We start from the raw sequence: 119,057 nt of genomic DNA, 5'->3' as shown, positions 1-119,057 counted from the left end.
TGCTAATGAGCTCATGACGAGTCTCTTGGCAGGCACTGTAGTCCCCTATCATTGCTGCTACTTATGAATAAGCCTCCCTGTGCAGATTCATCTGAAACATGGTTTGACTTTGTCATCTGAAATTAGCAGGGATAAAGTCCTCTAATGTACTTGTGTTACGTAGGAGCTCTGGAGGGAATTCATAAAATCCGATGAGAACAATCGCATTTGCTCTGATGCAAGCTGCAGAACAAGCCTGCAGACGTGGCCCTGGTGCAGGCAGGGAGCTGCAGGCACACTGCCAGCGGGGTAAGCTCAGCTAGACCTGGTTTCAGCAGACTTGGAGTACTAGGGGGTCCATACAGAATAATAGCAAACCCTCAGCTGCAATTGGTGTTGCTGCAGAAAGGTGAAGGGACCTGCCCCTGTGGGCTCAGGCCAGCACTGCTAATATTGACTGAGGATTAAGAGATGCTGTGCCAGGGCTCCAAAGCAACAAGGTGGTTGGGAGCTTCCTGGGTTGCAGCAGCTGGGAGGGAGGGAGCAAGAACAGAGAAGACCTTTTTTGTTTGTTACTTTGAGTTAGGTAACAGCAAACAATCAGGAGGAAAAATCCCTTCCTTGCACCACATCCTTGAAGGTTAAAAAAGGGGCAACCCCTGTGCAACTGCCTCTAAATCGGATACTATCTTGCAAACTTCAAAAGCAGGTTTCTTTTTCCTTCCATGCTGTTCTGCACACATCCCTCCAAGCAATTCCTTATTTGTGGAAAGGCAATTGTGTAACTGCCAACGTGCTGCAGGGGGAATGGCTGCATGTAAATCCCTGTAAATGGCTCTCCAGCCCTGTGCCTGGGCTTCTTGGAGGACAGAAATAGGATGAGTAGGGGTTGGGGAGGCTGGTTTAGGTCACCTGCCTGTTGGACCATGGCAAAAGACAGAATGGTGGAATAATGGGAGAGCAGCAGTTGCGCTCAGGAATAGACTCGAGGGCTTGTTTTGTTCATGCTCTGAGCATGGCTCCCCACAGCTCAGGTCCTCCCTGGCCTGTGAGCTTCCCTCTGTGCTGATTGTGCCAGCAAGAGCACTGGGAAGGGACAGCTACACTGGTTCCCTCATGTGTCCTGGGGAGCTCTGCAGTGTGGGAGAGGCACCTCCACAGAGCAGCCCTGCTGCTGGGATGGGGGACAGGAGCTGGAACAGCCTGTGCCCTGGCAGGGAGCCCCCATTCTGTAGTTTCTGCAGCCTCTGCTCTGTGGAGGACAATGCTGAGCTCACGTCCCTGTTCCTCAAGGCTCCCCTGTGTCTGGTCTCCTCCCTGTCTGCTTCCTGATGCTTGGAGAAGACCCACCTTTTCCTGGCAGCCCTGCCCTAGCAGGACCATTGACCAGGGTTGCTGCAGTGTGCTGGGCCTGACCCTGCACTGGTGACTTCTCAGAGGCTGGGTGAGAGACAGCATGTGGTCCAGACCCCTAGGCACCTGCTCCTGCTTTCCTATGGCTGCCCCTGGAGGATGCTGCACCAGCCCCAGGCTTGTGGAGAGCTTGCCTTACATAAATAGATCACTTCTAGCCCAAAACTGGGGTGGCTGATGGGAAATGCCATGCATCAGCTGGCTAAAGATGAAACACATTCCTGCAGCTGGCACCGGTTTCTCCAGTGAATTGAACTCTGCTTTGCTGGCAGGGCACTGGGGACTGAGGTGGGGGGTGAGTGGTGCTCTGTGGACTTGCCAGGATCTTTTGGTAGGTAGCCTCCCTGGCACTGGGGTTGGGCAGGGCAGAAGCAAGAAGAGGCAGGGGCCAGCCCCTGGCCTTGCTGGAGGAGAGGGCACCTTTGTCCCTGCACTGCCCCCATCCTGTGCTGCTGCCTCTTGAGTAGCTGCTGGACTTCTTCCCCTGAGCTGGGTCTGTGCCAGTGGGGAGGGACACACAAATGCCTTTTATGGAGCGAGAACAAAGTATTTCCTTGTTGCCAAGCAGTGACATCTCACAGGGCAGCAGCCCAAAGTTGCTGTGCTCCCTGCCCAGGGAAGAATGGTTGACTCTGTGACTCTGGGTCTGCAAAGGGCTCAAACCTGAGCCACTGGGGACACGGTGGGTGGTTCTCAGCACACAGGGGCAGAGGGACCCTGCGCCCTGATGCCTCTGGGGCACTCACTGCTGGAGGCAGTGGGTGCTGTGTGTGGCCCAGCAGCTGTGCCTTCCCTGTTTCTAATGGTGGTGGGCTTAAGTTTGTTTAACTGGAGACTAACAGAACTGGTGATGCTGTAGTGGGACTGGGGGCCACTGTCTGTCCATCCTGTGCATGGATCCATCCTTGGAACAGGGTGAGGGTCCTGCACTGCACTGTGGCCATCTCCAATGGTGCCCAAGCCTTGGAGCCATGTAGGGCAGGGCAATGGGGGCTGAATGGCTTTTGTCCCTGTCTGGGAGCAAAGCCACCTTCCTTCAATGGTATGGAAATGAGGGTTGGCTAAGGGGCCTCCTCCAGCTCTCTGTTGCCTGGCCTTTGTTTGAAGCTTGTAATTCAGACACCTGAATGAAAGCAGAGCAAACCCTGGGGACAGCCCCCACCAGGCTGAGCACTGTGTTCCATTAGTGGGGTCCCCATCCCAGCACTCCTCACCTGCTCACCAGGGCCTGCTGCACCACCCACCAGCCCAGGGCTCCTCTTCATGGAAAGGATGTAAGCAGGTCCCTTTCCCTCCCTGCCCCACAAACCATATGGGCAGCAAAGGGTAACCCTTGGAAACAGCCTCACATGGTGGAAGCTGCTGCCTGCCATGCTGGGCTGCCAGCTCCAGACGAGGTGACAGGCTCTGTCTTCTCTTTCTTGGGTTTGCACCACAGCAGTGTCCCTACCAGCTGAGCTGTGACTGGCTGCATTGACCCCATGGAGTCTTCTCAATTTCTCTTTGAAAGAGAAGCAGAGGAGCTCCTACAGCCCACAGAGGCAGGATCCACTGCTAAACTCCAGGCAACCCCATGTTTTGCAGCTCTTCCCACATGCAACGAGAAAAGGACATGAGCAGGGTGGTGCTGGGCAAGGCAGCATTGGCCTGCTTGGAGACAGATGTGAAGCCAGGAGTGTCCTTCACCCAGCAGCCCTGCAGCCGGAAGGACAGCCTGGGGAGCCCAGGGAGTGGTGTTCTTGCTGCCAAGCACCTTACCCCTGTGCCCCACTTCCCTCACCCTCCAAATGCATTCTGCCTGGCTATTGGGTTGGTGGCAGAGAAAGTGGCATTGTCGTGAGCCACTTGTTTCCACAGCACAGTGTTGGAGCCTGCAGAGCTGCCCCGGCAGGGAGGGCTGGGAAGGAGCAGTGCCGGCCCACAGAGTACGTGGGTTGGCAAGGGGCTCATCAGGTCTGGATGTGAGCAGAGTTTAACAAAGAACAGGGAGCTGTTGTGTGAAGCCAAAGAGGTTGTTTTTCTGAAGAGAAGCTACAGAGCATGCTAGGATGTATGCTGCTCGTCTTGTAACCTGCAGCGCCTCAATCCTTCCCGCAGCATACCCCGGCCCCCCCTCCACCATCCCTCAACTCTCCCGACCTTCTGTCTTCTTCGTTTCTAGGAAGTGCAGCTGTTGGCAGGCACTGGCTGCTCCTTCCTCCGGCCACAGGAGGGGTCTGGGCCCCAGCCAGCCCCGGCTTTGTGCAGGACTCGTTGCGCAAGGAGGCCTGCGGGCACCTCGGCCCGGCAGGCAGGCGGAACAGAGCGGTCCCAGAGCCACCCACTGCCCCGGCAGCCTCGGCTTCTCCACATGTTGTGCGCTATGGGGAAGCGGCCGTCGAAAGAGCAGCGCCTCGCGGGTGTTTTCGAGCTCAGCACGGATCACTGTGTTCCTTGCAAGAGGCAGGAGCAGGGCTTGCTCTTGCCCAGCAGAGGACCCTTCCCAGCTTGCTGGCAGGCAGCACAGGTTTGGGGGCTTCTCCCGTAAGGGAGCCAATGTGGTTGGAGAGGTGAGATCTTCTGGAAGTGATAGTGATGTCTGCAATTGGACGGTCCTATCTACAGCCTTTTAGTGAGGTTTTCCAGGAGGTAGGGCCATCAGGACACTGGGAAATAAGGACATGCCTGGCCATCCTGGCCTTGGACAACCCCAGTCCCTGCAGGACACACTGAAAACACTGTCCCTGGGACTTTGGGCCTGGGGTCCTCACAACACCTCACATCCCTATGACTTTTCACCCAGAGAGGGCTGGTGGGAGTGCAATAATATTTGTATACCTAAAAGTGGAGCGATTGATCCCACTGCTGTTTTGCAATGTGTTGACGAGCAGACAGTGCAGAATTATATAAGTGTATGTGGAGCTGGCAAGTTTGTGTTCCAATCATATGAATGCTGTTGTGCAACACTTCCCCTCCACAGCTCTGGAGGAAAACAGGAGTGTGGGGGCTGCCACGCATGCACTGAGCCCTTCATGGCTTACAGTGATCCAAGTCCCCCAAGGCTCTGAGGGCAAAGGATGCAAGTATTATTTTCCTGAGGTCTCAAGTTCAGCTTTAAAAGTCACCTGCAAGTGACGCAGCAGGATCCTTGCTCGTTGCCCCTCCCTGTCCAATATAAATCACCTGGCACTTGCAATTCAGAGCTGATTCCTTAGCAGCAGGAATTTGTCCTGGGCTCTGCATTCTACCCAGATGCAGAAGAAGGGGGTCTTTACAGAGGAAATCCTTCCCAGTCGCTGTCTGGGAGAGCTGGGATGCTGTGCTGAGCACAGGAGGAGACTGGGGAGCTGCTGCTGCTGTGCACGTGGGAGGTGGTTGGTGGGTGCCTGCATCCCCCTCAGCTATCTCTGCCTGCCAGCACAGCCTGTGCTGCCAACTTCGTGGAAACAAAGCACCGTTATTCCAGCACAAACAGCTGGGCTTGTGCCAGGCAATGGCCAGGGCTCACCTGGAGTGGGGACACAGTGGCAAGTTGAACACTGCAGCCAAACTGGGCAGGGGACGGGCAAGCAGAGAATCCTGTTCCCGTGGGATGCAGATGGCTCCACAAATGGGAACGTTTTCTCTCCTGCAGTGGTGATCCCCGGCTGCCCAGCCCTTGCCTACCATCGTGCTGTTTCCTGCTGGGCATCTGGAAGGGACTATGACCAGGCAGGAAGTCCAGGCCTGAAGGGCTCCTGAAGGATTCAGCCCCAATTACATCTCACAGTTCTCAGTTAAAGCACCCCGCTGTTTTTTCAGCCTGAGCACACCCAACTTCAGCTCAGCGCAGTGATTCCCGGTACCCGCCGCAGTGGGGGAGTCTAGGCAACCGCTCACTCCCACTCCATCCTCCATCCCTGCGTAACCAGGATCAGAATGAATTATCTCACTGCCAGTGCTGGGAAAAGTGAGGGCCTGGGTGGGCTGTGCTGGGAGCAGGCAGGGGATTGTGGCCGCTGCAAGCCTGGTTTTTATTGTATTAGCACTGTTTGTATTGGGTTGGGAACGGTTTCTGGATGAGTTAAACCCCTTGTAACTGTGAGCAAGGATCTGTGGACTGTTCCATCTCTGCATCCCTGCATCCCAGTAGGATGACAGGGTTGGGCAGGGTGGGTGAGGGATATCTTTGTGGTGGGCTTGGTTGCAGGAGTATATTCTAGTCCCACTGGGGTGCTGTAACCAGGTCCCCACCCACCCTGCTCCTAGGCTGTCTGTGCTGGCTTTGTCAGGTGGAAAATTTGTCTTGTTCCTAGGGCACCATGGAGAAAGCCCTGTCTGGGGAAGAGGGAGGGGGGACCATGCCCTGCAGGGCTGCCACCCTCTTCCCTGGGACAGTGAGAAGAGCTCAGATCCCTGGGCAGCAGGGATCAAGGGAAGCTGCTGATATCTTGGGGAGGTGGGGCAGCTTGCAGGGGTCTTGGGCTACCTGGGGTAGTGTCCCAAAGGGTTGTTCTCCTGGAATGGGGAAAGGAGATGAATGGGGCTGGGGGCTGCTGTGTCTTCATGGAGAGCTCCAGGCCTGACGGGCTGTGCCATGGCCACGTGCCAGGTCACTGTGTCCGCTGCGGGTCAAAGCCAGCCATGGATCGTGTCCCGATCCATGCTGGGGGAGTGGTGGGGAACGGGACCGGCCCCGGGGAGCTCGCTGGGGGAAGCCCTCGTGGCACCCAGGGTGGGGCTGGTGGGTACACAAGGACTTCGGGGGCTCAGTGGTACCGGGTGCTGCAATACGGCATTCCAGAGGAGGGGCTGCTCGGGGACACTCGCCGGGACGGGCGGATTTAGTGGGGAAGCCATGTGCCTGTGGCCAGCTGGGCCACGGTGGGGACAGAGGGGCCAGGCGCCGGTGGGCGATGGGCGGTAGGCGGGAGCAGCGACCCCAGGAGCCGGCAGTAACCCAGGCAGCTGTGATTGAGGAGGGACACAGACGGGCCGGTGCCGGGGAAGCGCCCGTGCTTAATGGATCCTGCCAACGGCCCCTCGGGGGTCGGTGCCAAGGGTCAGTCCCGTGGGTCAGTCCCGGCGGCAGTGCTCGGGTTCCGGGGGTCAGTCCCGTGGGTCAGTTCTGGGGGTCAGTCCCCAGTGCAGATGCCGGGGTCGGTGCCGGGGTCAGTCCCCGGTGCAGGTGTCGGGGTCGGTGCCGGGGTCGGTGCCGGGGTCAGTCCCCGGTGCAGGTGTCGGGGTCGGTGCCGGGGTCGGTGCCGGGGTCAGTCCCCGGTGCAGGTGTCGGGGTCGGTGCCGGGGTCGGTGCCGGGGTCAGTCCCCGGTGCAGGTGTCGGGGTCGGTGCCGGGGTCAGTCCCCGGTGCAGGTGTCGGGGTCGGTGCCGGGGTCGGTGCCGGGGTCAGTCCCCGGTGCAGGTGCCGGGGTCGGTGCCGGGGTCGGTGCCGGGGTCAGTCCCCGGTGCAGGTGTCGGGGTCGGTGCCGGGGTCAGTCCCCGGTGCAGGTGTCGGGGTCGGTGCCGGGGTCAGTCCCCGGTGCAGGTGTCGGGGTCGGTGCCGGGGTCGCTGCCGTCTCAGGGACGCTGCGCGAGCCGTTGGCGCCCCCTGCCGGCGCAGCGGGCGGCACGGGGCGGGGCCGGGGGAGTGGCGCCGCCGCGCCGCCAGGGGGCGGTACCGCACGGGGGGGCGGGGCGCGGCGGCGACGTGTGGGCGGGGCTGGCGGGGGCGGGCCCGGGCCGGTCCGGGCGGGCGGAGGTGCCGGTGCTGCTGGTGCCGGTGCCGCCGCCATGTACCGGGCCCTGTACAGCTTCCGCTCGGCCGAGCCCAACTCGCTGCCCTTCGCTGCCGGAGAGACCTTCCTGCTGCTGGAGCGCAGCAACCAGCACTGGTGGCTCGTCACCCGCGCCGGCTCTGGCGAGACGGGCTATGCGCCGGCCTCCTACCTCCAGCGGCTGCAGGTGGGCCGGGCCGGGCCGGGCCGGGCGGGGGCGGCTCTGCCGGAGGTCCCGGGGCCGGGCGGCGCTGCCCTGGCCCCTCGCAGGCAGCGGGGCTTTCCCGGCTGTCCCAGGCTGGGTTTGTGCCGGGGCGGTGCAGGGCACCGCTGCTCTGAGCAGCGCAGCCCCAGCCGCTCGTGTCCCTCGCGGGTCTTCCCCGGGAGCCGCTGGCCCGGCTGGGGAAACGGGTGTGCCATTTCTGTGGCCGTGGCTGCCCCTGCAGTGTCTGCAGCAGGCGGGAACAGTCTGGGACACTGTGGGATGGGAATCCCGTAGTGGCAGGAGGCAGGATTCATCTCCGGTGGTGTCAGGTTTGGGGAGCACCAGCCCTGCGGGTCAGGGACAAAGTGAGACCTCAGCAGGCTCATCCGGAGGAAGGGGGCTGGATACTGGATACGGATCTCCTGGGCCTGAAAGTCTGAGGGGCTGTTTACTCCTGCAGAACTGGGAGAGGAAGATAGGAGCATCCCTGGGAGATGCTGAGGGGGATTCTCCTTCCCGGAGTAAACATGATTACAGGTAAACTGGAATCTCCCGGCCAGCAGCCGTGGTTGGTGTAAGTTAGTGGCACTCCTATGACCATCTCTGTGCTGGCTGTTCAGCCTTGGGGCTCTGTGTGTCTGGTACTCCCACACTGCGAGGATAGTGAGGGGTGCTTGTCCTGCTTCCACTAACACACCACGACACCCGCAGCACACCCCTGCTGTCCTGGGGGCCAGGAGAAGCCATGGCAGCTGCCTGCCATGGCAGCACTTACAGCCAAGTTGGTGATACTGGGAATTACCCAAGGTCCAACACCTGCTGTGGCCCTAACTGGGGTCAGAGGATGGAGTACACCTTTTGCTGCTGGGGTGTAAGCACTGTGCCATGCAAGTGTCATGGGAAAAAGGTGGCATGTAACTTGTACAGTGCAGGAGCTGCTTAGTGGAGGAAAACATGGCTTCTGTAATTAAAATAGGCATTTCATATAGAGCTAATTCATGGGGGCTTTTGTACTTTTGGCCCACAGGATAGCTGTGGGACCTGGGTGCTGAAGTCTCTTTGCATTAGTGAATGGGTAACTGCACAGAAATGCGTGTGAATGTTAAAAGGGGCCTTTTGGCATCTGTCTGAAAATGGTGACAACCCTTTTTATTTTAGTGTGCTGCTGCTGCTCCTTCAGATGCCATTGAATTTCTGATTAGCAGTAACTCAGTCTGTAAGTAAGTGTGGGTGTGGGATTTGCAGAACACTCCAGTGAGACAAGCATTAGCAGGAGAGTGTGTATGTGTGTCAGGGCAAGACCAGGTCATTTTGATGGCCACTTGGTCCATCCATCCTGTGAAGCTGGGGCTCTTCTGCAGCCTTGCAGGATGGCCTGATGGAAGGGGACATCTTGTGTATCAATAAGCCCTTAATAAGCTCTTTACAGGAGCTATTTAGTTACAGAGCAAAGACCTTATTAACTGCTAGATTTTAAAACCCCACAGTGGCATAGCTCCAGGTTGCTGCTCATGAGTTTCCTCTCTGCAGTCTCAGCTTCATTTGCTTGTGTGGCATGACGTCTTCTCACTGCTGTGGGTGCAGGAGCCTTCTCCTAGGCTGCTCACTCGTACCAGTGTTTCTTGCAGGTACCTTGCTAGTATGCATCTCAGAATCTTACAGGAAAAGTATTAATTCTATGACTTTACATTAATTTCTAACATCATATTTTGCTACAGCCTCAACACAGCTTGCAGTCTGCCAGGCTGACTCCTGACATGTCAGTAATGCACTGGTATTAAAGCAGCAATGCTGGTGACTTTGTGGGCATTCCCTCTAGTTCAGCTGTAACTTTCCCAAATGCCTTTAGACCTTGTTGTAGGAAACAGTCTGCCCTGCATCTGCCCATCTGTGTTTTGGCCATTAAATTTCCAGCACCTGAATTTGTTGATGATGTGTGAAGCAGCAGGATCTGCTCTGCAGATGCAGTCATCCTGCGTGTCTGTGACTGACTTTGTGTTGTTGCATCTTGCCAGCTCTGAAGAGCTGATGTGAAGTCAAAACATGTGTTTATTCATAGCAGAAAGCATCTGCTCACTGAGAGTGTGCTTGAGACTGTTTGCTCAATGTCCAGGAGGAGTGCAAACATTTTGTCACCCAGTTTTGGTTTAATAAGGGCACAGAGACCAATTAGTGACAGCGGTTTGGGAGGTAATTAATGCTGCCCCAATCACAGCAGGGAAAAGCACTGCTAATGATTGGTGTTAGCAGGGAGAGAGCGTGGCCAACAGGAGTCACCATTGTAAAGGTAAGCTTGGCCTTCCTCAGCAGTGCAGTTAGGTTCCAGGTGAGCAGTAGGTTGGGGAACAGTCAGAGCCCCTCACAGCAACCTGCTGAGAGGATGCTCACGAGGGAGGCTTGAGCTGCTGTGCACTATTAGGAACATTTGTTTTCTTCTGAGCTTCTCTTGCGTTTCAGGGTTTTTTTTTTTCCCTCAGCTTTCATAGATATGGGATATTGATGCCTTAGCTTCTCTAAAAGAAAAAAATAATTCTCAGTTATTTTTTTAATGCTTATTTTTGCCTGATGTCTTCTTGCAGGATTTTGTATTGAAATCCTTGTGGCTCAGTACTGCTGTTAAAAGAGAGCTAGTTGTAGGGGGGGGAAATAGCTCCACCAACAAATCCTTCTTAGAATACCCCTAAGTAACAAGCTGGGGCCCAGCCAGAGCACCAGAAGGTACAGATGATGTGAAGTTAATTTGAGTCAATTAGAAATGCCCAACTTCAGCTGATATTCCTGCTGATTTTACTCTTCTGTAGTTCCCTTTTAGCTCCTGTTTGGGTTATTAAGAGTAATTTCAAGTCGAGTGCTGCTCTGGGGATAGATGCTGAGGGGCGTAAAGCAGCAAGAGGGGAAGATTGGGCTGTGCTGCTGAATGGGGCAGCTTGTGGACTGCACACAAAGAGAGTTGCTTGTTGAAACAGTGGCCTCACACGTGGCTTTGCCCTGGCTCTGCGTGTCCTTGGTGGAGATCTTGGGAGGCCTTGACACCAGCAGGCACGATAGTGCCCAGCAAGGTCGTGTACTCAGGGGCTGCAGGTGCTGCTGCCAGACAAGTGAAAACATGTATCTAGCTAGCACTGTGCCAGTGACAGCACAAGGGTAGTGGCCTCCAGCTACTGGTGGAGCATGAAATGTGCTAATATCTAATGCCAGGTGAATACTGCTGCAGCAAAACTGTCCACTCAAGTGCCAGGCCTTCCTATTGAACGGCAAGGTGCCTGTCAGCATGAGGTTGGTGTTTTGTCTCTAGCTGTGTGCTGATGCTTAAGTGATGTATGAGTGGCAGAAAAACATTAAAATGGAGATTGAAATGGAGCTTAGGGTGTCCTCTGGAGTCAGACAGTCACTCCAGAAGATAGGCTTTTCAAACCTTTATGTGCAGCTGTAAAAGATTCAATTTGGAAAGCTTGCTTAGGCACAGGAGGTTCACTCAGTGTCAGGAAGGGACAAATACTAAGTCTAGCAAATAAGAAGGTTCCTTTCTGTGGGATAAATAGCTCTATGTTGCTATTATTATGATGGAACCTGGAAACTTGTATGGGAATGTGGAGTTATTCCAGCTCTGGATGAAAATTTCAGGCTGTGGCACAGCAGCACCAGGAGCACAGAGGGAGTGGTTGTCCTGGAGGATGCTGAGTATGGGTGACACTTGGCCTGCCAGGAAAGCTGATCTGCTCTGCTCCTGGCAGGACAGGGGCTGGCTGTGGTGGTTTGCTCCTGCTGTGGGACCCACATCCAGGAGCAGCAGGGCTGCTTCAGCTCTCAGCCTCACCAGGCACCACGACTGATCTTGTCATGTCTCATGTCTGCACTGACCCAGGCTGCATTGCCTGTCAATGAAAGTGTTAACATTAAATGCCAAGGAGGGAAATGGCAGCTTTAAAATGCTCTATTGGTAAATGTCAGGGGTGCAAAAATAAGTGCTAACTCACAGGGAGATGTTTCCTGATGAAGTGGAAATGGTTTAGCCTGTTGGCTGTTACAAATTAGCTGTCCAGCTGTATTAAGCCATTTGGAAACAGCTTTGAAATTAATATTGATATCCTTTTCAAAATTACCTTAAATTTATTTGGAATAAGTGAAAAATTGTTTGTAATGTGGATTTTGAGTCTCTATTCCTGCTTTCACATTGTACCTCTGGAGGAGCAAGGAAAGGTCTCTTTGGGTGCAAAGGTGTGTATGCTGATGGCCAAGAAGCTTTGAACTGTCTGGTGAGAAAATGGAGCCAAGCAAAGAGTGTAACAAGCATTTTGAGGATGCCTTGGATTGCTGTTTGCAGTATCTTTTTCTACAAGAATAAACAGACATGTGATAAAAATAAGAGACTGCTTTGTGCAGCCTAGCAACAACTAAAATTCTCCTGCAGCACGAGCAAGTGCGTAGTGGCAGAGTACTGGTAGTCCTGACTAGGCAGGCACAGGAGTGGTGTGTCACCTCCCCAGCTGCAAAGAAGACAGGTTTCTGTGAGGGAGAGAAATTTGAGCACTCTCTGTTTACCCAAACCATTCTGCCCTATTTCTTGTTGAAGCATTGACCTGGGTTCAGGACTGGAATTGTGTGGTGCAGAGTGAGGTACTGTAGGAGCTGCCTTTTCTTGCAGACCAGGGCACGCCAGGGCTCAGCGTGTGGGTCTCACAGCTCATGGCCACTCCTCCAGCCTGATCCCACATCTTACACCCAGCCCTGCTGTCCAGCCTTCCCCTAAGCTGCCTCTGCTCTTGTGAGCCCCACTCTCAGTTAATTCAGTTCACTGGCTTGCTGGAAAGCTCCTTGTTTGTAATTGTGTTGCTTCTCTGCCAGGATCTCATGTGCATTGGTTTAGGGATGGAGCAGCATGTGCCAAGGCTGGTGCTGTGTAGGATCACTGTGGCAGCTCAGGTAGTGTCAAACCTTCCACACTGCCATGGAGACAGTGATGGTTGTGGAACGCAGTTGGAATCGTAGAATAGCTTGAATTGGGAGGGACTTTAAAGATCGAGTTCCAGCTCCCCAGTTGGTTGTACATTGTCAATCACAAAATAGTTTGGGTTGGAAGGGACCTCTGGAGATCATCCAGTCCAACGCCCTGCAAAGGCAGGGCCACCTGGAGCAGTGACACATGAACGTGTCCAGGTGGGTTTAGAATGTCTCCAGAGAGGGAGATACTACAACCTCCCCGGGCTTGCTGGAAACTGAGTTTTGGCAATTGTTGTTTGCTATAAGAGTTTCTCCCTCCATCTGCTTAAAACCCAACTTTAAACTTGGTGCTTCTGCCCCTTGGCAGAGTTGCTCTCGTTGTTCCTGAACAGGTGGTGATTGTACGGACTGTCCCCTGTGCTGGAGCCTGCAGCGTTATTTGTCATCTGCTGCAGGTTTGACAGAGCTTTCAATGGGCGTGAGAGCTTAATTGCAATACTCACACAGATCCTGAGTAAGTGCTTAGGCTAAAAATAAAGTTTTATTTTGGAGAATGAGCAGCTGGTAGTGCTTTGTAGCTGAGGCTGCGTTTCTTGACACATGCGAGAAAGTGAAAGAATGAAGCATTTTTCTCTGGGGTCTCACCATAGCAGAGATGCTGTTGTGTTAGAGCTGCTTGTGCTTTGAGATTAAGTTTTATTCTTGAGACTAAATTACACAGTTAAGGGAGTTATAACCATTTCTAATTACTGTAGCTAAACACTTGAAATTTTAGCCAGAAGATCTACAATCTTTCACGGTCCAGAATGATTAAAGTAGAGCTATGGTAATGATCTTTAGTCTTGGCTGTGAAGACATGTTCTTCTCATTTTTACTCCAATTAAAATAGTTGGGTTTTTTGATACCAGATAAAATTTGTCTTTGTGGCCTGGACACCCAGGTTATGAGCAGCATTGGTGGTGTGGTCTTATCGCTCCTGTGTCATGGGTGGAATGACACTGGTGGATGCATGGATGGCTCTCTTGGGCTGGAAATATTAAGCCTGTTTCAGGGCTGAACAAAATGAAGGCTGCTTTGATCAGAAGAGATCTGGCAGTATCTGAGAGTCTGGCACGTGTCTGAGAGTCCATGTGAGCAATGTGGCTGCAGCTCTCTTTGCTTTGGAGAAAGGGCAAGGTGAGGAGGCAGATTGGAAAGAGGAAATGTGCCATTTTCTTCCCAGCCTTTAAAGAGGCACTTGCCCAGAGCAGACAGACACAGATTGGTTCCCAACTTCCCTGCGGGGTCATAGTGTCTGCCAGGCCATTTGCACCTCTGCTTTTTAGTGCTGGGCTATGAGCATTTCACAGTGTTGCACATTTGGTCACCCGCTGTTACCTTGCAATTTTACTGATCAAATCTGTGATTTTTTTTTTTTTTTTTTTGCCTACTGTATGGTTTTTGAATGCTTTTCATCAGGAGAAGATGGCTGGGTTTCTTTCCTTGTTTACATCTGGATGATGATGAGCTTTTTATTGCAAAAGGAAGAACTGCCAGCTTTGAACTAGGAACATCCTGCTCTGTTTGTGCTTCTGCATCACTTCTCACAATCCCACTCTTGGGTATTCTTTGAGGATTTTCAGCATCCCATCACGTGAACTCTTATTAGAAAAAACAAACACAAACTGAAAAAAAAAAAAAGGAGGAAAGATTTGTATTGAAAGAAATATGAAACCAATAAACCAGAAAGTTCATGGAAATTGATTTTCTTGTGATTGTTGCTCTACGTGAAGTACAGAGGGAGCAAGACACTGAAGAGCTGGGAGAAATTAATGTTGCTTGTCCTTGGAGAAAAATGGGCTCTGTTAGTGATGATGGGAAAACAATGTGAAGAGTCCTTCTCCTTGGAAGAGAAGAGTAACCTCCATGCTTGGGGCAGCCTGTAAGCCAGGAAAGGCTTTGACAAAAGCAGACTAGATCATGGTCACTGGCTGACCTAAGAAGATCCCTTGCAAAGCCTTGGGCATATTAATGCCCATGGGGGAGGTCAAATCCCACGGTGTAAAGTGGGTGTTTACATCTGTCAATGGTTGAAACATGAAAAACAGCTGAACCTGTCTGTTGAGAGCTCTGGTTCTGGAGCAGAAGCAACCTCCTTTATATTCTGTTCCTTTTGTATTTCAGATATGCATAAAAACAAACAGTTTATAAGAGCATCCCAGATTTACTCCCTCATGAACAATTTAAACTTTGTTGTTCCTAGACAGGATTATGTATTCAGTGTGTGAGTTGTCAGCCTGGGTATTGGAAGAAGTACGAATTCCAGAAGGGTTTTATAAGGAGGGAAGTACAAGCAGCCTTAGTATGCAATTATAGCATTGGATGGTCTGCAAGAAAATTAGACTTCACACATACTAACATTTTACATGGCCACTGCCATAACCAAAATTTTTCAAGCCACAAGTTCTAACAGAGAACTTCTCTGTGTGCTGAGATTTTAAAATTAAAATGCATGTGCATTTTGTTTCTTTTTGAGACAAAACTTAAATTGAGGCTTTCATCTTGGCCATATCAGTAAGAGTTGACTTAATTTATTTCACTAAAGAAGTATATTTCTGTGCAGGCTTGCAGGGGCTGTGAGGGCTAGAAGTGTTTGGTGTTGGATTGAGGAATCAGCTGGTCCTGCAGGGCTGGTGATCTCTGGCTCCCAGAGTTGCTGTAGCTGTGTGTGCAGACTGCTGTGTGATGGGTGCCAACTTCTAGTGGGAAGGAAGTCTTATTTCCAGGGCTGACACTCTCCAGAGGGACGTGGATGCTGGCACTCCTGGAGGACCCCAGTATGTGCTTTTTCTTTGAGTTGGCACCTGGATCTAAAAAATCCTTGTATTTAGAGGAAAAATTCTCATTTGAAATGGTAGTTCACGGGAAATTCTTTCTGTGGACCCTGATTGACCTCATTGCCTCAGGTCTGAGTCGCAGCAGGAATTGTGGGTCCTGGTCCTGCATCTGGAGGAGCATCACTTTGCTTCCCCAGCCACTGGCTCACAAATCGAATTTTGACCTTTAAAAGAGGGTCTTGTCAAACCTAATTTGTCTTGACTTATCACATGGCAAAACCTTTGATTTTAAAACCAGGGTTTTGAAGCTTGTCATGTGAGAAGCGGAACAGAGGACACGGTTCATGACTGCATCTGTTTGTCTTTGCTCCCCTTTGGCCCCCATCACACTCTCACCGCAGGGATATTGAGCACTATTCTGTGGGAACTTCTGTCAGTGCTAATGGGCAAATAGAGTTGTCCAAAAGACAAGACCCACCACCTTGGGAGAGGAGGCTCAGCTTCATGTGAGATCATCTGTGTTCATGCCCTGCAGTGCAGAGCTTGTGTGGCAGAGCTGTTTGTTTCCCTTTCAAGGGAGCAAAGAAATAAAACTTGTCCTGTTTTAGCACGAGGCTTAGGCAAGAAGGGGAAGTAAGATTTTGTCAACTTTATAGAATGAGGTTGGGAGGTCCATGGGTTTGATTTTCCTAGTTATTTTCTTGCCTGTTGAAGTTGTTTAGAAGAAGTTGTCACTCCTGTCCTCCTTGGAAGCTGCTTGCTTCTTGTGAAGCCCGTGTCCTTCCTCCTGTCCATCTGGACCAGCTAAAAAGGCAGCATCACCCTGATGCAAGTGCCATGAACTCACTCCTCTGACTCAGGCTGGTTTTCATGCTAGTGGGATGTGCTTTTGAATAGGGATCTCCTGTCATGCTGCTGGGGGTGGGGGGGAGGGAAACATCTGTGCTGCTTTGTCTCCCTTTGTTGCTCAGGCTGGGGTGGTGTGTGTGAAAGTGGTCTGCAAGGTGTTGACTTTTTCATACCACTGGAGACTGGTGGAAATGCCACTGGAGACTGGTGGAAATGCCACTGGAGACTGGTGGAAATGCCACTGGAGACTGGTGGAAATGCCACTGGAGACTGGTGGAAATGCCACTGGAGACTGGTGGAAATGCCACTGGAGACTGGTGGAAATGCCACTGGAGACTGGTATTTTACGTTGTTCAGCTGCTCAAGAGTAGTTTGGTTTTTTTTGGTTTTTTTTTTTATCAAGCTGTTGTTATGCTAGATAATTCCAGGCTGTGGGTCATTTCTTGCTAAATCACAGGTTTCAAATTCAGATTAGGTATTTTCTAAGTAATAACTATTAATTATTTCTTGTTTTTTTTTGTATTACAAGTAGGGACAGTGCCTTGTAGTATGAAAACCTTATGGCAGGCCTCAATCCAAAGCTTCTATTATGTTGAACAAAAACCAAAGGATTGAGGGAGAAGATGAGGCAAGAGCTGCAGAGATAGACACTCACCCACAAGGAGGCAGGAATTGCTGGGATGATGTCTTGATGAAAAAGTCTTTGAATGCTTATCCATGAGGTTTGTGCCTGAGGCCATACATCCTCAGCTGCTGATGTAGCTGGGATGTCATCTCCCACAGTTCCTGCTGCCTGCTCCCCCTCCACTGCCCTTGAGCTTGCTGGGAGGCTGAGCTCAGCCTCTGAGCTTCATCCTCTTTCTCTGGAGGTGAGAAGAAAGCCTTGATGGACCACATAGGTGCCTTTCACCCACTTGCACCTGGAGGATGGAAGTGGTTGGACATGTTTTTGAGATGGAGGGCTCTTTGTTAGCAGAGTTCAGTCAATGTCTGTATGCTGCAATAAGAACCAGGGCAGCTCCTGTGGAAACCAGATGGCCGCCTAGAGACATCAAGTTGAAGCTCTGCACTGAGCAGACAAATGCCAGCCTCCGTGGCCTCTGAATCTGATGTGGTGACAATTCCTTTTTGTGTGAACTCGGTGAATTCTGTGCCTTTCCAGATTGTCGCTGATGTTGGAGACAGGCATATGACAGGACACACTGAAGTTCATGAGATGACAGCCAAATGTTATTGTTGGGTGCCCCTTTTATAGGGGCTCTGTGCAGGTGACAAGGAAGCCTCTGCAGGACCTGCGTGGTGGCTTGGCACAACTGCAGGGCACTGTGGTGACAAAACGTCCGGGCACGGGGCGGCTTTGCGGCGTGGCGCGGTTTCACGGCTTAGCGCGGCTGTCTCGCCCGTCCTCCTCTCCCACGTGCCTGCTGCAGCGCCCCTGCCTCCTGGACAGGAGAGAGAAAACATGCACACGAATTGTGCAAACCACACAGCTTCAGAGTTACTGTCACCCTTTGCTTGCTGTTCGGCAGCTCCAGACCTGCATGCAGGACATGAGCTGAGTCCTGGCCATCTCCATTCCTGCAGATTTGTCCCGCACAGTATGGGCTGGGAAGATTTCCTGAAATACAGTGGTTTGCTTTCGCTGATGCCTCTGAGTGAGATGGATGATGATACAGGTGAATGTGGCACGAGAAGAAGCAGATATAAGAAATCAATCCTGTAATGAGCCATGGGAGCTGGGAGCAACTTTTGCTCATGGGAAATGAACAGTCTAACAAAGGCAGGTTTTTTTGTTCACTGCCTCAGGAAGTGAGGAAAACAGGATTATGGCTGTTTTGCTGCCTGAAGCACACTGTCTTACGAGGACATTCCCCTCCTGTCCCCATTTCTTTGTGTTTTCTGAGGAGCCGGTGCTACTCTAAGCTGCAAAAGGAGATGGGATTATAAATTGCAGCTAAAGCAGAGGCTGGTTTTCTCCTGAAGATAGTGTGGGACACTAATGAGTTGCTTTTCTTCTGAGACTCACCTCTTACTTCCTTATAGGTGAAATGTCAGCAAATCCAGGTGAACCCTTAAAAAACCCACTGAACAAACCCCAGAATTTGTTCTAGAACTGAATCTGAAGATAACAGCAAGTTAGCCTCATTCCTTTGGTAAACAGAGCTAAACTTGAAATTCTCAAGCTACTTTTGTAGGTCAATGGAAACTGTCAGTCTGTTGAAGTTTTGCAGCACAGAAAAATAGTGTTCTGCTGTCTGCCAGACAAAAACAGCTGCAGGATCTTTAGTTCAAAAATTTCTGGGGTTTATTTCAGCTTGTGCTGTTGTTTTAATGATCACACATATAACGGTGTAAGACACTGCTGCAGATCTCAGTGGTATCTTCATTGGTTTTGGGGTATGAATTAGCTTTAGTTTTATCACGTTCCCCATAAAGCACGATTGCATTGACTTGCTGGATTTGGTGAGAGTCAGGAACAGAAACATCAGCAGAAATCCACTTTACCAAGAATAAATGTGCGTGCAGAAGCAGCTCTTAGCTAACAAGGATGTGTGCATGCTTGGGTATTTTGTCTGTGACCAATTAGCATGATCTCCCTCTTGACAGTGCAATGTGTATGGAGTATTTCAACCCCTCTGATACCTCCTCCCTTTGGTGCCCTACACCTGCACCCTCAACAGTCTTTAAATGGCTTTGCTATAATTAACTGGCACACCTAACTTCATGTAATTCTTGTGTATAGCACTGATAAGCCAAAAGCATGAATAACATCCCCTGTTCCATAGTGCTACTGTGAACATGTTAAAATATATAGCTACCAAAACCCATGGCACAGGATCCTCTTTTGGAGGATATTCCTTCTTGCCATAGCTTTCCTGTGGCCCACCTGAAAGCAAATGAGCATGTGAGGGTTATCTTTTACAGGGAGTCTCGTTGTTACATTGCTTAAATCCCAGAATGAGTAATTTGTTCCAGTCTAAAGTCATGAATGATCCTAGTGGCTGGAAGAAGCCTGCTGGGTCTGGACGTGCTGTTCTGCATAGGTGGAGGACTTGTTTGGTCTTCCCATGCTGGGAAATATGTCCCCACCAAAGAGGAGATGTGTTTCTTCCACAATGGTGGGAGCTGTTCAGTACAGCTTGAAAATGTTGGGGAGAAGCTGGTTGGGTATCCTGGGGTTTCCCAGTACTGATGTTTCAAATCTTTGTTCCTTTGACCCAGAGGGGGCTGTGGAGAGAAGTAAAGTTGCTTCTGAGATCCATATTGTGGGAACATTATATGGGCACCTGCTTTGGAGAAACCTTGTAAATATGTTTTCTGTCTTGGGTCCCTGGCCTGAAACAACATTAGCAGGAGAAGATCTCAAGGACCTTGGTTTATCTTTTGTGCTTAGGAGTTTTGTGAAGGGATGATAGTAAATGTGCTGTTGGCAAGTGATCCCTCCAGCTTCGAATGAATTTTGCTCCATGAGAATGTGGAGCTGCTGTCTTTGAACAGGGGGGCAGCATAAACACAGGCATTCTGTTTTTGCTTGGAGTAGTTTTATTCCTGGTAAAAAATGCTCAGGTTTTTCCACATGGTGATCTGAGGGTCACTTTATTTCGGAGGAGGTCGCACATGTGATCTGATCACACAACATGGTAAGCTGAGTTTCAGGTAGGATGCACCAGTAATTTGAGGAAGGGAAATGCTCATTACAGAGGAAAATGCTGGGTTTTCTCTATAAGTTAGTGTGTTCTGTTCTGATCCTGCCCTGCTGGCTTTCTCTTTATTTTGGGTGTGTGTTACAAATTGATGGGGTTTAGATAAGTCCTTGCCTTTTGCCCAGGCCTCTGGCAGCAGACAGTAGCTTTATTGAGGTGGCCAGCACCCCAAAATCCACTCTCATTCACAAGTTCTTTAATAATGCATGATTCAGTCTATTATAGAGTGAATTATTTATTTAATAGACACAAAACTAACAGACATAAGACTTAAACTAATACTACACAGGAATAAGGACAAAAAGAGACTACTAGTAGATATGTACAGCATGAGGTTAAAGCTACCTATTAATGTTACAGCTACCGAAGAAATAATATAACTTAGGATTCAATGTATCTTACCATCCAGTCATTGATCCTTCCTCTCAATTCCCAGGAAAGTAACCACAGAATCTGCATCCAAACTCTGGGGAGAAGTCTTGAATGCTTGTCAGGGTGTGTGTAAGACACTTCTGCCTCTGTGATAACTCACCTGTCTTTTACAGTTTGTAAAACAGTGTCTCTCAGTCAAAAATATTTCTTTTATCTCTTCCCACATCTGCTCTCCAGACTAAGATGTTGATTCTTAGCTGAGGCCTGAGCTTTTTTGGAGCCAGAGATGATCCCTTGTTGGGCCTTTCAGCCAGGTTATCTCTTTATGCACCAAGTATCTGTGGTAGAGGAGGGGAGGGGTAGATGTCCTGCCACAGCGTGCAGGGGAGCTGTGTCCCTTCGTGGCAGAGGAAGCAATGCTCATTCTGCATGTAGAGTCCAAAACACAGAAAAATTATTTTCTATCCAGACTGTTAATTGATCCTGCAGCAACAAGCTACCTTTGATCCTCCTGACTAGAATGATCTTTGGGGAGAACTTTCCAGGGCCTCTCTCAGGTTTGCTCACAGTAATGCAAGACAGGTTTTCAGCTCACAGTGACAGCTTAGCAGGAAAGAGCCTAGGCTGTGCCAGGTCTGCCAGCTCCTGGTGCTACTCAAAAGATCCTGGGGATTCATGTCTGGTTTACTATTTGTGCAATTTACAACTGTCCAGGACTAAAACTAGCTGATGACTTTTCTGTGGTTGCCTCTTAAGGATGGAATCTCTTTTCTTTCATTAATGGTTTTAATGAAGTACATATACACATACAGGTTCATCGGTGGATACCAGAAAGCAGCACTTGTTCTCCATTGGCAGACTGAAATCGTTCATGCCAAGCCCACAGGCTCTGCACTTCCTTGGATGGTGACCTGTGCACCTTCCTTGCCCCTTCTCCTTCTTGCCTGGCCAATGTTCCTGGGATGTACACTTGAGTCTGCTGCCTGTCTTCCTATGTTCACTGGGACTGAGACAGCAGCTCCGATTAATTTGGCATCACAACTCCAGTTTGCTGCCTTCTGACTCTTGCCAGAGTGCTGGTCATGGGACAGGGAGGATTTGGGAAGAAAAGCTGATAAGCCATAAATTCCTGTGCAAGATGAATCACGAGTTATTACCTCTTTCTCAAACATGTAACTGCAAGCTGTTACATCAGTGCCAGTCTGTGGAATGCAGGAGGAAAGTCCCTTTTGGTTAACATGTACATATGGGCTCTTTTGCATCTGTCTTTGGGCATCAGTTGAATTGACAACATAATTGCATATTTTTTCCTGCTTGATCCCTGGACACTTTACTTACTTGATCCTCATGTACTGTAATGTGCTCCAAGGCAGGGGTGAATAGGAAAGGAAAGAGTTCTCTTGATCATGGCAGACATTTGAATTTTTTTATCCTATGTTTTATATAACTGTCACATTTCTGGCATTTTGCTACAATCTCTGCTATGGAAATAAATTGTGGGGGGAACCTGAGCCTTCCTCTTTGAATGCCAGAAGAAGAGCCAGGACTTGCGGAGTTTTCCAGTCTTGTTCTCTCCTCTGGGCTCTGACCTTGCTCCTCGTTCTGGCAGCTCTTGGCAAGTCTGTTTAACTGCAAAGAGAGTTTCTGTGGCTGGATCTTCATCCCACATCCATGTTTTTGCCAACTCAATCAAAACAAAGATGGCTGAGATTAGCACCTTGCACTCTCCCCAACACTCTGGGTACTTAGAAATTAGTTGCATTTTTGATCATAATTAATACAGGGGTTGTTTTATAGACCTGTGCTAATTGTGTGCAAGTGATCTTGGAGCTGTGCTGAATCTCGGTGAGCAAATAACATCTTTAGCAGTTTTTGGGCTACCAAACTGAAGACTACACAAAGTCTGGCAAAACTCCTTCTGTTGGGCTTTTTTTCAACTTCAAATGCTAATATGTCAAAAGTCTTGGTATACTTCTAGTGCTGCCCTGCAGTATGTTTCCTTTCACTTTGATACATGCTGGTTCATAATCCTGAGTTTTCATCAAAGCAGAGGCTATCTACTATTTTCTTTTTCAGTGCAGATGATAACTCAAGTGTATATATACATTTTATATTTATGTATGTGTCAGTAGAAATGTAAGTTTTCCTGCACATGTTGATCATGTCAGATACTGACTTGACTTGACAATTGTGTGCAAAAATTATGTTGAACAGGTGATCCTAAAGAGAGGGGCAGCTCTGTTGTCTGGAGCAGGCTGAACCAGGGAAGTCCCTGAAGTATTGAGAGCAGTAACAATAAAGGCAGCAGGGAACAGCAAGATATATATGTTGATTGTTTTCTTTTAAAAATTTGTCTCTGCTTTTATCCTCTTAGAGTGGAGACATGTGTTCTGGTTACTGGAGAGTGCAAAATTATGAGGTGAAGAAATCAGTAGCCGATTCTGGTCATCGTGGCCAGTAAACAGGGTCTGAGCATGGCTGGAGAGACTTAGGATGAAGCATTTCCACCTCAGGAAGTACAAGCATGCAGTGCTGGGTTGCATGCATTCTCTTGTCCCTCGGCCTATCTCTGCCCCCTTCTCCCTGACTCCGAGGCTTCCTGCTCTTGGGAGAGAAATTGATTGAGGTTTGGTTGCTGTGCATCCCTCTGCTGCCTTCAGGGTTCTGTTTGTTCCGAATGCCTCTTGTGCCTGTACTGTCCCTAGTTAGTGTATCTCTTTGGCAGGAGCTTTGGCTTTTGCTTTAGCATGATTTGCACAGCTTAAGCCTTTTCCCTGGCTATCCTTTCTTTTCATTTCCCATTTGTGCCGGCTGTCTGCTCAAGCCGCTGCTGTCAGCACACAGTGGAAAAACACCGATCCGTGAGAAACGCACTGTAGCATATCAGCAGGAATTCCTGGGCTGCTTCTGGGCTGCCTCTTTGTCAGGAGAGCTCAGCCATGTCTTTGTTTTTTCACAAGCGAGTCAGAGATGCTGCAGGTTTGTTTGGAGCTTTACTCATCTTATTTGCTCAGTAACCAGGGCAGTTGCCCATTGTTTCACTTGCGTTTTTGTTGTGTGCTTTTAAGTGCCATAAGGCACAATATTTTCATGCTGGCAAGAGTAAGTTAATGCATCTCTCTTAGCCAACAGCCTGAGGACTAAAAATTTCTGATTTGGGCTGCAAAAAGGGAAGGGAAAGGAGCTGAGTTTTCCCCAGCAATGTAAAAAAACCAAAATTCAGCCCATTTGTTTGAGCTGTGTGGTCCCAAAGGGGGAACTCTGATCTGGCACATCACTCTGCCACAGACAAAGGATAGTTGATTTTTGTACGTTGGTGCCGCGATCATTTCAATCTGGAAGGAATAAACATGCAGACAGTCTGGCGGTGACTGGGAGTGAAGGGCATGTGACCTAAGAGGTGGCGTTCCTCTCCGATTTGTGTAACAAAGAACCAGCCTGTGCCTGTGTTTGCCAGCAGGATAAATATACTAATTTCACCAGTGGTCCGTGTCAGTGCAGCTGCATGAAAACTGAGCTGTCACTAGAGACAAAACTTTGTCTGTCCTTTGTTGTCATGTTGTGAAAGCTGGGGCAATGAGATGAGGGTGAAGATGAGCAGCCCTGCCTGGGCACCGCTCTGGCTGCAGAGGCAGCTGCAGGCATGAGGGCACCGATTCCTGCACATGCAGAAGAGTAAATGCCCTTGATCTCTAATGAATGGGGGGGTAGGAGGAGAAAAAAAAAAAAATCTATGTTTTCTTGGATCAGCCCCCTGTGGAGGCAAAGAAAAGGCTGCCATAAGTTAATGGGCCACTTTCATAAATGTGGGAGCCTTGTGCACAAAGAGTGGCTCAGCCTGTCTGAGCTGATGCAGCTGTCAGCCTGTTTGTCTAGAAAATGCTTTTCTGAAAGGTATGATTATTCTAGACTGTTGAGCAAGTTCTTCTATGTGAATGCATTTAAACAACACCAGTGGTACACGTGAAAAGATTACAAACAAAGAGAGAGGGGAGAACATTTTTGATAGCTTGGGGAGGGCAGGAGAGGAGGGTGTGCTGCCTGTACAACAAGGACACCTGTAGTGTCTTCTGAATTGCTTGGGTCTCTCACCAGCCTGTGCGACACATCCTGTGCAGGTATGCTCTTTTTGGGGAGACTGCTCCTGGGGCAGTGAGGATGAGAGCAGTGTGAGGCACAGGGATAGATGCATTTCTGTCTCTGCAGGGCCATGCCTGTGCTGGCCGTGCTTTAGGCACTCACAAGACATTCTGGAAGGGTACTTCTTAAAAGCTTGTCTTTGGCCCTGGGAAAGACATCTTCCCCAACCACCCTGGGGTGTGCAAAGCACCCCAAGGCAGTGCTGAGGTCTAAGACTGTCCTCATCATGTGGGGAGGAAATTGGCAGCAGGCTCTGGGGATATCCTTTGTTTGCTTCTGTTATTAGCAAGGAGTGAGGAAATAATGATTTATTAATGCTTCTGTGATTCTCCTACACCAGACTATGAAGGAAGAAATTCAGTTTCCTGGCTGACAGTCATGGCTCTAATTGAGCAGTACCATGTTCCTTGCAGAGCAGCTGGCCTGTGGGGTGCTGGTGGTAGCCCTGGTTCTCTGATACAGTGCCCATAGCCAGTATGGCCTGTGATCACCAAGGGTCACTTCTCTGCTCTTCCCCTGCCGCTGGCTGTTGCCAGGCTGCTGGAGACAGGCTGCATAGAGAGCCCAGCATTTCTCTGCTGCAGCGTTGTTTGATTAAACCAGAAATATCTGATAGAGGGAATGGCAGCCACTCCTTTCTGGGGTGAAGCACCGGTGGGAATGTGTTATCAATACTTCAGTAAATACCCCTTGATCTTCTTGGTATGTTGGGCAGAAGGTTGGTGCCTCTTTGTGATGGCCTGGGCACCATCACTCCACGCTGGCCAAGGAGACTCCTGTGCTCACCCTGTGAGGGCCAGTGCTTTCCACTGCTATCGCTGCCCTGTCACAGCCATGTTCCTGCCCTGTCCCTGCCACCTTTTCTGCCTTCCCAGAGTGGCTGGCATGGCTGTGGCTGTGCCTGGCAAGCCAGTAAACTGGTGAAGGACACAGTTAACAGCTTGCATGCTGCAGTGGTTGCTCAGGACTCTGCCAACCCCCACCGTGCAGTCTCAGTAAATCCAGCTGAATTCCTGGGCTTTGCTTGGTACGTCTCCTCTGACAGCCCTCTGTACAGCAATGCCCTTTTCATGCATTCCCTTGCTTCCATGTGAGCCTTAGCTTATGAATAGGGTTTCATCTCTGTAGCCCAGAGCATAGGATGGGGCAGGACTGCAGCACAGGACTCTGCAGGACTTTGGAGCACCCAGCCCTGCCTTCACTCCAGGGCTCTGCTCTTGCTGCCACTTTGTGGCCTCTCCTTTGCAGGCTGTAGAGCCGTGTGTGGCCAGGGCTGCCTGTGAATGTGTGAGGACCCCTGCCTGCCTGTGTCCCAGCTGCCAGCATCCTCAGCAATGGGTACTGGATACAAGCAGGATCCCCCTGTCCTGCAGAGTGACTGATCTCCCTAGATTGCATGGGGAGAAAAGCGAGGCACTGCCCAGAATTGCTGTGAGCACATAATCACTCGAGTCCTAGGGAGGAGGAGATCATAGGTGAGACCTTGGCAAACCAGACTTTTGCCCTTTGCAGCCTGTGCTCATTTCAACTGCAATGTGCTTTTTCATCCATCCCCCTTTAAACAAAGCAGTGCCATTTTGGTTAACCTGAGGAGTGTGCAGATCCTTTGAATCACATGATCTATGCAGGATACTGACATTTATTTTTTAACTTTTATGACTATGATGCAAGGGATCCCTGATGGTGGGTGTCCTACAAACCCAGAATGCGAGGCAGCTCCTGTGCTGAAGACCCTGCCATTTCCCCCCTCACCCAACATGCACCCTCCCAACTCAGCTGAGCAAGGGAGATGGTTTATGAGCAGCATCAACAATGTCATAAAGTGCAAGTAGCAAGTTAATGCTGCTTTTTTATTCCAGCCCTTTGACAGGGCCTTGTTAATAGAAGTCTGGGAACAGAAACAAAAAGAAAGGGCACAGCAGTTAAAAGCCAGTTGTCACAGCACTGCTGCATTAGTGTGAAAATGCTGTGTTTTATCAGAAAGAAAGCACCCTCTCCATAGTAAATGGCATTGCACAGCAAGGAGCCTCTCCTGTGGAGGCAGGCTGAGTGGTATTGTTCAGCCTGGAGAAGGCATTAGGGAAACCTCCTTGCCTCCAGTACTTAAAGGGAGCTTATAAAAAGATGGACAATGATTTTTACATTGGCAGGTAGTGCTAAGACAAGGGGATACAGTTTTAAACTGTAAGAGGCAAGGATTACATTGGATACTAGGGGGAAATTCCTTAACTGGAGAGTGGTGAGGCTCTGGAAGAGGTTGCCCAGAGAAACTGTGGATGCCCCATCCCTGGAAGTATTTAAGGCCAGGTTGGACAGGACCCTGGGAAATCTGGTCTAGTGAGTGACATTCCTACTCATGGTAGGGGGTTGGAACTAGAAGATTTAAAAGATCCCTTCCAACCCAAACCCTTCTATGATTTCAGCCTGTGGATGGATTCCTGTGGACTGCACTGATGTGCTCCCTGGAAGAGGGCAGAGATGCTGAGCTGTTCAGTAGGATTCAGTGCTCTGTACCACTGTCTTCCTTGGGATGATCAGACTGAGAAAGGGTTTAAACCCATGTGGGTGAAAGTGTGGAAGACTGCGGAGGATGGGACTGGGTGGGGACTCATATGGGAATGCAGAGGGCAGGGGTCTGTGGCACTCAGAGCAACACTGACGTTCTCCTGGAGACAGCAGTGCTGGAGACTTCTGTACTGCTCCCCTTTCCCAGAGAGAGCATGCAGCTTGCTGTAATTTTCTCTTATCTTTTCAGAAAATGAGGTGAATTCACTGAAATAACTTGCTGTTCCTTCCAACCCTCCTTGGAATGAATTCAAATACACTTTGCTCCGTTTCCTTAGTTCTGTGGTTAGAGGTGATGAAATGCTCACTAGGCCATATCCCTAGGCCACATGGGGCTGCTTGGAGGCTTCATCCCAAAGTTGAATTCTGAGTATTGGTTTTGTTCTTGACCTGATACTTTAACAGATTTGGTTTTATTTTTAAAGTTTTCCCCAATTGCTTTCTTCCCTATCTTTCTTGGGAAAACAAACCAACAAAAAAAAAAAAAAAGCCCTCCTAAATTTTTCAAAGCTGAGTATTGCAGAAGAGATCTCTCATCTCATCCACACCTTGTTTTATTCCCCACAGTCTGTGGTAGTTGTTAATTCACATTTGCTTAAGCAATTAACCACGATATAAATAATACATAGCATGTTATCAGGAAACTGCATGCCAGTGTTATGGAGGCAGGCACTTTTGGCCCTGGTGGGGAGGGCTTCCCTTCTGTGCTCTGCAGCCCCCTAAGGCCAATTAAGGGGCATCCTTGATGAGAATCCAGCCGCTGCTTGGCTGGATAAATAGTTGCTCTGATGCGCGGAGGGGGGGCCAAAGCAAGTGAAAGAGGGATTTAGTGTTCAAACAGCTGCAGTGGGCACTGGAGTCTGAGCATTCCCCTCCTCCCCATGTGCATGGGCTGAGGCTGGAGCAGCAGGACTGAACGGATGGTGCTGGCACCAGTGGCAGCTTATGGGAGACCTGTGGCTCAGAGACTCAGTAGCGTGTCCTTTGCCTTCTGCCTTAGTCCTGTAAAGGTCTTTTCTCCTGAAGGCATATCAACTATTGATAAACAAAGCCTTTTAGACTGTCACAAGTGTAGAAACCTGCTTTATCTTCCTGTTCCCCTTGCAGCCTCTTCTGGGAGCCCAGGGAGAGGTATCTTTGGTGTTTCTTCTTTCAAGGCTGCTGTGTATTTTAACTGCAGTAACAAGTACTAAACCAGCTGGCAGGAGGAATAAATGTTGCTGTGACAGCTTGGGTGGAGATTTAATAAGTCCAAGTACTGGGTCCTGCATTTTTACCACAATAACCTCCTGCAAGTTTATAGGCTGGGGACGGCATGGCTGGACAGTGCTCAGGCAGAAAAGGACCTGGGGGTACTGGTCAACAGCTGACTGAACATGAGGCAGCAGTGTGCCCTGTTGGCCAAGAAGCCATCCTGGCCTGTGTCAGGAATAGTGTGGCCAGCAGGAGCAGGGAGGTCATTTTTTCCCTGTACTTGGCACTGGTGAGGCTGCACCTTGTTCTGGGCCCCTCAGTTTGGGAAGGATGTTGAGACGCTTGAGCGTGTCCAGAGGGCAACAAGGCTGGTGAACAAGTGAGGGAGATGGGGTTGTTCAGCCTGGAGAAAAGGAGACTCAGATGTGACCTTATCACACTCTACAACTCCCTGAAAGGTGGCTGTGCTCAGGTGGGGTTGGTCTCTTTCTCCAGGCAGCAACTGACAGAACCAGAGGACACAGTCTCAGGCTGTGCCAAGGGAAATACAGGTTGGATGTTAGGAAAAAGATTTTTACAGAAAGGGTGATAAAGTACTGGAATGGTCTGCCTGGGGAGGTGGTGGAGTCACCATCCCTGGAAAAAAAAAACAATCATTCAGAGCCAATAGACTTTGGAGACCACCAGATTTCAACTGTCACATTCACAGTTGTGAATTTGCTCCACAGGAAGGCAGCAAGAGCAGGAATAATTTGGCTTGGGATAAACTTGGCTTTGCAGTGGGATCTGAAAACCTCCCTGCAACAGGCTAAATGTTCAAGGCTGCTGCATGGTCCTGAAGCTTTGCCTCTGCTCTCCCTGTAGGGACTTTGGTGCTTGTAACAAGTTTATGCTTAAACATAAACTCTGGGAGTTCACTGTGCCATAAGCTCTGGTGCAAAAGAACCTCAGCTGAAGGGCACAGTAACATGTTGGATGTTGTTTTTCAGGTGCTGGAGCAGGATGTGGTTCTCCAGTCCATTGACCGTGCCATTGAGGCTGTGCACAATGCAGCCATGAAGAATGGGGGGAAATACAACCTGGAGCAGAGAGATGTCCTCCAGTAAGTATGACGGGCATCTGGGAGAGCTGGCGGATGGAGGGTGGTCACAGTGTCATTCTGTCCTTGGAGGATGTTGGATTTTGTTGGTTTGAGCTCCTGTGCTGCAAAGTGCTGCTGCACTCAGAGAACTTGCCAGTGTTTGAGCTGCTGCTGCTCCTCCTGACAACCGTGTCCAGCAAAGTAGAGCTTTGGCCTTGCTCCTCTATCTCTGTGCATGCCAAGAAGGGAGATTCTCAGCCACACTGTAGGCTTGGAGGAGAAATCCCTAACCTTTCTGGCTGCATTTTCTCTGCTTTACCAGCCAGGAATTGTTAAGGTTTTTGGCATGTGACCCAAGGTCTTTAATACATTCTCAAATAATTGCTTGTGAGGAGAATTTTTGTTTTCTCTGACACCTCAGACTCTGTGCTGAGGCATGCTGGTTTAATCTCTGTTGAACAGCAATTCTGAAGTACAGGCAATTTCTGAAGCTTGCAATGCAATATGTGACTCTCCCCCGAGGAAGAGGCATTTTTCTCCAGTGAACTGATGAATAAATTATGGGCTTTTGCAAAGCCTCTTCCTTCCTCCCCCAGAAGTGCTTCCTTAGTTGTTAATGAAACTGGAGCTGGTGTTCAGAGTAATGTAGCCCATTCTGGTATATATAACCCAAATGCAATAAATCATTAAAAAAATAATTTAAATGTTGCAGCATGGTCACTCCCTTGAGCTTTGCCCTTCCTGATGTCATCATTCCATTTCAGAAAACTGATCCATCACCGGAAGGAGACTGTGTCCCGTAAAAGCCACTCTCCCACCCCGCAGGGGACCGTGATGACTCAGTCCTCCAGCGATCACCACCTGGATGTGTCCCGGCAGCCCAACGGGGTGTGCCGGACTGGGTACGAGCGGCACCACAGCCTTCCCAACACCGAGTTCGAGGGGGAGGATGAAGGTCTCTATCAGGTAACAGTGGCTGGACACTTGCTAGGTTCCTCCTTTGGTAGTGTGATGTTTCTTTTCCTGGTGAATAAAATGCCTTTGCAGCTGAAGTTACAAATCAGGTGTTTGTGCTGCTGACCTGGGATTACTGCAGTGTAAAGTGTTAGTGTCTAAGAAATCTGGAACAGTCCCTCTGCCATTTTCACTTGTCATGCTTTTTGGAATCCTTGAGGGTCCATGGTTTTATGGTAACATGTGAAATCCACTCCATGCTGTGTGACTATCTCCTGGCAGCTTTCTAAAAGAGTTGTCGGTTCCCTGGAGAATGCTTTAAAAAGCAGTTTTGACATGAGCAGTAGCGCTCCCTCCAAGCACTCAGCACTGTTTCATTTCCCCCTTGTTATGTCTGCACAAGATCTTGGTCCTTAAGCATTTTATCTGCTGTGGCTGCCTATTTATACTACTCAAAACAAAGCAAAAAGCCAAAAAAACCCCAAAGATCCTGCTTTGTCTGAAGGTTGCTTATCATGATGAATTAAAGGCAAATTGCAGGAAATAAGACTTAAAGCAGATCTTTTTTTATCTCAGTGACACGCAGTTCCAAGGTTACAGTGTGGCATCAGTGAGGCTTCAAAGTAGCAGCCCAGGATGGGGCTGTGGCTGTTAGGGATGAATGATGTGCCAGATTTCCCTGTGTAGGTGTAGCTGGATGTTAGGGCCAAAGGCGCCAAGCAAGGATGAGCATTTCATTCCTCCTACAGATGAACACATGCACTGTAATTTTTCTTCATCTCTCTGGGCTGAATGTTTGGTGGTATTGTGTTTATAAAGCACTGATCTGCTGTCACCCCTAGCAGATGAGGCTTGTTTTACACTTGAAGAACTGTGAGTTAGGGGAGATGAACGGTAGCTCTGGCTCACTCTGGCTGAACACAGCAATTCCTACAAACCCCATTTTTCTCCTCAGTATTCATTTCTGTTCTTTGGCAGTCCAACTAGCTCCATTCTCAAGCCTGTACATTATGGGCTAAGCAAATGGGGCACCTTACAGCCCATTCTCCATGCTGATTCCCTGTCTTTATCTGGTCTGTGGTTTGGTGGCTTGCCAAAAAGGAGGAAGACGAATTTCCTTGGCTGACAAAGAACTGTTTCTGTCTGGGTGGCACTGAGGATGCAGTTGAAGAGCTTCCAGCTTAGCCCTGTGCTGAAAGGGCTCCTTGAGATTTTAACAGCTTGGTGGATTTCCTGAGTGCTTTGAAAATACAAAGTGGAGGAAGCAGCATTGCTTTCTTCCACTGGTTATGCAGTAGCCTAAGAGGAGACCTACTGAAATCTAAACTTTCTCACTAGCTCCAGAGGAGCAGAGGTCTTGGCATGTGCTTTTCATTGCTTGGGATTTTCAAGTGCATTTACTGTTTGCATCTGAAAACCTAAGCAAAATTTGAAGTTTCCCTTCAGTGGTTTTGCTCCCAGGACTGAACTGGCTGCAGTAGTTGGTGAGGGCATTTGTGCTTCAGCTCCTCCACAGCCAGCATAAGGTGGGAGGCTGGGGCTGCTGCCATACCAGCTGCCAAGGGTGGAGGTTGGGCTCTTGGAGTATTTTAGTCTGCTGCATTTGTGCATGCTCAGTGAGTTTGTGATGCTCATCTCCAGAAACCTTTGCTACAGACCAGTGTGTCTGGCTTGGCAGAGTTTTCCCGGAGGAGGTGGTGGGTGGGCGATTGTTAATTTGGTTTATTGTTGTCTTACTTTGTTTAAAGGGTACTAGTATAATAACATTGTTCCCAGGAGTCAGAGTGGTGATGTTCTCTGCCTGCTTGACTGTGAAGGGAATGGGAGTGTTGTGGTAAAGTCAGCTCTTGTCTTTGAGCAGTGCAGGGAGCACAGCCTGCTATCAGTCCTTGCAAAAGGGTAAAGGACAGGCAGCAGATGTGTATAATCTGTGCATTTGAGGAAGTTCACAGTGCCCTAATAGAGGCCTTGTGAAAGGGAGAGTTTCAACACAGCAGTTGCTTCTCTTAAAACCTTTGGTAAAGTCCCTCATCTTTTTCCCTCTGGACAGGTGGGATCTGAACTTCAAGAACTCCTGCATGGTCACCTTGTGCATGGAGCTGCACAGAGGAGGAGGGTTTCCCTATGGGGGTTTTGGTGTTGTACATCCTCCTGTTGGCCCAAGTAGTGACTAGGTTGTGGGGTGGAGGGAGGGGATGGCCATCAGTTACAGCTCCTGGCCACGTGGCTTGGGCAAGCACAGGGAAATTCCTATGATGCTTCATGTTTTTCTCACAGCCACTTGTACTGTGGTGTTGTGGCTGTCTAAACTGGCAGGAGCTGAGCTAGCATTGTCTGTACATCTATTAATTTAAGCACTATCTTGTAATAACTGTTAAACTTGTGTGGTAAATTTGGAAGCCATGAAAATACTCCAGAATGACCCAACCCTTGCTGTCTCCAAACAATGTCATGCATCTGCACTAAGCTCTGAGCCTGCCTGTCTGCTAAATCCCACTGCCTCAGTAATCGTGGCTGTGCCATGCCAAGCAGCTCCTACTCGTGCTGTCAGCTCCAGCACTCTGCAGACAGGGCTCTGCTTTTAGCACAGCTGAGCTTTCTGGATTTGGGGCCAGTCTGCCAACCATGGCAATGCAGAGACCCCTCCTGATCTGCTTGACCTCTCTCAGCTGTACAGTCTCTTTTTGGACCAACACAGATAATTTTTGAAGCTGTATGCAAGTATTGGATAGCATTCCATCCAGAGAACAATGTGGGGTGGATTGACAAGAGCCGAGTGTGCAGGCAGGGAGTCTGCAGCAGTGTCTCGTGCTAATTCACCGGCTGAAGGCACTCGTAAAGTGACTTTTTATATGACATGGTATAAGGTTGGATGTATTTGGTGTTGGGTGGGAAAGGGACTAAGGGATCCTTTTTTAAAAGTCTTTGTGCAAACTGCTGTCTTAATTTGTCTAGTGGATCTAGACATGGGCTGTGAGCACACTGTCAGCTTTTGGCATAGAGTCTTGAATATTTGAGGTGGCTTTTGAAGGTGCTTTATTTATAGGAATATCTTTGCTCCCATTTCAGATAAAGTTTTTGCCCTTCCTGGATCTGGGGGAAAAAAATACATTTTTCATTCTCCTTCTACTGAGCTAACATAAAATAGAGACCCTTCAGGGGCCTGTCTCAGATTTTCACTCTGGGGTGGCAGAGCTCTGTGCCCTCTGTGGTGTTTATATAGGTCTATTCAGCAATGACAGGGCACAGAAAATCTTCTCTTCCAGGGCTAAACAAACCTGGAAAATTTTCACTTGTGATGGACTGAATGTCATTGTAGATTCCAAATGGTTGAAAGCTGGGTTACCCAAGGCATTCAGACCATCACCTCCTTTATTTTCCTGTTCTCCCCTAGGAGGTTTGTCCACAGACAGTGATTGCAGTATCCCATAAAAGCAGAGGCACATTTGAGGCAGCAGGCTCTGAATCCCAGCAGTCCTGAGAGGTCCCAAGCAGAGTCTCCTGGCCCTGAGCTGCTGGGCCGTGGGGACTGTGTATTGATGCAATGTGCTCCCACCTTGCTTGGCTGCTGTGTTCAGTGATGCCCTACTGATTAGAGGTTAACTCTGAGGCTGCACCTCATGGGAGTAACTGTGGGTGAATGTGATATTGCTGATCATGGTGTTTAGCTCTGACAGGAAAAGATGAGTGTAGGGGTCTGGGTCTGGGACTTCTACACTGCTGGCTTGGCAATCCTAGAAGAGGCTTGCACAAGAAACCCCAGATGTGGAGAGTTAGTGTAACTCTCTGGCAAAGCTTTTCCCAGTGAGTCTTGCTATAGGTAGCATAGTATTGCACAGAGGGTCAAACCCCATTTTCTCCCTGCATGAGCAGAAATAGCTTTGAAAGCATGGAAAAGGCATTTACATGTTTCCAGTCCTTGACTTTGTCTTTCTGCAAGGGTATTTGTAGCTGATGTAATGGATCTCTCCAGAAGAGTGTGTAAATACATACTCTGCAGCCTCTGTGGAGCTATTGAGAGTAATGTAGAGACATGGTAAGTGTGTGGGATTGCATTTGGAATAAAGGAGGAGTAAATGCTTGACAGGTCTACACGACATATGTGCCATGTGCTTCTGAACACAGCAATTAAACAAGGGCTGCTTTGCCTGTCACAGGGAGGGGATGAAGTCAGTTTGAGTCCTGCTTTGTTCTTCTAGGAGGCTGCCCATTAGCATCTGTCCTCCTGAGAAAACTGCCCCAAATGACAAGAGAGATGTAAGGACAAATCTACACATGCATGTGAGAAAGAAGTCTTCATAAAGAGAATATTTTTATTGTCAACCTCCTTTGATTGCTCTGAAATCTTTCCTTACAGATCCCACCACAGGCTCGTCGTGCTGCTCCTGTCACCCCCCCACCTCCAGAGAAGCGCAAGAACACACAAATTGCTGCTCCCATTAAAAGTAAGGACAAGCTGCTCTCCAGGTCTTGGGCATGAAGCAGACACTGGGTGATGTAACAGCCACGAGGCCTGAATGCTTCTGCTTTGTGCTTAGATGAGCATCCTTATCCATTCCCCGAATTCTGATATGGTTTATATCCTTACAAATATATCTGTAAAATGTATACAGCCTGATTCCTATGGGTTTTAATGCTAGTGGTCCTGAGCTGGTGACCAGTTCTCCTTCAAGCCTGTTCTGTTTTGGGAGGGTCTGAGCAGCTTGTGGATGAGTTCCAGCATCTCCCTGCTCCTTTTGTGCCTGTGGCTCTCCAAGGAGCAACTCTCTACCTGCTCATGTGGCTAGTCTGGCTAGTGCACTAAGTCAGTGGTTTAAGATCCTTTTTCTCCCACAGACACCATGGCTGTCTCCCAACAAGGCAGAGGGAGCGTTCCCGTGGGGTGCAGTGGAGTCCCTTCACCAGGGAACTCCCTGGCTTTTAATGCAGTCTCAATCTTGTTTTTGACTCCCAATCTGTTGAGCACTTTCTTTGTACAGTGGTTGGATTTCCATTAACTCAGTGTCTGGTGCCTATAAGGAGCAGTAATAATACCAGGGACACATTTGCCTATGTGCTGCCCACAGGCAGAGGAGCAGCTAGTGAGAAACACCTTGAGAGCAGGACCATGGGGTCAGGGCTGGAGCTTCTCCATCTTCAGTGTGGTTGGGCTGACAGAGTAGTGCTTATCCTTCTGACTTGCTGCCAGCTTGCCCAAGTGCTCTGCTGTGCTGTGACAGTGATGCCATTGCTGACACTCAGCCCATTTCAAGCCCACTCGTGTGGGCAGCCCTGCCTTATGTGGAACAGGGCAGAGCTATTGACTTGCAGGTAATTGAGACCTGGGACTGGCACCAGCTTCCTTAATGGTACTTAATGGTATTGAGCCATTTTTCACTGGAGTAGTGAGAGTTTGCAAAGGTCAGTTTCCTTCAACTCATTATTTAATGAAGCATAGGGGGAGCTATGAGTCACAAACGATCCTCTGTGAGAAGGAGGAAAAAGGAGGATGCTGAACTTGTGTGGGAGTGAAGGGCCCAATTTTCTGCCTAGGTGGTGTTTACTTTGGGAGGAGTGGTGGATGGACTAGTGGAGGCCTCCAAGCACTGATGGAGCAGGAAGGGTTGGCGTTGCAGAAGGGCAGCAAAGGCATTTCACATCAGTCCCACTGCTCCTTCCTTTGGGCATGTGTGTGTAACAGCCTTCTGTGAGAGCTGAGTGCCCATGGGGTACAGTTCCTTTTATTTCAGCTCTAACACCAGCTGCTCTTGGGAAGCTCCAGCTAGCCCTCTGTCCAAGTAATTGTTTTCATAGTCAGGAAAAAACTCAGATACATTTCTGCCCACTAGAAACTAATGGATAAGATTTACCAAAACTATATATAAGACCAGGTTAAAGGAAAAAAAATCTTAATATGTCTTTGCTTGTTGTGGATTTTTTCCCTTGGAAGGTGGGACTCCCACTTCTAGAGCTAGTCAAAACTAGAAGTGGGGAGAGAAATACAGTAGAGCAGATAGTGTGGAGGCTAGTGAAATCAGTGGGTGCTAGCAGGGCTCATGATCAGATGTTGGAGAGTGCTGAAAGGGAGGGACTAAAGAGATTGTCAGTCAAGTGTTTCCTCCACTGTCAGTGCTAAGTGTGAGGTCTGTGCAAGAGGGAGGTGCAGGCTTGTGTGTGAAGCCTTCTGTGTCTTGCAATTCTGAGGCACCATCTTTCAAAAGTGAGGGCTTACGTCCTTAACGCAGAAAAAGCCTAACCCAGGGGGAAAAGAGTTTTCTGTCCCTTAGTTCTGTCCGTCTCTCCCTCCCTCCCTTCCCCTGTGTAAAACACTAAGCCCTTTGAAGGGTATTCATCTCAGCAGAGTAGCTTTCCCCTTTCTAAAGAGGTGATTGTGTGGGAATGCTCCAGAGAGAACTGGTACAATTTTGCTTTGAGATAAGTGAGGCAGGAAGAGGAGTTAAACTGCTCTGGTCGAATGCACAATGAGCCTTTTAATGGACTGTGCTGTAACAATTTGGGTTTTTTCTCTTTTCCTTTGATGCTGTTGCTAAGGCATGTTTAATTGTTCCCTTTCAGATGCTGTTGAAATTATTCCTGGGTCAGCTTCTAGTGCCTCCTCTATAAGCACGACATCCCTGGATACCCTGTACACTGCTTCTTCTGTATCTGAGACCGCTGTCCCAACAGCCACCTCCAGTCCTGCCAACACCCCACCCCCTGTCCCGAGCCGGAGTGTCCACACCACGATCACGCGCAATTTGGACAGCGGCTCTGTGACCCATTCCCGTTATGGGACTTCCCCAAAGGATACCAGCAAATCTCCCCAGTCCAAGAGGGTTGCCCCAGCACCGCCAGCTGAAGGGGGTACCCAGAGGTCCCACAATGTGGATGGGGAGAAGACTTCTCAGGTAAAGAAAACTGCCCCGCCTCCCCCTGCAAGCCTGGATGCCTTCAGCAACCTCTGCCTGGAGGATAAGAAGGCAGCTGGGGTGGAGTCGCTGCCAGCAGAGCCCAGTGGCCTGGTGGCCTCCGTGCCCAAGACAATTGGTGCTGAACTGATCGAGCTGGTGCGCAGGAACACCCACCTCAGCTACGAGCTGTCCCGTGTGGCCATTGGCATTGTCATCGGCCACATCCAGACCTCTGTCCCCGCAACCAGCAGCATCATGGAGCAGATCCTCATCTCCGTGGTGGAGAGTAAGGTAACGTGTATGAGGCTGGAGGGGGGAGTGTTGCACACAACCTCTGAGCATCAGGGATAAGGTGTTATGAGCTCAATGAGCTCCTGATGTTTGGGATGAGAAACGCAGTGAGATCCCAAAAGAAAGGTGCTATATGGGGGTAAATATCCAGCCAGGGGAACCAGGGATTTAAGGTCCTAGTACTGTTAGCAGAGAAGTGGAAAACAGGTGAGTTTATTCCCCAGATGAGCTGCAGATGTACAACATAGCCTTGAGTTGGAGCATTATCTTGAGCTTGTTCTAAATAAACCTTATGTCAAAGTAATCCTATCTTTCTCCTTTTGCATCAGTCATTGAAATGGTGACATGCACCTGGGCAGCCCTCTCCTTTAGCTAGAGGGATAATAAATTTCAGCTCTCACTAACTCAGTGCAGCCCAGAGGAGTGCACATCATATAAACTTCTAAGATTGGCATTCCATTGCTAACAGCAAGATTATAATGAACTGTTTGGAGGCATTTGAATATGGAGAACTAATGACATTCAAATTTTACATCAAATCATAATCTGGTTGACTGTTTGTACTAAATAGAGGACCCTATAAGCAATCATCAAGTCTCTGTGGCCATAACCCAGTGGTTAATTGGTTCCTTCTCCAATAACAAAGCCCTGTCAATGTGTGATCTAGATTCAGCAAAAAAAATTCAGCTGTTTTCAAGCAGATGTTCTGGCTCTGTCTTGCATGCTGAGAAGTTCAGTTTTCTGATATTTGCACCTTGTCCAAGATTTGAATATTGTTTTTATCATTAATACCTGTAATCAGGATACAATAAGCTTAATTCCACAGAAGTTATTTACTGCCAAGTTTCTGCAGAGGGGATTTGAAAGCCTCAATTTCATGGCCATTGCTGCAGACCAGCCTGAAAAGGATGAGAAGAAGGTGATGCTGGTGCAGGGAGTAGTATGGATCTTCTGGTAACTGATATCTGTGAGATATTAAAATGACTAATAATGTATGGAGACACAGCAGAAGATTCTGTCCCATCTTATAATACCTCATCATATCTATCTTGAGCAGTACTGCTTTCAGAAGGAGAGCCTGGATGGGCTTGCACAGTGCTCAGGTGTAAATGTTGTAGATCTGGTGTGCATTTTTTCTCAGTGTCCCAGCCAGATGATGTAGCTCTGCTGATATGTGGGGGCCTGGTCCCAGGTAAGGTTGTTCACCTGGTGTGGAAGACTAGCTCTGACAGCTGGAAGAGTGGTCACGTGTACTTGGGGGGTGGCTGTAGCTTCACTAGTGTGGTTTAGTGGTACAAATTATTATTTTTGACTTTGTGTTGTTCATTATACCAAATCATTCCACAGGGGTTTATGTGTAGAATTGTTGCTGAGTTGTCAGTTCTAGGTCAAAGAATTTTTTTCTTTAATTTGTAGCTTCTAAAATCCCTCTACTCCCCAGTCCATGCAAATACATGGCAACTCATCTCTTGCATATTTTTCAAGGTTTTTCTTCTATTCCCTAAAACAGACTGAGATATCAGCTTTGATTTAAAGCTTTGGTCTGCTCATAGTAGATACCATACCTGTTTAACTTTTTGTATCATGTTCTTTAATTAGTTATATCCTTTCTATTCCTTTTCCAGTCTTAATTTAAGGTCAGCTCACTGGTTTACTAAATCAATTCCAGAATCCATTACCTCTCTTCTATCCCCAGTGCCTTCTGAAGGTTGATTAGTACTTCTGTCTTATTTACCTTGCTGCTCCTCCAGTGTGGAGTCTGTACAGGCATGTGATTTTAGAGAATAAAAGATGCTGGGACAGCATCCTGCTGCTGCTTTTCGAGAGGCAATGTAAGATTAAGTTGGGGAAACAGCAGAGACAAGGAGGATGCTGAGGAGCTCACACCTTAGGAAAGGTATTTCAGAGGTACCATACTATTTGGGATCTGCAGGAGCAAACCTGCCAGGTTGGCTTCCCTGTGTCAGCATTTGGCCTGGCCTTGGAAATCGCCCCTCTTCTTGTCCATGAGCTAGCTCCTGATAAATGTCACAGTGACTGGGTGAGATGCACAAAGGGACTGAAACCTCTTTTCAAAGGCAGCATTGCTGTGATTGTCCAAACTGGAGCTGGCTTTCATGGGAACTCATTGGAAATTCAGGCATATGTAAAGATGCTCCCTGGTCTTTGGGCTTCTGGAGAATCACTTGGATTAGTAGGTTTTGGTGATATGTGATTGCCTTCAGCTCTGTTGGATTATCTCCCATCAGAGAGGAGGGAATGTCATGTCTAAGGAGATTGAAGTTTTGCAGATTTATTAAACTTAGTGTGAGACAACCAGAAGTGCCCAATGCTCAAGCTAGTTGCACCTTGAGAGGGAGAACTCAGAAACCACTTACCTGCTTTTTTATTAAAATCACATTGCTGTGTTGTAGTTGTGACTCAGACCCATCTTCTAGTTGCCTTAAACTTAAGCTTGAAAACTGCTGACAGAGATGTGTAATGTAGATTGGTCTTCTAGTTGAGCCCAGGCTGCTGAGTGAGGTAAAACTATTCTTGGATGTGTTGGAGATGGAGGAACAAGTCATAAAGTAGGTGTGGGAGGTGTGTTTCTAGAGGGGGTTCCCCTTGTAGTGTTGCGCTGTGACCTGCTGCCAGCTGACCATCACCAGTACCTGTTGTCCTCAACAAACTCTGACAAACCTCATGGCTAATATGGCTGAAACCCTCTCCTTCCTCTGAAGCTGCCTTCCCATTCATTTGTTGATTCAGCTTTGCTTGCAGGAGACTTGCTTTTGACAAGACACAAAGGCTGCTCTGGGGCTCAGCGTCGCCCCAGAGGAGCTCTGTCCCCACACTGGCCAGAAACAAGGGAAGGTCAGCAGGGTGAGTGCTTTGGCTGGGCTGTTAGGAGGATTCCTCCTCAGTGAAATAGTGTAACAAAAGGGAATCTGGAGGGCAGGAAAAGTACATTAGTGCCTAGGTTGGCCTTTTCCGTGGTTATTTCTGGTAGAGCCTTTATGAAGGTCTGTGGCAGAGTCTTTGCATGCAGCTATCCCAGCTCAGCTGTAGATGGTTCCACTCCTCCAGAAGGCTGCTGAGAACATCTCTGGAGCCCTGAACATTGAAGGCTGCAGAGTCCTTCCCAAGGCACCGCTAACATGGGGGTTGAAAGCCACGTGCTGCTCTCTCCCTGTGACACCCAGAGGTCTGTGCATGGCCAGCATTGCCTCCCTGCAGAGCTCACCTGCCCTGGATGGGATTGGGATGGCTGGGAGCAGACCTGCTGCTGCTGAAAGTGTGTGTGAGTGAAAGGCCTGCCCTAGGACATTTGGCTTAGCTGAAGTCAGGCATCTCTCTTGCACCACATTTCATCTCATTTAGCAGTTGCTGAGGAGCGTGGAGGTCTGCATGTGTTGGGACCAGTGTTAGCTGTCTGGTTTCTGTGGATAATGTTGTGGGAATGGTTTGCTGCCCAGAGGATGGATGAATTCCCACAGCAGTCCCCATGAAATGTGTCTGAAAACCTGCTATATGATTTTGGGGCTCATCTGGAGGGAAGATGTGTGTACACATGGTACTGGTGATCCACTGCACTTGCTGGTGGGGTTGTGGGGAGGGAGGCACGGGAGTGGGAAAAGAAGAAATGGCCAGGACAGCAGCTGGGTTTGCATGGCAGATGTGGCCACCTCTGAGAAATGTGGGTATGATAAAGTTCCAAAATGGTTTTGGGCTGCTCAGGAAGACTGAAATCCCTGTAGCAGCTTGTTCTGGTGGGTTGGGGGCAGGGAACTATTTGAAGCAGCAAGATAATGCAAAGTGGCGTTGTTAGAAATACTGAAACCTCCTTCTGCTTATGGGCTTTCCAGCAGATTCCTGGAAATGACCATATGATGATGCTGCAGGTTGTAGTAGCTGAGAGGATGTTTAATAAGCAGAGACCTGGCCCTGGTGATGGGAGGGCTGAGAATGGTGCTGAAAGTGCACTGAGACGGTGTGAGGTGTAGTTACATGGTCAGATGGAGTAGCTTGTTAATGGATTGATCTCATCCAAGTCCATCCAAGCTTGATGCTTAGTGGAGTCATTAAGAGATGCAGATGAAGGATTGGAGAAAGTAGATTAGTGCTAAGAGGCTGAATAGAGGGATCATTAAAATGAATACTCATTAAAATGGTCATCCAAAGAGTCCCAGCAGTGGATTGAGGTAGGACTGGCCCTGCAGTGCTCTGGTGAGGAGGATGTAAGACATATACTGGAGAACCCTCTCCCAGGCAGCTGGGACACTCGAGGACAGGCAGGTGACACTGCAGTGCTGTAGGTCCTCCTAAGGAGAAGCAGGGGGATGGCAAGATGAAGCAAGTATCTTAATGTATTTGCTTCTGATAAATCACCATTCAGAGGGAAATTCTTATGCTTGTACTCAGCTCCTGAAAGCTGTTGTGCTCTCTTACAGCTGGCTACCTGCTTTTCTGCTAGGCCACTCACAGCTTCCCAAAATTTCAAGAGTGTACAGAGACTTGTGTTAAACCTACATGCTTCTTCCTTCATTACCTGCCTGACAAAAATTATGTAAGAAGCAGCCACAAGAAAACTTCTTTATTTTATAACTGAAGCATGGACTTGAAGTCCTAAATTAATTCATACCCCAAAGCAAATGACTAACAATTCTGTCTCTAATAAAGCAGGCAAGACATTACTATTAAACATGGAGTGGTTTCCCCAGAGAGGGCTGGAGGGTGGGGATAGGCAGGAAGGGTGCAGCTCCTGCATTTGGCCATCCATGTGCAGATGTCACAACTGGCACAAGACATGGGCTCGTGTCTCCATACAAAACCTATCTGCTCTGCTCCCAAAGTGAAGTCTGCCTAAAGGCTTGCTGCCCCTGCCTGCACAGCCAGCCTGTTGGAAGGACTAAGACTTCTCTGAGGTTCCAGGTTCCTGGCTGGTAAGTTATAAAGGCCTTTTCTCACTGAGTGATCATGACTTGTTGCTGCATGTGGTAAGACAGCCTCATCCAAAAATTTTTAGGAATTTGGTCTCAGTGAGTGGGTTTCCCTGTTGTTTGAATTTCTCAGCTTGGTTCACTTCCATCTTGCTGACCTCCTGCTGCTTGTTGTCACTGCTGCCAAACCCTTGTGTATGTAATTTAAGTTCTTTCACAAATTAGTCCTTACCTCTCTTAATGCTGCCTGGGCACATCACCTGTGATCAGCTCAGTTCCATGTACTGAACCCCCCCCCTTCTTGCCTTGCTTTCAGGAAACCAAGTGATTCATGTGATATACTTAGGTCCTAGAGGCTTATCCTAAATCCCAGAGCACAGCGGCTGTTCAGGTGGGTTAAATGCACCCTCACCACTCCCCTCTTTCTTGAAGGAGAGGAAGAGCCAAGGAAAGGCAACTGAAGAGTGAGACCTTCATGGCAAGGGTTGTGTGTGAGGCAGAAGTGGTGGGGATGCAGTTGACAGTAGTTTGAGAATGGAATGTGTGCAGTAAGGTTTACTGAGTGGTTACACACTTCAGAGATGTGGTGAGCAGTGGAGCTCTGCTGTTTGGAATGAAGCAAAACTAAAGCAGCCCATGATGAATTGGTTCCTGTTCTTGCTGCAGAGGATCCAGGCCTAGAGCAGCTGGCATGGAGAGCACCATACAAGTCCCTGCTCTTGAGCCATGAATTCAGGGCAGATCTGTCCCTTTCAGGCTGGAGGGAGTGGGCAGCAGAGGGAACTTCTCCTGCCTAGAGGCAGCTGTGCAGTATGGTGGTCTGCTGTCCAGGACATGTCTGTTTTACTGGGGGTGCTCTGCTACTGCTTGGCAGTGGTCCTGGCCCATACTGGGCTGGTTTGGCTTTTCCCGTTCTTGGGATGATTTCCAGAATCTGCAAAGGGTAGAGGCTCCAAAAGTATGAGATCTGAAATAACGTGTCATAAACTAGCTGGTTTTGTACTGCCAGCTCTTGACTGAATGAGGTCAGCTGCCAGTTGTGAGACAAGATTGCAGGAAACAGGCACCCAAACAACAGCCAGCTGTCAGGGCCCCACTAACCAGTGGTTTTGCTGTCGTGCAGAACCTGAGTGCTGGGCTGCCCTCGGGCCAGATCTGCCACGACGAGCAGCGGCTGGAGGTGATCTTTGCAGATCTGGCCAGGCACAAGGACGATGCTCAGCAGCGCAGCTGGGCGCTCTACGAGGATGAGAATGTCATCTGCTGCTACCTGGAGGAGCTGCTTCGCATCCTGGTGAGTAAATTCCTCTCTTTACTGGCAGACCAGAGCAGACAGCACTGGTGAAGTTCCTTTTTTTTTTACCTCCTTCACCGCTGTATTGCCACTGCATCTGCTGTTTGGGGGGCACAGGTTTCTTGTGTATCCTTAGTGTCAGTAAGCCCTACCCTTCTCTCTGGGCTCTGCAGTGCTCTTGAGCTGCCTTTATTCTCCATTTCACCTTACAGAGCTATTCTGAAAAGCATTATTGAGCTGTTCATGGTAGTTTTGGTATTTGCCTATCACAAGAGGCTATAAACCCTCACCTCCAAAAAACCCAACCTGCCCTGCCACAGAAAACCTGGAAGTCTCTGGTGAGGGTTGTTGCACTCCTAAGCCCATGTAAAACATCTTCCACTTAAGATTTCCTCCATTGCTAGGAGGTACCTGTGGGGTTAAGCTCATTAAATGTAAAAAACATTCTTTGGTTGCCTTGAAAGCGAGCTTTTAAGCTGTTTTTGTGAGAAAGTATAAATCATCTCACACATCTCTGCATACAGGAGAGGAACATGCCCATGGTGAGCAGCAGTGGGATTACTGTCCCAGCGCTCTCACTAGTACATACAAGGCCGTCTGTGTCCAGGGATGATTTTGGATCTGCACTCAGTGCAGTGACATGGTCTGTGTTAGGGGTACTGGTGTGGGGTTTGCTCTGGCACTACTTTATAGTCCTCTCCAGTTCTGGAGAAAACAGGTACGTTTTCTGTAATAAATGCCAGGGTCTTTGTCACTCTGCATACAGCCTGTGCTGCCTTGCTGTGGGCCTGCAGGGCAAGGCTAAGTAGGATTTTGTGCAACCATTTCCTCATAACTTAGGGGTGGGAGAAGATGTTAATCTCAGGATGGGAGCAGTGCTGCAGCTGCCCTGTGTAACTGTGTGATGCTGTCAATCGGGTGCTGCTTGAGTCGTGTTAGATATTTTCAGCCTGAGACGTGCTCTATGGCAGAGGCATTTCTCAATAATCCACTTTGATGGTGAAGAGTGATGATGAAGGGTGATGGTTCTTGACCTGTTTTTGTGCTCTGCCTTCAGTTTCTTTTTAAGATGTTGGGGCTACTGAGATCTGAAAGCAAGTGGCCTCCTTCGAGGTCCCTGCAGCAGGCACCTTCTGTTTTGATGTGTCACTGGGTTACCTGTCAATTTCTTCTTCCAGACAGATGCAGACCCAGAAGTTTGCAAGAAAATGTGCAAGAAGAATGAGTTTGAATCTGTCCTGTCCCTTGTGGCATATTATCAGATGGTAAGGTGGCAAAATGCACCAAATCTTTTTTTAAGATTTCCCTGAAGATGCAAAAGAGCAGGGTTGGTACAATGAATGTATATAAGATGTTTCCCTTGGATAGGGCAGTTCTGTGGTCTCACTGAAACTGCAGCATATTCTTTTCAAGTGCTGGCTAATGTCAATGCTATGCATGAAAGTTGTGTGAAAGAGCAGAAGATGCTGTAGACTTTGAAGCAGTAGCTAGCACTTGGCAAGGGTAAAGCTTGCTGCTTTTACCAGCCCATTGAGGGACAGCACTGGCATCACTGGTATCTAGAGGAAGGATTTCAGAGGATACCTTGGGAGATCTGACAGGCTGTGATTGCTCTTCTTTTAATTGATGCATTCTTAGTAAATGACTCTGGTTAGGAAAGTACGTAATGAGTAGAAGCCTTTGGAGTGAGGGAGGAAAACAATTTCGAGGAAGAAATGGAAGTTTTGCCTTAAACATCTATGTAGTGTTGCTTTGCCCCTCTCCTTCCTGGAATGTTATGTTGTAGGACTCTGTGGGAGTAAAAAACTTGTCCCCATCTTGTTTCTAAGTCCCCAGCTAAAGCACATCAAGTCTTGTGGCATTTTGCTTTCATCTAGCACTTCTCTGTCTGAACCCAGATCTCAGCATCAGGGGGCTGTAGCATAGCTGAGAGCAGCGGGAAGGCAGGCTGGGCCAAACAGAGCCTGCTGATTTTCACTGCCTGCTCTTCTCTGACCACAATTCCAAGGAAGCCTGACCAGGTAGGGAGCAGTTGGGTGTCCTGTCCTGGCTGTTGTCATGCCCAGTGCCGGGGCTTGGCTCACTTGTGTTCTCTGAACCCTGGAGTTGTTGGCTGAAGGTAGAGTATGCAGGTTACCTCAGAGTAGAGCATCAGAGCTGCTGCATGGGAGGTGCAGGCTGAGCATCATCTTTGTTGGAATCCTTGCATGTCCCAAAACTCTCTCAAGAGAGTTTGCAAATGTTACCTTGTCAGGAAACCTTAATCAGAGCAGTGTTCACAAAACCTTTGCATGTTCAGAGAATCCTGACTACCCAGCACATTCAGTCTCTTTGCTGGGGACAGGTATGGGTTGTTGGTGTGTTACCAGATTCAGTTGATGATGTGGGACTCATCTTCAGATCTGAGCTCTGGCTGCCACATGCCCTGTGACCACACATGCCAACAACCCGTAGCCAGCCCAATTGTGAATGTTATTGTAAAAGTGATTCCTGTACTGTTGTTAAAAGCTTCTAGAGCTTCTGTCACCCTGGGAAAGTCTGTGGCTTCCCAACAACAGGAGCTTCTAGAAGCTGTGTCTCTGCCTCAGAGTGAGCCTCCTCTAGGACATGGTTTGATCTTAAAAATTGGTTTTGCAGGAACACAGGGTGCCATTGCGCCTGCTGCTGTTGAAGTGCTTTGGAGCCATGTGCAACTTGGATGCTGCAGTTATCTCAACGCTTGTGAATTCCGTGCTGCCGATGGAGCTGGCCCGGGACATGCAGACTCACACACAGGGTGAGCCAGAGCTGCTGTTCCCATGGCCCTGGGAATGTGTCTTCCCATTACATGATTTGCAGCAGCAGTAGTGGCCCTCCATTGCCCAGCTGCTCCACATGCCCAGTGCTCAGGGGGCATATGATGTCTGGTTTTAAAGTTATTCAGGTTATTAACACTGTAACTGGGGAATGCACAGGAAGGGATGTTTCAGTCCAACGGTGCGAGGCCCTCCAGCTCTTGAACATGCCATTAATGATCTGTGTCACTTCTTGTAGATGTCCTAAAACACGTTCCAGTTTTGTTTCATAATGCTGACAAGAGACACTTGCAGATCTCAAGGAAGATCTCTGCAATTCCTTAAAGAATTTTTTCCAGTTTTCTATATCAAATTTTTGTGGTGTTGCATTGTGGTGAATGAGATGTGTGCTGGTTAAAGGAAAGGCCTTCTCTCCACCACTGTGCCAAGAGAGATGGTAGTGCTGTTGTTAGCGTTGCAGTCCTGGTCCTCTGCAGGATAGTGCCATGGCCCAGGTTTTCCCAGCTCTTTGCTTTCCATACTTAGGCTTTGCCCTCATGTTTTTCTGCTTCACACTCCTCCGTTTGTTAGGATGACCTGTCCCTGCTACTAACAGGAATGTTGTTCGTGCCCTCAGAGCTCCTGCTTAGCCCAATGTCCTTTATTTCTGGGCAGCCAGAAGCACATGCTGGGAAAAAGCCCAAGAGTAAGGTGAACATGTAGTAATACTCCCCTGGAGTTACCTTCCAGCTCCCCACACATGCCTGGTCCTGGACAGTCACAGCTTTGCTCCCCATTTTGAAGCCAGTCTGTAGGCCACCAGTGCTGGCAGTGGCATATTTCTCTTAAAAGGACATTGAAAATCCATTGTCTTGTGTTAATTGTGACCCACAATTAGAGTAGCTGTTGAGTGACCACGTGGATCAAATCAGAAGAGCCTGGTGTTTGCAGCCTTGCTCTGCCCTGTTTGCAGTCTGTTAGTTTGTTGTGGGTGTCATGAAGCTGTGGAGGGGTATTATTTGATGATGAGACTGTGTAGGGGTTGACAGGTCTGCAGAGAACAGGGACTGTCCCATCCATTTTATGTGAGCCAAGTAAATGTCCTAGATGACCACTTTGAACCTGCATAAGAGACACTCCAGTCCCCAGCATCCCACCACAGACTGCCAACCTGACTGTGCTGGGCAGCATGAACAGGGCTCATCTAGTGTCTGGAAAGGGCTATGGGAGATGAAAATCAAGCCTGTTGCAGAAGGCTTTGCACTTGTCTCTGCTTTGAAGTAGAGGCATTTCAGAGGTGAGGCGGGTGGCATTTCAGGGCAGGGGGAAGGGCTGGTGGTGTAGGACTGTAAGTATTACTCCTGTGTTGGCTATGCTTCCTTTTTTGTTACTGCTGCTTATAAATTCTGTGCTGTGAACTTACCACACTCTTGGTGTTTAATCTGGTTATGCCTGAGAAGCATCTTCTCCAGGCTGAGGTTTTACTGCCCAAGAAGCAAATGCTACTTGGTTATGGGACTGTGACTGTGCTCCTGTGACAGCATTTCTCCTGATTTTGTGCTGCCAAAAACAAACTTCATTGTGCCTCCATCATTCATTCACAAAGACTGTCTCCAAGTGAGCATCCTGTGCACCTTCCCAAACAGGGTTCTGTCTCCTGCCCTGTTCCTGAGCTGTCTTTGTGCAGGCAGAGTGGGCTGGTCACCCTTCTTACTTCTTGCCTGCTTGCAGTGATGCTGTGTTTTGCCAGGGGCTGTGTCATCCCAGACAGCACAGCTGATTCAGCCTCTTGGTGGGTGGGTATGGAGCTTTGAGCTCTGACCTATGTGACTTCTGCACACCTCTGCTGATCTCCAGGTAGTCCTTGGGCTGAAGCAGGCCTGTCTCTCAGCAAGTCTTAGCTCTGCTTTGGGGTCCTAAAAGTGTGGCAGTGGAAGTGGGTGAGAAGTGACTTTACTGTGTCCTCTGAGCTGCCGACCTGCATAATCTTTCCCTAGCATCATCTCAAGGTGAGGGTTTTTTCCCTCCTTGCTGTAAGGTGGTCCAGTTGGAGGTGAAAACCTGCTCCTCCTTTGCTGACAGACCACTGTGTGGATACAGGAGCCTCACAAATCAGTGTCTTCATCCTGTGCTTCTTTCCTTGTGTTAAGCTTTATGGTAGGCACTTGTGCAATGGCATCTGTGCATCATCCACTCCTCTCAGCCTTCACAGTGGGGCAGCAGGGGGGTAACAATCCTTGGCCCAAATGCGTCTGTCCTTCAGAGGTGTTTCAGGGCATTAGTAGTTCCCTCCTGCCATTCTGGTGCTTTACAGCTTAATGTGCTGCCAGTAAATGGCCAGCTTGTGTGAAAGCATGACCTTGAATCCTAGAATGATTTGAGCTTATTTTGGTACTAAAAACTGGGGAATAGCAGCTGATCCGTGACATGCTGTGGAGTAGCTAATCCCTTCTGTGGGTGACTGCAGCCAGAGCAGTCAGTGCCAACACTACACAACTGGGGAGTTGGAACTGGCTGCAGCAGCTCTGTGGGATCCCTCCTGGCTTATTATAGAAGAGCAGCTGGGGCAGAAGCTCTGTCTGTGGATGCTGGGTGCCTTTGGTGAGAAGGACTTTACCCTGGGACTGATGCAGGCATGTTGGCTGCTGGCCAGTTCGGCAGATGTTTGGGCCTTACTGCTTCTGGACAGCTCTTTCCCTCTGCTGCAGCTGGCCTGCACATCTATCCACTTTAGAACACCTTATAATAAGCCACAGCAAGACAGAATTAGCCAGAACAATTCCAAAGAAAACAGACAGGGATAATCCAGTCTGTAATCATGACTTTCTCCCTTGTTGCAGCACGGTTTAGATACAAGTCAGCTGTCAGGCTCTTCTGCCTTCAGTCATAGACAATTGTGTCTGCTCCCAGTGCTCATATTTCACACTGCTGTGTTTAGAAGGTGGAAGCAAGGTTTTCAAAGGCCTCTGAGAAATGCTTTTCATACATGATTGCAGTTTCTCACCACTATCTCAGTAGTTTTCAGCAATGCAGGCTGGTAAACAAACAGCTGTATCTCTCCCACCTGTCATGACTGCTTCAGTGATGTTGATCAGTCTGTCAGCAGTCCCTCTGCTTCAGGAGAGCTGCATTGATACTATTTAATTTCTGACAGCCACTGGTGCTGCTCTGTAAGGTAAAAAAAAAAAAAAAAAAAAAAAAAAAAAGCTGTGTTTTGACTGACACTTACTCTGTTCTTCAGCATGGTAAGTCTTGGAGTCTTGTCCTGCTGCAGCTGGGGCACTCCCAAAAACTTGTAGAGCCTGTGCAGTGTGTGTCCTGGGTTCATCTGGATTTGCCCCAAGTTCAGGTTTCTGGCTGGTTTCAGCATTCTTTGATTTGTCATCTTTAGGGAAATACAACAAGATTTGCCTCCTAGTCATGTAGACTATTGTTAACCAAGATGAATGGACATCAGTTAATGGCAGATGGACCAAGGAGGTGTAAAACTAGTATCTTCCCTCCCATCTCTAGTCTGTTCCTCCATATTTGCTACTGCCATGTTTATCACTGGCTTCTGGCTCTCACTTTGTTTCATTGCTCCTGATGTGATGAGAGAAAATGTTTTGTTGACAAAAGAAAGTCTTTCTAGGAACATGAAAACAGCAGTTCCCTGTGTCTATCTACTGCAGTGTCCTTCCTCTGAGAGCCATGGAGGAAAGAATGAAGAAATCATGTGGTGAACAGTTTGTCAGATCCCTTTTCTGCTACAGTGTGCTTTGGCATCACTGTCACCTTATAGCTGAGAACTTCTTATATAAGAAGTATGAATTATATTTAAGTCATTAAATATCCCCCCTCTCTGTTTACAGAGAGTAAACAGCAGTTTTCAGCCTTCCTTTGCTGCCACATGGTCTACAAACTCTTAATCTTGTTCATCCTGTAGTATCTGGTTAAGCTGCAAATGATCTATTTTTACTCAAAGTACTTGCTGATTTAAAACTCAGACGTTGTGTGGAACTGTGACAGTATGAGTATGCTTTGCTGGCAGAGCTGACATTCCAGGGGGCATGGGGCTGGAATGACTCAATAGCATTTTTCCCACATGCTGACAGTAAACCTGAGAGCTGCAAATGTTGCAAGTCCTTTGGCCAAGCCCAGGAGTAAGTGGTGACATTGAAGGCATCAGCCTGTGCAGTCAAAGCCAAACTGCAGTGTGCAGATGCTTAGAGATGGTTGCTTTGTGCATGGAGAAGTGAAATATCCTAAAGGGTTTGGAGGTGGCACTGGAACTGGTGTGTATTGTGCAGGGCAGCAGTATGGGCAGGAAAAGCATCATAGATTGAAGGGGCCTTTTTCTCCTCTGATGAAAAGTAGTTTTAGTCAGTTTTTCATAATTACACCTTCCTTGTGTAGTTTCCTTGTGCCCCAGGGCTCTTTCTGGCAGATGTAGTTGAATTTATTTAGCCAGTATATGTGGTAACCTAAATAATACTCATTTTCCTATTGCCTTCAGACTTGCTAACTGGACAGAGGCTACATTTGATGAGGGCACAGACCCTATTTGATGACTTTTTTTGTTTTTTTCTGCAAATATTTATTGAGAGGTATCCATTAATTACAATTCAGGAAAGACACTGGCAGGGGTTTTTTGGAGCATTCACATATAGCTGCTGCCAGCAAAAATTCTGTTGGACTAGCAGGCTGTGAGATGTATCAGTGCTGGAGATGTGTGGCCTGGGAGGTGGGCAGATGCACAGCCTGAGCAGTGATCTGGTCTCCCCAGGGACCTTTTATACCTTCAGGCAAAGCTGAGGTAGCAAAAGTAGAGCAGTACAGAGATGGTAACAAGCAGCACGGCTGTCTGGGGGTGGTGTTGGTTGGAACAGGCAGTATTTTGAGCTGGCCAGATGGATGCTTTTTCTGGGTTCAATAATTACATAACTATGGGATGTGTCCTGGGACTGTGCAGGGGAGGTTTTTAATTATTCAGATCAAGTTTGCCCAGATCCTCTGAAGTGAAAGGGGAAAAAAATAGAGGAGTCTTGTTATGATTATTTTTAAATTGCTTTGGAAACACACGGCACAGAAGGCGTGTGGTGTGCTAAAATGAGGAAAAACACCCTTACTGCTCAGTCAGTACAGGAATGAGGAGTGGGCTAATCAGTGTTAAATGCCTGTGTGAAATGTGGATTTCCCAGCTGCATCTGGGGAAAGGTTTCACGTCCTCAGAAGAACTAATGACAGGACCTTTGGCTTGCAGATCATCAAAAGATGTGTTACTCTGCACTGGTGCTGGCCATGATGTTCTCCATGGGGGAGCCCCTGCCATATCACCACTATGGTAAGAGTGGGTTGTGCTCATAGCAGAGCTGTGATGGGATGTCTGGGGCATGCTGGCAGACACAGGGAAGGGACTTCTCCTGATGGTCAAGGCCAGGGACAGCTTTGTGGAAGGCCCAGCTAGAGTAGGGTCTGTTCTTTATTAATAGAGCCTGGCAGCTGAAGCACTGGGCTGAGATTCCAGATTTCCAAAGAGCAGCACAGATCTGGGTTAGAGCAGTGGAGGACTGAATGCCATGCTGCAGGCAACATGGATTTGCCCATCCCTGTGACTAAGTGGCATTTTGTTTTACTGCTGGCCTGTGTGAAAGCACACACCTCTTACTTGTTTTGGGGACTGTCTGCTGATGAGGCTGAGATCCCAGATCCCTACACAAACACCCACTAAGGCTGTCAGCTGCATAATGTGGCCTCTTTCTGTTCTCTCTTCTAGCAGGATAGTGCAGCCCTCTGTAGTTCAGGCTCTTAGGGAACGTGGAGATGATTAAGGGTATTGTGGTCAATTATGAAATGCAAATATTCTCCCTGTTTTATCCTCTGTCCTTTCATTTCAGCCAGAAAGCCCTGCCCACTTCTTCCCACGGCTGTGTTGTATTTGGGAAATCCTGGGCTTGATTTTCCTAGAAATGCAGTAGAGATTTTTACAAGTATCTCGTCAGCAGCTTTAGCTTAACACTGGTTAAACCTGTACAAGATTTAAAGTGCTGCAGTAGAGACTGGAATGAGCCTCTACACCTCCTGTTTTTCTCTCCTTGTGTAACCCTGGCAGTTATTTCCTGCAGGTGGACTTATTTGCATGAGCTCCTGAGCTCTCCTAATAGCTGAATTGAAAACTGGGTTATTACTAATGATCTAGTTTATTAGGGGTTTTTAAAAAGAGATTAACTAAACCAGTGGCCAAGAATGCCAATCTCTTCCTACTTTGAAGCCTTCACTCCTGGCATTGGTTCTGCAACAGCCAGAGCAGGATTTGGTGTTTTGTTTACTCAAAAAAAATTGCCAGTTGGGGTACCAAATTTCAGCAATCCCCTGCACTGTGTCTCACACAAAGATGCTTCAGTGGTCTATCTAGTCCACCTGAAGAGCCCTTCATTCCCTGGAGGCTGACACTAATAGTTTTTAAGCATAAAAGAATAGAGAAGTGGCTTGGATGGTCCCTTGTTGCTTGGTTTATTTTCACTGTGCTGTAAATGCCCCTTTTTCTCCTTGTGCAGAACATCTCAACTCTCAGTTTGTGCAGTTCCTGCTGGATGTGATTGAGGACGGGCTGCCCTCGGACACCACTGACCAGCTGCCTGATTTATTTGTCAACGTCCTTCTGGCCTTCAATCTCCACATTCCAGGTTGAACTGGTGCTGCTCTGCCTTGGCAGGATTTCAGTGGTCTGGAGTGAGAGTGTGAAAAATGGGGAAGGAGAATCTTACAGGGTCTTGATGGTGCTATAACCACCAACCAGCTCTCCTAGTCTCTGGCTCTACACTGTGTTTAAATATAGTGCAAAACCCTAGAGGAAAAAATGGTCTGAGAGCCCCTGCCCAGCAGCTCTGGGCAGCTCAGTGGATTTGTCACTGGGCTTCCACAGAACCCATTCAAAAGAGCTGTTGGGGTGTACTTGCAGAGCATGAGTGGGGTTAATTTATAGGCACAGGTGACCTGGGAGAGAAGATGCTTCAGTGGGCATTTCTTGATACCAAAAGTCCTCTGCCTTCTGTGGGTCTTGGCAAAGCTTCTGCTTCCCTGTCTGAAGCTCATTCAGTGCCGAGTTGTTGAGGCCAGGCCCTTCAGAATTGGCCTGAGATGTGGTGTCCCCTCTTTGCCCTTGTTCTCTCTCCTCCCTGCACTGCTGAGCTCCACGAGGACAGACAGCAGATCAGGTCCTTAGGAAAGAGCATCTTCCTTCTCTCTACCTGCACACTTTGAAGCCTGTTGGAAGATTGGAGTGTAGTTCCAGGTCCTGCAAAGAGAGGCCATTCCATAGCCCAGTCTCCTGTTGCTACAATTGTCCTTAGTTAATTATTTACCCTTGATCTATTTCATTACATTATCCTTGATTTTTTGGAGAGAGGGGAGGATAAAGCAGCAACAATATGTCCAAGCAAAAAAATTACCTGTTATTTTGGGTTGTGCGTCATTAAAACTTATGCAAAATTTTCTAATTTCATATGAAAGTTGATTGCACAGAAATTGATTAAGTATATCTCTGCTGCTTTCATTCATTACCCCTTCCCACACTTACCCATATCCTTTCTGGCTACTGTAATTAGGCAGTAATGCATGACAGACAGTGTGTTTCTGGGGATTATTGCCCACCTGGGGCATAGCTGAGAGCAGTGACTTGTTCTCTGATGCTAAGAGCATGTTAAAGAATGTTCACATTGCTTAATGGTGGATTGAATATTTTATCCCTGTGTCTGCAAGATTCATCTATCATGCAGTTCAGTGATGCAGCATTAGTTCAAAAACTCTCCTAAATGCATATTATATTGACACCCTGACACCCTTCAGGATCCTGAAACATTTTGCAGCCTGTGAAATATTACAGGTCACAGAAATAGCCACACTGTGTGGTTGAGTGTGCACACTCACACACACACAGAGACACAGCCTCTGCTAGGGTAAATGTATTTTACAGCAAATCACTCCCAGACCAGGCAGGGGGACAGTTCCTAGAAGTCTTCAGCCTGTACTCTTGCACAGCACGGTGCTGACTGCTGGGAAAAACTTCTCTTCTGTGATGCTCCTGGGACCCTTCTTACTTGTAAGACTCAGAGTTCCAGAAGGGTACTGCTGATAGGAAGGAAGAAGGTACCAAAGAATGGAGCCCTTGGCTGCAGAGGGTTGTGAGCAGAGGTAATGTTTGACAACATAAAGCCTTTGCAAGGTATTTTCCCAGTGTTTGGCAAGGTGGGAACCCACACGTGAATCAGATATACCGAGAAAGCACCAAGTCCCAAGTGTTTCATGTGCTGTTTCCAGATTTATTTCACCTTCTCTCTCCCTGCCCACCCACTCTGTGGCCTGAAACTTTTTGTAGCCCTGATAGACTGTGGTTCCCCAAAGCACCCCAGAGTACTGATGTGAAATAGGAGCCACCCATTGTGTTTTTATCACCATGGTCTTCAGGAGACAAAGGGAGATGCTGAACAGGTTTCTTCTTTAGTTCCAGAACACAGTGTGATCATGACTACAATAAGCAAGCACTCCAACGTCAAGACTTTCACAGAGAAGCTGCTGCTGCTGCTGAACAGAGGAGGTGAGTGTGTGTGGCACTGTTACATGCCTGGCAGGGGGTGCACATAGATGCTTGGGGAGACACGCCGTGCTCGTGGATGTCGGGGTGCAGGTAGCTGAGGAGCTGTCAGCTCAGGCTGTGCTGTGCTGCTTCCTGGTGAGTTTGTGAGGGTGACAGTCTGCATTGCTGAGGATGGAGCTGCACAAGGAATAAGGTAATGGCTAATGACATCTAGGGAGAGAGGAGTGGCTGCCATTTCCATACTTCTGGGTCAGATGAGCTCCATCTCAGAGAGTGGACCAGCTGCCATGGGCAAGCTCTTGTCTGGGAGGAAAGCTGGTCCTGGGCCACTTCTGTCCTTGGACAGGCAGAGGACTCAGTATGTGCTGGCATAGAAACCTCTACCTGTGCTGGCAAACATCTGCCCTGGGGGACAGATGCAGAGGGAGCGTTTGTCTTCAGAAAGGCTACTTAGAGTAGAACTTTCCATCTCTGAATTGCCAGCAGAGGGTTAGCCTTGTGTCTGCTTCAGGCACGGAGTGAAATCCAGTGTACTTGTAGAGCTGTTGCAGAGCAGATTGCTGGAATGCTGGAGATCTCAGCAGGAAGAGCGGTGCCAGGTCTTTCAGCCTGTGCTGCAGGCCACTATTGTGCTTTCTAATACCTTCTGGAGCCAGGAGCTTTGCTGCCTGAGAGAACTCATTTTGTTGAGTTGCTGGAAATAACCCATCCTGTGATGCATGCAGCTCATCTTACTCTGGCTTTGGTTCTCTTTGGGGCTGCAAATCACTGTCTCCACACTATATCAGCTTGAGGGCAGCAGGCACCTCAGTGCTCTTCTGTCTGGCCTCCTCCCAAAGCTTTTGTTTAGCCCTTTCCCTGCCAGATTCCCTGCAGAGATCACCTTACAGTGTGGAGCTGGGAGAAGAAAGAGGGGGGCCACAACCTAATGAAGATGCTTCTGTTCTGCCCGCCTTTCTGACAACTGCTGGAGGAGCTGCCATGGCCCAGAGCCCCTCTTGGAGTCTGCAGGGATGTGTTTTGCAAGAGAACAGGATGTGGTGGCTCATTTCAACTTAGATGTGTTTCTTTTCTTGCGTCTGGGACAGTACTAGCCTGGCCTCTGGTGAAAGCCTATTCTTGGTACAGGCTCTGATGGGCTTTTCAGAGGGGTTATTGGACCCCTCTTTAATAAACCAGGGAGAAAACGAGTGGTGGCTGTTGAGCAAAGCCAGGAGATACTGAGAAGCGGTGTGCTAATGCGCTCTCACCTGGGATGATCAGTGAAATGTAAACAGTGATTAATGCTCATCGTAATGAGTTTGCTCTCATCTTGGTAGCCTGCAGAGCTGCCATCCTGATTATACATCTTTGAGCACCAAAGCTGTCCATGAGCAGGGAGTGGCTGGCTGAGGGCAGGGAGGGCAGCCTCCTCTCTAAAGGGTCTAATGAAGGGAAGTGCACTGAAGATGGAGCAGAGGAGCAATGGGGAACATGTGGCTCAGCACAGTCTCTCTGCCTCCCCCAGATGACCCAGTTTGCATCTTCAAGCATCAGCCTCAGCCACCACACTCAGTGCTGAAGTTTCTACAGGATATCTTTGCCAGCAAGGATACAGCCAGCATCTTCTATCACACAGACATGATGGTCCTGATAGACATCCTGGTGCGGCAGATTGCGGATCTCTCCCCTGGAGACAAGGTGCTCACAGTAACCCATAGGCACTGGGGAAGGGAGCACAGTCCCAAAGCAGTGGTGTTTTTCCTGGCCCCTCATGGGGCCTGCTGGTGCAGGCAAGAGTGGAGGTCTGGGGTGGTCACAACATTTCTGAGTGCTTAAATCAACTTTGGGAGCTGAGGAGGGAGGGAGGATTTATCCTGCCTGGCACACCAGCATATTTGAAGAAAGATCTGCCAGGCTTCTGGTGGTCTGCACACTTCTACCAAGGACCTTTGGGAAGAGAGACCCTCTGTGAGTAGTAGTAGTAGGAGTAATCTGTCTTGTTTGGCATTGCAATAGGTGGGGGATGTGCATGTGTTGAAGGGCAGGGGAGGAGCAGCACTCTTGCTGTGGGAAAAGCAGAGTTTTCCATAGTTACTAATGATACTTAAGGAAAAGCAGGTTCCTCTGCCTCTGGAGTTGTGCTCTGGTCGATGGTGCAGCAGCAAGCAGCTGTTCCTGTGCTCATGCTGTAATGGAGGCTGGCATGCTTGTTTATCTCACTTCAAATCTTTCACTGTGCTCTGTGTTTTGTCTCCCCTCCCACTTGGCAGCTGAGGATGGAGTATCTGTCCCTGATGCATGCCATCATCCGCTCCACGCCCTATCTGCAGCACCAGCACCGCCTCACTGACCTGCAGGGCATCCTGCAGCGCATCCTGGGCGAGGAGGAGGAGGACCAGCAGTGCCAGATGGAGAAACTGATCATCTTGGAGATTTATAAGGAGTTTCCAGAAATCTCTTCTGGTACCAGCTAATGCTCCTCAGCTTGGACTGGAGTTTGAACCACTTGGATTGACTATGTCTTTTGTTGACACTTCCTCCCCATTCCCTCCCAGTACAGCTCATACCTTACATCCCTCTGTGTGAGGCCTAAGGTTGGGACAGCGTTCACCGGCCCTTTGGAAGCGCCAGTGGCAGAGAGGGTGTGGGGTGCCCCTGGGGCCTGGTGCCCGGGGCAGGCGGAGCAGGGTGGGTGCTGGCACATGGTTTGCCTGCAGGACTCAGCAGGAGATCTTTGGGCAGCTGGTGTTAGTGGGAAGGGCAGAGAGCTTGTGTGGGCTTAGCAGCCAGCATGGGGGGATGTTTAGCTGCACTGGTGTCCCGAGGTCCTGAAGAGAAAGGCCTTTGCCTTAGAGTATCACTTCTTTTCCATGTGCGTCTCTCTCCCTGCAGTGACCAAGTGGAGTCTGCTGGTGCTTGGAAGAAGCTTTTGTAACATCTGTTTTGTTTCCTGCTGCTAGTGCCAATGTGCTGCAGCCCTGCCAAGGGAAAGTAGCTGCTCGCTGTCTAACGCCTCGTCTAGTGAGCCTTTCACTCTCTCCTTAGCCTTCCGCTTTGCCTCTGGGCAGCAGCCCACCTTGGGTCATGGAGGTCTTACCCCAGCAGCTGCTTTTCAATCTGCTTTCTATAGTGATGTTTAAATCTGAATTTCTTGCACACTGTGGCAGCCTAGAAATAAGAGCCATGCAGATGACGCTGCCCTTAGGGAAGCCCTTGGCTGGACACAGCACCAAGACGTGTCCTGCCAAGTGAAGCTGCCACTTGCCACCTCTGTTGCAGCATTGTCTTGAGCAGAGGGGCTGCCCTTGGGCAGGCGCGCTCTGTTCATGAAGCGTGTGCATTTCTTGCCTTGAGCTTCATCGTAGCTCTGCCTCGCTGCCCTCCCTGTCCCCATGGCAGCGTGAGCCTGGTGTCCAGTAGCTGTTTGTGACTACGCTAATTGTGGGGAACCCTTATTTTTATTTCCTCTAGGTTTCTAGCAAATGGGATTAACCTGCTTCCCTGGTCCAGATAGTCACACACACTAATGTGGGTCTCTTAGATATTTGTGTGCACAGTGTGGTCACTCCCTGTCTCCAGGTCTTCTTTTGCAGTAGCCAGTGTAGAAGCTGTGAAACTGGAAATACTGGGCACTGTATTTACTTTAATTTTTTTTTTTTTTTTTTGTTAGTTTGAGGGGATGACACAAGCTCTGCAGGCCTGGACTGGCCACTGGGGCAGTGATGCTTTGAGAACAGAGGGTGTTGGCCTGGCAGCCAAGGGGGGCAAGGAAGTCAGCCTGGGAATGCCCAAGCTTAATAATCACCCTAGTAGAGAAACCTATTTTTTCCCTGTAAAAATGTATGAATGTCAAAAGGGATCCTGTATTTTCTTAAGCACTAAGTGTAACCTGCAAAAGAATAAAAATGTCTTAAACTGGACTTCTGTGAGTATAGCCCTGCCTGCCCAATCCTGTCGTGGGGGCACCAAAACATCAGGAGTGGTTGGATGCCTGCTGCCCACAGAGGCAAAGCACTGGGTGCTGATCTCCAAATGGGGGTAATGCTGGGGGTTTTCCCTCATTCAGATTCTTGCCTTGTCTTTTTCTACCATGTTGCTGGCTGACATGGAAGGGTGGAGGGCAGCAGCCCTTGTGAGGGGCACAGCTGTCATTCCTGGGGCCTGCCCAGCATCGCTGCTGCACATTAAGGGTTTGGCAGAGCTGGACTCACAGTTCACTTGCACAAGGTACGTGCAGCCTCAGCTGGCTCCCAGCGGAGCTGCCACGGCAGCGAGCCCAGGCAAGGAAGGGTTTCATGGTGTGTATCGAGTGCAATGAATCGCGCTGTGGCTGCGGACGTGTGCTCCCAAACCCCAGCCCGTGCCTGCAGCTCTGGGGTGCCTGGGATGGCAGGGGTTCTGCAGTGGGAGGACAGCAGCCACTGGACAGAGCACTGCGTTGGCAGCAGGAAGCTGGTCTCTGCTCCTGACTCTGTGCCAATAGAGCCAGCCAGGCCATGGGCACAGCCCTGCTAGGCCAGGGGTGTAAATGCCAGGTGCAAGCTGTGCCACTCCAAACGTAGGCATGGCATCAAGCACAGCTACCTGCAGAATCAGGGCCAGGACTGTCCCAGCTCCTGCCTCTTTGGCCCGTGTCTCCAAAGTCCCCAGGCGTGTGGCCTTGAAGTGTGCAATTTGCACACCTGGGGTCAGTCATGACACATAAGGGCTGCCAGTGCTCATTGGGGTGTCCCCCAAGGTGGCTCTCCTGTGCAGCACATGGTTGCATGTGCCCCTGTGCCACCTTGGCTTGCTTCCAAGTGCTGCTGGGGCTTGATGCTGGCCCATGACGTGCTGCTGTGGTGAGATGTTCATCTGGCACTTGCCCTCAGTGACACAGCACAGGCTTTGCTGTGCCAGCCAAACCCAGCAGTGGTGACCTGTGGCTCTGCTTGCCAGGAGCCCAGACCACGGAGCTGGTGGCTCCCATTGGGATCCCGGAGCCATTGCTGTCCATGGGGTTGCTCACCCTATCCCAGCTGCACAGTAGCATAACGCCCTGTGTCCCACTACCCTGCTGCCACCACAGCCGAGGGCTGGAAGAGCTGGGGGGCAGCTGGCTGTGGGCTGCAGGCAGAGAGATGCACCTGCTGCACAGGAGGGGCCTTCACACATCACAGGGAATCAAACTGCAGCATGTACACTCGCTGTCCCCAGCCTGCTCAGCAGGTCCTGCTCTCCATGTAGGCGAGACACTCAAGATTGTTTGCTGTAATAATGCACAATTAGAGCAGTGTCTCCTCGTATTGGTGTTTTTATTGTGGTGCAACACTGAGGGGTGTTGGGGGCTGGCATGAGGGGAGTGATACGTTGCCTGTGACCTGTGCTTCTGCTTATTGTCTGGAATGATTCAATCACAACTACTTTGTGGCAGTAATACCCTGATAATTTTCTTCTCCTCCCCTGAGCTGTCAGCTGGGTAATTAGAACAAATAAACTTGAAAGCCTTCATTACTTTTAAAAAGTATTGCCTCTCTCCTGATTTGGTTTCCTGATGGCACATCCCCAGTTTGAGGAGGTGTGATGTATGATCCAGCCAGCATATTCCTGTTGCACGTGAGTGATGAGCTGCCCTATGTTAAATGAGGTTTCTTGGGTGAGCTGTGTGCAGGGCCAGGGCTGCTCTGGCATTATCCTAACAGTACTGGGAGGACTCAAGTGGATACTTAAGGGTCTGTAGGGGAGAACGTAAATCCCCCGAGAGGGCACTATGCCATGTATGGCCATAGCCCTGTCAGTGCTGGTGCTGGACCACCCAAGCCAGAGGTGTTATGTGGTGGTTGAGGAGTTAATCACAGCAGATTACCCATCCGATGGAGTTCATAAATTAACATGTTGGCTTCTCCAGGGGTGAGACATCCACATTCACTGGATGTCAGCCCTGAGCATTGTGTAAGCACCAGGGGCACTTCTCTGTGGCAATGCTGAGCTGCACTGGCCACCGCTTTAGGGCCTGCCTGGTACTTCTGGTCATGGTCCTAGAACACATGGTCAGCACAAGCAAACCGGGCAAGGACAAGCCCTGCCTGCTCTGCCCACCCTGTGGCTTCCCCAGTGGTGGCCAGGCCTTGGCTTCTGCAGGTGGTGGGAGGGCCCCTTTGGAGCTAGGATGTGCATGGAGGCACAGTGCATCCCATGTATGCCCTGCCCCATCCCAAACTCCCCCCATCTCCCAAATTTGCTCTATTTTCCTCTCTGACACAGTTCTTTCTTCCCTAGCATTTGCCCCATTGTGCCCTCTCCTTCAGCAGGACATGACCAAGGATGTCCCTCTACCATGGCACATGAAACACTAATGAGGACCTAAACCCTGTTATGAGCTCCAGTGGATTAGGGTGAGATTGAGTTGATTGAATCAAACCAATAGCTAAATTACGAGGCTGATGCATTAATGAATCACCGTAACGCAAGGGCCTCAAACTCAATTTTCCTTGGAAAAATATAAGGTTGGTTGTTGTTTTTTTTTTTAATATATCGGGGATGCAGGAAGCAAAATCTGAAACTTTCCCTCTGGTGATTATGCCACAGCTTGTGGGTGTTGGTAGCTGGGGTCTGTGTCAGGGAAGCAGAGTGGGACAATTAAGTTTGTGCCACACACTTGGGTGCCCATGGGTGGGGAGTGGGTGGCAGGGGCTGTGACACCACTTGCACCGCCTGGAGGAGCGGGACACGGGGAAGCCTGTCCTCATTCACACAGTAACACCCATCCTTGCAGATGCCCAGCGTGGTGCTGCTTCCAGATGGGCACGGGGGAGTGGAAGGGGCCCGTGGGGCTGCCAAGGCATGGCAGTGCCTCCCGCCTAACCGCCGGCACTTTCCTGCTTCGCCCTTTCTGTCGACGGCAGGGCAGCTGTCCCCGCGGGCTCTCCTCGGGCACGGACACCGTTCTGGCACCTGGTGCACCGGCAGTGCCGCAGCAGCGGGTCGGTGGGCTCGGCAGGTGCGCGTTGTGTGCACGGCGTCCCGGCGTCCGCGGGCCCTGCAGCTTTGGCAGGGACGCTCCGGGAGCCCCTCACCCGGGGCCGGCCGGTGCAGCCCCTCGCGAAGACCCGGCCGGCAGCGCTGAGCCCGCGGGGCTTGCCGGCGGGCGGCACACGCCGCTCCCGGGCCGGCCGCGGCCACCCCGCCCTGCCCGGCGCGGCCGGCCCGGGAGCCGCGCGCTGCCCGGAGCGCCCGCGGCCCGTCCGCCCGCGCTCAAGATGGCGGCGCAGGGCGGGCGGGGGCGCGGCGGGGCGGGGCGGCGGGAGCCATGTTGGGGCTGCGGGAGGAGCCGCCGCCACCCCCGGCAGCAGCAGCGGCGGCGGCGGGGCAGGGGGCGGCCATCGCCGGCGCGAGCGGGGGCGGCGCCGAGCCCATCGCCGTGCGCCCGGGCCGGGCGGCGGCCGCCGAGGCACCATGGCAGCGGCGGAGGAGCCGGTGGCCGCCCCGAGCCGCTCCTGCCGCCGCCGGCGCCGGGAGCCGCCGCCGCTCCTGCTGGTGCTGCTGCCGCTCCTGCTGCTCCCTTTGTTCCCCTCCGGGCTGGGGGCCACCGCGCCGCCGCCGCCGGCGGGCTGGGGGCCGGCGGCTCGCTGGGGCTGTCCCGCCGCCGTGCCGTGCCGGGCGGCGGCCGTGCCCCCGGGGCTGCCCCCGGCGCCGCGCCGCCGGTCCCCGCCGCGCTGCGCGCCCCGCGCCGCCCAGCCGCGCCCGCTGCCCTTGGTCCCGGCGTCGGCCCCGGGGCGGCGGGGCCGGCGCGCAGCACCGAACCGCCACCCGCTGTTCCCCCAGTACAACTACCAGGCGGAGGTGGCGGAGAACCAGCCCGCCGGGACGGCGGTGGTGACGGTGACGGCCCAGGACCCCGACGGGGGCGAGGCGGGGCGGCTGGTGTACTCCATGGACGCGCTGATGAACAGCCGCTCGCGGGATCTGTTCAGCATCGACCCGCGGGCCGGGCTCATCTCCACCACCCAGGCCCTGGACCGCGAGAGCATGGACCTGCACTACTTCCGAGTGACGGCCACTGACCACGGGGCACCGCGGCTCTCCGCCACCGCCATGGTGGCCATCACTGTGGCTGACCGCAACGACCACGACCCCGTCTTCGAGCAGGGCGAGTACCGGGAGACCATCCGGGAGAACGTTGAGGAGGGATACCCCATTCTGCAGCTGCGGGCCACCGACGTCGACTCCCTGCCCAATGCCAACATCCGTTACCGCTTTGTCAATGAACGGGCTGCCTACGACATCTTTGAGATTGATCCCCGCTCCGGCCTCATCACCACCAGCGGGCCGGTGGACAGGGAGAAGATGGAGAAGTACTCCCTGGTGGTGGAAGCCAACGACCAGGGCAGGGAGCCGGGGCCCCGCTCTGCCACTGTCAAGGTCTACATCACGGTCCTCGATGAGAATGACAACATCCCTCAGTTCAGTGAGAAGCGCTACATTGTCCAAGTGAGGGAGGACATACGGCCCCACACCGAGATCCTGCGTGTCACCGCCACGGACCTGGACAAGGACAACAACGCGCTGGTGCACTACAACATCATCAGTGGGAACAGTCGGGGCCAGTTCTCCATTGACAGTGTCACTGGGGAAATACAGGTGGTGGCCCCCCTGGATTTTGAGGTGGAGCGGGAGTACGCCCTGAGGATCCGGGCTCAGGATGCAGGGCGTCCTCCTCTTTCTAACAACACTGGCATGGCGAGCATCCAGGTGGTGGACATCAATGACCATGCCCCCATTTTTGTCAGCACCCCTTTTCAAATCTCCGTCCTGGAGAATGCTCCCCTTGGCCACTCTGTCATCCACATCCAGGCCGTGGATGCAGACTACGGCGAGAACTCGCGCCTGGAGTACAAACTGACAGGGGTCTCGGCTGACACGCCCTTTGTGGTGAACAGTGCCACGGGGTGGATCACAGTCAGTGGGCCCTTGGACCGGGAATCGGTCGAGCACTATTTTTTTGGGGTAGAGGCTCATGACCATGGCTCTCCATCTTTATCCGCCTCGGCCAGCGTCACCATTACTGTCATGGATGTCAACGACAACCGGCCTGAGTTCACCCAGAAGGAGTACTTCATCCGCCTGAACGAGGATGCAGCTGTGGGGACCAGCGTGCTCAGCGTCACGGCAGTTGACCGGGACGTGAACAGTGCCATCACATACCAGATCACAGGAGGCAACACACGGAACCGCTTCTCCATCAGCACGCAAGGTGGGCTGGGGCTCATCACTCTGTCTCTGCCACTGGACTACAAGCAGGAGAGGCGCTATGTGCTCACCGTGACAGCCTCTGATCGCACCCTGCGTGACAACTGCCACGTTCACATCAACATCACCGATGCCAACACACACCGGCCTGTGTTCCAGAGTGCCCACTACTCCGTGAGCATCAACGAGGACCGGCCTGTGGGCAGCACCGTGGTGGTGATCAGTGCCACAGACGATGACGTGGGGGAAAACGCGCGCATCACGTACTACCTAGAAGACAATGTCCCTCAGTTTCGTATTGATCCAGACTCTGGGGCCATCACTCTCCAGGCAGAACTGGACTATGAGGACCAGGTCACATATACATTGGCTATCACTGCCAAGGACAATGGGATCCCCCAGAAGGCAGACACCACGTATGTTGAAATCATGGTGAATGACGTTAATGACAATGCCCCCCAGTTTGTCAGCCCTCATTACCAGGGCATGATCTCTGAGGACGCACCTCCCTTCACCAGCGTGCTCCAGATCTCTGCCACCGACCGGGATGCCCACACCAACGGGCGAGTGCAGTACACCTTCCAGAACGGGGAGGATGGGGATGGAGACTTCACCATAGAGCCCACCTCGGGGATCATTCGCACTGTGCGTAGGCTGGACCGCGAGAACGTTCCTGTCTATGAACTGACTGCCTACGCTGTGGACAGGGGCATCCCTCCTCAGCGAACTCCTGTGCACATCCAGGTCACCATTCAGGATGTGAATGACAATGCCCCTGTCTTTCCTGCTGAAGAGTTTGAGGTCCTGGTTAAGGAGAACAGCATTGTAGGCTCTGTGGTGGCCCAAATCACAGCTGTTGACCCGGATGACGGACCCAATGCCCAGATCATGTACCAAATTGTGGAAGGCAACATCCCTGAGATATTCCAGATGGACATCTTTTCTGGGGAGCTCACAGCCTTGATAGACTTGGATTATGAGACAAAATCGGAATATGTGATTGTAGTGCAGGCCACCTCTGCCCCTCTGGTCAGCAGAGCTACAGTCCACATCAAACTCATTGACCAGAATGACAACAGCCCTGTTCTGAAGAACTTCCAAATCCTCTTCAATAACTACGTGTCCAATAAATCCAACACCTTCCCCTCGGGGGTCATAGGGAAGGTCCCAGCGTATGACCCAGATGCATCTGACCATCTCTTCTACACCTTTGAGCGGGGAAATGAACTACACTTGTTGATTGTAAATCAATCGAGCGGGGAGCTGAGACTGAGCCGTAAGCTGGACAACAACCGTCCACTTGTGGCCTCCATGCTGATGACTGTCACAGGTAGGTAGTGAAAATCATTAAATCTTTGGTACAGTACCTTTGGAGGGCTCTGTGAGGTTCCTCTGGGGAAGCCCATTTTGCAGTGGGGGTTGGGGGCTGGTAACAAGATTTGGACTGGGAGTACATTCCGGTCAGAGAACACTACTGGAGTGGTGTGAAAGGTGCCATGGGAGGCAGACTGTTGAACAGTGCTCTGTAAAGGGGCCGAGGCTGGAAATGGTCTGCAAGAACAAAGCATCGTTACTGAGCTGTGAGATCACTTCTGACTGCTAGTCAGGCACCTTTGGAGGTGTTGTGGCCAGCCAGACTGCGTTGTGTGCCATAGGGTGCTGGCCCAGGAAGGAGGCAGTTCCCAGGATGGCCAGGCTGCTGGCCCAGGGGCTGGTACACTGTTTTGCTCCCAAGCCCAGGTGGCCCTTCTCTCTGCCAGGACTGAATGCTTCCCTGGCTCTGCACAGGAGGGAGGGATTGAGCTCAGTGCAGAAGGAGCCTGCTTAAACACCCATCTGCCGGTAGCATACAGTTCAGTCCAGATTCTGGCCGTGGCACCTGCCAACACTTGCTTTGCAGGGTGGCTTCTAAAGCCTAATACCACCTTTATGCAGCCAGCTTAGTGTTCAGGGGACAGCTGTGACAAGCCTGAGTGCAGTGCCTGGAACTCTTGCATAGTGTTTGTTGTTGGGGTATCCAAATGCAGATGCTAGCTGTAGCTAGGGGTGGCTTTGTGGGGTGTTGGGGTGCCCTCTAGCCCAGCTGAGGACAGGACAAAGATATACCATGAGGCTTGCCTGTGGGCAACCAGGGTTTGGAGCTGGGGCTCCCAGAGCCTGAGCTTTGCCTTCACCACTAGCCTTTCTTAGCTGGTGGATGCATGATCTGAAATGGAGGCATCTGTCCATTGCTGAACCATGGAGCGGCTGCAGGAGGGAGGGCAAGAGCTCCGGTGCTCTTGAGAGGCCAAGCACTGAATTGTCAGGAGTGCCTGGGGAGCTGTACTGTAAATTGTGATGCTCCCCTGACCATCAGCTACCAGCTGCCTTCCCTTTTAGCTCTCTCAGTCTGGCTTATTCTGTGAGAGGAGGATCTCTTTCAAAAGATGGAGCGAGGGCCTTAAAAGGAGACCTGTTCAAGGCAATCCTGCATGAGCAGCACCAGCCTGGCAGTGGGCTGGGGCTCCGTGGGGGCTAATTGTAGCTGCAGGGCTGGCCGAGAGCGGCTGCAGGCAAGCACATGCCCGTTGCTGGAGGTGGGGGTGGTTTTGACCTTTCCAGCTTCTGCCCCAGTATGTTTATGCAAGCCCTGCCTCCTCACACACTTAACCCTGCACAAAGGCAGGAGACAATCACATCCTGAAGTCCTGTATTGAGCCGCCTCGTGGCAAGGGGGCCCTTGCAATTAGAATGTCGTCATCTTCCAGCGGGAAGGGAGAATGGGAGAGGTGTGCTCAAGGAGGGGAGAAGATGGAAGGGGAAGAGCTGTTCTGGCGAGGGAAGTGAGATGCTGGGAAATAGGCCTTTTGTTGGCTTTTATATTGGCTGTGGAGGTGGAGGTCTAGTTTGGTTTTTCAGTCTTTGTTGTTGGAAGCCCCCCGCCCAGCTGGCAGCTCCGCCGGCCCCATGCTGTCGCTGTGTGCAGAGAGAGGGTGGGTTTGCAGAGCTGGCAGCCAGGACATTCAGACCTGGCTGCATTGTCTGCCCCCGACACTGTGCCTGACAGAGCACCTTCCTGCTGCTGGGAGCAGCAGTAGCACCTACGTGGGTGCCCCAAGGGTCAGCATCCTAGGAGGACGTAGCTTCCCTGCCTTTATGGTGCATTAGAGGGAGGCTGAATCCCCCTAAAACACAGGGCAAGGGGCCATTTTGCCTGCCTGTGAGCTGTGTGTATTCTTAGCTCAGCCCCTTGTAGGAGGCAGAAGACTTGGGCCATCAGAAACTAGTGCCTTTCCAGCAGGGCTGATAGCCTCAAAACTGACCTCAGCTTCTCATAGACGTGTGGACACTTCTGGCTACTGAAATCTGTTCTTGGCTGCTGAGGATGCAGGACAGTGGGATGGAGGGGCTGTCCATGGCCAGCAGCACTGTGAAATCGGGGCAGTGTGAGAGACTGACATCATATTGACTTCAAACCATTTCAGACTGGTTTCTCTGGGCTTGGTGGTAAGTGAGGAGGCTCAGCTGCAGGAGAATGGCATTCATCTTCTGTGCTGGGTGATGGGAGCCTGATTTACTTTTAAGATCTCTTAACTGGTAAAGTATTATCAAAATGTTGAGAGGTCTGCCAAAACCCTTCAGCAGCGGTGAGGAATGTTGGCTGTACTGATACCCGTCTCTTTTCCTGCCTTCTCTATCTGGAAGTGTTTACTGTTCCTCACCTGCAAACATGAAAGTCACTCTGCCTGTCCCCAGAGCATCCTTGTGTGCACCTCTGGAGTTGCCATTGCAGTCAGAATAGTGGCTTTTTGCTCTCTTGGACACTGTTGCTGCCACTCAGCAGAAGAGGACATGGAGCTCTTCTTTAGCTTCGTTACTTTTGAAGCTGGTAATTGTCAGTCTTGGAATTGCAAACACAATGGCTCAATGCTGTTGAGCACTAGGGTTAGAGCCCCTTGTCCCTTTTCCTTGCTCCATTCCCTGTAGCTGTGTTTCTAGGACTCCTCACTCTGCTGCATGAATATTCACCAGGCACCAGCTCTCCAGCCACAGGATTTAATCAGAAAGGCTGAGCATTCGTGATTAAAATGCCTCCCATGGGGGGTCAGTGCCTCCAGCCAGCTTTGGGCTTTCTTCTGGTAGCTTTATTTTTTTTTTCTTTCCCCATTTGCAGTGGGTCATTCTCTTAACCATCTGCTTCCCTCTGCTTGGAGGGGGGAAGCAGCCTTGGGTGGGACAGTGTTATAGGGGGGCTTACTGAGGAGAGCTGTGGGGCCAGGCCTGGCTCCACATTGCTGTGGGGAACTGGGAAAGGGATGCTTGGCTTTCCTGATGTGGCCTGGCTGATGCCAAAGGCATCAGGTACCCTCCAACTCGCTTTCTTCCCCAGGCACAGGCTCCTTGCTCCTGTGACGCATTACTGGCCTCCAGCCTGCCTCAGGATGCCCTCAGCATCGTGTGAGCCAAGGCTTAATAATGGCCATAAATCAGGCAGATATCTGCTGGGGGGAGCAAGAGCTGTCCCCAGGCCTTGTGGCTGCTTCTGGGTGAGCTGGAGAGGAGAGGGGAGGGAGCTTGCCTTGATCAGAGAGGCCAACTACGAGGAGGGGACAAAGGGAGAGGGGAGGGGAGGGGACGAGAGTGAGCTGGGACACGACCCAGCTGTGTGGAGAAGTGATGGCATCCTGGGATACTGTCTCACCAGGTGGTTCCTCAGGGAGAGCTGCCAGGCTGATGGTGGCTTGGGGAGCATCTTGTGCCAAGTGTGACTTGTGGCTTTCCTCACACTCCTGCCTCCCAGGGTCTGGGTGGTCTCAGTACCCCATGAGCCTCTTGCAAAGAGAACGTGCCTTGGGCAATGGAGGTGATGATGCCAGTTCGTTGCCTGAGCCCAGACAGATCTAGATACCCTGGCATGTCCAACCAGATGCTGAATGGAATTATTTTGTTGCTGCTGCTCATGCTGCCCTCCGTGCCAGAGTGGGCAGGGTGTCACACAGAGGGTCCTTTCTTACCTTGCTTCCATATGGGATGGGAGCAGTTTGACTTCAGAGAGAAGCAACCCCCCTTTCCTCCAGGAGATCAGCTCCTGGCTTGCTGCCCCCCCAGCCTGGAGCCAGCCTTATCTCCAGAGCACCAGTCCCTGTGTGCAGGCTGCTGCTTGTGCAGGAATTTGCAGGGTCACTTGAAATCTTTCACCTTCTGAAGAGTAGAGAGAGGTGAAAGAAAGAGAGATGTTTCAATTTGTAAATCCTTCTGCACTGCAAACTTCAGACGGGGCTGAGGGAAATCAAAAGGCTTTGCAGCACAGCAGCCATGGGAAGAGAAGAACAGGAAAGGCAGCTTTGTACGTGAGGCTTGGAGCTGGGGCATGGATGAGGGACAAGCGGCTGGCATTTGCACACCTGATCCTCATCAGGGATGGAGCTGACTGGGGTGCCAGGAATCCTGCTGCTCCTCGTGCCTCCTTGCACTGGGTTGAGGAGGTGAAGCACACAGGGGAGGTTACAGCAAGGCTTGGTGTCCAGGATTAGTCGTGGGAGTCACTGTTGAGATGTGCCAAGGTAACTGTTGTGTTGGTATGATGATGGAGAGCCAGTTTTCCAGGGAAACGTGGGGGTTTAAGGCTCTCAGGTGAATGTGGGGTCAGTGATGGGAACAATAGGTGACAGCTGTGTGCTGCTAATGCCCATGGGGCACCAGCGTTGGGGTGCTGGCAATGGGCTGCAAGATGGATTGCTTCATTTCAAGAGCAGTGAGGCTCTTGATGAGCCCCATCGAGCATTTCTGGGGCCACCAAGGTTGGCACAGTCTTGCCTTGCCATGCTGAAGTCTGGGTCTGCCTGCTGGAGCCCGTGCTGGAGGCCCAGAAGGAGGGGACCAGGTTATCACCTGGAGGCATTCTCCTGGGTGTCAGCAGACAGGCTTCTCCCACCTGGTTGCCCCAGCCAAAGCTGCTAGCAGAGGTGTCTGGGGTATCCTGGGGTGTCAGGATCCATTGGGTCTCTGGGAATTGGGTAGGTGGGGTGGGGCAGGGACTGCCCGTGATCACAGATCTGCCAGCATGGACGCTGTACGATTGCCCATTTGGGCTGTGCTGTGCTGCCCGTGCCCCTGCAGTGCACCCGATGTGCGGTGGGTGAGCTGCTGCTGCTGCTGGCCAAGGTCCTGAGAGAGAGCAGGCAGGCGTGCTCCCGTGTCCCTGCGTGCTCCTCTGCTCCTGCCTGGGAGATTGCTCATGTGGTGCGCGATCCCAAAGGGAAGGAGTTTGTTTCCAAGGAAAATGGAGATTAAAGAAACCAGAGATGGGCTGAGAGAGGAAGAGATGCAGAGCAGATGGTGAGAAGGGGGGAAGCAAGGAGACCAGCACAAAAGCTTGGGAGAGCCTGAAGGAGAGAGGAAGGAAATGGCAGGAGAGCACAGGAAAAGGCAGCATGGGGAAGGCAGACAGGGCACAGCAGGGAAGCAAAACACCCCAGGCCCTGGCATCAGCTCCTGTGTTTGCCAAACCTCCTGCCGGGACTTCCTTCTGTTCCTGAGCACCTTTGTTCCTGAGAGCTCAGTTTGCTGCCGAGATGCAGGACAAGGAGAAAACCTGAGAGTTCTTTCAGTGGAGAGTCTGATGGGGGGGAGAAGGTGCAGCCACACCGGCCACTCCCCCTCCATCCCAGGTGGCCCTCCGCTAGCCTCTGAGGCTGTGGCTCCAAGCTTCCTTACCAAGGACTCGGACCTGTGGGGGGCCACACTGGGGTGCAGGGCTCTGCCCTGGGCTGGGAGGGAGGAGACCCTCCAAGCAGCAGGCAGAGACCTGCAGCGTGTTCCCTTCCAACAGACGGGATCCACAGCGTGACAGCTCAGTGTGTCCTGCGCGTGATCATCATCACGGAGGACATGCTGGCCAACAGCATCACGGTGCGGCTGGAGAACATGTGGCAGGAGCGCTTCCTCTCCCCGCTGCTGTCCACCTTTCTGGAAGGAGTGGCCACCGTGCTTGCGACGCCCAAGGAGGACATCTTCATCTTCAACATCCAGAACGACACGGACGTGGGGGGCACGGTACTCAACGTCAGTTTCTCAGCCCTGGCACCGTGGGGCGGGCGCTACTTCAGCTCGGAGGAGCTGCAGGAGCAGCTGTACATGAAGCGCATGGTGCTGACGGGCACCTCCATGCTGGAGGTGCTGCCCTTCGACGACAACGTGTGCCTGCGGGAGCCCTGCCAGAACTACATGAAGTGCATCTCCGTCCTCAAGTTTGACAGCTCCGCCCCCTTCATCGCCTCTCACTCCACCCTCTTTCGGCCCATCCACCCCATCGCCGGCCTGCGGTGCCGCTGCCCCCAGGGCTTCACCGGGGACTACTGTGAAACGGAGATCAACCTGTGCTACTCCAACCCCTGCCTGAACGGGGGCATCTGCACCCGCAAGGAGGGGGGATACACCTGCGTTTGCCGCCAGCACTTCAGCGGTGAGTGCTGGGGCTGGGGCCCTGGGGGAAGGGTGGGAACGTCCCTTGGCATTGCTGTCACCGTGGCAGGTGCTCTTCCCACCAGGGCAGTGGATGTCAGAGCCTCTCTGTGCCTGCAGAGGTCCAGCTCTGCTCCCAGCTCTGTGTTTCCATGGTGCTGCATGTGCAGGGCTGAGGTTGCCATAGAAATCTGTCTTGTAGGGAGTTGGCATGGAGGACTCTTGGGGACCTTGGCCATCACTTTCCACCCCTTCTCACAGAGCAGGAGGACTAAGCTAGACTATGCTAGGCTGGAGCACAGGAGGTTTCTTGGCTGTGCCCCATGCTAGGAGGGTGATGGGCTCTGGGACCATTGGAGTCCGTCTGTGGTTTCAGCCTGTGCCAGTCTTCAGCTGGTCTGGCAGAGGTGTGGAGCCACACTGGCCCCATGTGCAGTGGTTAAGCTGCAACCCACCCAGAACAGAAGGGGAGGCTGGGCCTAGGTGCCCCACCAGGCAGGATCTGATCCAGGCAGATCTGGTCCTAGCTGGGGGGAGCTGGCAGAGGAGTTCACAGTCCAGCCAGAGTCTGGTTGCCACAAGTTCCCTACAGGCTGTCGAGAACTGGCAACTGGGGGATGTGGGGAGGTGGCCTCTGGCTACTGAGGATGGATCCCCTGCCTTGCTCTCGCTGTTGGGAGGGAGCATGGCAGCAGATGGCTGCCTGGAGCTCTTCTGTAGGTGGCTCCTGGTGAGATAAGCAGAGTCAGTGGTAATTAACCTCCGGCATTTGAAGCGTGAACAGCCATTAGCAGAAGGGTTAATGAGCTCATTTGCCTGTCACTTCATGCTGTCTCCTCATCCTCCTTGTGTATCACGGAGCAAGTAATGGAGCAGGGCCTGGGGCGTAGGACTTCAGCTGAGTGGTTCCCTGGGTTCTGTGGGAATAGCACAGGAAAAGGGGCTGACAGATGCCCTGCACTGCACTGTTGAGTTGGCATGGGGCATCCCTGTTAGCCATGCCAGCAAAGTGCCAGGGTATTTGTTGTTCCCCATGTGGTTCCCACTTGCATGCAGTGTTTGGAAGCTCCCGGTGCCATGGGTGATACTTCTATAGCTATTGACAGGAGCTCAGTGGCACTGGGCTGTCCCCACACCCCACAGACAGGACTAAGATGCCTGTCCAAGGTTTGTGTGGTGGCAGGGCCCAAGGAGGCACCCTCAGCATTACCAGGACTTCTCTGGCTTGCTTCTCCATTCTTAGGACTGTGCAGCCCAGCTGTGGCCAGTGCCCTCCTGTCTCATTCCCATGCTGTACTGGATCCAAAGTTGTCCCTTCAGCCAGACCTGGCATCACATCCAGCCCAGTGGCTCGTGCTGGGCTGGCAGTCATTGCTAGCTCACTGGCTACTGTGGGGAACGCCTGGGTAACACTTGGGGTATCATATCCTTCACTGGCCCCTAGCTGCCCCACAGACTCCTTCCCCTCAGCTGCCCTGCCCTGAATCCAGGCTGAAGTCTGCATTCCCAAGACAAGGGGCACGTGGGTGGCTGCTGTGTACGCGTCCCAAGCCTGTGGCCTTGCTCCTGCAGGCGAGAACTGTGAAGTGGACAGCCGCGCGGGGCGGTGCGTGCCCGGCGTGTGCCGCAACGGTGGCACCTGCACCAACGGCGCCGACGGCGGCTTCCGCTGCCAGTGCCCAGCGGGCGGCTTTGAGACGCCCTTCTGCGAGGTGTCCACGCGCTCCTTCCCACCACGATCCTTCATCATGTTCCGGGGCCTGCGCCAGCGCTTCCACCTCACCCTTGCCCTCTCGTGAGTTCTCTCTCTCCTCCACTGTGCACCAGCATCCTTGGTTCAGCTGGCCCTGCTCTGGTGGCTCTTGTGCACAGCACGCTGGGCCAATCCAGGAACTGCCTGACGCTCTCCACACCCCTGTGTTACTGGCTTGCTTCCCCACAGGGCTGCCCTGGCACCTTTAGCCAAAGGGCTCTGAATCTGCACTGGCATCAGCTTATGCCTTCCTGCAGTGCTGCTGCCCTTTGCTGCTGCCAGCTCTCTGCCTCCATGCCTGGCCCCCATGCTCAGGTCTTAGTGTCCCTGTGCTGGGATGCTGGTGCATGCCATGGGAGAGAGGTCTCCACGTGCTCCTTGCACACACCCTGCCCTCCTTCTTCTTACCCTGCCCCAGGTTCAGCACTGTGGAGCCCGGCGGCCTCCTGCTCTACAATGGGCGTTTGAATGAGAGGCACGACTTCCTGGCAGTGGAGATCATCCAGGGGCAGGTCCAGCTGAAATACTCCACAGGTACACTTGGCCCTGCCTGTTGTGGGATTTGTGTCATGGGAGCTGTGAGAAGGTCTGTCCTGAGTGGGAAGAGAAAAATGCTGCCCTGGATGGAACCTGTGCTAAGGGAAGCAGGGTTAAGAGGTATTGGTGAGCATCAGTGGATAGCACAGGAGATGAGTTGTGTGTATCAGGACTCTCCCTGGGCTTAGGAGTGTGGTGAGCACAATCCAGGACAAACCCTTTTGGTGTTTGTCTCTTTGCTGCTGTTCTGTCCTGTTGTGTCACTGTGAGCTTCACAAGTCCGTCAGCAGCACAGTGGGTTTGGTGCCTTAGGAAGGGTGGGAACATCTGAAGGCTGTCTGGCTTCCCTCAGCCTGCCATCATCCCTGTCTCCTCAGGAGAGTCCAGCACGGTAGTGAGCCCCTACCTGCCGGGGGGTGTGAGCGATGGGCAGTGGCACACGCTGCAGCTCCGCTACTACAACAAGGTATGTGTGCCCCAGCTGTCCCCAACACTCATGGCTCTCTCTCCCCACAAGTGAGCAGCTCTGGCTCTCCTGTTCTCTGGCTCTGTCCCATGGCAGGGGCTCAGGAGAGAAGGTAGAGGGATGGATGCAGTGGAGCAGACAGCTGGGTACAGGGACAGATTGACACTTGGGACCTCACTTGGAGGCTGCAGGAATGTGCTGCATGCATGGGCAATGTCCTTGCCCATGTCCCTCTCTGGTGCTGCTTGCTGGGCTCAGCTGGAGGTTTCCGTCCAGGAGCACAGCTGAGCCTGGGCTGTGCTCAGGCCTTTCCTTGCTGTTGTGTGAACCCTTGGGTGCTTGGGTCTTAGGCATGTGTGCTGCTGACGCTCTTCATTTGCTTTCAGCCCAAGGTCAGCACCCTGGGCGTGGTGCAGGGCCCCTCCAAGGACAAGGTGGCCATCTTGACAATAGATGAATGTGATGCTTCAGTGGCCCTGCAGTTTGGCAGCGAGATTGGAAACTATTCCTGTGCTGCAGAAGGTGTGCAGACCAGCTCAAAAAAGTGAGTTCCTTGGAACTGCTGTGGTGGGGAGAGGTGGTCCCCTGTGGAGCCAGGCCTTCACATCCAGGACTTTGGCTGTGTGTGCCTGTCCCTAAGGAGATCTGCTTCCCAGCCCTGTGCACTGGGGAGCTCACTGAGGTGAGGTCACTGTACCTCTTACAGCCCTGGGCTTCTGATCCTGCAGGTCCCTGGACCTCACAGGTCCCTTGCTCCTTGGAGGGGTCCCCAACCTGCCAGAAAACTTCCCCATCACTCACCGGGACTTTGTGGGATGCATGAGAGACCTATTCATCGACAGCAAACGCATCGACCTGGCCTCCTACATTGCCAACAATGGAACTGCTGCAGGTACTGCTGCCCCTGCTCCTGCCAGCCCTGCCCAGGGAACGGATTCTCCTTCTCACACAGCAGTGCTGCTGGGCTGTAGCAGCATGGTGACACCACAGCTGGAGTTGAGCAGATTCTTACTGGAGAACAAAGCCTTCAGATCCCTCTAAATGATCCAATGCCCACCTCAACTAACATTCTGGGAATGTCTCCTGATCCCAAGTCCAGAGCCCGTTGAGCTGGCTGACCTGGGAGATGCCAGATCATCAGTCTAGCTCTACAGTATCTTTGTTCTGGCATAAGGAGCACCAACAGCCTTAACCCTTAGAGCTGAGCAGGCAGGGTTTGTGTGGAGACACTGAGCAGCAGGGCTTGCCCCTCTGACAGCCTGGGAAAAGGCCAGCAGGCAGCAGTGCCTTTCCATGTGGGCTGGGGGGAGGTGGTGAACTGGTTGAGGCTGATACAGGTGGCTTTGGTACCTCCAGGTTGTCATGCCAAGCACACGTTCTGCGACTCCAGCCCTTGCAAGAACGGCGGCACCTGCTCTGTCAGCTGGGGGACTTACTCCTGCCTGTGTCCTGTTGGCTTTGGGGGCAAAGACTGTCGCCATGGTGAGAGTGGGCAGTGCTGGGCACAGGCAGGGTGGGGTGCAAGGCTGTGCTGGGGTTGCTGTGGAAGCAGAATAATGGATCCATGTGAAATGAACTAACTCTGCTGTCCCTGCATAGTGCTCCCTGTGAAGTGCCCTTCCCTTCTCCTCACCGCCACTTTCCTTTCCAGCCATGCACCATGCCCACTATTTTCAGGGCAACAGTGTCCTGACCTGGGACTTCAAGGCAGATGTGAAGATCTCAGTGCCGTGGTACCTGGGGCTGGCGTTTCGGACGCGCCAGCAGGATGGGGTGCTTCTGCAGGCCCACGCAGGCCAGTACACCACCCTGCTCTGCCAGGTATGGCCACAGCCTCAACCACAGCACTGTGGCCCAGCCTCTGCTGCTGTCTGCCCCAGGAGAGCGTGGGGACCTTGTTCTCCCTGCTGGTTCCATCCCAAGCAGAGGGTAGTTGAGGGGAGAGGCATTTAGCAGGCATGGATTTCCTTGCCCATGCTTTGATGGACGGTCGGCTGGAAGCAGCCAGAGTTGATGAGGTTTTTGCTGTTCCCTTTCTGCAGCTGGCTGGGGGCCTGCTCTCCTTCATGGTGAGCAGGGGGTCGGGGCGCAGCACCAGCCTCCTCCTGGACCAGCTGCAGCTCAGTGATGGGAAATGGCACGACCTCCAGCTGGAGCTGCGGGACGTCCACAGTGGGCGAGACTCACGCTACGTCATCACCCTCACCCTGGACTTTGGGCTCTACCAGGTAGGTGTTGCTTAAGACCCTGGCACCAGGGCAGGAACTGTGGGGAATGCTTGGTAAACGCAGGCAGAGCTGTGCCTCTGCACCCCCTGAGAGGGCTGGGCCAGGCCTGGTGCCCATTGCCTCATGTTGCTCCCTTCTGCAGGACACGGTGGTTGTGGGAAATGAACTGCATGGCCTGAAGGTGAAACACCTGCATGTGGGGGGAGTCCTGGGCTCTGGCGAGGTGCAGAATGGGCTGAGGGGCTGCATACAGGTGAGTCCATTGCTCTGAGCCTTCCCTTTTCAGCAGGTCTCTTATGTGGATAGTTGGAAACGCAAGTCTGGCAGCTGCTGCCAGCATCCATCCTGCTGCTGTCACTCTTCCTCTGGGCATTCAAGGCTCTGAGGTGCCATGGGGTAGCGTTAAATAGGGAGGATGGCGAGTGGCTGCTGCTGGGGGTTTGTGGAAGCTGGAGCCCCATGTGTCTGTCCTGGCTTCACTGTGAGTTTGTCACCTGCACTGCAGGGTGTGCGACTGGGTGACAGCGTCACCGGGATCGTGCTGCCCAAGCCCAACCATGCCCTGCGGGTGGAGGCTGGCTGCAGTGTACCAAGCCCCTGTGACTCCAACCCCTGCCCAGCCAACAGTGTCTGCAAGGATGAGTGGCAGAGCTACTCCTGTGTCTGCCAGCCAGGTAGGACCTGCAGCACCCTGCCACTCCTCTGCTCTTCATGCCTGCTTATCTTCTCCTCTCCCCCTGTGACTCCCTCCTGGCCTGTGACAGCTCTCCTGTCCATGCCTTGGGCAAGTCACATCCCTGTCAGACACTCATCAATTTTTCTGGAGGGCAGAATCCCTCCTGAGCCCCCTGAATTCACTCCTCTGGAGAGGTACTCTGACACCTCTCAGGGAGAAGGTATTTGTTTTACACGGTGGTCTCTGTCCACACTCAGGGTACTACGGAGGGGACTGTGTGGATGCGTGTCACCTCAACCCCTGCAAGAACAAGTCGGTGTGTCGCCGCAAGCCGGGCTCACGCCTGGGCTACGTGTGCGAGTGCAGTGGGAACTTCTTTGGGCAGTACTGTGAGCACAGGTGAGATACAGGGCAGGACCATGGCCTTTGGGCCTGGCTCCATGCTGGCCTCCCATCCTGGATATGTGACCAGGGACTTTTCAGTGCCATCTTCCTCCTTGGAGCTGCTGACTGGTGGCAGAACAAGGCCTGGGGAATTTGGTTGTTGTAATATCAAAGATATTTCTCTCCCTAGGATAGACCAGCAGTGTCCAAAGGGCTGGTGGGGAAACCCCACCTGTGGGCCCTGTAACTGTGATGTGAACAAGGGCTTTGACCCCGACTGCAATAAAACCAACGGGCAGTGCCACTGCAAGGTGAGGGACAGCTGTGCCAATGGGGACATGGACCATGGCTTCTCTGAAACCCTGCTTGTTCTTGATGCTGTTCCTTGTCCCCCCACAAAGGCCTGGCAGTTGCCCAGGTCCTGCTTTGTGTGCCCATATCTGGGCTGGATCCCTGCTCAGCTCCTCTGTACAGCCTTCCTGGACCAGCATGGTGATGATGGGGGTAGTGGGGTGCTTGAAAATCAGGAATGCCTTGACCTTCTCTGGCTCCAGGGGTTCCCCAGCCAGCCTTGGCTGCTGTCCTGTTGGGCTCTCTGATGATTGTCCCCATCTCCTCCCAGGACTTCCACTACCGCCCCAGAGGCAGTGACACCTGCCTGCCCTGCGACTGCTACCCCGTGGGCTCCACGTCGCGCTCCTGTGACAGGGAGACTGGCCGGTGCCACTGCCGGCCCGGGGTCATTGGCCGCCAGTGCAACAGCTGTGACAGCCCTTTTGCTGAGGTGACGCCCAGCGGCTGCGAGGGTGAGTGTGGGCACAGGAGTGTGGGCAGCTGTGCCACGGGGCTTGGTGTCAGTGGCCTGGCCCTGTGACCAGTGTGTCTCCACAGTGCTCTACGATGGCTGCCCCAAAAGCCTGAAGGCAGGTGTGTGGTGGCCCCAGACCAAGTTTGGCTTCTCGGCTGCAGTGCTGTGTCCCAAAGGCTCCTTGGGTGAGTGGGGACGTGATGGAGAGGGGAGGGGGCAGCCTGGCTGTCCTGTAGCAGCCCTGGCAATATCACTCTGTTCTTGCACTACCCCAGTCCTGTTCAGCTGGGCCTGAAGTTTGGGAGAAGGAAGTTGGAAGAGGAAATGCCACAGCCTGGGGAAGAGCAGAGAGCAGAGGGTGCTGGCCATAGGACTGGGGTTGGATAAAAGCTATGGGGTGTAAGACCCATCACCCAGCCACGGGGTTGTGCTGTTCCCTCAGTCTTGATCCCTGTCTTCTTCCTGCTGCTTTTTGGGTTCACCAGGCTTGAGGCTGAGGTCAGGCCTGGCACAGTGCCTTGCTGTGGCTCTACCAGCCTTATCCCTGTGTGCCCCGCAAGAGAAGCGGGGCACAGTGTGCTGTCAGGTGAATGTTGGGTAGGAGTCAGCATCCTGAGCTGGAGGAGGCAAAGCTGTCCTCAGTGACAGAAAAGGTGTCAGCAGGGTGTCTGGGAGTGTAGGGCAGTGCAAGCTCCAGGGGACAATACAAACCCTGTCCTTCCCCAGCTGTTCGCCCCCGGAGGAGGCAGGTTTGGCTCCTAACTGTTGTCGCTTCTCTCCCCGGTTCTCTCGCCCTCCGTGCACAGGCTTGAGGGGTGCAGGTAAGGTTGTTCCCATCTCCTTCCCCCTGTGCTCTAAGGGCTGCAACACATGGCTTTCCCTCCCTGCTCCCTGCCTGACACCCTGCACACCCCTGCGCTTTCCCCACTGCTTCTGGAGCTGCCAAGGGTCTTCCCAATGCTTTGCCTGGTCTCACTGCTCCAACACAGTGTTCCCTGCTCCCAGCTCACTAACCAGCACAAGCCCAGCTGCAGCTGCATGCAGCCCTTGCCACCTTCTGTGCCTAGCCTGCAGTGTTGGCTCTGGGCAGGTCTGTGCTCTGCTCCCTGGCTGGGATGGATGCTGGCTCTTCTGGATGGTACTCGCTTGCTTAGGCTGGGTGGGGAAGGAGCTGGTGGTGAACAGTGGGTGGTGAGGCCAAGAGGAATGGCTGTGGGGTGGAAGAAGGGGAAGTTACTTGAGTGGGGAGTGGTAGGACAGGAGCAGGGACTGATGGACAGGCACAGCACAAGGTCCTGTTCCTTTTGCCTGGCTGGCAGGGGAAGGCACAGGGACCTGGGGGTCAGATTCTGCCTAGATCTGCATCTGAGTCAGTCTCTGTTCTGTGCAAGGGGAATGCCATCAGTATGGAGATTTCCTGTTCTTCCTGCTCCCTGCTGCAATGGCACTGGTCTCTGTGCTTCTGCAGCTGGGAGGACTGCTAGGAGCTGGAGGTGGTGGAACGGGGAACGCTTGTCCCTGGGGCTTTTCTGAGCAGCAGCTGGAGTCCGCTCTAAGCTTCCTCTCCCTGCCCTCCCCTGCTACCCTCTCCCAGCCATGGGCACCTGGCTGGGCTCCTGTGCCCTGATGCTGTGCCCAGGAGGACCTGCTCCACAGTCCTGCTGGGTACACTGGGGTTGTCTGGTTTCTCTTGCTCAAAGTGTTTGTGGTGACACACCCAGCTGAGAACACTCTTCTCCGTGTTGGCTTTAGCAGTGTTTTTGATGGTGGTTAACATCTCATCCCATTCAGTTTTGGAAACTCCCTTGCTGTACACAAATGCTTGAGCTCCAACCAGGGACTGGGGGCTGGTACTGCATACTGAACCCACAGTGCTGGATCCTCCACACTGGGGTCCCACTCCTCCATCCCCCTTGGCTGAAGGGGCTCATCTCAGGGGCTGATTTTCCAGCCCAACAGCAGGGCTGTTGTGCTCCTGGGGTGGCTTTGCCCTGTAGGGAGAGCAGGACCTCAGCAGGCATTGCAGGCTGTCAGCTGGGGGATGCCTAGAGCTGGTTGGGCTTTCATAACTTGGGGTCAGATGTGCCTAAGGACACAGTCATGTCCCCTTGGGCTTTTCCAGCCTGGGTCCTGCCAAGTCAGGCCTTTTTGCAATCCTGTGTGATGGCATCTGGCATGGTGCAGCCCCAAAACACACATAGGCACCCAGCTCCTGGAGGGAGGGGATGGCAGCAGCTTGCTGAGGTTTTACAAACCAAGAGTAGAATGGGTTGCACTGGTGCAAAGCAGGATGATGGCCCTGAGGTGTTACAGGCCCTCCCCATCACTTGTCAGTGCCACTCTTTGGGATTAGCTGGTGCAAAGGATCCCTGTAGGGAGGATGCAGCAGGGCAGCCATGTCTCCTGTGCTGAATTTTCAACAAGCCCTTTCTTCTTGCTTTAGGTGCAGCCATCAGACACTGTGATGAGGAGAAGGGCTGGCTGGAGCCAGATCTCTTCAACTGCACTTCACCTGCCTTCAAGGAGCTGTCCGTGCTGGTAATCCTCTCAGCTCTGCAGCCCTGACAGAGCAGGAGCCCTCTGAACAAGGGCTCACAGCCAGAATTCAAAGCACTCAGCTCTCCAGGGGTGCCTGGGGTATGAGAGGACCTTGCTACAGTGCTCAGTGCCTTTCTCTTCTCACCTCCTTCCCCCAAATCCCTCCTGTGGGAGCAGTGGTCTGAGCTGGTTCATATGGCTTCACTTAATCTGTGTCCCCCTCAGAAATTATGTGTGTCCTGCCAGAGTATTTGAGGGGAAAATTAATAACCCTGAGTAGGTGGGTTGTCTGCTCCATGGGACCTCTGTAGCCCCCTTGATTTTGTCAGGGACAAATCCCTTTGAAATATCCAGGCAAGTGTATTCAACATTTGTGTCACCTAGGCTGAATGTCATCATGTCATCTAATGCTGAATTGAAAGGGAAGCCAGGAGAGTTTCCAGGGAAGTATTGCCAGGGCCTTGCCCTGTCCTTTCATCTGCTTGGCCTCTGTCATGAATGGCACTGGGTTAGCCAGGCCAGTGCAGACCCTGGTGTGTTGCTGGGGGCTGGTTTTCTGCCAGATGTTCTCCCTGTTCTAGAGACCACCACTGTGAGTGTCCATGGCTTCTGCCGTGGCTTCAGAAATAGTCTCTGTGTCCAGCAGGGCCTGCAGCATCCCAATTTCCTGGTAAGGAGCCTGCTGAATTGTTTAACCCTCTCTTTTCTCCCCACTGACAGCTAGAGGGCTTGGAGAGGAACAAGACTGAGCTCAACACAATTGAAGCCAAGAAGCTGGCCCACCGGCTGCGGGCTGTGACAGACCACATGGACCACTACTTTGGCAATGACGTGCACATTGCTTTCCGCCTGCTGTCCCGCCTCATGGCCTTCGAGAGCCAGCAGCGCGGCTTTGGCCTGACAGCCACACAGGATGCCCACTTCAACGAGGTGAGTCCTTCCCCAGACCAGAGTGGCTTCTGTTGCTGCTTGTCTTAGCAGCCACCCTGTGTTTCTGAGGGGATTGAGGATGCGGTGGGACCCTGTCAGGAGCACTGGGCTCCTCAGTTCACATCAGCAGTGTGGGAAGCAAGACCTGCATGGTCAGGGCTGGAGCAAAGAGTGGTTGAGGAGAGGCAGAGAACTGGGTTTGCTCAGCCTGGGAAGGCAAAGGGAGGTCGTACTGCTACTGGCAGGTCCCTCATGGCAAGGATAGAGGAAAGATGTCTCCACAGGGCACTGGTTGATGAGAATTGAGCGGGGAAGCCCATGATAGTAGAAAGTACCTCTCTTCCGGAGCCCTTGTGCAGAGAGCACAGTGCTGCAGTCTGGGGGTGGTCAGGAGAGGCCCAAAGGCCATGCTCACCCTCTGTCCTCACATCTCTCCCATTCAGAACCTGCTGCGTGCAGGCAGCTCTGTGCTGGCGCCCGAGAACCGGGAGCACTGGGCCATGCTGCCACACGGGGAGCACGGCAGCGCCAGCCTCATGGAGCAGCTGCGGGACTACTCGGGCACGCTGGCCAGCAACATGAAACTCACCTACCTCAACCCCGTCGGCGTCGTCACCCCCAACATCAGTGAGTAGGAGCTGGCTGAGGTGGTGTAAGGACACTCCTCCTTCACACCTTGTTCCTTTCTCATCTCACTGCATCTCAGGGAGTGTGCTGATAATGCCCTTAATGGCTCTCTCTAACATGGGGAGGCATTTCTGAGAGATGTCCTGGTCCCATCCCTGCCTGGACTAGCTGACCTCCAAGAGCTAGCAGAGTCCAGAATGTGCTTCCTGCTCACAGATACTTTCCAGTCTCCAGTGGAAAAGCAGCTGGCCTTGGTGGCCAGAGTAGTCTGCCCTATGGCAGAGCAAGGATCTGGGCTGGGAAGGAGCACTGTGGGTACTGAGATTTAGTGTCATGCCCAAATAGAGGTCATAGCCCCAACTCAGCCTGTGTTTTGTATGGTCCTTTTGCCAGGGACTTGAATCCTGGGGTGCACTGTGTTGCTCTCCAGGTGTCCACCCTAGAGGTGACTTTCACTGCCTTGCTCCTCCACAGTGCTGAGCATCGATCGCATGGAGAACCACTCCCACATCCGCCGGCGCTATCCTCGCTACCACAGCAGCCTTTTCCGGGGCCAGCCCGCCTGGGACCCCCACACCCACGTGGTGCTGCCACTGTCGGTGCTGAGCCCTCCCAAAGCTGAAGGTGAGCACAAGAGCATCACTCAAGAAACAACATGGGTGGGTTCAGCTGGCAGGAAAGATGTAGAATCATAAAAAGGTTTGGGTTGGAATGGACCTTTGAAAGCCATTTAGTTTGCATATACCCTACTAAGACATGTCTTTGTCAGGGGTCCAAGAGCCAACCTTGAGATCCTGAGCTTTACACGTATTCACCAGGTCCCAAAGGCTCCTGATGACCTTGCAAATTGTCTTCAGAGCGGCACACACTGGTGTGTGTGTGTGGTTTCTTGTGTGTGTGTGTGTGTTTGTGTGTTCTCACCACCCCCTTGTGTGCCCCAGCTGTCCCCACAGCAGTGCCCACGCTGGCTGGGGGTGAAGGGAACTACACTGTGGAGAACTCCTCCCCGAGGCAGGCGCTGCCAGAGCCCGAGCCCACTCTCACTGTGGTCATCCTCATCATGTACCGCACCCTTGGGGGGCTGCTGCCTGCACGCTACCAAGTGGATCGCCGCAGTGTCAGGTACATCCTTCTCCCCTTTGCCCCCAGCAGCACCAGTGGAGAGGGGCTGGCTGGACTCTACTCTGTTCCCTCTGGCAGTTGCCAAGTCTGTCTGCAATGGTGAGGGTTTGATTCCCAGCCTTGGTGCTGCTCTGTGCCACGTTTCCCAGCTCCATGTTGTAGACTGAGCAGAGCTCTTCCTTCTGAGATGTCAGAACAGGACACCTGAGAAGTCTCTGGGGGTCTGTAGCTGCCACGCAGTGATAGTGATGGTAGAGCTCTGTTGCTCCTTGCAGGCTCCCCAAGAATCCTGTGATGAACTCCCCCATTGTGAGTGTGTCTGTGTTCAGCAATCACACCTTCCTGCAAGGACCCCTGGACACCCCTCTTGTGCTGGAATTTTACCTGCTGGAGACAGCCAACAGGAGCAAACCTCTCTGTGTCCAGTGGAACCACTCCAACCTGTGAGTTGAGCATGACTGGGCCACTCTCTCTGAGCTGCTTTCCCCACACACCTCCTCGTTCCCCAAGTTTCCCTGAGCAGCAGTGGGATGTGGGGATTTCCTCCCTCTCCAATGGGATTTGTTTCTTTTGGGAGGGCATAGCAGGGTCAAAATCATTTCATTTGGAAAAGACCTTTAAGATCATTGAGTCCAACCATTAACCCAGCCAAGTCCACCACTAATCCATTTTCCTCAGTGCCACATCCACACTCTGGCTCCAGTATTTCTGCTTTAGGAGTGCAGTTGTATCTGCTGGCAGAAGAGCCTTGTCAGTCACCCCTCTTCATGATTTGTGTGTCTTCTCTCCTAAGTGCACTCTGCTTTTTGGTGGCTGCAGGACCAACCCCTCTGGCTTCTGGACAGCCAGGGACTGCGAGCTTGTGTACCGAAATACCACCCATGTCCACTGCCAGTGCTCCCAGTTTGGCACCTTTGGAGTTTTGATGGACAGCTCGCACCGAGAGGTAACCTCAGCCTGTGGGACTGTGGGTGATGGTGGGGACTGTTAGCAGCTGGGTCCCAGCAAAGGCAAAAAATTCTATGTGGGACACAAACACAGTTTGAGAGTTCTGCAAGCTTCCTGTGTTTGCCCCTAACACTGCTATTTGCCTTTGGTTCTCTGCTGCTGCAGCAACTGGAAGGTGATCTGGAGACATTGGCAATTGTCACCTATTCCTTGGTGTCTCTCTCCTTGGTGTCTCTGCTGCTGACCTTCTCCTTTCTGACCTGCCTCAAAGGCCTCAAGTCCAACACACGTGGCATCCACTCCAACATATCAGTCACCCTTTTCTTCTCTGAGCTGCTCTTTCTCCTGGGTATTGACCGCACTGAGAACCAGGTCTGTGGGCTTGAACAAGCTCACCCATGGGGGTGACGTGTGAATGATGCAATTAGCATTGGCACAGTGGCACCATCTCTAAGTCACTTTTGTCTCCCCAGTTTCTCTGCACTGTGATTGCCATCCTCCTCCACTGCTTCTTCCTCTCCACCTTCGCCTGGCTCTTCGTCCAGGGCCTCCACATCTACCGCATGCAGACCGAAGCCCGCAACGTCAACTTCGGGGCCATGCGCTTCTACTACGCCATCGGCTGGGGAGTGCCTGCCATCATCACTGGTAAGAGCTGCTTGTGCTACAGCCACACCCAAACCAGCTGTGCTGCTTCTCAGCAGTCTCCTGACCACCTGGTGTTGCCCAGTTCATCTAGGGTGGAGAGCTGAGGGTGGGCCTGCCATGGTCAGCAGTACTGGCAGTAAGCAGTGCTGTGGTGGTCAGGGGATCACGTATCAAGGGCTATCATCTTGCCTCCTAAGGAGAAGTAATTTCTCAGCACATCTCCTCAGCTCTTGTAGTTAAAGTCTCTTGGTTTCCCAAGCCTGCATACTTGGATGACCTGTTGCTGGCAGTGAATGTCTCCTGGACTGGGCTGTGTCAGGGACACCTGAGGAAAAGGAAATAAAATCTCTATTGCTGAGACTCACAGTCCTGGCTCCTTCCCCCTGTGGTGGGAAAGCCTATGCACAGGGCAAGGAACAAGGAGAAAGCCCCTTCACTGCTGACAGTGCTGGCATGAGATTGACATGGTTTGGACAAATCCAAGGTCTGGACCTGACCTCTCCCTTCCTCCTGCAGGGCTGGCCGTTGGCCTGGATCCTGAGGGCTATGGGAACCCTGACTTCTGCTGGATTTCCATTCATGATAAGCTGGTCTGGAGCTTTGCAGGCCCCATTACTGTCGTCATTGTGGTAAAACCCTGTCCTGTTTCACCCACAACCCTCTCCTGCCTCCCTTCTTTGCACCATGGGCACTCAACCCTCCTTGGCTGCCCACTGCCTGTCCCATTCTCTGTGTCCCTCTCCCTCAGTTAGAGGCCCTCTTTTTGTCCCTCCTCACTCTAGCCAAACCTGGGGGAGGCCACAGCTTGGGCATGAAGGGGAAAGGAGGGGATGTTTGCAGGGCCTGGAGAACCTGCAGTCTGCACTGGGGAGGTCAGGTCAGAGCCAGCCCTTGGCACAGCTTCTAATCAGTGCCAACACTTTCAGATGAATGGGGTCATGTTCCTGCTTGTGGCCAAGATGTCCTGTTCCCCAGGCCAAAAGGAGACCAAGAAGAAATCGGTTCTGTGAGTATTAGTGGCCAAACTCCCAGCAGAGCTCTGGCAGCTGGTGGATTTTAGCATTTACAGTGACCATCCTCCTCCTTCTACCATCGCAGAGGGCCCTTCTGTGCATCAGTGTCAGCCTTGCAGCCACTCTCCTTTCCCACACCTGCCAGCCACATTAATCCTTCCTAAACTTCATCCTTTCTGGTTCCTATGTCCCCATCTCCACACTGACCTCCCAACTGGTCCTTTTTCACCACCTGCCCTCACAGCCACCTCTTGTGTCTGCTTGGATTCAGCACTCAGCCCTTATCAGCTATGAACACCTATTTCTTCCTCTCCTACATGCTTCTGAGACCTTTTCCCCACTCCCTCTTGAGCCAGCCCTGGAGCATGGCTGAGCTCTCTGTGGCTTGAAATGACCTGTGTCATTTTGGCTCCTGTGTTTGCCATGTGTGATCCAGAAGGGAAGGCCTGGGAGTCAGGGGAACCTGGGCCACTGTGCAGGATGTGCCTGCAGTGCTGGGCACAGCAGGGAGGTCTCTGCAGGAGCTTTCCCCTCTGGATCTCTGTGAGCACTAGACTGTAGGTTAACAGTACACACTAACCTCTCGGTGTGTGTCTATGTCCCTGTCTGTCTCTCTCTCTCCAGCATGACGTTACGGAGCTCCTTTGTTCTGCTTCTAGTTATTAGCACTACCTGGCTCTTTGGCCTCTTGGCTGTCAACAACAGTGTCCTGGCTTTCCACTACTTCTACACTGTCCTCTGCAGCCTCCAGGTAACTGCCCAGCCTCTGCTGGGGAGGGCATGGGTCAGCCCAGGAGAGCATCCCTGTGGTCCCCACGGCCATCTGTGGAGAATGGGTGCCCTGTGCTGAGCTCCCAACATCTCGCTGAGCTCCTTGTCCCTTGTGCTGTCACCCTTGTGGCGTTGAGAGACTCCTGCCACTCCTTGCTGCTGTGCCTGTGGTGAGCAGCCACACAGAGCAGGAGGTGGCTGCAAGGCATTTGGTTTAGAGGTAACATCCAAAGGATAACAAGTACCATCTGGAGGGAAGGCACCTCCATGTCCTGAGAGGGCAGAGTAAGAGAATGTGATGGAGGTGTTGGACACTCAAAATATGATCCATGGCAGCACCCTGCCAACCTTCTCCCACCGCTGGGGCTGATGTTGCTGCGGGGAACATTTGCTCCTTGGCCACTGCCAGACAGCTGGACACCCCAGCTGTTCCTGTCTTATCTGCGACCACTATAGGTGTTAGCTGTCATTGGTATTTGGGGGTTTTTGGTGCATCCCAGTCCAGTGGCCACACAGGGACTGTCCCACTGCTGGCACTGTAGGCAAGCAGGTCAGCTGGCAGTGATGGGTTGTCTCTCATGGCATGTCTCCCCACAGGGCCTGGCAGTGCTGGTCCTGTTCTGTGTACTGAATGAGGAGGTGCGGGAGGCATGGCAGCTGGCCTGCCTCAGCAAGAAGGGGCAGAGCGAGGAGGCCACGAGGAGCACACAGGTGGGTGAGAGCAGAGCAGCCCCGGGTGCTGGGCTCAGCCTGCATGTCTGGGACAGGAGCTGACAGGGATATCCCCACTTTCCCTGGCCTGCCATGGCAGCTCCTTAACAGGGCACATACCCTCTCCTCCTCCCCAGGGCCCCAACGCCTACAACAACACAGCACTGTTTGAGGAGAGCGGGCTCATCCGCATCACCCTGGGGGCCTCCACGGTGTCCTCAGTGAGCAGCGTGCGCTCTGCCCGCACCCACTCCAGCCAGCGAGCTTACCTCAGGTAGGGAGCAGCCAGGGTTCTGGGGGCCAGCAGTGCCTGGGCAGAGCCAGAGGCTCCTGCCACTGTGACAGTTTGAGCCTCCTCTCTTTCAGAGACAACGTAGCAGTACGTCAGGGCTCTGCCCTGGATCACAGCCTGTTGGCTCACGCCGGCCCCACGGACATTGACATGGCAATGTTCCACCGTGATGCTGGGGGAGGTAAGGCTCAGCCCTGTTCCTGAGATAGGGAAGTTCTTCCTGGTGCAGGCTCTGGCTGTATGGTTACATCTTGGACCCCATGTTCAGCTGTGACTTCCAAACACATGGTAGACAGGAGAGAGAGGCAGCCATTGTGTCATTTAGCACAGCCTCCTCCTGGACAGATGGCAAAGGGCATAGCCGGTCCCCAAGGGGGTAGAAATGGGGGAGGAAACAGAGGGGACATGGGCTGTTGTGGGATCTCTGGGGACACTGGGCTCTCCAGTACAGCACAGACATTTGACTCACTGGAGCTAGACCAGCTGGGGCTGGCATGTGGGACAGGCAAGCAAAGGCTAAGGGACGTGGGTTTACTCAACCTGGAAGAGAGGCAGAGGGGGTCTTAGTGCTATTTGCAGCTGCCTTACAGGAAGGTGCAATGAGATGGAGCGGGGCTCCTTTCACAAATACCTGGTGATAGGGCCGAGGGAGCTGGCACAGGCTGCTGCTGAGGGAGGGGCAACAAAGGGTAAGGCACACTCACAAGCGTGGTCACCCTGGAGTGGTTCTGCCTTCCTGGTGCTGTCAGCAGGAACCCCTCCCACCTTCATTCCAAATGTCTCCCTGACACACCATGTTCCTACAGACCAGGACTCGGACTCGGACAGTGACCTGTCTCTGGATGAAGAGCGCAGCCTCTCCATCCCATCCTCAGAGAGCGAAGAGAACGTTCGCCTGCGGGGCCGCTTCCAGCGCCAGCTCAAGCGGGCGGCACACAGCGAACGCCTCCTCACTAACCCTGCCAACACCACTCCCAAAGGCAAGTCCCGGGCCTCTGGCAGGGAAAAGAATGAGCTCAGCTCCCTGGGGGTCAGGCCATGCCTGTTTTGTGATGGCTCAATTGCTGCTCATGGAGATATTCTCTCCCTCTTCTCTGGGGCCTGATTTGCTGTGTCCTTCATCAGATGTGGATGGCAATGACCTCATGTCGTATTGGCCAGCTCTGGGCGAGTGCGAGGTTCATCCCTGCTCCCTGCAGAAGTGGGGCTCTGAGCGGAAGCTGGGATTTGACATCAATAAGGATGCAGCCAACAATAATCAGCCAGACCTGGCTTTGACCAGTGGGGATGAGAACTCCCTCACCCAGACCCAACGGCAGAGAAAAGGTAACAATCTGGAGCAAGTGGGCAAGGGTGACCTTGCCTGTCTCAGGCTGACGTGACACTGAAAGCTCAGCATCAGATCTGTGTGGCCATGCCCTTGGGGAGATGTCTCCCTGGTTTTCCTGCTCTTCTTGCTGTTGTGCAAATATTTGACTTCTCTTTCTGTCCGGTGCAGGGATTTTGAAGAACCGCCTCCAGTACCCTCCAACTCTCCAGGGCTTGCCATCCGTTGGCAGGATGACCAACGAGCTGACGTGGTACAAGACATCCACGCTGGGTCACAGGGCTGTCCCCGCTGCCTCCTATGGCAGGATCTACTCTGGGGCCGGCAGCCTGTCACAGCCAGCCAGCCGATACTCATCCCGGGAGCAGCTTGACATGCTGATGAGGAGACAGATGTCCCGGGAGCAGCTGAGCAGGCACAACTCAGGAGAGTGCTTGGAAGCTGTGCCCAGTCGGCATGGGTCCAGAGAGGAGCTGGACACTATCCTCAGCAGGCATGGATCTACTGAACACCTGGAAAGTATTCCAAGCAGACATGCATCTAGGGAAAACTTGGATCTACTTGCTGCTAGGCCCAGTCAGAGAGATCATGGGAACACACTGCCCCGGAGGCAGGGCTCCAGAGACTGCCTTGACACTTTACCCTGCAGATTTGGGTCAAGAGAGCAGCTAGACTGTGGGCCAGTAAGAGAAGTCTCTAGAGAGTGGCTAAACACATTGCCAAGTAGGCAAGTGTCCAGAGACCAAATAGACATGTTGCCAAGTCGCGATACTTCTCGAGAGCAATTGGATTTGCTTTCTAGAAAACAGCCTTCAAGGGATCTGCTAGCATCAGCTAGACAAGCTTCAAGGGAGCAGCTGGACTTTTTGTCCAGAAGATCTAATTCCAGAGAGCCTCTGGACACAGTGCCTAGCAGGCAGCCCTCGCAGGACAACCTGGGGAGTCTCCCTCGGAGGCAGCTGTCTAGGGAAAGCCTAGAACCGCTGTCAAGGAGACAGCATTCTAGGGAGAACCTGGAGGCCATTCCCAGCCGACATCCTTCCACTGAACAGTTAGATATCCTTTCTTCCATCCTTGCTTCTTTTAACTCCTCCGTCCTGTCCTCGGTGCAATCTTCCAGCACACCTTCAGGCCCCCAGACCACCGCCACCCCCTCCGCCATGCAGACCTCAACGCCCTCTGCAGTGTGTCCCTCAACACCTCATTCTGCCACCTCCCACAGCATTTCAGAGCTGTCACCAGACTCAGAGTAAGTAGTTTCCTTCCTTCCTCAGCTGGGTCTTGTTCAGCTGATCTTGTGCATTGTCCACCTGCCTGGCTTCTTCCCAAAGGTGTTTAGTTTGGAGGGAGAGGGCTGAGTAAGGGTGAGCTCCCTGGGTGAGTGGCAAGTGTCTCCTGGACTGAAGAGTGACTGGGCAGGGAGAAGCCTCAGGTGTGACAGCTCCAGATGCTTGTAGCGCAGCACAAGCAAAAGCCTCTGTGTATGTGAGTCTGTCCTCTCTGCCCAAGAGTTGATGGCCCTTGCTTGTGGCCTGTGGGTACTCAGGGAAGATGCTCTGTGCAGCTAGGCTGGCCTCCGGGCTGATCCCTTGGTCAGTGCTGGCTCTAAGTCCCAACGGATGTATGCAAGGGCCAGGCTGGCTGGAGAGGAGGGAGCCCAAGTCCTAGGGAAGCCCTGCCTTCCCCAGCCACATTTCTCCCCAGGCATCCTGTTCCAGTATGTCACTTTTTCCCTCTAGCTCTGCTCCCTGCTGGTACTGCTCCCACCCCACCCCACCACATCCCTCCTTCCCTCCTTCCCTCTTCCCTCATCTCAGGGACTCGGAGACAGTTGTTCCTGCCCTGGCACAGGAGAGGTTTTCTGCCCTGTCCTCATCAGGCATAGTGGGAAAGGGTGCTGGAGCCCAGGAGAGATGCCATGGCTTAACACTGTTTTTCTTTCCTCTGAGAAGAATAATGAGAAACGACGGTCATTCCTGAGGGGCCAAATCTGATCACAAAAGAGATGGAAGAAGCAGGGCTCTTCACCAGGCACTGCCAGCTGAGGTTTGGTATCCCCATGGAGCAGGGGCCAGAACTGATGGTTGCCAGAGGCCCAAAACCAACCCTGCTTTCCCCTGCCCTGTGGGCTCAGGGGCCAGCAGCCCACACCACCCACTGTCAGGAGCCTCCAGGCTCTCAGCTGCCACCGTGCTCTCCATCACCTGCCTGGTGTGACAGGTAGTACTGGGCAAGGGTGGCATCTCCAACCCATTGGGGCCAAGCTCTTTCTCTGCGAGCTGTTTGTGTGTGGGGTGTGCCTGTGTGTGTGTGAAGGGTGGGCAGTGGCAGAGGGACAGAAATGGAGCCTAGGATATGGGGGCAGGGAGGGTTTTCTATCCTTTTGTATCTTTGTAATCAGAGAGAAGAGAAATTTCTATGGTTATTTTTACGGATGGTATGTTCCCAGGACCTGGAACATTTGTTTCACCAACAGCCCCATGCCAGTTTCCCTGGGGCTACTAGAACCATAATCCCAGTGGACTGGAGAAACAGTGCCAGGCAGTCCTTAAGGCTTTGCTGGCACTGCTTTGTCCCATCCCCCCTGCAGGGCAGCTGGCCCTGTTGCCCCCCCTGCCCTCCCACTGTGCAGCTCCAAACTCTGTCTCTTCCTGCCTGGTGTCCCTCAGCCCCCTGCAGCCAGGCCTCCCTCTGCCCTGTCATGGGACCACCCCTTGGGGCTGCCCCGTCTGTGAGCTGGGGCTGTGTGCCAGCGAGAGCACGTGTGAACGGGGCAGCAAATTCGGCACTAGGAACCTGCTGGGAAGGAGACAAGCTCTACTCTGCAGTCCTGTCCTGTACCAGGATGGTCCCACTCTCGTCAGTGCTGGTTTCCTTGGCTCAGCAAGTGAGCACTGTGTTTTTACCCACTGGGTGTTGTGCTCTTTAACCTGCATGTTACAGAACAAACTTCTATTGGTTTGTGGGTCTGGTAAAGGAGCTGGATGACCCTTGCCCTGCTTAGCAGCAAGCTTGGCTTTTCCCAGAGCCAGTCCTCACTCTGCAGAGGACTAACCATCCACAGGAGCATCATGTGGCTCCAGTTTTAGGGTCCAGCATTGCCCTCAAGAGTTGTATATAGCTGGTTTCCTGGGAGCTCTGTATACACCTGCTCTCCGCTGAGTAGCAAAGGACTCCAGCTCAGAGTGGCCTGAATTTTGGGAGATGGAGATAAACAGCACTTTGCCCTCTCTAGAAATTCAGGCTACCCAAATGGTCTGGGGCCTTACCCCTGGCTGTGCTGTGAGATGGCACTCCTCTGTGCCTACCTCAGCCTCAGGCCAGGGCATTCGGCTCAGCAGGGCCAGCATGTTCCCTTTTTCACCCCCCAGGTGCTCTCAGGGCTGCATGACCATGTGCTCTTTACTGCCTTACTACCACACTGCCGTGGCATCTTACTGTAGCCCAGCCTGACATGTTTACAGGAGAGGACCCATGCTGCTGTCCTCATGCCTCTAGGGAGACCAAGGCCTCTTGGCTGCCTCCCCGAGTCAGTGGGGAGAGTATGGAGGGAACAGAAGGGCTGGTGACTGGGGGTGCCCTGGCTCCCCAGCACAGCCCTGATGAGGCAGGCTCACTGTCATCCTTTTCCCAAGGATGAGGAGAGAAAGGCCTGCTGACATGTTTACATGCCATTTGGGACCAGTGTGCAGAGGGAAAGCCTGCTGGCCCCACATGCTGGGAACAGCCAGGCACCTCCATGCTGCCCATCTTTGCCTTTGGAAACAAGCTCGTTTACAAGTGTCTCTCCGGCTGTGCAGTGCCAGCACCAGAGTCCTGGGATCCTGTCCCTGCTGCGCTGTAGGGCCCATGTTTCTGCCAAGTTGGGCACAAGGGCTCTTTGTGCTGCTGCCAAATGGAGAGCAAGTGTCAAGTGCCAAAAAGAAGAGAGCAGCAGAGACGGTGGCCATCCCTGCAGAGCTGGTGGCCATCCCTGTGGAGCTGGGCCAGTCAAGAAGCAGAAATCTGCTTCTTGCAGACCAGTCTGCAGCTTGGTCCCTGATTGTAGTGCTGTGACCTGGGCTCTAGGGAGCATCCTCCTTGAGTTTGGATTTTTTCCTTTAGGGGATTTGGTTGGGTTTTTTTTTCCTCTCTCTGTCTCCTGACTCTGTTGGCAGGGAGTGGGGAGATGCCCACACCCCCCTTTGGCTGTGTAAAAGTGTATAATGGAAGCGCCAGATTTGGAAATAAAAGTCTATAAAATGGTGTTGGCCTCTGTGCTGTCTCTCCCTCTGCTGGGGATTCATGGCTGGGGCTATGGATGCAGCACCTGAGCTCGAGGTGATGTTGGGAGGGGGCTTGGGCAGGAGCTCACAGCCAGTTCCTAGGCTGCCTGGGAGTCACTGTGGCCTGAGGCAAGGTGACCAGGGGACGGGGACTTCAGGTGAGGTGATTGAACTGGGCTGTGTCCAGGCTGCTTCACCCAGAGATGGGATTGGCTGTGGTGGTGTGCAGTGGCTCCAGGCCTGGCTGGCAGAGCTGCAATGCCACAGTGGCTGTGGTGAGCTGTGGGGTTCGTGCCTGGCAGCTGCCAGCACTGCCAGCCTGACCTAGGCTAAGGGAAGAAGATCCATTTTCCAAAGGCTGCGTGACCTCAGCAGGGTCAAGCTAGCTGCCAGCAAGGAGAAGGAAGTGTGGGGAGAGAAGGCTGAGCGTGATCCTGGTGCCCTCCGTCCCTCCCCTCTTGTTGAAGAGGAAATAGCAGGTGAGCAAAGGGCAGCATTGATCCACAGCGCCCTGAGCAAAGGTCACCATCAATTGTCATCCCTTTGTCCCTTAAGAGCTCTGTCACCTGAGCTGCTGGGAGTGAGTTCAGGGCAGCCTTCAGGAGTTGCACTGTCAGCGCCAGGAGCTGTGGTCCTGTTCTGCAGCCCTTCCAGAGGCTGGCTGGAGGGTGAGGGCCAGGGAGAGCTGTTGGGGGGGCTGGAGTGGCGAGGAGGTGCCACAGGCAGAGTGACCAGCCTGGGGTGCACGTGCGGGGCTGGAGGCTGGAGTGAGGGAAGGAATGGCCTGGGCGGGGACAGGGAGCAGTGATAAAGAGGCAATAAATGACATGGGGTGTTATCTGCTTTGGAGCAGGAGCCCTGTGATGGCCCCTCATTCCGTGCTGGGGGAGTGAATAAATGATGGGGAGTGGATAAACGAGGCAGCAGTCATATGTGGGTGCCTCTGTTGGACATGCCTTTACCTGACAACTGATGGACATGAGGGTGGACAGGGAGGGCCACGGATGGGTTGAGGGAAGAGGCTCAGCCTCACTGAAAGCTGTGGGACTGGGGTTGTGCTCACCACAGAGAGAGCCAAGGTGGCCACAGGCTGTCCCCACAAGGCACCAGGGATGGAGACAAGTTGCTCCAACTCTGGAGATTGTGGTCCTGGATGTCACCGTTCCTGCTGCTTCTCAGCCCCATCCCACCATCCAGGGAACCCAGGATTGTCTAATGCCTGGCCCTGCCCACTGCCTTTGTGCACACCTTACTAACAGTCAGAAATTTGAGCCTGGAGTTCCGCTGTCGTATCCCCATGGGCCTGGGCCAAATGTGACTCAGAAATTCCCTGCAACCAACTCTAGGTTGTGATACAGCCCAGGGAGGTGTGATGGGTTCAGTGGGACTATAGCGCCCGCGGGGGACCTTTGGAACAAGATAACGGCTGGGTCTGTGCGAATTGTGTGAGACCAGGGTAGTCCACAGAGCATAGCACACCTGTTTCCAGCAGGTAAGCAAGGGTCTGGGGAAAATACCCTGGATGCCATGACCAGAGGCTGCAGGTAACCCTTCTTGTCCTGGTCACAACTCCTGCTCCAGGGCATGGGCTGGGGAGTGGACATCCGTGGGAGCCGCAGGGGCACAGCAGTGCCCTGGGGAGGCAGCTCTTGGCAGGAGGTTGGCACCAGGTTGTGCCCAGTGGCAAGAAGCTCCCTGCCTTGCACATGACGTGGGTGGTCAGGCATGGCAGCATCCTGGATGTAGCTGGAGACCAGGAGCTGAGACTGTAGTAGACAGTCCCCAGAAAGGGATGGCTCTGGGCACAGGGGTAACAGTGCTGGGTCTGCTACAGCTGGGGAACCCAGCACACCAGGGCACCAAGGGGAGCATGGTGGGTGCTCTGCATCCATGGGACTGGGAAGCGGGGCAGCTTCTCGGCAGGGCAGGAGGAAGGGCAGGAGGCAGGGAACAGTGTCTCAAAGATCACTGGCTGGTTTTAATAAATAGGAGGAAGCAGAGCACGCACCTGACTGGTGGCTCCTGACCAATTTGAGCACAGCAGGTAGGAGGGCTGGGGGTAACACAGGGACTCAGGCTGGCACAGCCCCAGGCACTCAGGGAGGGGATTGTGGGTCCAGCTGCAAATGGATGAGCACCTTAAGACTGATCAGGCCACCAGCTGGGTGGGCCCAGCATGATGGTGCAGCTCTCAGAGTGATCCCCGTGCAAGTACAAACTGTAGATTTGTACAGGGATTCCTCAGACCCACCATCCCAGCTCTGTGAAGGGTGAGACCTCAGCCCAGCTCCTCAGCTCACAGGCTCAGCCCGCTCTGCACTGCAGGGGTCAAGGGAGGGCACTGTTGGAGGGATGGTGAGCCGTGACATTTGCCGGGGTTTCACATTCCTGCTTCCCTCATGTGTAAAGGGAAAGGACAAAGTCTGCAGATGGGGCTGTGGGATGGATGGGGCTCTGCTCAGCAGCTGTGCTGGCCCACTGCCCTGCCTTGCTGCAGTACACGGAGGGGAAGGTGGTTGGCACCGAGGTGGGTCCTGCGTGGGCAGGTGGAGAGGGAGCCCCCCGAGGCAGCTCTGCTGGCAGACCCCACTCGTGCATTTCAGTGGATGGGGTGGATGGGGCTGCTGTGGGGCAGGAGTGGGCAGCACTGATTGCCGAGCCTTCCCTGCCCACCTGCTGACTGCCTACTGCTCTCCGTTTTGAGCCAGTGCTGCTGCTTCAGGCCTCCCAAAACTCAGCTCGTGCCTTTCCTCAGGGCCATTCCTGCCCACCTGGACAGAATGGGATGGTTCTGTGGCCAAGTGGAGCTGGAGGAGGGGCTTCAGGGTGGGTGGGATGCTGGCTGCCCCTGGCCGTGGGAATGCAGCTGAGCTGTCCCTTGTGTCCTTGCAGTGGACTGGCGTTCCAGAAAGCCAGCTGGCCATGGCAGCAGAAATGGCCCTGAGCCACCGAGCGCCCCGTGAGGTGCTGAGTGAGGCTGAACTGGAGGAGGTGGCACAGAGGAAACCTCCCACCAAACCCTCTCTGCGTGGCTGTCTCCACAAGACCAGGTAAGACCATGTGGCCAGCCTGGACCTTGCCCCACACAAAGGTGTGCCCCACCTTGCCCCATTCTGCATCCCAGCCCCACCACCACACGGAGCTGCAGACCTGGGGGTTCATTTCCCTTTACCCAGATACCCCTGTCCCCACTCTGTCCTCCTGCCTGGAGCCACCAGTCAGGTGCGTGCTCTGCTTCCTCCTATTTATTAAAACCAGCCAGTGATCTTTGAGACACTGTTCCCTGCCTCCTGCCCTTCCTCCTGCCCTGCTGAGGACACCAGGCTCCAGTGGATGGAGCTGATGGTTCCACAGATCCCATTGCCTCCCATGGGGCCTCATCCACCCTCACTGATGTCCCCAAGCCCCCTGCACTCATGCTCAACTTCAGCTCCTGCTCCCTCCCCACCAGATGTTCGGGCTCTGCTGCCAAGTCCCTGCTGTTCCGGTTCCTGCCATTCCTGCGCTGGCTGCCCCGCTACCCCATCAAGGACTGGCTCCTGGGGGACATTGTTTCGGGCTTCAGTGTGGGCATCATGCACCTGCCCCAGGGTGAGTGATGCCATGCCCAGGCTACCAGGGGCCCCCTCCAGGTGGGGTGGTCAGGGGTTGGCCATTGGTGACATTTCTCCCTTCTAGGGCTTGCCTATGCGCTGCTGGCTGGGCTGCCGCCGGTCACGGGTCTCTACTCCTCCTTTTACCCCGTATTCCTCTACTTCTTCTTTGGAACATCAAGGCACAACTCTGTGGGTGAGCTGAGGGACCATATGCTTGCACAGCAATGGTGGGGAGGGAGCAAGGAGGTCCATGGCACTGCATTACCACATCAACATCTGGGGAAATCTTTCTTGCTTTTTCTTTGCTCCACCAAGAAGGGGGTTGGCCAAGCCAGAGCCAAAGTATAGTGTGTGTGCTTTAAGCCTGGCCTAAGGAGAGAGGAGCTGACCCCTTAGGAGGTCCTCTCAGAGAGGTCCTGGTGCCCACACTGGGCTCCCTGCCCACACTCTGCCTGTTCTCAGGTCCCTTTGCCGTCATCTCTGTCATGATCGGGAGCTTGACGGACTCCCTGATGCCCAGCGAGAACTTCCTGGAGTCCGTCAATGGCAGCAATGCAACAGTCAATGAGGAATTGCGTGACGCTGCCAGGGTGGAGCTGGTGGCCACCATCACTGTCCTGACAGGTATCTTCCAGGTAAGGTGGTCCCAGCCTAGTCTAGCAGAGAACAGGAGACCGTAACCTGTGAGTTATTTCTACCATCTGTTCTTCCAGGTGGCCCTGGGCCTCCTGCAGTTTGGATTTGTGGTGACCTACCTCTCAGACCCGCTGGTGCGTGGCTACACCACTGCTGCCTCTGTGCACGTGCTCATCTCCCAGCTCAAAAATGTTTTTGGAGTCTCCCAAGGCGAGAACTCAGGGCCGCTCTCACTGTTTGTGGTGAGTGGGGGCTTGCTGGCACCCAAGGACCCCTGGTGCTCACTGTGGGGCACATAGAGGCCTCCAAAAATCTACTGGGGAGGCATCTGCTTTCCTGAGCACATTCTCTCCTCCTGTGTTTTCTAGACTGTCATCGATCTCTGCAAGAAGCTGCCAGACACCAATGTGGGCACCCTGGTGACTGCCATCATTGCCATGGTGGCCATCTTGATTGTGAAGGAGCTCAACCACAAGTTTGCTGCCAAATTGCCCATGCCCATCCCCATCGAGCTTATCACGGTACCCAGAGCTGCCCCAGCCTCCTGTGGGGATGCATCCAGGAATCCTTGGTGTATCCCTGTCCCCTTCAGGGTGGGGAGCAGTGGGATTGGGTTACTCGGCAAGTGCAGCTCCAGGGCATGTGTTCCTCCACCACAGTCCCTGTGCAGGAAGACCCTGCCTCACTGCAGTCATTCTCCCCCAGATCATCGTTTCCACCGGCATCTCCTATGGGGTCAACCTGAAAGACAAGTTTGGCATCTCTGTGGTGGGCAACATCCCCAGCGGGTGAGCAGGGCCTGACGGTGAAGGGGGCTGTGCCAGGGCACCGTGCTGCCCACAGCACCCCTGTTTGAGCCCCATCTCTCTCTTGAATGTAGGTTGAAGCCACCTGTGGTCCCTAACATGAGCTACTTTGGGCAGGTGGTAGGCAATGCCTTTGCCATTGCTGTGGTAGGCTACGCCATCTGCATCTCCCTGGGCAAAATCTTTGCCCTGAAACATGGCTACAAAGTGGACAGCAACCAGGTGATGCTCTGAGGCACAGGGCCCCCACCCTTGGTGAAAGCTAATCTTGCCCTTCTTGCAGCCAGATGAAAGCATGGTGCTCCCCTGCCACTGCTCTGTCCCTGCAGGAGCTGATTGCACTGGGCCTCTGCAACTTCCTAGGAGGCTTCTTCCAGTGTTTTGCCGTCAGCTGCTCCATGTCGAGGAGCCTGGTACAGGAGAGCACAGGGTGCAACAGCCAGGTGGGGCTGGGCAGTGCTGCCTCCCTCTCTGGGGCTGAACCGGGGGCAGGAAGCACAGCAAGCAGTGGGGGCTCACCCCTGGCCTCCCGCTCTCCTTCTGCGCAGGTAGCTGGTGTCATCGCATCCCTGGTCATCCTGGTGACCATTCTGAAGATTGGAGAACTCTTCCGGGACCTGCCCAAGGTACATCCAGTCCCACAGCCTCAGTGTCACATCCCACACCTGTACCTGTCCCATAGCGTGGTGATATGGTAGGGGAACAGCAAAGAGATTTGCCCTCAGCTTCCTCATAGCTGTAGAGATTTCTCTCCTAGGCCATCTTAGCTGCCATCATCATTGTCAACCTCAAGGGCATGTTCAAGCAGTTCAAGGACCTCAGGACTCTCTGGAAGTCCAACAAGGTGGACCTGGTAAGGTGCTGGCCAGCCCTGGGGCTGTGCTCCTGTTCCTGGAGAGGTTTTCTCCACCCTCCCTGAGGCTTGTGGGTGCCAGTGGAGAGGCTGTGCTGCAGCTGACTGTGTCCCCTCTCCAGCTGGTCTGGGTTGTGACATTCATAGCCACCCTCCTGCTGAACTTGGACATCGGCCTGGCAGCCTCGGTGGCATTTGGGTTGCTCACGGTCATCTTCCGTACCCAGCTGTGAGTACCCCAGGGCTGGAGCCGGTGCCACATCCCAAGGGCAGGAGGAGCCTGTGGTGACCTCAGCCCCTTGCTCTCCTCCTTGCAGCCCACACTACTCCATCCTGGGGCGCATCTCTGACACCGATGTCTACAGGGATGTGGTGGAATACGAGATGGTAACAGCACCAGGGGTGGGGGAAGAGCTGCCTGCGATGGGGGGCAGTTCAAAGCATCTCCAGTAGTGGCTCACTGGAAAGAGGGGCTGGGGGCATTTTGGTGGTGGGGAGGGGAGGGGAACAGGTGGCTCCATCCCTGGGGTAGCACCCTCCCCATCTGCCCCCAGGCGCAGGAGGTCCCTGGTGTGAAGATCTTCCGCTCTTCCTCGACCATCTATTTTGCCAATGTGGAGATGTATGCCGAGGCCCTGAAGAAAAAGGTAGGAGAGCCACCAGCCTCAGAGTGCTTCCTATATCTCCTGCCTGCCAGCAACAGAGTGGTGTTGGGGCAGCTGGGGACACAGGGCCACATTGCTTTGCAGAGTGGCATTGATGTGGACCGCCTGATTGAAAAGAAGAAGAAGGCCCTCAAGAAGCTGAAGAAACAGCAGAAGAAACTGGAAAAGGAAAAGGCAAAGAAGAAAAAGGTGCTTCCTTGATGCAGGGGACCACCCCTCCAGTGACATCCTGCACCTCTTCCCTCCCTGGCTCTGACGCTTCTGTCAGTGCGCTGGAGGGGCCTGGTGGCCCACACAGTCCCCAGTTCCCTTTAGGGCCAATGGGTGAGAAAGGCACTGGGGCTGATCTGAGTCACACCACCCAAGGTTGGTAGAAAGCTGGGCTGTTAATGATTATGTGTTGGAGCTGTCAAGTCATTAACCTTTTGCAAGTTAATCAGAATTAAGAGCAAGGGCAAAGGATGGCCTGGTGCCAGCTAATGAGCCCAGCTCTGCAGAGTAGTGCTGGGGAGAGGGGTGGATTTTGACACATCTGAAAAAAGCCCAAAAGTTGGTGAAGATGTGAGAGGGACACCCTCTCCTGGGGCCACTCACTTCCTGTGCCCTCATACAGCCAAAGAGCCTCACCAAGGTGAGCCCGGGGGAACACTGCCATGACCAGGGTGCTGCCATCCCTGGAGCAATAACACCAGGTCTCCTTCCCTTCCCCAGAATGCAGGGGACGGTCCAGGCCTAGCAGTGATTGAGTTGAGTGCGGGAGAGAGCAGTGCACCCTCAGAGCCCACCTTGCACAGCCTAGGGCTGCCCCAGCCCAGCTTCTACGCTGTTATCTTGGACTTCAGCCCCGTCAACTTTGTGGACACCGTCTCCATCAAGATCCTGAAGAATGTAAGGGGCTGGGGAGCAGGCAGGACAGCAGCCTCACTGATAGTGTCTCTGGGGCCCTTTGGGGTGCCCCGATGGCTGCTGCCCATTTCTTTTCCTGGGTAAAATGTTTTTTCCCATTTGCAGATCTTCAGGGATTTCCGTGAGATAGAAGTGGACGTCTTCATTGCCAGCTGCCCGGGTGAGGGGGATCTGCAGAGTCATGAGCCCTGGCCGGCCGGGCATGGCCAGCCCTTTGGCACACAGCTGATAGCCTGGGGGGTCCCTCCATGGTGCTCCCATCCCAGGGTTTCCCCAGGGAACGGGTGCTGCAGGTTGTCCAATCCAATCTGAGGATCCACTTTGAGCCTCGAAGCTGGGTCCCTGGTGGTGACCCTGGTGTCCCCCACAACACAGGAGGCGGGAGGAGGCTGCTCCGGGTGGGTGGCAGGAGGCTCAGCTAGGTGCCATCACTTTAGATACTTATCCCTCCACACAGTATCTGTCCTGGCCCAGCTGGAGCAGGGCAACTTCTTCAGTTCAGCCATCACCAAGCACTCCTTCTTCCCCTCGGTGCATGATGCCGTGGTGCACATCAGCAGGGAGCGGCACCAGGCCTCGGTGAGCACCCAGCCCTGCTGTCCCCAGCATGGTGGTGGAGAGGGCAGCCACACCAACCCCTCCCTATCTGCCCCCCTTAGGTGGACCGCAGCACCAGAATGTAGCCCCTCAGGAGGAAGACGTCTCCCCCAGGAGATGGGCAGGCAAGGAAGGCTTTGCCACCCTGATGGCACCAACTCGCCCACCCTGGGGCCCAGATGCCCTGATTCCCACCAGCCCCTCTGGACTCTGAGTGCCGGGGCCCTGCCCTGCCCATGAGCGCTGCCGTGATGGGGCTGCTGCTGGACGGAGCTGCTGCTGGCTGTCACGCCGAGGGGCCGCCTGGTGCCTCCACACTGCCCCAGCATGGACCTGCCCCATCTGGCCAGGATGTGGCTGGGGGGGTGGTGGAGGGGCCAAAGGCTTCCTGCTCCCAGCAGCGGGCTGGCATCATGAATAAAGCTCCGTGGTGTTCCCCAGGGTTGGTTTCAATGCCCTTTCCTCAATAACAGTACTTTTGGGCCAGACCACCCAGCTGCACCCCGGCGCTGCTGGGGACGGCCTCCCTGCAGGTGGGCTCCCCAGCACCCTCCCTCTGGCTCTTTTCTGCCACTTCTCACCATGACCTGCTCTGGGCCCATGGGGCTGTGGCCAAGGGAGCAATATGGGCAGGATTCCCCATCCTCAGAAGGGTCACAGCACCCTCTCTGCCTGACTGGGGAGCCACCAGCACCTGGTGGCTGCAGTCATACCTACACCAGAGGGGAAAGTGCTTGCAGCCAAGAGAAGGCTGATACTGGGTTTTGGGGGGTAAGGTTGGTTCCACAATTTCAATATCTAGAATTTATTCAATTTTTTTTTTCTGCTTCTGTGCCTTTAATTATAGAGTTACTGCCTATATGATGATTAATAGGAATAGTTCTTTATAATCCTTCCCTTGCTGACATTAATAACTTTCATCTTTTCCTGATTGTACCAGTGGCTATACATTAAGGATGAATAGAAGGGAATAAGTTTTAGGGATATGTTGCAAGTAACCAGATTGGTAGTTCTGGTTCCATTTCTCATTGTCTAAGAAGAACTCAGATTATTTTTGGACTTTTCATAGACCTCTGTCTAGGTTAGCATTAGTCTTTGATTGACCCAGTCAATTTTATGCTTCTAAGCTTGACTAGTGAACGTAAAGGAGAAAGTCACAGAACTTCAGTGGTTCCTGTGTCAGCAGCTTCTCAGTAGTAGGGAGATTTATGTTCTCAAGTTTGTTAGTTCAGCTACCAGATGATGCTCACCCCAAAAGAGGGTGAGAAGGTTGGTTCCCTAAATGGTGAAATAATTCTTCCTGCTATTTGTGACTATTTTAGGCTCAACAAACAAAATGTGAAACCTGCACCAAAAGGGAGGGATATTTAATTTGACTTCCTCCTTTTTAGGGAGAAGCTAATTAAAAAGTTTCACCAGGATCAGAGCAGGCTGTAAAACAAGAAGAATGTAATGCAAAAGACCAATCCTATCCTCTTAGTATTAATATTTGTAACTGGACTTGAATGAAATGTGTCAAATCTGTGCTCTTGGGTATCATATCAGTAATAAGTAATTCAGCTGCTATACTTCTCTCCTAAAGCTAAAAATACAATCCAAATAATCTTGACTCCATGGTCACAATTCACCCTGTGATGTTGACAGGTGAAAAAGGAGCAGAAGGTGCAAATTATCTGCAAGTTACTTTAATCGTCTATCTAAATCACCGGCCACTGATTTCCTGAAGGTTTAAACAGGTCAGTTACCCATATCTTTCAGGATTTTTGGTCATGTTTTTCTTGGGATTCCTCTAATCTTTCCCCACTAGTTCAGCGTCTGCTCTCAAGCCTTTTCTGAAGTACCTCAATAGCCTGGAAATCTATTGGTTTTATTTATCACCATTTATTTATCACCATTATTCTCCTCAAAGGGTTGTTTGCCCCAAGTGTCATTTATGCTGATTTTTGCTAGCTTATTTTCAGATGCCAGCAGGTGTTTTGTAATAGCAAGTACACAATCCTATAGCTTGGTTTTCTTTTTATTTAGTCTGTCTAGAAAATGGAATGACTGAACATCTCAGACAGGATTTTCTCTCCACAATTTGTTTCACTTGAAGGGCATAGATATGTATCGCTAAGATCATGTACCTAAAATCTTGGCACTGAAGAAACTAGTGGTTTGCCAAGAAGGGGATCAGTAGAAATGTTGCAGAGCTGCTATGTGCATATTAATGAAATGCCAGACAGTGAAGCAGTGGATATTTCTGGGGTTTAGTACCATGCTGCTGCATTGGTGTCCATTTCCTCAGTGTATCAGTGGCATTTCTGTCTATAAGTATGTTGTCTAGGTTTTCTAGCATCCAATGCCATTTCCTTACTGTCATTTTAATACCTTCCTTCAGATTAACGGATGATACAATCCTTACATTTTGAAAATCCCTGTTAAGAAACACTATGCCAGAGCAGTCATCAGTCCCCTTTTCTTTTACCTGGTTTGTAATTTTCATAGACTCATTGCAAATTTCTGCTAAGTCAATAAGAATACTGTCATTTCTAATACCACTTACCAGGGTTGATGCTGATGCATATTGTTTCATTCTGTGTCTGACCTAATGGCCACTTTCTGTGATCTGCAATTTGCTGTGATTTGGTAAAAGCTGGCATACACGGCCAACTCACAAATTGTGTGTTGGGATTTCAAGGGTTTTGATGGGTTCCTTTCTGAGATGGCCATGCACTGGACTTTCACATTTACAATCACTTCACCTTCCATAGGTTGTTTCAGTATTTAATACTCTTTCTTGGAATGTAAGCAATAGACCAGAAAGTACCAAATCCCCTGCAATCCCTGTCTTCCCAAAGGACCATTTAAAAAGATTGTTTTTCTCCTCTGACTAATCTGCCAGTATTTGGATGGAGCATTGAGTCCTTTAAGTGAACCCCTTAGAAGGGATCTCATCACAGGCAATATCTCAGGCTTTCCTTAAAAACTTGCTCTTTTGGATTCTAATTCTATTCCAAGCACATTTAAGATGTTTTTCACCAAAGCCACTCAACAATGCCTGTTTTCTTACGAAACAAGACTGAAATGTGCATCACAAGTATGGATCCCCACTAAAGGTTATACCAGTAATTCTAAGAATGGTGGCTCCCTCCTGCAGTTACATTTGTAAATGAATTGATTTTCCAAAGCTAAATATTCCAGGCCTTTGAACACAAAAGGAAGTCTTTGTCTTTTGCAAGAATTACCCCTTGGATGACTTGTGTTAATTTTGATTTTTAAGGTGTTAGCCGTGTTGCTGGTTTCACTGCTGCGTAAGAACCGAAAAAAGATTGTGCACTCCTGTGCTGTCATTCCTCCCTCTGAGAATGCCCAGGATGCCCATTTTAGGGTATCTACTCTATTGGATCCCTATTCCTGGAATGCTCATTCCACAGTGTTATAGTTAAGACGGTCACAATAAAAAGCAACACTCCATTTTCAGAAGGCTTCAAACCTGGTTTTATTATAGCATGCATGACTTTTATACATTCTTAAAAAATTCATAAGTTTACACTTTACTCATTGGTGAGGAAAGACAAACAAAGTGCTTATTGGAACAGACAGTTGCAGGTCTCTCTTATTTATCCTTCTTTCTTGGTTTCTGTGTCAACGACCATGGTAGAAAATTCTTTCAGGGGTTAACATGGATCCTCTTACCAAACTTCTCTCTGTCTCACAGAAGTCGCTGTAAAACCTCTTCCATACCGCGGGACCCACAGGCCCCAGGAGCTGGCCTCACATTTTCCAGGACCCCCATCCCAGGACCCCTATCCCCGGGACCCCCATCCCCGGGACTGCCATCCCTGGGACCTCCATTCCCGGGACCCCCATCCCCAATATCCCCATTCCCGATATCCCCATTTCCGATATCCCCATTCCCGGGACCCCCATTCCCGATATTCCCATTCCCGATATCCCCATTCCCGGAACCCCCATTCCCGATATCCCCATTCCCGGGACCCCCATTCCTGGCACCCCCATTCCCGATATCCCCATTCCCGGGACCCCCATTCCCGGGACCCCCATTCCCGATATTCCCATTCCCGGGACCCCCATTCCCGGGACCCCCATTCCCGATATTCCCATTCCCGGGACCCCCATTCCCGGGACCCCCATTCCCGATATTCCCATTCCCGGGACCCCCATTCCCGGGACCCCCATTCCCGATATTCCCATTCCCGGGACCCCCATTCCCGGGACCCCCATTCCCGGGACCCCCATTCCCGATATTCCCATTCCCGGGACCCCCATTCCCGATATTCCCATTCCCGATATTCCCATTCCCGGGACCCCCATTCCCGATATTCCCATTCCCGGGATCCCCATTCCCGGGCTGCCCCGTCCGCGCCCTCCGGCCACCAGGGGGCGCGGCCGCCTGCCCGCCCGGTGTGCGCGCGCTCATGGCCGCCGCCCGCACCGCCCCGGCCCCGCCCTGCGCAGGCGCGGCGCGCTCGGGCTGTCGGCCTGCGGAAGAAGAAGATGGCGGCGCGCTCGGTGTGCCGGGCGGGCAGCGCGGCTGGGCGGGCGCTGCTGTGGGGCCCGCGCCCCTCCGTGAGTCACCGCGCCCCGCGGGGGCAGCGCGGGGGGGAGCCCGGCCGGGCCGCGGGCGGCCCCGCGGTGCGGAGCGGCTGCCGGGCCCCGCCCGTGCCCCGGCCGGGAAGGTCATGGGGACGCGGCGGGCGGTGCGGGCCGGGCGGCGGTGGCTGTGGGAGCCCCCGGGCCCCGGAGCGGGGCTGGGCGGGCGGGGAGCAGCGGCGGCTGTCACTGTCACCCAGTGCGGGGATTGCCAGCGTGCCCCGCTGTCCGCTCTCTGCCCCGGTACTGGGGTGCGACCGGTTCGTGCGGCTTTTCCCTTGGGGTTTCCCACATCTTCAAACCTCTGAGTTCCCGGCCCTGCCGAGGGGAACAGTCTGTTAGTTGTGATGACAGCCTTTATTTTTACAGGCGGCTTTTCTGACTTTGACAAGGAAGCGAGGTGCTGCCACCTATGCCCAGACACTCCAGAATATCCCTGAGACCCAGGTCACCACTCTGGAGAACGGCCTCCGTGTAGCCTCAGAGGAGTCCAATCAGCCAACCTGCACGGTAAGTTTAACATAAGTTAGGGGCTTATTTGAAACAATCGGTCTTGCCTAGCCTGCAGCTGGTCTTCCAAAACGGACTGACCCCTGTCAGAACCAGTGCTTTTGACCGAGACCCCACTGCTTCTCTTTGTGAACAGGTGGGATTAATATAGCAGCAGGAGCCCCAGACTGGTGTTGTATCACCTTTAGATAAATTTTCATGCTCTACAAATTTGCTCAGCCTTACAGTTTTTGTATGAGCAGTAAGTGAGCAGTAAAAGCTATCTCTCTGGCAAAACCAGATGTGGTGAAGCTGAGAGAGAAAAAGCCAAAATATGTGCAGGGAGCAGTTGCTAGTTTGTTCTTATTTTGGTTCTTGTAGTGTAATGTCTGTGGACCAGACTTCTTGTCCCTGCTGTTGTGTTTGTGCCATTAGGATGCTGGTTGTTTTCTTCTCTGATGTTGGTACTCGCTGGTTTTGCTGCCAGGTGGGTTTGTGGATCGAGGCTGGGAGCCGCTATGAGGACACGAAGACCAACGGGGCTGCTTTCTTTATGGAACACATGGCCCTTAAGGTGAGGATGTGTGCTAGGTCTGCACAGAGCTGCTCTGAATATTCTGTCCATGCATTGGCCTCTCGTTTTGGAGGCTGTGGCTGTTGAAAGAGGGTGTAAATCAGGTCATCTGAGTCCTGGAGTCTTTGCACACAGTATGAAAATAAGTCTTAAAAAAAGCATCTAGCCTATGTGGTGCTTATTAGTTGAATGTGCAGCAACTTGCAAGCATGCATAAATTAAAAGTAACTCTTATTTACTATTTGCTGATTTTTCTCTTAAAGGAAAAAATATAATTAAAAAGTGTAGCACACAGAGAGCACTGTTATGAAGCATTTTTTCTTAGGTTAGCACAGAGAGTTCAAAGCAGCATTTCCTGTTGCAATTTATTTTACTTTGTTTTTCTTACTGGTCCAGCAAAGCTCAGAGGCTATAATTCTTGCTTTTTAAATTATGCAGGTGTCTGCTGAACAGGGCAGAAGACATCTAAGCCTGGGACTTCATAGGCAACTACAGCATCTAGCTAGCTTCTTAAGAGATGGGCCCTGTATTAGAAATAGTCTTTTGTTTCTGTTTGTCTTCTTCTGTATGACTCTGCTTGGATAGCTAGAAATCTGCTTATTTTTGGTTTGGGCTTATTCTTATTTTAATTCCAGGGATGTGCTGATCAAACACTGTTTTCTCAGCATAGGTTGTCTCCTTTCCTGCTGATTTTGCATTGATTAGTGGTGATGACAGCCTTTATTTTTTTGGACAGCTTTATTGTGTTTCAATAAACACAAACTTTACTGATAGTTTGTGTTGGTCTTTCAAAATACATCTCAGCCATTCTTTATCTAGAGGAAATAAGCCAAGTATTACATCTCATGTCTTACGCACCCACCCTTGGGCTTTACGAATCACAGGACAGTCTTTATTGTTATTTTCATTGCTTTAGTTTTGACCTAAAGGGAAGTTTGTTCATAACTGAATATATCTGGTTTCCTTTAGGGCACAAAGAAGCGTCCTGGCTCAGCCTTTGAGAAGGAAGTGGAGAGTCTGGGAGCTCACCTGAACGGGTACACCTCCCGCGAGCACACTGCCTTCTACATAAAAGCCTTGTCCAAGGACATGCCCAAAGGTAGGATGGCCGGGGCAAAGTCTGATTGGGAAGTTAAGTAAGTGCATGTGCTTCTGTTTCTCACCCCCAAGCATCTTTTCTTCAGACCAGGGACTGAAGTTGAAGCTGAGCAGTAAATTGGAGGTTCTGGTTGGTAGTTGAAGAGAGCAGTGCAGTGATTTGGTGCTTCAAGGCTGTGTGTTCATGTGTCCCTAAACCAAGAGTTCTAGTTATGTCAGGCTGCACTGCATTGCCAGGAGGGATTCACTAGTTTGTGGTTGTTTTATGGAGCTTAGCAACTGAGGTCAGCAACAGCTGCTGTGTGAGGAGTCCTCGGTGCAGCTCTTGCAGGTGCTCCTTATGCTCTGTACTGACACTTGCTGCCTTCTCTGGGGTGGTTTTGGGCAGAGGCAGTGATTTGAGTAGGGGCCTTGCTGTAAGCATCACAAACTGTCTGTGAGGATTCAGTGTGTATTTGGAAGAGAACATGCTTCTGACATACTTCACGTTCTGCAGATGTTGCCTGCACTCTGCTGGTGAAGGTGCTTGGCAAACTGATTCGGAGCCTTCTTGCTAAACCAGTATTCCTCTCAGATGTTTGTTCCTCCCAGATGCTTTGGGAATGGGTAGCACTCAGCTCTGTTATATTGCATGCCCTCCCCTAGCATGGTTTTTGCTCACTCCTGTGTGTCTCCTTTCAGCAGCACTGGGTAGCAGTCAGGCAGTGGCATGCTAACGTACGAATTGCGTTGCAGTTGTAGAGCTTCTGAGTGACCTTGTGCAGAACTGTGCACTGGAGGATTCTCAGATCGAGAAGGAGCGTGGCGTCATCCTTCAGGAGTTGAAGGAAATGGACAGCAACCTGGCAGATGTCACCTTTGATTACCTTCATGCCACTGCTTACCAGGGGACTTCGCTGGCCCACACCGTTGAAGGGACCACAGAGAACATCAAGTGAGCAACTGGCTGGATGTGGTGCACAGTCTAGGGGTGCAGTCCTTGGGGTGCATGGCTGCTGCTTCCTGGGCATGATGACTGCACAGTGTGTACGTGGAGGTGATCTGAGCCCATGGGCTTCTCCTTGTGCCCTGACTGTGTTTTCCCCATTGGTGCTGGTGAAAGTGTAATGCTGCACACATTCCTTAGAACCACCCCATACAAGCCTTTCCTGAGGTAGGAAGGGACAGGTTGAGCCTTCTCCTTTACTTCTCAGTTTGTTAGAAAAATTAGAGAGCTAGGGATGCTCATTAAAGCAATGGCTTTGTGTTAGCTCAGTGACTGGGTTCAGTACTCTTCAGTCTGTATTGAAGTCTACCTTCAATTCTCCATCTTAGCTGCTGGCTCCTGTTCTTTGTGTTCTAGAATTAGAGCACAGGGCAAACACAGTACACAGTGCAGACTTGTTCCTAAAGAGCATTGTTACCCCACAACAAAGACAATCACTGCTGTCTCTGCACTGTGAACTTGCTTCTTCTAAGGCTCTCATTCCGCCAGAGTTGGAGATGCTGACGTTCTGGATCTCTATGTTCTTTCCAGGAGGCTGACTCGAGCAGATCTGGCTTCATATGTTGATACTCACTTCAAGGCACCTCGTATGGTCCTGGCAGCTGCTGGAGGTAAGTTCTAGATTCTTGTAAGCCTCAGTGTTTTCAAGCATGTGATCAGACTTGTCTCAATCACTAATGTAAAATCAGATAATTTTGTTAAATTAGTCTGTTTTGAGACTGGAGATCTCTGCCTTTATAATTTCCAGGTATTTCCCACAGAGAACTGGTAGATGCAGCTAAGCAACACTTCACTGGGGCGCCTCTTACACACAAGGGGGAGTCTGTGCCTATCCTCAAGCGCTGTCGTTTCACAGGGAGTGAGGTAAAGTTGTTTTGGTCCCCATCAAAATGAGCAGCTGTTGCCCAACTGTGGAATGAATGTGAAACCAATTACAGCTGCTTCTCAGTGGAAAAGTCTGTTCGTGTGTGTTGGAGAAGCTGATGATGCACCATCTTGGTAGTGCTCCCATGTTCTGTTCTTGGGGCTTACTGCCACGTGTTGGGTTTTAGATGGGTCCCAAATTCATTAGGAGTGTGAGGCTGTTCTCATATGATCTACTGCAAAACTCACATCAGAACAGCTGGTTTGTGTTGAGTTCTGCCTGGCATTCTTTCATTTTACTGGACTAACATCAAGTGTCCCAGTTTGTTAGCCTGGCATTGCAGCAGGCTGCAGACAGATCACAGTGTTGATGCAGTTCTCCCCGACTCTTTGATGATTTTCCAGATCCGTGCCAGAGATGATGCTCTGCCCCTTGCCCATATTGCTCTTGCCGTGGAGGGGCCAGGGTGGGCTGATCCAGACAACGTGGTCCTCAATGTGGCTAATGCTATCATAGGGCGCTACGACCGCACTTTTGGAGGTGGCAAGGTAAGAGTCTTGGGACTGCAACAGGGAAAGCCTGGAGCAATCCTTCATGTGAAGTATTATGGAGACCCTAGGTGGATGTGCTTTAGGAGAGGCTGTTGTGGTTAGCTTCCAACTGTGAAGGGGTTAGGAGCACGGAAAGTAGAATAAAAGTGTAATCGAGGCTAATCTGGGACAGTTCTTGAGAGGTGATGCTGGCAAATTAACTGAGCCTTTTGTGGAAGAGGTATAGCTGGTGAATTTGCAGCAGCTTATTCCCACCCTCACAGCTAACCACTCGGTGGGGGTGGTGATGGAAGCAGGACAGAATACAGTCTCATGAAGCAAGCTTGTCTTACCACTGCAGAGCAAATGGAACTTGTTTAAAACCTCAGTATTGCATCCATTATTGTCTGGAATCTGTCTAGCCTGTATATCTGTGCTAACCCCTGCTGCTGGGAGACCTTGTCCTTCTCATTTTTTTCCCACTCCTGCGGTGGTGTGCATACCAGCTTTTCATCTGCAGCTGGGAAAGGAAATGGTTCTGCTGGATGGACTCCTAGGCCATTGTCTGTGGCTTTTCCAGCAGTGATTCTCATCTGTTGACCACATGAAGGCTCTAAATTAAGCTCTCCTTCAGCAAAGTGTTCCGCTCTGTCTTGTCTATGGTCTTTGTGAAAACAACTCAGTGGGAAAGAATTTGAGCTGTGAGGAAGCTGAAAATTAAATGGCTGACAGCATCTCCTTATTTACAGGATCAGTCTAGCAAGCTGGCTACGCTTGCTGTGAAGCATAATCTCTGTCACAGTTTCGAGCCATTCAACACCACCTACTCTGACACCGGCCTCTTCGGTTTCCATTTTGTTTCTGATCCTCTGTCCGTAGATGATATGATGTTTTGTGCTCAGGGAGAGTGGTAAGTACAACTTTGGCACAAGTTACTGTTCAAGATCTGAGCCTCCTGTGTGAGACTGAGCTGCTAGGGGAGCATATTAAGTTTACAGAGAGCTGTGTCTTTTTATGAACTTCTTGGTAACTTGCATTCTGGTTAAGTGATCCTGTAAGTTGTTTCTGTAAATCTCTAAGAATGTGGCTTTTGAGGAGCTGTTTTAGTCCCTTAGGGTTTCTCTGGCCTTTTGTTCATGCTTTCAAGTATTAGCACTGAGGCTTTGGGGCTTTTTATATACAAGTGAGATCATTCCTTAGACAAGGCTTTCCTAGGTGCCCAAGAGACTTATCTCCATTGTCTTGTTAAGCCTGAGCAAAGCAGGCAGAGTTCCTGCTGCTCAGGCTCTTGTCTTGTGGCTGATGAATGACCTGCTGCTGGAATCATGCCAGCATTTGGGAGCCTTCTGGCTGTCCATCTTATTGTGTCCATGAACCAGTTCAAGGCTACATCTGAGCTACAGGCCATTCTGTGTGGGGCAGGTGGAGTGAGCCCTTGCCCCAGAGACGTGGCCCATTGGCAGGAGAAGAAGGGATGTAGCAGCTGGAGTCCAGAGTGACTGTGGAGCTGTCTTGTTCTTTCAGCATCAGTTTCCATAGCAGCTTGCCATGCATGGGAATGGCTGACACGCCTTCCCTCTCCTGTGATAGGGCAGTGCACAGCACGTGCTGCTGTGCCTGCTGGGCAAGCCAGAGCCAGCACCAGGGCTGCTGAACTCAGCATGTATCCTGCTGCTGAATCCCCTGCCTATGTGCTGGAGCTCTTGCCTCCTGCTGCTCTGTGGAGATCAAGGATGAATGTCAGCCTGCAAGACAAGCGGTGTTGATAACAGCTTATTTTTGAGGAGGCTGGGGAAAGGGAGGAATTCACTTTCTGTCTGAGCAGACAAACATCTTTAAGAGCTTTAGTTGTCTTCCATGTCTTCTCCAGGATGCGTTTGTGCACTAGTACCACAGAGTCAGAAGTAACAAGAGCCAAGAACTATCTCCGAAATGCCATGGTGGCTCAGCTGGATGGTATGTGCTGGTTTATGGATTGACCACTGTGCAGCTTTCAGAGAGTTTCTGCTTGAGGTTCTCGTGGGGAACAGGACCTGTGCTAAAGATTGCAGTTCTGCTGGCAGGCACTGGGCAAAACTTCCTTTTCCTGCTCCACACTCCTCCTGTCATGTTGTCAAAGCCACTGACCCTAGCCTTCTGTGCTCCCAGCAGTGACATACTGCTGGTGACCTAAGAACTGAGACTCTCAAACTGGTCTGCCTTGGTTGTAACACTTTGGAGAAGAGTAAAGAAATCTGTGTATCACGTAGCTCCTGCTGGAGCTGCATAGAGTGGGAATCAGGACTGTACTTTGTTAGCAGAGGATTTCATGCTTAGAGTTTCTACTCTTTGCTTTGGCCGATGATCAGGCTGTGCAATTCTGGAAGGCTTCTTGGTGCACTGATCATGCAATATCTTCTACATCCAGGTACCACACGAGTGTGTGAGAATATTGCAAGCCATCTCTTGCACTACGGACGCCGTATCCCTCTGGAGGAGTGGGATGCCAGGATTTCTGTAGGTATCCATTTGTTTTGGCTGGGATACCTGAGCATGGTTGGTGTCAGCATTGTCTGGCCTTAGTCTTCTGCAGTAACACGTGGCTTGCTTATCCTTTAATCAGACTGCATGGAGTCCAGTGGTTATCCTGCTGACACTGATGTAACTGTCAGAATCTCTGGCTTAGACACAGTGTATCCTGTGTCCCTGTGACTGGAGTCAGTCCCTCCCAAAAAGAGGGCATACAACTATGCTAAGCGGCACAACCTAAAATTCCTGTAACAGTTCTCCTAGTGGTGTCCCACTATGTGGAATTTCTGCAGCCACTCTATTCCTTAGAAGACTTCCGATTTTGGCCTTGTCTTCTGTATCCACAGGAGAATGCACTGTGTAGGGACATTGGCCATCCTTGCAGGCAGAGCTGGGCAGTTGGTACAGATGGCCCTAAAGGTCTGATAGTATCTTTTAATGATCTTGATATGTAATGGCAACAGTTAGTTGCAACTTTGAGAAATATAGGTCTGCTGGAAGAGTCATTAATTGCTTGTTTGATCTTTTATTAGGCCGTTGATGCAAGAACGGTGAGAGATGTGTGCAGTAAATACCTTTATGACAAATGCCCGGCACTTGCTGCAGTTGGTGAGTAGTAGGTGACAATCAGTACACACTTAAAAAACAAGGCAGGGCCAAGAGCTGAGTGGAAGTGAGTTGCAGGCAGTCCTCATGTGTCTGTCCTGATTCGTTATGCCACTCTGGTTCTTCACTGATACCCTCCTGCCTCTGCACATGGGGTGTGCCAAGGCACATTTGCCACGAGATCAGACTTGCAGGTGATGGAGATGCAGTGGCAGTGAGCTGCTGGCTGTCCTCCCACCTCTGCCTGCTGTGGAGCTATGACTAAGACTGGGAGTCCTGTAGCTGGGTGCGGGCTCAGCACGTCTGCCAGGTGTCCTTACCCTGGGGTCAAGGTGGTTTATGTAAGGGAAGTGAAGGGACCTGATTCTCCTGTGCTGCTCTGGCATGTCTGTCTGGCCAAGGACAAATTCCTTTCGTAAAACCTGCCTAAGCAGCTCAGCTCTGCTGCCTCCTTCCTGTGTGTTGAGAATTCCCCTCCTCCTTGCAGCTGTTTCCTCTGGCCTTCAAAGTGGAGCAGGTTGGAAAAGGCAGACAGTATTTGAGCAGGAAGTTGAAATGTTGAAATGACTTGGTGGCTCCCTGTATTTGATACCTGTATGGGAGCTGTACTGAGTATTGTGGGGCAGTGTGAGAAAACACCTTATTCTGTCAGGAGCTGGTATCTGCTAGTTTTCCTGATGCAGGTTGGAGCTGTTTGCTCAATCAGCTTTTTTGAGCTGTTTGCTCAAACAGAGTTTGTTTGCTGCCTGGTTTTGTGTAGAGCTGCTATGGATTACAAGCACAAGCTGCCCTGCCACCATTTGCTTTAAAGAGCATAAGAAACTGTACAAGGATTTTTAACTGTCTCCAAGTAACTTTACTCCTGTTCACTCAGGTCCCATTGAACAGCTCTTGGATTACAACCGCATCCGCAGTGGCATGTACTGGGTCCGTCTCTAGGATGTGTTGCCTGCAGGTTGGAAGTAATGAAGCTGTGGACTGTGACAGGTTCCCTCTGGCACTGAATGTCGTGGGCACCATGGGCAAGCTGAGTCCATTCAAAGCAGCTGTCTTCTCTGTGTTAAATGTATAAAAATAAATACATCCTATGTGGAGTTGGTTCTGCTGGTAGTCAGCTCTTCTTCCTGGGTGGTGTGTGTAGACATTGCTAATCTTGCCAGATTGGGGAGATAGAATGTGAGGAGCTGGAGCTGTTGATAGGCAAACATCTGTCCAGAGGGGCTATGTTATAATAACCCATATGTTTCTATATGGAGATGTGTTGCCTCTCATCTTAAGCTTCCTGATTATCTGTAAACCAGCTCAGTAATGAGCAGAGATTATTGTGTAGTGGTGGTGTTGGTCTGCACATTCTTCTTTTACACTCCATGTAGTCAGGCTCAGCTAGGCAATAACTGAGAAGCTTCTTACTGGCCTATACCCATAAGATAATCTCTAGGTTTGAGTAGTTGGAAGAGCTACCCAGCCGTGCCTTTTTGGTGTTAAATTGGTTGTTGCTCCGTTGTCTTGCCTCTGGGAAGTTGGAACATGGAACAGAAAGCTGAGCAAGGGGTATGGAGAAAAGTTTCCCACCAGGTGGCACTAGCCTGTCACAGCTACCCTTGGAAGCTGCAAGGTATTCCTGTTTGATTTTTCTCTTTGGGATAAATGTCTCTGAGGTTCTCATTTAATTTCCAGGTTCTGCCCTGACAAGGGAGATTTAAAAATAGTGTAAAAGTTTCTCAGAGTTAGTCATTACACTTGAGACTAATCCAGTGTACTAAATCATTTGTGCTGAATCTGGATTCTTGTTCAGAGAGTCAGTGTGTCTGAACCCATTGCGTATACTAGGCAAGTTTGAAACTGTTAAATGCTCTTGATGCAATTTGGGTTTAACTATTGTCACAAGCTCTGGCTTGTTACAAGTGCACTGAGGGCTGAACAACTAAACAAGCTCACTTATGCCTCCAGCCTTATGGAACCAGTAAATGGTTCTGTCTTGGTTTTGTGACTGCAATCAGACTGTAATCCTCTTTTATCTTCCATTGCTATATATTTTCCCCTCCTGGTTAATTTTCCAAAGTGTTATGCATTTGGTGAGAAATACAAGGAAAGAGATCCTTGCTTAGCATTTCCTACAAGTTTGCTTCTTTGGAGATATCTCTATGGAAATGTATGTTTTCCTTGAGTAATTAATTCCTCAGGCTCTTCTCTACTAGTTTATTCTAGGAACACATTCAAACCACTCAACAATGGATGCTTTCCAACTTGCTCTGTTTTTCTGGAAAAGCAGCTGGTTGTGCTGAGCCTTGCTCCCAGCACTTTAGCAAGGACCAACTCCTGACTAAAGGCTGCAGCTCTGCTAGACTGCCTGGCTTATGCAGCCTTAAATGGATTTTTTAGATGCTTTTTCCCTGTAGAACTGAGTATCTGGGCTGATCTGGATGAGGAGCCATGCCCTGGTGAGTGGCACTGGATGCAGAGGACTGTTGGGTGCCTGTTAAGAGTTAAGGCTGAGCTGTGCCCAGGATGTTGGCACTTTCAAGCTGCAGTTGTGGTGGCACTGTGCCTTGTAGTGCCTGTTGTGTTTGTGTGCTGTGGCAGTCCATGCCTCCAGAAACATGAGCATCTCACCAGCTCCAAGGATTGAAAGGTTTGCCATATTATTTTTTTCCTTGGTAAACGACAACTGGGGATGTAAAAGGTGGGGAAGGGAAGCCCATTCAGGAGTCAAGTGTTCCTGCTTGGCAAAGACACCCATGATCTGAGCCTTATCAGGGGCTTGGGAAGTGTAACCTGGAATTAGTGCAGTGTCATTAAGCATTTGGCAGCCAAATGCTTTGATACTAGAGGAACGGAAGCTTTAGTCTCATTGGCAGGTCTCTTGCTGTTGGAGCTGTATAGGGGTGTTTCTGTTCCTCCATCAGAGTAGCCTCAGTCCAAGGGAATCCAAACTGGGAAATGTCTGGCATGACAGAAGTGTCCTATCTCAGCTTTTCCTGAACCTTGAAAAAGAGATCTTTTGCTGGACGTCTCCCCCTCCCCTCCCCTTCCCTCCCCGCAGTTTCCGCTGCCCAGTGAAGGACAGTGCCAGAGGATGGAGTTGGAACCATCCCTAGAAGCATCCCAAGTACACTGAAACTGGAGATGGCCTGGGTGACCTAATAAATCTGTTTCCTGGCTCCATGGACAATGCAGGATTGTTCAGTGGGGCTCTTTGACCAGTTTAGTTTTCAATGGCTTAAGTGTTTTATTTTGCTACTTGGAAGGTTACTTGGGATCCCATTAGTCTGTGCTGATAAATTTAGCCTGGTATATGGATTGGCCTTTGATCCCTCCCCTTCTGCATGGTCTTACCCTCTCCACATTAAGTCCTCTCTTTCAAGCTATTGTGGTTGCTTTTACTCCATGACACCTTGGCATTCCATCTGTTGGCTGCTAAAGGAGAGGATTTAGAAAGGATAATACTGTGCATTGCTGTGTGCACCCTGTGCAAGGCTCTGCAGTTTCCTGCACAGGACTTCAGTGGCTTGTCTCCACTACACAGAACTATTCCAGGAATGTAAACTCTAGCAGTGAAAATGGTGAGCGCTCACTGGAGCCCTGTGCTGAGTGCTCCATGTTGTCCTGGTCTCTGCAGGGAGAGCTGCTGGTACCCCCAGTGCAGGGCTGCAGGGCCCAGCAGATGTACAGGGTGGATCTGCCTGTGGAGCAGGCAGCCCTTTTGATATGTGAGATGCTTGTTTGTGATTCGGGTGCTTGCCAAGAGAGGGGCCACAGCAGCCAATTGTCAAGAGTTGCCTCACCTGAGCTAATTACCCACCCTGGAAAGTACAGTTGATACTCATCATGGGTGCTGAGCCAAGCCTGTCCTGGGGAAGCAGGGAGCTGCAGGGAGGCTTTCACAGAAATGAGAAGCTTGGAGCTGTGCCACTATTTGGTGCCAGAGAACTTTTGGGAGGGGAGCCCACAGCCCTCTGGGCCTGCTTCTCTACCTGCTGTCCTGCCAAGGCTGGTGAAAAATGGCAGTGGGAACCATAGGTGAGTGGGGTTTAGAAGACAGGGCAGCAGTGCAGCTCTGTAGTGTCTTGTGTTGCTGGAGCCTTCTCTGCTCAGACCCCTGGTGCAGGGATTGACTGAGGTGTTGGTGTGGCTGTGACCAGAGACTTTCTCCCCCATCCAGCCCCTGTATAGTGTGGTTTGCTCAGGAAAGGGATGGGTTCTCCCGGTGGTGAAGTGTCACTCGGTGGGGCTGCAGGATTGCCAGGCTGAGGGAGGTACCTGGCGCTTGGTAGTCCTGACCAGGACTCCTGCACTTCACTGCTCAGACTTTGTACACTACAAGAGAGCAACAGTGAGCAGTGGTATCTGGACACATATCCAGCAATCCTGTTTCCTATTTAGGAAAGGAAATGCCTTGTGTAAAGCTTTAGTGTATTCATTGCGTGGAAAAGCGGTGGACAAAAGGCCCATCCAGGCCTGACTGCCAGCAACAGCCATCCCGGGCTGCTGTGAGGCACGAGGCATGGCGGCAGGAGCTGGCTTTGTCTGCACTGGTGTGCCTGGAAGGGGTGAGCTGGAGCCCTGAACACCCTCATTAAAAGCTGCTTTACCCCACACGCCATCCAAAGAGATTGGATGGTTCTCACTTTTCCATGCAAGTCTCTGCTTCCCTGTCCTTTCCCCTTACACATTTTCCTTCCTCGGGGCTGTGAGGTTTTTAGTGGGGCTGCCAGGCTGAGGTTTGGCTTTGTTGCCCATTCAGACCATAACTGGGGATGCCCAGAAAAGCCATTTGAAGTGTGAGGCATGGAGAAGGATCTGACCAGGAATGGAAAATGGAGATGCTGGGATGGCAGCCTGAGGAGCTCCCAGCCTTGATCTGTGAGAGCAAGAGGGATTTTTTTCTGTGCAAAGAGGTGTCAACAGTACCTGTGCTGGCTCACCTGCCAGGTGCCCTGGAGACACTGCTCCTGCTCAGTGCCCCACCATCCACTGCTGAGCCTCTGCCATGGTCTGGGGTTATTTAAGGCTCCATATCCTGCTGTAGTGCGAGAGCTGCACAGCAGAGACAGCATGAGGATGACGAAGGAAGCTGGATTAAATGCCTGAAGCAAGGTTTGAGCATGGTTTAAGATACTGAAACAGGAGCCTGAATATCTGAGTGCTGTTCCTGGTTCTGCCAAGAGCCTGCAGTGTGACATGGAGCATTCAGGTTTTCGGGGCACTGCGTTAAGGTAGGTGCTGACACCAGGTGCAATGCACAGAAATAAAGCTGCTCCCCGTGCACTGCCCTCAGCACACAGCGACTCAGGTGTGCAAAGCATTTTGTAAAGCAGCTGCAGTACTGTGCACTGCTTTCTGCTTTGCATGTGACTTTT

General features: G+C 51.8%; 4 protein-coding genes across 5 annotated transcripts; all 4 read left to right on the top strand.

Moving 5' to 3' along the window:
• The first annotated feature begins 7,079 nt into the window (after positions 1–7,079).
• Positions 7,080–58,592, top strand: NCKIPSD (NCK interacting protein with SH3 domain). Its single transcript, XM_053989807.1, has 13 exons — positions 7,080–7,310; positions 28,899–29,011; positions 29,755–29,956; positions 34,302–34,389; positions 36,500–37,125; positions 43,171–43,341; positions 44,520–44,606; positions 45,979–46,117; positions 51,358–51,438; positions 52,652–52,780; positions 54,598–54,690; positions 56,198–56,370; positions 56,943–58,592. Exons 1-13 carry the CDS (start codon positions 7,140–7,142, stop codon positions 57,144–57,146), a joined length of 2,277 nt encoding a protein of 758 aa, XP_053845782.1. The 5' UTR covers positions 7,080–7,139; the 3' UTR covers positions 57,147–58,592.
• Positions 58,593–62,106: 3,514 nt separating this feature from the next.
• CELSR3 (cadherin EGF LAG seven-pass G-type receptor 3) lies at positions 62,107–93,368 on the top strand. Of its 2 annotated transcripts, XM_053989221.1 has the most exons (36): positions 62,107–65,230; positions 70,712–71,344; positions 72,916–73,138; positions 73,515–73,630; positions 74,011–74,099; positions 74,486–74,643; positions 74,828–74,991; positions 75,456–75,581; positions 75,751–75,920; positions 76,142–76,327; positions 76,470–76,580; positions 76,833–77,001; positions 77,261–77,402; positions 77,578–77,698; positions 78,010–78,193; positions 78,279–78,380; positions 79,002–79,016; positions 80,639–80,733; positions 81,454–81,663; positions 82,107–82,290; positions 82,765–82,914; positions 83,232–83,412; positions 83,688–83,855; positions 84,232–84,358; positions 84,526–84,732; positions 84,834–85,008; positions 85,525–85,637; positions 85,935–86,014; positions 86,646–86,772; positions 87,390–87,503; positions 87,641–87,777; positions 87,870–87,976; positions 88,602–88,775; positions 88,921–89,121; positions 89,294–90,371; positions 91,075–93,368. In XM_053989221.1, the coding sequence occupies exons 1-36, from the start codon at positions 62,107–62,109 to the stop codon at positions 91,100–91,102; spliced, it is 9,489 nt and encodes a 3,162-aa protein (XP_053845196.1). In that variant the 3' UTR covers positions 91,103–93,368. The 2 variants fall into 2 exon arrangements, with proteins under 2 accessions (XP_053845196.1, XP_053845197.1); XM_053989222.1 differs by lacking the exon at positions 79,002–79,016.
• Positions 93,369–96,306: 2,938 nt separating this feature from the next.
• On the top strand, positions 96,307–101,605 carry SLC26A6 (solute carrier family 26 member 6). Its single transcript, XM_053989224.1, has 19 exons — positions 96,307–96,437; positions 96,839–96,978; positions 97,066–97,176; positions 97,446–97,618; positions 97,697–97,861; positions 97,988–98,140; positions 98,325–98,407; positions 98,500–98,647; positions 98,755–98,868; positions 98,974–99,051; positions 99,183–99,278; positions 99,401–99,507; positions 99,596–99,665; positions 99,833–99,925; positions 100,028–100,132; positions 100,655–100,831; positions 100,955–101,009; positions 101,307–101,428; positions 101,509–101,605. Exons 1-19 carry the CDS (start codon positions 96,310–96,312, stop codon positions 101,530–101,532), a joined length of 2,142 nt encoding a protein of 713 aa, XP_053845199.1. The 5' UTR covers positions 96,307–96,309; the 3' UTR covers positions 101,533–101,605.
• A 4,302-nt stretch (positions 101,606–105,907) lies between these two features.
• Positions 105,908–114,791, top strand: LOC128814035 (cytochrome b-c1 complex subunit 1, mitochondrial). The gene is made up of 13 exons (XM_053989575.1): positions 105,908–106,018; positions 106,412–106,552; positions 107,019–107,105; positions 108,075–108,204; positions 108,939–109,137; positions 109,720–109,799; positions 109,937–110,052; positions 110,458–110,601; positions 111,333–111,493; positions 112,454–112,539; positions 112,991–113,079; positions 113,625–113,700; positions 114,572–114,791. The coding sequence occupies exons 1-13, from the start codon at positions 105,947–105,949 to the stop codon at positions 114,634–114,636; spliced, it is 1,446 nt and encodes a 481-aa protein (XP_053845550.1). The 5' UTR covers positions 105,908–105,946; the 3' UTR covers positions 114,637–114,791.
• The last annotated feature ends 4,266 nt before the right edge of the window (positions 114,792–119,057 follow it).

Source organism: Vidua macroura, chromosome 13, assembly GCF_024509145.1.
Source record: "Vidua macroura isolate BioBank_ID:100142 chromosome 13, ASM2450914v1, whole genome shotgun sequence".
Taxonomy (NCBI): domain Eukaryota; kingdom Metazoa; phylum Chordata; class Aves; order Passeriformes; family Viduidae; genus Vidua; species Vidua macroura.
The sequence above is the reverse complement of the archived record's forward strand: the minus strand, read 5'-3'. Positions and strand labels throughout refer to the sequence as shown.

Bases quoted from the DNA above. Each gene is read 5' to 3' on its own strand.
- LOC128814035 (XM_053989575.1), top strand. From the start codon at position 105,947: ATGGCGGCGCGCTCGGTGTGCCGGGCGGGCAGCGCGGCTGGGCGGGCG. The intron at 110,053-110,457 runs GTAAAGTTGTTT...ATGATTTTCCAG, and splicing joins GTCGTTTCACAGGGAGTGAG to ATCCGTGCCAGAGATGATGC. The intron at 112,540-112,990 runs GTATGTGCTGGT...TTCTACATCCAG, and splicing joins CATGGTGGCTCAGCTGGATG to GTACCACACGAGTGTGTGAG.
- NCKIPSD (XM_053989807.1), top strand. From the start codon at position 7,140: ATGTACCGGGCCCTGTACAGCTTCCGCTCGGCCGAGCCCAACTCGCTG. The intron at 29,957-34,301 runs GTAACAGTGGCT...CTTTCCTTACAG, and splicing joins AGGATGAAGGTCTCTATCAG to ATCCCACCACAGGCTCGTCG. The intron at 54,691-56,197 runs GTGAGTGTGTGT...TGCCTCCCCCAG, and splicing joins GCTGCTGCTGAACAGAGGAG to ATGACCCAGTTTGCATCTTC.
- CELSR3 (XM_053989221.1), top strand. From the start codon at position 62,107: ATGGCAGCGGCGGAGGAGCCGGTGGCCGCCCCGAGCCGCTCCTGCCGC. The intron at 84,359-84,525 runs GTAACCTCAGCC...CTGCTGCTGCAG, and splicing joins TGGACAGCTCGCACCGAGAG to CAACTGGAAGGTGATCTGGA. The intron at 85,638-85,934 runs GTAAAACCCTGT...CAACACTTTCAG, and splicing joins CCATTACTGTCGTCATTGTG to ATGAATGGGGTCATGTTCCT.
- SLC26A6 (XM_053989224.1), top strand. From the start codon at position 96,310: ATGGCAGCAGAAATGGCCCTGAGCCACCGAGCGCCCCGTGAGGTGCTG. The intron at 98,408-98,499 runs GTGAGCAGGGCC...TCTTGAATGTAG, and splicing joins GTGGGCAACATCCCCAGCGG to GTTGAAGCCACCTGTGGTCC. The intron at 99,666-99,832 runs GTAACAGCACCA...ATCTGCCCCCAG, and splicing joins ATGTGGTGGAATACGAGATG to GCGCAGGAGGTCCCTGGTGT.